The sequence below is a fragment of the Elephantulus edwardii genome, unplaced genomic scaffold, assembly GCF_000299155.1.
Source record: "Elephantulus edwardii isolate Elephantulus edwardi_28Jun2011 unplaced genomic scaffold, EleEdw1.0 scaffold00064, whole genome shotgun sequence".
Classification (NCBI taxonomy): Eukaryota; Metazoa; Chordata; class Mammalia; order Macroscelidea; family Macroscelididae; genus Elephantulus; species Elephantulus edwardii.
Genome location: NW_006399814.1, coordinates 10,598,972 through 10,714,214, shown reverse-complemented (window position 1 = coordinate 10,714,214; position 115,243 = coordinate 10,598,972). Strand labels below are relative to the sequence as shown.

The 115,243-nt window shown below is 43.0% G+C and overlaps 1 protein-coding gene across 3 annotated transcripts; it reads right to left on the bottom strand.

The window, feature by feature from the left end:
• Positions 1–20,493: 20,493 nt before the first annotated feature.
• Positions 20,494–92,608, bottom strand: LOC102845296 (core histone macro-H2A.1-like). Of its 3 annotated transcripts, none has more exons than XM_006888046.1 (8): positions 92,404–92,608; positions 58,605–58,711; positions 58,026–58,223; positions 46,768–46,878; positions 39,559–39,658; positions 33,279–33,368; positions 29,436–29,610; positions 20,494–20,718 (listed from the first exon to the last, which is right to left on the bottom strand). In XM_006888046.1, exons 1-8 carry the CDS (start codon positions 92,573–92,575, stop codon positions 20,553–20,555), a joined length of 1,119 nt encoding a protein of 372 aa, XP_006888108.1. In that variant the 5' UTR covers positions 92,576–92,608; the 3' UTR covers positions 20,494–20,552. The 3 variants fall into 3 exon arrangements, with proteins under 3 accessions (XP_006888108.1, XP_006888109.1, XP_006888110.1); XM_006888047.1 differs by lacking the exon at positions 39,559–39,658 and adding an exon at positions 37,815–37,905 and having other exon boundaries at positions 20,553–20,718; positions 92,404–92,577; XM_006888048.1 differs by having other exon boundaries at positions 20,553–20,718; positions 46,768–46,875; positions 92,404–92,575.
• Between the last annotated feature and the right edge of the window lie 22,635 nt (positions 92,609–115,243).

The window sequence follows — 115,243 nt, the reverse complement described above, 5'->3', positions numbered from 1 at the left end:
TCAAATTGTGAGACCCTATGATTAGCTCCACCCTGCCCATCCTCATCCCTCTGCTCCCATCCCCCACCTTTGATCCTCATACACATTATTCAATAATGGTCTTATACAGTACCTGTCCTTATGGGACTGAGTTAATAACAAAGGTTATTGATGAATCTTCCTCCAATCCTGATGTAACATTTTTCTTCATAGAGTCCAGCTTCTTGAATAGCACATAGATTAACTAGATATAGAGAAAGTATACAACACTGACATACACTTTTCCTAATTTTAAACTATGCATGGTTCCCTTGCTCTGTTCACAGCCTTTTGGTCTAGGTATAGGTTTTACACAAGCACAATCAAATGTTCTGGAATACCCACTCTTCTCAATGTTAGCTATAATTTGCTTTGATCCACACAGTCAGATAAATGACTTTGCATTGTCAATAAAGCACAAAAGACTTTATTGTTTTTCTTTCAGACAGGGTAACATCTGACATCAGTAATGATATCACTGGTGCCATGACCTCTTCTAAATCCTTCTTAAATGTCTGGCAGTTCTCTATGTACTATTCTAGCCATTTCTAAATTATAAAGTCCATATCCAGGAACTTCTCCAAATATCTGTGGAGTAATGATGTTAGTTTGAGTTCTGAAGTGTGCCTGATTGAGGTCATGGTCTTTTCAGTCACCTCCTATATGTCTGAGAGCTGGACTAAGGATGAAGAAGATAAACCGAAGTCTTTGAACTGTGATGTTGGAGAAGACTGCTGAAGATCCCAAGGACTGCTAAAAGAACAAACAGATATGTCTTAGAGAAGGTGCAGCCAGAGTGTTCCTTGGAGACAATGATGATGAAGCACCATCTCTCATACTTTGGGCACGTTGCCAGGAAAGGTTATTCCTTGGAGAGAGGGACCTCATGCTTGGGAAGGTGGAGGGGCAGTGAAGGAAAGGAAAACCCTGGGCCAGGTGGATCGACACTGTGACTGTGACAATGGACTTGAGTGTGTCAAAAAGGCACCTAACAACAACACCTACAACTTGGGACCCACCAGGCTTCCTAAATCTGAAAATGAACATCTTTCACAAATGTTAGAAAAATATCTGATATTACCTCTTAATGTTTTATCTCTCATTTATTATCTTCAGGAAATCCAGTGAGATTTAGAATAAACTTTTTCAGATTGTCTTCCCGTAATTTGTGGGCAGGGGGAGGGCGAAAAGAAGGCCTTCAATGACCGTAATGGCTATGCTCCAGGCTAAGGTTGATATACAGATCTGATCCATGTAGTTCGCATTCTAGGGCTCAGGTTGAAGGGGCAAAAATTGCCTTTGTAAATTGTTGGGCATTTGAAAGTTTTAGAAAAATAACAAAACCACATTTAATCTTTGCACACATCATTGCACTTCCATTCCATTGACCAAAGCAAGTCATATATAGTTGTTGTTGTTGTTGTTGTTAGGTGCTGCCCAGTCAACTGTGCCTTATAGTGACCCTAGGAACAACAAAGAAAAGTCTTGCCCTATCCTGTGGCATCCTCATAATCTCTTTCATGCTAAAGCCCATTGTTGCAGTGACTGCCTCAACCCATCTTGTTGAGGGTCTTTATTTCTTTCAATGACTCTGCTTCCCAGAATGATGTCTTTTCTGAGAACTGAACCCTCCTGACAATAAGCCCAAAGTGTGTGAGACAAAGTTTCTCCATCCTTGCCTCTAATATATTCTTTTCTTTTCACCTTTCAACTGATAACCTCTTTATTATTCAGCATTCAACATAAGAATCCAAAATCATCAGTGTAGAGGGGAGTGAAACTAGGCTAAAATAAAAAAAAAGGCAGCTTGATTTAGCAAAGGCCCACATAGTATGCAGAGAAGCCTCCTTAAAAGTAAGGTCAGCTCAGCCCCACGGAGGAAGCAGTGTTTCTACCCTAAGTGGATGCCATCTCGAAGTCCTCTCACTGAGAAATGAGGTGAACTGCACAGGGGGACCCACTCTACCATCTGATCTTGGTTGCATGTCTTATAAGGCAGATTTGTTTTTCTTTTGGCAGTGCATGGGACAGTCAACACTTTTTAATGCATCCTTATATATTAATTTTTTTAAAAAATGTAATTGCTTTAATAAATGTTGCAAATACAGAGGAAAATTCTATCAAAGAGCAAGTATCATACAAATGGCAACGAGAGTCCAGTTGTATTTAAGATGTTTGATATAATGTTATGTCTATATTAATAATATATTCTTTTTTTAAATAATAATATATTCTTTAGCACTATTTTTCCTCCTAGAAAACCCTGCTGTTCTTATTCATATACAAATAAAGTTGATCTCAGATCTGGCTGCTTTTGTGCCTCCCAGAAGGTTTGCCTAGAATTGAATTGATGAGAAAATATACATGTCATAGCCATTTTCTTTTTTTTCCTCAGAAATTATTTTTTTTATTTTAATGAAATTTTACAGAGACTTTGGGCTTCCATTCATTCATTGTTGCACACTTTCCTCCCTGCCCACCCTTCTGCCTAGTCCACTTTTCTCTTTGAAAAGTAAAAAAAAAAGAAAAACTAAAATGTTTCATTATTATACAATCCCCTCCTCCCCCAAATCCACTCCACTATGCAGCTTTCATTCTGGACTCTTGTCATGGCAATAATAAGTGATCATATATATTTCTCCTAAACAGTTTTCTCCCTCATCTGTTTCAATGCAGTATACATTGTTTCTTCCCTCTTAGTTTCCCCCAACTCCAGTGTCAGTCCCAATTTACAACAGTGGCACTATGCAGTATTTGTCCTTTTTGTGACTGAGATATTTCACTCAGCATAATGTTCTCCAGGGTTTAACACCACAATTCAAAAGCTTTAATTTTTCTTTGGTCTTCCTTAGTAAAAATATCATGGTACACCTTAGTCCTCAAACCAACTTTCTTACTCTTTAGCATTTTTTTAAAAGTCCTTAACAGCAGATTTTCAGAATAATAACACTAAAATTAGAAAAGATGCACTAGAGAGATGCATCCTATCTCCATACCTTTTCAATCTATATGTGGGACAGATCATCCAGGAGGCTGGGCTCTATGAGAAGGGAGTTGGGTCAAGATAGAGCAGGGTTCAGAGCTGTTGTACATAGAGTCACTACAAGTTAGAGTCAACTCGACAGCACAACATATTGTTGTAGTTACCACAATATGTCTATTCATCTCTTCACTGCTGGTGCCAAGGGGGTTGGTTGTATATCCAAGCAGATGGAATCGTTGACAACTTCAATCTTTGCTCCATCTATTACGATGTTGCCTATTGGTCCACTGATAAAGATTTTTTTTCCTTTGACCATGAGATGTAATTCATATTGAAGGCTATAATCTTTGATCTTCTGCAGTAAGTCTTCTTGACTTTTAGCAAGTAAGGTTGTGTCATCTGCATTCTGGGAGGCAGCCTGGGAGGCCTGGAGCACTATCTTCACTGGGTATCACCCAGATAAGGCATGGCTGGAGCCTGAGCCATTCTATTAGAAGTTAGTTAGAGGCCTCATTCCATGGCCTTTTATCAGGTGATACTGACACACCTACCACTGACCAAGGCCAGACAACCTTTAGGCCTTCTGGACATTATGCCACTGCCTTGATGTGGGAACCCCTGATACTCACACCATTATATGTGTATGTTTGCTTGTCCTTATACTTTGCTCTTAAGGGTATCATTTATCTGTCAGTTTTGTACTGGGGAAGTGTTTTTGCATGTTGCTACTCTTAATAGTTCAGATACGTATGTGTTTGCTTGCCTTTTGACTGCTTTTTGGGGTACATGCTCTTCTGTCTGATGCTGTCCTAAGTGGTTCTCTCAGATTAAGACAGTCTAGGAACACTTGGCCAGGGAGCAGTGCACACCCCCTGAGGTACACTTGAAGAGGCTAAAGTGGGTGTTGTGGGTCGTAAGGAGGTCTCCTTACAAGTGGCCCGGAATGTCTACATCCTCCATTATCCTAGACAGCTTTTGTGTCCCCCAGGGACTATTTGAGCTGCTGGTCAGGAATGGCCGTGCTTGACCATAAATAACAAAGTGGAGAATAGTGGGGAGGAGGCCCAGCTAAGACTGAGACCTCTCCATATACACCCCTGGCCCTGTTCAACACAGGCTACCAGGCTCCTGGACAGACGTGACCTCAGCAGCAGAAGGGGGCCTGCCATGTCTCAGGGGCGCCCTGCCCACCTCACCCACTTCTCAGGCCTTTTGTCCAAGCTTCTTGGGCTCCTGGTGCTACTGCTTTATGCCACAAGAGGCGCTGTGATATGAAAACAAACAAAAAACTTGCCTATGTAAAAGAGCTAATCGTAAATAAATAGGCACTTTGAGGCAGGTCCGTGCTTATAAAATAGATATCTAACAAATCAATCGAGAATCATGATTGATGCTGGCGATCTTGCGGCCTGCTGTCGGAGGGGAGTGCTGACATCCCCACAGCATGGCGTCCCTTCCCTACCTGGGACCCAGATGCGCATGGGGAGGGGGGGAGAGTAGGTCTGCAGCCTGGTCATGTGCCCGGGGCCCAGGTTCTTAAGCACGTGTTCCTTTCTGTTCTCTGGGTGCCCAGGGTACAGATGACTGGGACAGCCCCACTGCTGTGGAGAGAGAGTCCAGAGCCCTGCTACCTAATGTGGGCATAGCTCCACATTACTGTATTTCATCCCCTTGCCATGGATTGTATCTAAACCTGAAATGACCTTTTTCCTTTACAGTCGTTTTGTGTAGAATCCTGCCTCTTCTTTTGAGATTAGCTGACACGGTGTGCTGGTGTGTCTTTTACAGCACCCTCTGGCCTCTCAGCCCTTACTGCTTCTGGAGCTACATCTAACAGCAGATCAGAAGGGTAGGGGAATGTCAGAAGACTGAGGGACAATCTTCACCTTGACAGACAACCGATGGTGTCGCTTCTCCCCTCTGGAATCACTATTACCAGCTCTGTGACAACTCTTTTTCCATTTAGCTGTATTTCTTAAACCAACTCCGGTTTTATGGCTGAGCCCTGGAGAGTTGAAGTTTCCAGAAGCCAAATGGGGTGCAAGTGATGTCACAGAAGCAGGAGCATTCCCTGTCCTTCCCTGCCTGTATACAAAGTCAAAACAGTGGTGGAATCCAGAGCTTTTCTAATTTTTTTTTTAAATATGTCTTTTGGCTTTGGTGGTGCCAAGAGAGAGAACATGCTTACCCAGCAACTTCATTGCAGCTTAAAAAAGAGAGCTCTGTAGCTCCACAATTGGCAACTGACTCTGCTGAGAAGGTTCGTCAGATGTTGGTGATGGACAAGAGGTGGATGGGAGCTGTCAGCTTTGATGTTTTACTGTTTTTCCAGGCTGCAAGAATCTTCTCTGTATACTCCAACTGCTTTAGTTGTAGGCCTCCTCTCAGAACCTGACTGACCCTCACATCCCTAGACCTTTTAAAAACTTAGAAAAACAAATTGTTTCTTTCGCAAAGAGGAATTTCACACAAACAATGACCAAGAGATTTGAACATTTCAAAGATTCTGTCAAACAAGATGAGACAAAGGCATACAGCTAGACAGACTGAAACAGAGGGGCAGGAACAATGAGACTTCACTTCCCAGCATGGACAGCAGCCTCATCTGGGCCTTGGGCAAATCCCTTCTGCACACTGGGCCTCAGTTCCTCCATCTGCTACCCAGAGGTTCCCTACAGGACCGTTTACTTCTGACCTGAAACATTGTAGGACTCCGGGTGTGACCACCAGCTAGCTGCCTTTTGTAACAAGGAGTTCTTATTCCATTCAAGAACAAGAGAAAATAGGTCATGAATGATTTTTTAAAAAAGTTATCCTAGAAAGCAAGAATTCTACGAAGATAGATAGCAGACGACCCTTGGAGATGTCAGTTTTAGAGAACTGCAGACCAGATGTGAAGTGGAAAGGGCAGCTCTTGCAGGAAGACATCAGGGGGCCTTGGCTCCTGCATACCAAGCCTGGAGTGTTTCCTGATTAAGATTGTGAGCTTTGGAGTTTAGGTGAGATGTGATTAATCCACATTGAAGTAAAGGAGTAGTGCAATTCAAATCCATTTCTATCTCTTAACTCACTGGAACCTCGGGTAGGTCATTTAACATCCAAAACCTCATTCCTCATGCTCCTACAGGAGATAATGCTATCTTCCCCCCACAGAGTCTAAATTGTCTTCCCCCCCTCTCTTAAACTGTCATCAAGAAAATTTCAACTCCATTGGGTTCTGAGGCTTTAAATAGGAGTCTTCCCGTCTTCCTCCTGCAGAGTGGTTGGTGGATCTGAGCCCCCAACCTTTCTGTTAGCAGCCCCACATATAATGTACCATGGCACCAGGTCTCCTTGGAATTTACTGTGTGCATCTCTAGTGGCAGCCCGTTGGGAGTTGTGCTGATAACCTGAAGGTGGCACCCCCTACCCCCTGGCAGTTTGAATCCACCAGGGCTCTGTGGGAGAATAATGAGCAATCTCTTCTTACACAATTTACTCTCCAGCCTCTGAAAACCTGCTGAAGGGGGAGAGGGGATTTTGTTCCTATTTTGAAGATAAATTATAGATTCAGAGAAGCTAAGTGACTCATGCAGAATTACATCGCTAGTAAGAGGCAGAATGGGGGCTCAAACCCAGAAATTGAGACTCTGAATGCTGCTTTCCTTGCCGTGTTAATGCCTGCCAAGCTTGCAATAAGGCCTAATTAGTGGTGGTTGATGTTAGCATTATTAGTCTGCACCTTGTGCATTGTGAGTGCTCAGTAAAAAAATCAGCGCATATAAAGAGAGCTGGGCACCGTGTCTACAAAGCCAGCCCTGAGGGCTAGCCAGGTCTCGACATCAGCCTATGCCCACGGCCTTACACGATGGCTGGCAGATGGTTGTCCTTGGAGTGTGTCCCAGATGAGAGCAGGCAGTGGAATACCCTCTGGGGAACCCTTCTACCCCTCTTCCCTTCCTCCGGGGCAGGCAGGCAGGCAGCAGGCACCCTGGGCACTGGAGCCCAAGAGCTGGATCCTGGAGGCGGGCTTGGGGTTGCTTAGATTTAAGGGGAAAGTTCAAAGCAGAAAGGAAGCTCTCTTAAAAATGAAGGGCAGTATGAGTGTCGGGGCCAAAGGCGGGATGGTTGAGAATTCCTAATAAAACTTTACAGCTTCCGTGTTTCTCCTCCCCTAAATCTTCCCATGAAAACCACGCGTCTGGGGGGCCGTCTCGGCTGAGTGCGGGCAGGAGCCACCCATTAGCCCGGTCCATGGGAGGCTTTCCGGCTTCATTAGTGCCCACCCGTGGCCCTGGTGGGCAGATGCTTGCTAATTGGGGGCTGTGCTCCAGGTCCACGGGCCAGAGAGGAGCAGCCTTAGAGGGTCCACAGGAGCTGGGTCGGCCCCGCGCTGTCCTCCTGCCCACTGGGCCGTCTGGGCAGAGGAAGCTCAGCTCCTGTCCCTTTTATGCATATTGACTTAGTGGAGTGCAAACATGTTAAAAGTTCACTTTCTCCTTTATAGGAGTCTATAAAAAGTCTCTTAAACTGGAGCCCTAGGGCTTCAGTGAGACAAATGTAGGATGAGGCTTTGAGGAGGGCAAAGCCCTTCCCCTCCGTCTTGAGCACCAAGATGCAAGTGTGTTGAGATGCTCTTCAGTTCAGAGGCTTGGAGCCTTGATGTGGCGAGTAAGACCTTACCGAGTTACCCCAGCGGGCAGAGGGTTCCGGATGTGGGCAGCTTGTGGCCAGCAGGCTGTATCTGGTGAGTCTGTGGTGGAGGCTGGCCAGCCTGCATGGGCCTCTGGGCTGGGGATGGTAACTGAGAGAGCCTCCTTGGCTTGAGGGTTCCTCCTCTGTGAAATCCCAGAGTTTTGAAACAGGTATCGGTCAGAAAGACCACATCCTAAGTACCCAGGACTCAGACCAAGTCAGTGCAGCCATCATCCTCCCTGATGATGGGGTCTTGTGCTAGCCTGTGGGTGTGGGCAGAGAGTGGAAGCCCAGGGTGGAGAGCAGAGGATGCTGAGGAGGAAGTCTCTGGTGTCCTTGTTGGGCCATTGAGTCACAGAGCCCATAACAAGGCTGGAACTTCATTTAGAAGATGACTTAAAAAAAATTTAAAAAAATTAAAAAAAAAAAAAGATGACTTAGTCATCCTACTGTAAGGTTTGGGGCAACTGTAAGTACAGTTTGCAGGCTTTAAGAACCTACACATGCTCCTTAAGCCTTGGCTTCCCCATCTGTCTGTCAAGTTGGGGTTTAGGTCCTCACCTACCTGGCAGGCTCTCAGGCTTGTCAGTGCTCAGGGGTGCTGAGGTAGGCGTTGTGCTGCCCTGAGGGACCGGCCTCTAGAAGGCCATGGGGCTGGCAGGTGAAGGAGCTTGGAGTCAGTGCAGCCACACGTTGCTCACAGGATGCCTGGTACAGGAAAGATGAATGGACTTGAAGTCCCTCAGAGTCACCTACCCTACTCTTGGTCCCTCAGTGTGTGCTCAGCTATGAGCGCAAAGACTGGAGTACTCACATAAGGTCCCCTTTGGCTGCAAACTGACCTTTCTAGGGCCCCTGGTCCCTGAAGGAATTTGACACCACTGCTGCATCCTCAGTCCATCATCCTCACCATGGTGCTGCTACGGGTGGGCCTGGAGCAGAACCGTGAGTACCTTCCACCTGGGAACTAGGGTGGGCATTGGGGCCAGGAATAGGCCCCTCATGAGTCTGTTCTGAATGTGAAAGTCCATCCAGCAACCGAGGGTTTGAATGACCCTGAGCCTGAGTTCAAACAAGCCTGAGCTTTCTTGACAGCAGGAGATTTTCAAAGCTAAGTGACAGGTTGGATGCAAAACCTGGGCATCTTTTATAAAAACCAATCATCCCTCTGGGTGAATCAATCAGAATGCAAGGAAAGGTGAAATGGATCCTGCACCTGAGAGGCGGGATGTTTGTGAAGTCACAGAGAGCTGATTTTGCCACTCTTATCAGCCTCTCTGTTTTGTCATCTGTTAAATGGAGATCTGTTACTACCAAAAGGTATTTTGTGGAGAACTAAATGTAGTTACGAATGGGAGGTGCCCAGTGAGGTGCCTGGAACACGGAAATATTTAAAATATGGGTACCATGGCTTCCATACTATTAGTATCACTGTATTTATCATTGTTAACAGTGTAGAAATGTTTGCTCAGGGAGGGGCCTTGGCTCTGCTCTGAATCAGATAGCAGAAGAGCACAGGCTGTTGTTCTGAAGGGCTGCTCCCTGGACTCAGTGCTTGAGCACACAGCTGGCTGATACAGCCTTCTACAACGGGGGAGATGTTCTAAAAGCAGTTCTACACATACATATGGTTCCTGGCCACTTGAAATGCAGCTAGTGTGACTAAACATCTTTTGATTCATTTAAATAGCCACACGTAGCTGGTGGCTATTGTGTTGCAAAGTACAATTCTAGAAGGTTCCCTGTCTGACCTATGAAACATCTGAAGAAGAGGGACTTGTGAATGACCTCATCATCATGGTCAGCCACATGCCATCACAGCACAGATCACGTGATGCATGGCATTGATAACCAACACCTTATTTCTTGAACTTGGTCTCTGTGGAAATGATCTGGCTTCTCTCAAGCACTGACTATGGTCAGAGTCTGGCTTCTTGTCACGACAGGTACAATGGGAATTCGAGCCCTAATAGTGAATAGCTCACATTTAGTAAGAATTTGGAATCAGTGGGTGGTGCAAATGGGTTCAGCTTCTGACAGGCTGAAGGTTCCAGTCAACCCACAGGGGTCTGAGGAGAAAGGTCTGGTGGTCTTTTCCCCCTAAAAAATCAGCTATGAGTCACCGTGAGTCAGGATCAACTCCGTGCACCTGGTTTTTCTTAAGCATTTGAGACAGACACTGCACTGCCAACTCTGTTTTGCAAAAGAGGAAACCACACCCAAGAGAGGTGAGGTGACTCGCCCCAAGATCACACATAGGGTGCCTACTTCTTCAGGCTTCCGCCAGTGCCTCAAACCACACAAATTAAAGGTCTGCCAGGCTTTGTAGTGAAGAAAGCAGAGCACACAGGCGTGCACTGGGAGCCTGCCTGCCACCCTGGCAGTACTGCGCCGGACAAGCTGTCCCTCTGTCCTGCCATCAGTGCTGACAAGGCTCGGGGAGTGTGTGGCCATTGCAAGTGAGTGACAGCTGTAGCTCCCAGAGGTCAGTGACCTGCGGTCCACTTCTAACCATGCACCCCCAAATCTACCCTGCATCGCTTTCACTTCCAGCCACCACTCCCTGAGCGGACTGGCCTCCTAGTAGTGTCACATCCTTGTGTTCTGGCTTTGAGAAGCACGATTCCCCGGGAGTCTGGGCGGAGAGTGGGGTGGTCCTGCCTCGTGGCGCGGGGTGGGGCTGCGGGGGCTGACAGGCCTTAATAGGCACATTGTCCCCTGGCTGCGGAGAGCGCCGCCCGGCCACTTCCTCACGCTGGATGAGCTCATGTCTGAGGCCCGGCCCGGCTGCAGGGAGGCCGCCTGCCCGCGAAGCCGCTGGGCCGGCCGGCGGGTCGTGAAGCGGAACGTTGTAATGAGCGACGCCGGCTGGATTTATGGGGCTGTGCACGTGCGCCGGGCCTTCCTGCGAGGGCCTCCGCATGGGAACAAAAACAAGCCCCGGCCGAGGACGGCGCGACTGGGTCTTAACGAGAGCCCACTAATTACTGCAAGGCCCGGCCAGGACCCCAAGCCGTGCGGGACAGCCAGCGCGCGGGCAGGTTGTGCGTCTGCGCAGGCTGTGCTGGAGGAAGCCCCAACCCGGTGGGGCCGAAGCACGCGGGCCAGGGCGCCTGCGTTCACCAGCACTGTGGTCTTGGGCAAGGTGCTGATCCCATCCTCTCCTCATTTCTCCTCATCTGCATAATGGAAAAGTAATCCCTTTCAGGGTTTGTGGGAGTCAGCATTCCAGAATAAACGTACAAGGCTCCACAATGACCCAAAATCCTGCTTCTGCTGTGTGGCCCAGGCGAATCTCTTCACCCCTCTGATGCCTCGCCTGTACCTGGAAAATAGAGAAACTGCCCATTTTGTAGGATGGTCGAGGGTTTGCCGTGAGGATGCATTTGGGCACTCCTTAGTCTGTGGATGCAGCGATCACACCACTGCAGTTCCCAGTGCGGAGACACACCTGGCTCTGTTGTTCTGTTGCCTTCCACTGAGAAAGGAAGTGGCAGATGTTTCTAACTCAGTGTGGGATTTTGAAGGCCCTGCTGCCATGTTGATTCTGCCTCTGGGCAGCAGGGGGCGGCACATGGCCAGTCAGGGGTTTGCTGAAGGTCTTGTGATCAAAGGATGCAGACTTAGGGCTTGGGCTGAGCTGGCCGTGTCACCTGGTTCTTCCAGCCCTGGGGCTTTGAGAAGACACTTCCTAGACGTGTCAGCTGTGGCTTATCAAGGACAGCTGCCCTGTACTCAGCACTTGTGTCTGTAAATATACGAATGTGTGCCTAAGCTGTCTGGCATGCAGACAGGACTTCTGCTACAATAGCTCAGAGGTCTCTCCTGCAAATCAGTGACAATGTTGTTGACTGTTGTAGAGTCAAGCATGACTCATAACGACCCTATGAACAAAAGGCCTGATACCTTTCTATAACTATCGATATTTACCAAAGTTCATAGTTTCCAGAGGCGTGTTGTTTAGAAAGTGGATGTCACTTCTGCTTCTAAACCTGTCTTAAACTGGGAGCTCCACCAAACACTGTACACTATGGGTAACCATTATGGCATTTGACACCCCAGTGGCACAAGATTCAGTATCACAGCAACCCCACATTACCTCAGTACAGCAAATTGATAGAAGAGTGCTGTACCACTTAGAAGACCGTTGCTTCAAAATGTAAAAAATACAAGGGTCCTCTGAGGTCTTGTTGCTGCTCCCCCTATTTATGGATTTAGCATCTAACCAGGAAGAACCCTTGCCCACTTCCTTTTCAAGTCGGAAGCCAGGGACTGTGGAAGCACCAGATGCCGTGACTATGTTGTGGTTAATGGATGTGGCAAAAAGGTGCCGAGTTGAAGCCTAGTGCCAAAGCCAGGCTTCTGTCTAAAGCCGTCACGAGCCCTGTGGTAGTGGACAGCTTTCAATACCCCTGGACTACCTTATAAGGGCTGGAGGGTCAGGAATGTGTGCAGGTTGGGGATGAACAAGGCGCCCATGCTCCCCTCAACTTTCTTCTTGTCTTTCCTGAGTCAGGCACACTGTGCTTTATGCTCTGACGGACTCCACCTGATCAATGATGCAGGCAGCCACCATGACAGACCCGCTCGCTGGCCTGAGTTGAGGGTGCGGCCTCCCTTTGTTCCTGTCCTCATATCCTCTCTTGCTCATCTTCATGGCCCCAGGGCTCATACAGGACTTGGCCAGAGAGTTTAAGTGAGGTGAGCAATACTCTCCATGGTGGAGAAGACAGCCATGTACACATGGCAAGTGTTCAGAGCACTATGACTGGTGGGGTGTGGGGCTCACTAAGAGATGGACCAAGCCTAGCCTAGGGGGTCAGAGGACGTGTCCTAAAAGGGGACAAAAGGGACATCTGAGAGGAGAGACCTGCAGAGTTGAGCAGGCAAGCGTATGTTGCAGGCTTAGGTGCATGCAGAGGCCTGAAGGCAAACTCTGAGTGGCCTGGAACAACAGTGGCCTAAAGGGTAAGTGATGAGGGGAGGCTGGAAGGGAGCCGTTCTTTATCCATTCCTAGACCCAGTTAGACATTAGAAGGCAGCTTCTGAACTTCTGTGGCATTGCTTTTCTTATCTCTACAATGGAGACACTGGTACTGTTAGTCCAGAATGTGATGGGGATTGAATTTGACCATGTCTAGCATGTGCTTTGTATGCTATAAAGGCTGAGTTGGGTGGGGGATGGCTTCGGGGTGCTGCCCTTTGAGAAGCCCTGGGGGAACTAGGGAGATGCTTGAGCAGACCCAGGAGGGTTTGACACTCAGGCTCTCGGGAAGTATTGTCCCTTGGGTGTAATCTCTGTGGAAATCACCAATGTCTTTCCAGTTGTTTGGATTTAAATTCTAGAGAGACTGTTTCTGGCTGTTGATACATACAAGGACTGTGGGTTAAGTCCAAGTTCCTTAAACTTAACCTTGTCCTTGTCCAAGGTGTGTTTCCCTGTGGAGCAAGCCATGAGCAGATTCAAGTACGTTCTGTCCTGAGCTTTTGGGGGACCTCCTCAAGGTGGTCGTCTGTAGTCAGTACCTGCATGGGACCTAATGAGGAGCTGCCAGGTTTCAATTAGGCTTCCAGCCCTGGATCTGCACCGTCTGACTGACAGCTCATTACCCCGTTGCCATTTTTGGGCAGTGGAATTTAATCTCCCAGATGGGAAGCAAATCAATTTGCCCATCTGCCACAGCTGAGCCTACTTGAACTTGACTTTAATTTATTCTCTTAAGCTTAGGAAGCCTTGTAGTTTCAAGGTACAGAAATATCGAGTTTCGCGGATAGGCTGGTGAGAGAGGTGAGGAAATATGCAGGCAGCTGAGTTGAGAGGGTCGTGCCTGGGTCCTGATCTAAGTCCACGGAGGTGGTGGCCAGCAGGGGAAGTGTCATGACTTGTCCCAGAAGAAGCCAGGCTCATACATGGGAAGACTGGATGGTCCTGAGGAGATGGCGTAACACCAGTGCCACTTGGTTCAAAGTCACCTGTCCCTTTAGACAGTGTGGAAAGGACTGCTAGGGACTTGCTTCCACTGTGCCCTTCAGGCTCCAGTTTTCACACACCATGAACAACACTGGTTTCGGAGGTTTGGAGGCAGAAGATTTGCAGTTTCTCATATATTGGGCATATTGTCAGGAGGGACAAATTCTTGGACAAGGACATCGTGTTTGGAAGGGTGGAGGGTCAGCCCAGGAGAGGAAGACCCAGACGAGATGGACTGACACAGTGACTGTGGCAATGGGGCAGGTGTGTTAAAGGAAGTAGGATCGGCTCATGATAGGGTGGGGATCAGAGCTATAATTCATAGAGTCACAGTGAGTCATAATTGACTTAACAGCACATACCAACAATGTTCTTGGATTCTCTGAATGTTTTGCCCTCCCTAACGTAATTGCATTAGGAAAGCATGCTGTCAAGGACCTCTTCAAAGTACTGAAGAGCATATCAGTTTAAAGCCCAAGGTGCATCTGATCCAAGCCATGGTCTTTCTAATCCCTTGCCTATGTATCTGAAAGTTGGACAATTAATAAGGATGATTAAAGAAAAATCAGTGTTGAGTTGAGATGTTGGAGATGCAATATTCCATGGACCGACCAAAAAATGAGCACATCTATATTGGAGGAAGAACAACCCCTGGTACTCCTTAAAGGCAAGGATGGTGAAACTTCATCACACATACTTTGGGGTATGTTGTAAGTGCCAGAGCTTGGGAAAAGAGATCGTGCTGGGAAAGGGATGGGGTCAGCCAAAGAGATGAAGAGCCTCAAGGGCTGGATTGACACCGTGACTGTAACAGTGGGCTTGAGCATGGCCGAGATTGGAGGACGGTGCCAAGTTCTAATTTGTTCATAGGGTCACTGTGAGTCAACTCAACAGCACCAAATAGCAAATGGGATCATGAAGTCACGGGATTCGTCACAAAAGATTGAATTTGTGGCCTTTAGGGGTGTTTTCTGCCCACAAGAACAAGTAGAAAGCTCATTCATTGCATCATGAGCACCATATCTGATACTTGTGCTTTGAGGCTGTCTTCACGGTGCAGCTTCTGCTGAGGGTGCAACCTCTTAGCTGACTTTCGAGGCGCTGTGTGCTTTCGAGGTGGCTACGAGCAGTCGACCACACACGGTCTTTGCCTTTGCACAGGCCGAAAGGACCAAGCAAGATCTCTTTGCAGAGATATCCCAGATGGATGTGTCAAAAGGCAGAGTGCTGGCTGATTTCTGCTCTGGGTCCCAGGGTGGTTCTCTGCGTGGCTCTCAGCTCGGCATTCTCATTAAATCAATGTGGGTGATTGAGGGGACAAGTGTGAGTCGGTGTGGATGTGCATGTGTGTGCACAAGTTGCCAGAGTGTGTGTGGTGTTTAAGTACGTGTGTGGAGTGAATGTGCAATGTGTGTGTGTGTGTGTGTGTGTGTGTGTGTGTGTGTGTGTGTATAGGGTCTTGGTGTGGGATGGGGGAGTGAAGAGCAAAGAGCTTTTTGTGGGGAGAGTTTCTAAGACACTCATTCTCTGAGTTTGACAAAGAGACTGGGCTGGGCTTTTGGGGTCAGTTAAAGGCCAATCTATTTACACACCTTTGCCGAGAAGCTTGGAGGGGTGGTGTTGGGGGCCAGGGATTAATGAGCAGTTTTATTGCTTTGCCTGTCAGGAGGGTCATGTGATATTATTTTGATATCAGGGCCTCCAGAAGCAAACATAACAGGCTTGGTTATAAATAGAAGAAAACCCAAAGAAAAGGTGGCCTCACCCTTGCCATTCAGCATTTCCCTTTCTTCTCAACTGGGAGTGGCTCCGGGACCCTCTGCCCTCCCCAGCACCTCAGGTGGATTGCTCTAAGGCGGCACCAAGGCCAGCTCCTGAGATAACACTGTCTGCGTCTGCGGGAGGCACTCGGTAGTGGAAATTAAACATCACAGTTGCTCATGAAAAAAAAATCAGCCAAGCCCCTCCCCCCCCACTGCCACACACACACACACACACAGCCTCTGGTGAGGGGGAACCAGGACTACTCAGGTGCCTGATGACGCAGCCTGTATGACAGCCCCCACTGACTGGCTCCCTCAGGCCTCCTGCCCTCCCAAGACAGGCAGGCACCAACAGTGTGCATATCTTGAGTGTGTATGTGTGAGTGTGTGTGCGATAGGGTAACTGCACACACACACACACACACACACACACACACACACACACACACACACTTAGGGTAAGTCATTTTTACTGTCAGGGCTAACTGCAGCTGTGACCACATTCTGACCCGGAATGTGAGGAAGGAATTCTCTCAGATAAACAAACCCATGGGTGGATGGATAGCTCCAAATGATGGGGCTGGGGGCTGGGAGCAGAGGCTGAGGCCGAATGGCTCTGTCCTGGGGTAACAATCCTCACCCCCTGCCACTGGAGCTGAGGGAACAGACTCTGCCATCTTGCCATCTACCATCCCATTCTTCTGGCCTTAAATAGTCTAGTCCCTCCACCAGCTGCAGGTTGTTTGCTCCAAGAAGCCTTCACTGAGTCCCTGAGGCCATAAGCAGTCTGCTCCAGAGTCTGTTTAGCAGGCCTTTCACTGGCAAGAGGCAAATCTCACCTGTTGTCAGAAGCTCCCAGTCTGAGGACCCATTCATCATGAGCACTCAATGAATCCTCTTTGGCCACTGCATAGCCTTGAATACATGGGTTTTATTTGTCTATCACCGGCTGGCAGCTTCTGTTCATTTCCCCAGAGTTGGCCCCAGAGGACCAGTCTGTGATCAGGCAAGAAGCCCTTCCTATCTGAAGAACAGAGTGCTGGGCAGATATCAGAGGTGAGCTCAGCTTCAGGGGGAGCGAGACAGACATCTGGGTGTAGACTCAGACATCTGCTGTGCAATGGACTACACAAAAAATCCTTGCCTTGCCCTGCCCTGCACCAGATTCACAATAGCGGGGCTCAAATTCTAACCCCACCAGTTATAGCTGTGTGACCTTGGAAACTGTGTGTCACTTCAGTGTCCCTTATCTGCAACTTGGCATGGTGCCTTCTACCTCACACTTGCCAAGAGAAGTAAATGAAATAGATGTAGAAGACTGGTGTGTGCACGCACATACCGGTGAACATTCACATACACAGAGTATCTACTACTGTCGGTTTGCTTCCTCTTGGAGCCATGGGACTGTGTTAGATCTGTCATTTAAAAAGGCTCATGGAAGGGTGTGAAGGGAATCCTGTGGATAATTCAGAGCACAGCCTTGCCTCTGAGAAAGCAAGGGTGGTTTCTGAAGAAATAATTGGGAAAGGACTTTGTCTGTCTAGTGACCCATTGACGCTAGATGCATGGACTTGTGTGTGTGGTGACACTCGGGCAGTGACAGTGAGAGAGTGGGTGACATAGTGCTTGCTATGAGTCTGGCTCCCACACAGCTCACAGTGAACAGGAGGCCTGGCAGAACCACTCACCTCTCTAGTAATGACTGGAAGTTCCTCCTCACAGAACACTTTCATTCTGATATTTTGTTAATGGCAAATTTTTCCTTTAAACAAGCATGTGTCCATTTCAAGACGTTTATTGCAATTTCATCAATATTCATTCATTTCTTTCTTTCTCCATCCATTTTTAAAATGGGTCTTTCCCCCACCCTCTAAACATGAAGGTGACGTCAGAGAAGTTTCTGATTCCAGTTTTAAAAACTAGGTGGCTTAGAGATGATGGGTGATCACACAGGGGTTGCTGGCTCTTAGCTATTTTATTGCAAAGTATTTCTTCAATGAGCCCACATCTCAGAGGCACATACACCCTGCATTACTGAAAATTGAGAAACATTTAGGTGATCTTGGGAAATAATTCATGCAAACCCCCCAAAAATGCAATTTATTCTTTTGTGTAATCTGAAGAGCAGAAACTGGCTGTCCTTTTTACTATTTTCTAATTCTTTTAGCGACATCTAGTGGATATCCTTTGCAAAACCCATGGTGTTCTCTAAATATTAGCTAGACATTTAAACCTCACTTGTATCTTTATGTTCATCAGACTCTATATATGATGAGTATTTCAAGGAGCCCGTATCAGTGATCACTGTAAATGGTTTTAATTTAGGGCTTATTACAGTATGCAGTACTATCCATTATGTATCATATTATTATTATTCTGATACTAATTTTAGCACTATAATATGGTTATTTTCAATAGCTGAAAATTGGACAGTGGCCAAAGAATTGATGCTTGATGGTGGGTGGTGCTGGGGAATACTGTGTGTGTGTGTAATATATAAAAAGTGCAATCAAGGTGCTCCTTAGAGAGAAGGCTGGGGAAACGTCATCTCATACATCTCATATACTTTGTCCATGCTATCAGGAGAGGCTAGCCATTGGGAAAAGACATCATTCTGGGAATGGTCGGTCAGCAAGAGATGACTTTCAACGAGATGGACTGACTGATAAGTGACTTTAACAGTATGTTCAGGCATGGCACAGATCCTGAGGACGGTGCAGGATAGGGCAGAGTTGCCATCTGTATTCACTTGTTGTGGAGTACTTGATGATGCCTAACAAGGTCAGCTTTATAACTATAAGCTGGTCACTTCATCCTCAGTGTTCTCTGCTCTAAAATGAAACTAGTTACAGCTTGCCCTATAGCATTGCTGCAAAGATGAGACAAAACAAGATAGTGCCTATAAAGAACCTAGTGCAATGGCTGGCACACAGCGAAGAACCAGTATCACAGGAGTAGTGTGGGTAGTTCCTGTCGAGTCAGGGCCAACTACAATGATCTCATGTAGAACAGTACAGAACACTGTTGGGTGCATTGTCCCCACGATTTTTGGAATGTGTGAACCTGCTGTTGCTGCTACTGCATCAGGCCCTCTCACTGATGACTTCCCTTGCTTTCTCTGGCAGTCATTGTTCACTGCTCATCACCTTTGTTGGGGCACTGCAGATCCTACAAACCTCTCTTAGGAGTCTGCAGACACCATTATGTTGTAAGGTACATTTTAAAAATACAATACTAAACTTTCTTTTTGAGGGAGTAAGTCAAACTAATAAAGATACCTTGTTATGTATTGTAAGGTCAGAAGGGACCTATAGCCGAACCTCCAGGGGGGTTCAGAGGCTATACACTGCACAGGAGAAGACTGCCCATCCTTCTCTCACAAAGCAGCTGGTGGGTTGGAACTGTGTGTGTGCCTCTGAATTGGCAGCTCAACTCTTTACCACTAAGCCACAGGAGCTCCCTTATAATAAATGTTTTTATGTACCATTGAATTGGAAGAGACTCATAGCTGTCCTTCCAATGGATTTTCAGAAGCAGTAAACTGCATGGAAGGAGACTGCTTATCTTTCTCTTGCAGAGCAGCTGGTTGAATTCAAATCATGTACCTTTGCATTGGCAGCCCAATTCCTTACCACTAAGCCACCAGAGCTCCCTAATAAGAATATGATCCACTGCAGATTTTGGAGAAAGAAACTGAAAATCTTACTAACACATTTAGAAGGTATTTGGAAGTGTTCTATCAGATGTAGAAGTAATTTCCTTTTAGTTGAAAAGGAGTTTAGTTATATGAAGATTTAGTACCTTGTTTCACTTCAGTCGGCAAAGTTTGGAAAGGCTGAAGGATCATTCACATTTGTCAGGATTCTGCTATTTCTTCTTGATTTGTGAAGTAGTTGCTTTTCATTTTAAAAAGATGGAAATAACCTTAGGTACATTTGGGGGGAAATTTGAATGAAGGCACAAGTGCCCTTTGAGGTAAAAAGTGTCCATGTGTTGCTAACATATTTTAGTCACCCTGGGATCTTTCTAAATAATCAACAGCCCTAAACACCTGTCAGAGGGCCATAAAAGTGGCAAGCACATCCTGGGGACCTGGGTGGTGACAGCTTGCTTTTGGGAAGTTCCTAGAGCCCCTCTTTTCTGGCCTGTAGAGACACACAGGCCAATGAGCCCAGCAGAGGGCTCAAGGTCTCTCACTCTATTTACAAAGCAGTCCAGGGGCACCCAGGCCCAGACTGTCGGAGCAGGGAGTAGAGGGAGAGGGCTGGGCTGAATCTGAAAACCTGGGCTCAGGTACCTTTGTGGCCTCCTGCTTCCTGATTTAAGAAGTGGTGACAACATCCTTGCCACACTCTACAAGGAAAATAGAAGGAACTTTTCAAGAACTGCTTCTACACACCACTAAGGGACCGTAGAGTACCACACAGGCCTTGGAAGCCAACATAGTGCCAGAGTGGGCTCCCCAGCCCCAGACTCAGGACTCGCACACACAAGCACTTGAAATGCACCAGTTACAATAACAGTTTAACATTTTACTAAATCAATTCACACAAATTCCAAATATAATTAAGGACAAGAAGTTCTGTTCCTTTTACATCTTTCATTTTCAGATCCATCATTAAGACAGTAAGTAAACAAAAAAATTAGTCTGCCGCAAATCTGTAATTTTTCTTGGGTTTTTTTTTTCCTTCTTCTGGGGGTAGGGGCGGGGGAGAAAACATGATAGTAAAAAGAATGCCACTGGGTGTACAATAAAGCACCACAACACACGGTTACCAAACAGCTTCCTGGGTTCAGCCACATGTGAAAGACACTGCTTTTCCCACTGCTCTGTGCCAATCAGGGTTTCATTAAAATAAAACTATAAAATCTCCTAGGTTACACTAAAGTCAGACAAGGTCTGGAACACAGTGCTTAACAACAGTAATGCCAACTATCAGTGCTAACATAAAAACATTTTAGAAGGTCAAAAACAATTAAACTGAAAACCAAAACCTTATTTTCCCTAGATGAGCAAAACTGAAAACATAAAGGGCTCCCGCCTCCCAGGAGTGAAGGGGATATTTTTTTTTCCTTTTTCTTTGTTTTCTTTCAAATTGGGAGGCGGAGGACATGATGTGGGCTGTTTCTGTAGTTCCTCAGGCTAATTGGCGTCCAGCTTGGCCATTTCCTGCACGTAGATGCCTATACTCTCACTGTCGAAAAGCACGAAGTACACTGTTTTGATTGAAGAGGCCATTGTTGACACGAAGTAACTGGAGATGGCTTTCAGAATCAGCTGGGCTGCCGTCTGCTTTGGAAAACCGTTCCTGCAGGACAGAACACAAGGTCTCAGCAACCAGGGGGAGGAGGTAGCTGTCACTCCCACCCGCTCGTGGGTCACCATACCCAGCCCCTGTGGTCCCATATAGGTAACAGTCCACAGGACCTGTGGCTGTTTTTTAGCATGGTCGTGAGATGACCTGGTCCTTATAAGATGCGGGCACGGACAAATGAGCAGAGAACTGTGAGCCAAGAGAGGGATGTGCCTCCAGAGAAAGAAGGCGGGCTAGCGCGTGTGGTGAAAAGAGATGTGCTCTGTGGTGTGGTATGCTAGAAGCCGCATAAGGGCAGCCATCATTCCAACACTTTCCCCCTTAAGTCTCCTTCCTACCAACAAGGTGACACATAGCTCAGGCTGCAGATTTTCCTGAGGACTACTACAGAGGGTAGCTCTCTAGGGGGACAATGACCTACATCCATGGAAGGTTATATACTCTTCACACTTGGCCTTTAGACTTCTTGAGTACATGGCCAGGAACTTACCCCAAAGGCCAAGGTATCAAGGAACTGTGGGTCCAGGGGAAAACTCTGGGCTAAATGGTCTCTTCATCTCAAGGGGCTAGTATTGATTCTCTGGGCCTAATTTATTAGAGTTCATGCACATTTTTAATTTAATATCTTCATCACTTGGCACATTTGATAAGAGCTCAGAACTAAAGCAGGACTGGACATCAGGATGGGAAAATGGTGTCCCCTTGCCCTCTTGTCCACACTGTGGGGACTGTTGGATGACCCAGGGGCTGGGTAGCTGTCAGTGTGGCAGCCTCTGTCTGTCTGGTCAGAATAAATCGGCTCTGGGGTATGAGTTCAATCCCTTACTGACTGATTTCATTTCACACTGGGCTGCCATCTGCTTTGGAAAACCGTCCCCACGGGAGAGAATACAAGGTCTCAGCAACCAGGTGTTCTCTCAGCAGATCTACAGTCTGCAGCCATCAGGCCCAATGTGCTGGCCAACCCCACAGCTTCAGCTAGGACTCTCTTTTGGATCAGGCCCTGGCTGGGAGAAGCCTTCAGACACCAATGGTGTAGTACTGCTTGTTATATGCCTCCCCTCATTCATGATAACACTTGTGGGTTTTAAACCATTAATCTGGTCCTTGGACAGCCATGTTTTTCCTCTACTGTCAGAGCTTAGAGCACTTTGGTCACTCAAAGTCACTACCAGAGTTCTTTCCTATCGACAGCCACCCTCCACTGGGTTTCCCAGGCTGTAGCTCTTAAAGGGACTGCCCACAGGCACTGGTGCACTGAAGACACGCAGCCTTTGGTAGTGGCACAACACACCAAGGACTTAAGACCCCAGAGCTCCTTCAGAGTCAGGGCAAAAACAACAACTCTGACTTGTTTCTAACATCACACCACTCAGCTTGAAAATAGATCCCCCGGGGTGGTTTGGAAACAGCATTCATTCTTTGAGGGCTGATGGGTGCCACCCAGAGCTTGCTCTCCAGCCTGTGTGGAGGAGCCAGCACATGCAAGGTTGCTGGGAGACTTCTGAGCAGGGCAGTGCTGTGAACCTCGTCCAGGAAATCCTGGTGGCTCCGTGTTCTACCAGATTGGCTGATGTGAACAGCAGGTGGGCCAGGGGCCATGTAAAAGGAAGGTCTGAGTCCACATGGCAGGCAAACCCTTATACACATCCGTATTTTTAGATCTGAAAGTTCCATCTAGCAATATGTTTTTCTTACCACACCTGGAAGTTGCCTTGACTACTTTTCCAAAAGAGAGAAGCATAGAGGATAAGTATTTCAGAATAAGACACATTTTGAGGACTGCTTGAGAGTATAAACTTGGCCTTCCATTTAGTGTGGAATCCCTGCTGAGTGTGTTCCCTAGAGTGTATGTAGGTGAGCTTCATGGGGAGCCCAACTCACATTCACTGGTGTGTGCATGCTGCCCTCCCTGAACCTGGGGCTCCTCCTGAGAGGAGGGACCTGGGTCAGCTTTTGTGTGCAGGTACAAGTCACAGGGGCAATGGAATAAAGAGCTCCTTTTAAATGTTTCACAAAGAGTGGATGTTTATGTTCCTGCTGTAAATACAGCTGCTGACAAAATGACTGATCCAATTATGACGACCCCATTAATTTTATCCACAGAAAAGCCTTAGCAAGAGCCAGCGAGCAACCAGCCAGGCAGGCAGGAATGAGTGTGGCCGGCGATGGCAGCATTGCGGGGGTCTGGTGGACTGGACAGAGCTGCCTGGAGCCTGACCTGGAAGGTGTTGACAGGCTATGAAGAGGAGCATCCTTTACATGTGAAGCTCAAAACTATGCCCTGTTGGTTCCAAGCTCCCTCTGTGAGGGTCCCCTCCTGGCTTGTCTACTTCATACTGCCTGTTGGGGCTTCCCTGAGCTGTCATCGCTTGTATGGTCTGGTGGCCACAGTCCTATCCATGTGTTGTCCCTGGCCCTGCTGGAGGTGACCCTGGTGCAGGGAGGGCTTCTTTAGCTGCTGAGCTACCACAGCATGCAGAGGTTGGGCTGATGCTACGTGGGACGCGGAGTGGTGAGCACGGTATGCTCTCAGCCCCTTTGCCCTCACCCCTCATTTTCTGACAGATCTTCCCCTTCCAAAGCTCTTGTTTCCTCTATCTTGGACCCCTAAACATGCATGTTTCAGTGAGGAACGCTCTTCCCTGCCCCCTACACTGCCAGTTCTCACACTTCAGCCTGCATCAGAACCACAGGGGCCCATCACACAGATGGCTGGCGTGGTCTCTCTGGGGACCGCACATTGAAGACCATACATGGTCTATGAGAGAAAAATTGGCAGTATTTCTTGTATTTACAGCCTCCACCAGCCCACAATCCCCTCTCAAAAAAAAAAAAAATTTACAGCCTTGGAAACTAGAGAGAGGGCCTCGTGAGTGAGAACTGACTAGGCAATGGGTTTGATTGAGCTTCTACAGACTTTATAGTCTGAGCTTGAAGAGGACATACTTTCTAAGAACCTGTAAGGGAAAAAGACAACAATCAAATAATTCAGACCTCATTACGTGGCAACCTTGTGAACTGGCAACAGGATGATATATCGCCCATCCTGTCATCTCCGAGTTCCTTGGGAAGCCTGAGTCCACTGCTGTGGCTATCGTGTCATCCGCCGTGTGGAGGCTTTCCTTCATTTTTTGTTGCCTTTGTACCAAATACAGTCCTTTTCTAGACACTGGTCTTTCTTGTGAGTTAAAGATTTACCCTTCACACTTCTATCAAACACAAACACTCCTGCCAAAACGGATTTGCTGCTTCTTTTGGCAGCTGACAACATAGTTAATGTTCTTTGCCTACTGCAGTTTGAGTACCTCACTACTTCTCCTGCATTCCATTTTATTACTTAACTTTCACAAGCATACGCAGTGAAAATACCGTGACTTGGCTCAGGGCACCCAATGAAATCAGTACACAAAGCCTTACGGATCACACTTGCATCCCTGTTGGGAGGTCTCCGCCAGAATGTGCCTGGCTTTGCCCTGCAAGACTAAGGCTGGGTGAACGTGAATCTGGATTTGTTTTTAGGAAAACCTCTCACTCACTAACAAGACCAACTTCTTTCCAAGGTGGCCACAGTCTAAAGAAGAAACCTGGCCATGGGGCAGTAGGTGCTTTGCACTGTGCAGACTGCCAAGATAGGGCAGCATAGGAGGTGGCTTTCCTCAAGTTACAGATGAGGACCCAAATGTTTTCTAGTCTCCAAGTTAAATAAAATGTAACAAAATGGAATGTATACACAGATTCCTAAGTCAGCTGGGAACATGCAGGGGCTGAGGCAGCACCCACCTGCCCCTAGAGTGGCTGACAGCCTTAGCTTGTATCTGCGTCCTGGCCAGGTCTCCACCTTCTCATTTCACCTGGTGGAGTGGGGTAATCAGAGTACCTACTGCACAGGGATGTTGTAGGTACTGAGTAACATTAAGCACCAGGACATGCACAGGGAATCCTCAATAAATAGTAAAAAACTCAAACTCACTGCTATCAAGTCAGAACTGACACAGCTGACCCTCCAGTGGGTTTTTGGAGCCTGTAAATCACACAAGAGGACATTACCCACATTTCTTCTCTGGAGCCTCTAGTGAATCTGAACCTCTCAACAGGGGCACCACCTTTGGGTGAGCAGTGCAACCCCTACAGACTGTACCACTAGAGCTCCCCTGACCAATAGTAGTTATCTATGAAGTGGGTAAATTTTAAGGATCTTTCTCACATCCTTAATAATTCAATCAGCTTCAGGAAGAAGGCTTCACAGAGTAAAAGTGCCTCATGAGGCCACATCTGGGCCCCTGTGGCTGGGTGACTGGCCTCACTGCCCATGCCCACAGTCATATGGTGGTAATAAGAGTTTTGGCCTCGGGGCCCAAGGGCTGCTATCTGTGTCTGGCAGGACAGTAGCCTGTTGGGGCTATAGAGTAAGCAACGCAGCTCTGCCTTCTCAGAACCACCAGCCTTCTGCACCTCTCTCTTCTCTTTGGCTTCTCAGCTGAATGGGTTCCCATGGTCATTGTTTAACCAGAGCCTGTCGAATGGCCACTCCTAGCTGCCCAAATCTTTGTCTTCCTCTCTCATCTCAGACTCACTGCCTCTGTGACAGTCACTCTAACCTACAGTTGCACTGCCTGTCTTCCAATTCAGATGCCATCTCCTACGATATAATATAGCACCAAGGGCTATGCATTTATAGCCTAGAGTCACATTCAGATTTGAATTGCAGCTGTCCCTGGATAATGTTATCAATCTCCTTAAGGATCAGTGTCCTTGACTGGAAAAAATGGTTGTGCACAGATTCTGGGTTCACCAAGATAAGCAACGCACAGGATTAGTGTCCTTCCTACTGGGCCCCTTTCATGTGTGGCCTTCACGAGAGTCCCTACTGTCAGTTCCCCCTGTGGAATGGGCAAGGCAAGGCAGGCCCATGGCAGGGTTGGGAGCTGTGAGGAACAGGGAGATCGGGGGTGGGGGGCTGGGGAGTGTGCGGTGTTGGAGCCTCCACTGGGAGAGACTTATCCGAGGACAAAATCTAGGACAATTTCCTGAAGGAGGCAAGCCAGAAGCCTGGCCCTGTTTAAGAATGCAATCTAGCTTTCTTGCTGGGTCAATCAATCTATTTAGTTTTTTGGGCTGCTTTGGGGATGGTTATGGCTGGGTGTCCTGAAATCCTGGTTGATGTGGGAAAATGTCCACCACCCCACATGTGGACACTAATCTGCTAGCTTTAGGGCTTTCTCACACTAGTTTTTCATGTTCTGCCTGCTTTTAAGTAACTGAAGTTGTTCCAAACAGAGGTCTCTTCCGCCAGGGGTAAAGGCCATTAGAGACCTGATCTGACAGCAGTTGTCTGAAGAAGAGGAAGCTGACGTGCAGAAGAGGGAGGGCATGGTCCAAGGCCTCTCTAGGCTCTCTCCTACTGCTAGAGAAGGACTGGGTGGCACAGCCTCAGAGTGGCCTCTTCATCTCAGTCCAGGCATCATAATGCTTTGGGGTCAAAGTTAGTTCTTGTCAATCCAGAGACCTTTGGGTTTGATTCTGTCCTCTCCTGAGGAGCGGACAAGCTAAGCACTCTCAGGGACCTATAATGCCCATGCGGTCAGAGCATGTGGGCAGCAGGCCATCCTTCGGTTGAGTGATATCCTTTTGCTGAGTTGGAAACAAGGGTCTGTCTAACCCAAGGGGGGGACAGGAGGCAGAGTTTTATGTGCTAACTGCTATGGGCTCTAATGCCAAGGACCCCACTCAAACTCTGGCTCCAATACAAGTTGTGCGACCTCGGGTGAAGCACTGAAGCCCTCCCAAGATTTTTTTCTTTTCACCTCTGGAGTGAAATTACCAACCAGGCTCCCTCATTAGGGCTGTTCGGAGATAGCACAGGTTAGGGTTTAAGCACAGGGCCTAGGACGCAATAAAAACTCATAAATGGTAGCTGCAAAATAAACCAAAATGGCTTTACTTTTATGCTCATAAATCTAAGCAGAGTTTAATCAAATCACCAAACAGGGAGTCTGTGCGCTGCCCCTTCAGAAAAGACTTGCCCTCTAATGTCAAGGAGAGCCAAGGGAGCAAGGATGTCCATAAATACTGAGACCAGACTGGCTGGGGACGGGTGTCCAGCTGCCAAAGGTGGTTTCTTGCGGCCAGGGTTACACTGGAGTCCTGAGGCCTCGCATGAGTAAGATGTGCCGGCGGCCGGTGGGCTGAGCAAGCTGCCATCCAGGTGGGTCCCATCACCCCTGCACAGGTGCCACGGATGCTAGGCCTCGGTGAATAGAAAGTGATTCCGCAGCTTGTCTCCAATATGATTGCATTTATATAATTTTAATTCCACCACAACTTTTATGCTGGAGACACTAGATGCACAAACAAGCTGTTTTATGTCCCCTCCTAAAATTTGCCATGATTTACTGGCCAGCTCTGGTGTAATCCCATTCTTGACTCATGAAAGGGAGGGCAGCTGTATACACGGCTGGGGGACGACGTCTGCCTGACAGATGTCGGGGCCTGGGCGGCTGTGCACATGTGTGCCTTTGGCATTCCGCCCTCTTAAAAGCTTGCAATTTATTATTTTTAAAAACTTTTTACTCCATGAAAAATGTAAATAAGTTTGTAATAACAGATGCTCTTTTACGGGAATTACTTTTATGCTTCAATTAAAAATCTCCCAATGGCCATGTGAAAGAGCGTGAAATTATTACCTCCAATAAAGGCTCCGATTGCCTCTCTCTTCGGAAGCACCTTTCATCAGAGTAGATCAAAGGTGTATCCTAGGCACTCATTACATGAGTCGTGGAACCATCTGAGGAAGGGCCGTCCCGCAGCTTCGCTCACTGATAAGCAGGCCGAGGGACAGAGAAGCTGATCCATTTGCTGAAGGTTGTGTAGCTCAATGGCAGAGTGGAACTTTTGTGCGAAGTGGGGATAGTAGAGTGGGAGCAGCAGAAAGCATGACAGCTTAAGGGGTGATCTAAAAGTACTTTATTTCAAAAAGTCTTTAAGTCCATGTAAGGATTGGGCTCTGGGACCTATCACACATCTCCATAACTGTAGGGAAGTTCAATCATCAGGGTGTGTGCTGGTCACTCTAGAATGTGTTTGTCTAAGCACCTGCTGCTAAAAGTTGGAAGAGCTCTGCTTTGCTTTTTCTCTGTGAGCTTTCCCCCCCCATGCATTTAAAATGTAGATTTTTAAAATCATGTTTCACATACGTTTTGGTAAGACAGCCATACAAAACAACCTATTTGTAACTGGGGAGTCTGTTAGCTGTCAGATAAGTACATTCAGACTGTCATGCTCTTAGGCCAAGGAGGACCCTCAGGAAGCCTTAGCTGTGCCCGTAGGCAAGGCCTTCTGCTAGTACAGGGTCAAACTCTGCTTGGAATGGCCACTGCAGGGTGACAGGAAGCTTTGTGTTGGTCTGTCACCTTCACTTGAGGTGTGGGACCTCAGTGACAGCGACACTCAGGGAGGCAGAATTACAAAGCTTGCCTGAGAGGGAGAGCAAAAATTACCCTGCACCTTCCTCTAGAGTTCGAAAGGGGAGTGCTTGGGGAGGAGCAGCTTTCAAAGGAATACACCAAACAATGTTCATGAGAGCTGTGACACAGGCTTCCTCCAGGAGAATGGCACAGCCTGTGGTGCTCAGGCCTGCACGGGAAGCGGGGACCATGAGAGGTCCCTGCCAGAAATCCCTGCTGCTGCCACATAGCCTGCCCTTATGCTCTAGGAGGGACTGAGGTTAAGAGGCCAAAGTGGTTCACAATATGGGAAGAGAAATCCCAGGGACAGTGGTAAGTATGCCTTCCACCTGCCCTGGGCGAGCATTTCCCTTGGCTTTAGCTTCCAATCCAGACCTAGAGCCTTTCAAAAACATGCAACATTAAGATTTTTACCAGGGAGAACCCTGGTGATGTCATGGGTGATGGGCCACAACTCAGAAGCAAAGCTATCTAAGGGCTTTGGGATCATAGCTCAGAGTTCTAGAGTCCTCTCCTTTAATCTCCTGCAGTGTTGCACGAGGGGATTAGGATGCTCATGTTAAGAGTCATAATGGGTACACAGTAGGGATTCATTTAAGCTTGACTGCTCACCACCTAGTTAATGCCCCAGGCAGGACTCCCACTTCAGGCCTTGAGACCCTGAGCCACAGCTTGATACTATTCTGATGGTTAGAAATTAGAGGTGTGCAGACAGGTATATGTGGGGTAACTGAAGTTACTATTGAGTTACATTGGCTCCATCAGTTGTTAAAGGACTCATTCTTCTAATGGTGACTTCTGGCTATAAATCTGACTTAAAGACAACTGTGATGGGATCCTCCAAGGATCTCAGGGATGGGAGGTGGCATAGAGGCCTAGCTCTTTTATTGTCACATAATTGTTCATTTCCACTAAATCCATTTGCCTCGTTAGCAAGTAATGAGTGTCACTAAGGGTAGCAAAACAGGCAGAGTAAACAGGTTTTACTGAGGTGAAGGATGCTTGAGAATGGAAGGTCAGGCGTGTATTTTGTGGTCACTGGGACTCCTGTCTCACTCTATCTCTGGAAACGTCCCTCATCATTGTTTAATGTTTGCTTTTATCTTACTTTGTGTTCTGGTCCATATGCCTGAGGCAAGTGTATTAAAGGAACCTCAGTAAGCACTGTCCAGTCAGAGATCTACAGATTCAGAGCAAATCTATATATATAACAAGAGTTATATCTGCAAGTAAGCATGGCCTTACCTGCCACTGCCAATGGATGGAAATGCAATGGATTTCAGCTTCTTATCATCTGCCAGAGCCAAGCAGTTCTTCACTGTTTTTTCCAGAAGCTCTTCACACTTGTCCGCACCCCACACTGGACTGTTACAGTGGATCACAAACTTGGCGGGCAGGCCATGGCCTGCACTGACAGCGGCTGGAGAGGAGGAGAAAGACATAGTGACTTCTATCCCTCTGCAAGGCACACAGGCACAAGATGCTACACACAGACTCTGTCTCCAGCTACAGCATGTTTTCCTCGCCCTCCTATGGCCTCTGCCAGGAAAAACCCAGCTATCACTATGCTGTGATCCCAACAGGAGTCCAGCGGCTGGAACCACTCATGTTTTAGTCTTCTCACTACAGAGACAGGAAAGCCAAGATCTATCCTTGGAAGGCTGGAGTTTGGGATGCCTCAATATCAGAATTTTAGGCAAGATAGAGAGGTTGCTTAACTTGTAGAAAACGTTCCCTGAAGGCAGGTGTTAATCACTCAATTGAATGTGTGCAGAGGCTTACATCCTTGAAATAATGGCCTTTTTTGAGTCCCTAGTACTTTTTCCTCAAGAGGACTGATACACAAATAATTTCGAGGTGTCTATAAGTCTCCTAGGACCTCTGGTGGCCTAGTGGTAAGGAACTGTGCTGCCAACTCAAAGACACACAGTTCTAATCCACCAGATGTTATGTGAGAAGATGAGAACACAAAACGTGCATTTACTGCCTCTTAAAATCTGCTAGAGGATCAGCTATTAGTTGTTTCCAACTAATGATATGTAATGACTACAACATAAATCTCCCACGTACAATTCAGGTTAACAGAAACCCCTTATAAGCAGAAGTAAGCAACCTCATCAACATCTCTGCTGCCATCTTCTGTAACCTACTAAGGACTACCATGCCAGGCTGTTTAACAGATTCTATTCAATTTTGACTTAATGAGATTGTGAAAGCTTGCCTGCTTTCCTGGGAGAAGAATCACTTTGAGCTTCACAACAAATCAGCCTTTCCTCAAGGTCGCCTTATAAGATCTAAAGACACTGGCCTGGGTCTACCTAGATGTCAAACCAGTGTCTCCCAGAGCTGCTGTAAGGCTCGTTGCCCCACAGAAAGGCATACAGCCATGGTAACACAAGCCCCATCACACCTCTGCTATGGCAAACATCCAAACAATTCCTGTTGTTTGGTCTTGAGAAATTTCCTAAACCTACTTGAACTATGGAATCCATTTTTCGAGGAGTACTTATCATCCTTGTAACCCTAGGTTACAGGCTGTTAAGGTCATCACTAGTAGATACTAAAGAAAGCGAGTGACCAGTGGATGGTGTGCTGGGGTCAGTACCTGTGAGCTGGAGTCCTGGCCACTCTGTTGATGTGGGCAGTAATTCTCCAGTCTGCCCACAGAAAAATCATTGCTAAATTATGCATGAGAATGGAGTGAGAAGAAACATATTTTTATAGCTGCAAACATTGAAAAATGGAGAAGTATGTTTTACCTTCTTTATACATCTGAACATGAAAAATTTTCTAAAATAGTTTTTCCATCAAAGGGAAAAATATGGATCATGAAAGCAAGCTAAAAAAAAATAATCTTATGTCAGGTTAAAAAGTCCTGTTGTTGTTATGTGCTGTTGAGTCACGTGATTCACAGAGACATATAACAGCTCTGAACGCTGCTCTATCCTGAGCCAACTTCATTGTCTCTGACACATCTGCTCCCATTACTTCAGTCACTGAGTCAATTCATCTCATCAAGGGTCTTCTTCTTCTGAGCTGTCCCTCCACCCTCCCAAGCATAACATCCCTTTCCAAGGACTGGTCCCTCCTTACAACATGTCCAAAGTATGTCAGATGGAGTTTCAGAATCCTTGCCTCCAATGAGCAGCCTGGTTTCACCCTCTCTAGGATGAACCTGTTTTTTCTCCTAGCAGTCCATGGTATATATTTAATATTCTTCTCCAGCACCACAGTTCAAAGGCATCAATTCTCCCTCTATCATCTCTAGTCATTGTCCTGCTTTCTGATGGATAGCAAGTAATTGCAAAGACTATGGCCTGGATCAGGAACACGTTAGTATCCAAACTGACATAGTTGCTCTTCAGCACACTGAAGAGTTCCTTGACAGGAGACTTTCCCAATGCAATTTGCCTTTTGATTTCCTGTCTGCTGGTATCAAGAGTATTCATTGTCAAGCCAAACAAACTGAAGCTATTAATCACAATCTCTTCATCATCTATCATGATGCTGCCAATCAGCCCAGGGGTGAGAATCTTTGTTTTCTTGATGTTGAGCTTCACTCCATATTTAAGGCTGTAGTCTTTGACCTTCTGCAGCACATGCCTCAGGTCCTCCTCAGTTTCGGCAAGCAAGGTTGTCATAATCTACATACGAGGTTAAGAAATGTCTTATGCCAGCATTTTACCAGCAGGGCTACTGCTCTAAGAGAGTGCTGCATTTCATGGGGTGGGCCTACCTAGGCATGACCTGGGCAGCACTGATGGGAAAAAAACCACAGGCTGGCACTGGGCAGTGCTGAGACAGAACTTAGGAAAGGCCAGGAGTCTCTGGCTGCATATTTAACATCCTGTGTGGCCTCCCTTGAAACTTTGATGGATCCAGATAGAATACTTTATAATTAGTGGCTCCCCATCTCCAAACATGCTAGGCCCCTTGCAGGCAAAACAGAACTGGCACAGGAGAGGTCAAACCCACAATTGAGCAAAGGTAATCCACTGTCTTAGATGACGAGGCCCCTTGACTAGTCCAAGATGGGAAATGTGGTCACTGGAGAGAGACAGACAGGATCTGGGTCTGCCTCTCTTCAATCCATTCTGGGCCCTGGGGGAGGGACTGTGTACACAGGAATGATTACTGTTGTGTGCCATCGAGTCAGAACCTATTCACAGTCGACCCTACAGTGGGTTTTCAGAGGCAGTTAATTGCACAGAAAGATACTGCTCATCCTTCTCCTGAGAAGCAGCTGGGGGATTTGAACCCATGACAGTAATGATGACATCCATATTACATTAACATTCATTGCATTTTTGAAACAAAAAGAGGATTTAAAAGACAGAATAGGAATGATGATGCTCTAGTCAGAAAGAAACCTGGAGCCCAGAGAGGCATCTCTTCACTTGCTGGTGGGGTGGGTTTTAACTCACTACTCCAGACTCCTAGACCCTCAGGAGGTCCCCTGCCCAGTGAGCCACATAAAATCCACATAAAATCTCAAATCAGGCCTGCAATCATGAGTAAGGACCACTTTGTCCCAAGTCTCTACTAACAATGCTCCTTGAATCACAAAGTCAGGTTTTTTCCTTCTACTTCATATCAAGAAAGGTGAAATTGGCAAATGTATATGAGATATGTATATTTATGCTTTTCTAATTAAAACACAGATGGCTGAATAAAACTATTAATTGACATCTCTCATTAGCAGTTTTGCAGATGGCTCACATGCTCTAGAATGGATCATGCTGTAAAAGGCTTGGCTCTAGATTCTTTAAATGTGGCTCTTGTAATTCCTCAAAATTTGAGGACTAAATATAAACATTTTGTAAAAAATTGGAAAGGTCATTAAAAAAAAAGACATAGCAGTACAGCACACACAAAAAAGAAAGGTCATTTTTCCATAGCCTTCAGCTCCCTTGACAATTTTCATGCAATCGAAGTCTATGTTTGTAAGGTTAGTGGGCTATCCTTTGGCATCATCTTGGAAATATATTTGTCATTCTGCTCATTCCTACTTCTGAAGTATCTCATAAAATTATTTCCCGAATACTCCAAGAGCCACATCCCAAGGAGCTCAGTGGCTTTCCAGCTCACCTCCAGCGACTTCCAGGGGCCCATTCTTTTTCCGGAGTTCCAGAACAGCCTCCACAAACTCTTTGCCACCTTTCTTCTCCAGCGTGTTTCCTAGACAAGGGCAGGGCTAGATCAGACAGCCATCTTTGTGCCTCTGGGTACACATAAGACACTATAGCCTGTCAGGTGACTACATATTTCAAATGATCAGAACAGCTAAATTTTCCAAAGGCTGCAAAACAGGAACTAAACCTTGGCTGAGTTAGAAAAGTGTAATTTAGAGGTGATTTATTATCATCAACCAGTTATCACACGGTGGCACTTCTACTTTGCCTCACTGTCTCAGTTGCCCTTTATTTGGGTCCAACCTAAGTTGATCCTGAGTACACCATGGATGCAAGGGAAATAGGAGCTGCCTGTTGTTGGGTTTCCCTTCCCCCAAACATGCTTTCCAACAGCGTGAGAAACCAGATGGTGCTGGCTTCGACGGCTAATGCCTCCCCTGAGTTTTCCTCTCTGTCTCTAGAGAAAAACCTCAAATAAGGCAGCTTTAGATAAGCATATCATGCTCCCCCCAAGCGGCTCGCTCCCCTCTTGGCAGGAGGCCCAGAGGAGAATATTCAGATGTGACCACCTCTGGGCTAGCATCATAATGCTTAGTTCCTATTTTGCAGCGTCAATATTATATGTAAATTTTTTAAAAGGCCTCAGACAGTATACTTCCTTGCTTATACTAATGGTTTCAGAATCATTTTAGGTAAAGGAGAACAACACTGAAGCAGAGCTTAAAGATTAACTTGTACTAAAGAAAGGCTTGGAGAGGAGGATAACTAACAGCTCAGGATCAGATTTTTTAAAAGCCAAAACTGGTGGTCAAGAGCACTGTGCTTTCTTCAATTAGAATACTTGCTAAGTAATCAGTTTTTGCTATGCATTTCCCAAACAAGATAATTAACATCAATATAATCTTTGGGTTAAATATCTTATGAGACAGTGATCAGCAGTTAGTGACAATACTGTCCACTAAAATTTGGCCAGAATGGGTCTACTCTTCCTCCTTAAGCTCTGATTCCTCAGTTTTTCACATTTTAAAGTACTTTTCCTCAAGAGAGGATAAAAATACTCCCCTTAAGATTCACCATTTTGTCTTGGAAAAATCTATGTGCACCTGGCACAATTCAGGTATGTGCCAGCCCAAATTCTCTTTGCATTTATTTACCCTGTGATTACTGGGACTGGCTATGTTAGGGAAAATGGTCCATTGACATACTTGTTCTACATGGGTGAATGAATCTCAGGAAGCGTTCGGGAAAAAGCAGTAAATAGTCTGGGCACTGTCACAAATCAGACAGCCAGGGTTAGAGAACTGGGTCTGCAAGCCAGCTGACTGGACACGAGGCACCCAGAAGCCTCTGGGTGTCAAAGAGAAGGTAAGGCTTCCAGAGGTATTAACTTAGGGCCCTTGCGGTGGGATCTGACACACCTCACCACTGCCCAGACTGCCCTTATGCCCTAACTTGTCTTTAAAAAAATGGGCAAAATGGGCTGTAAGCAGCAGAGATGTCAAAAGGGAAAAACACACTTCACTTTCAGACTGCTATGAGTTTCTGGCTCAAGTTGAGCATCAGAATGGCAGCAGAATGGGCCATGTGCTGATGGAGTAGGCACTGACCTACAACTTCCAGGAAGTGGGAACTGTGAACATATGACCCAGGTGAGACCCCCAATATGAGTTCACCCGACACAGTCATGCAGCTAAAAGAGGGGAAACTGGAGTCAGAGTCAGCTAGCTGTGGGCTTCTACACATTGCTATCCAGATACTACTGGCCGAGCTGTTCCTCTCAGCACATTCTCAATCTTGAAGGAAAAGCAAACACACATCCTTGGGCTGGACAATTTTAAGTCCTCCTTTTCTGTCCTCTCTATTCTTTCTCTAGAACTGGGAAATTTGGAAGGTATATCAGTAGTAGCACCGTTGCACTATGCTTCTAAAATATTAAATATTTCTGAAGAACATGGGCTACTTTAGAATTAAAGGTGTTTTATCTTAGGAAGAGTGTTTAAATTTTTTTTAACTTATAATTAAATATTGTTTTAATTAGAAGTGAAACTTGCAAGTTAAGATACACTTAAATACATGTCCCAAACTGTAAAATTCCACCCTAGATTGCAGGCAATCAACCCAGTCAGGACTCAACTCCTACACACACATATGTATGCACATGTTCATGTAGACACACGTGTACTTTTTAACAAGAAACAGGCCCATTTCAACTGGATTGTCAACACTCTTAATATAAGACTTGCTTTTTAGGCTTAACTTCAGGGTTAATCATAAAGCAATTGGCTTATTTGCCCCCAAGCATAAACATGTGTTACTCCCATGAGAACAAGAACATTATTTCATGCTTAGAAAGCAGGCATAAGTATCAGTGTTCAAAACAGCCTGAGCGAAAATTTAGGCTTGGACAAATGTCAGGCTAAGCCTGTGGTCTATTTCACTGTTAGAAAGAACTTTTGATCGGTCAAAGTTAATCACTGGGGCTAAGCATTCCTGCACTCGCATTCCTTCTTCCAGCAGTCTCAGGACTCAGGAATTCTCACCAAATACGAGAAATGAAGCAATTACGTCCTCACTTCCTTTCCCCTCCCCTCTAACACATCAAAGTGGGAATTGGAACCAATTGAGACCATGGATGAATCTGGTTTGTCACTGATTGGGCCATGTGAAAATATCTGGGTTCAGTTCTGGTTTGGACTGATTCGCTGCACAGGGAAAACACCGAGGTGGGCTTTGGAAGATCTGGGTTCTGGTCCAGGCACAGTCTTGCCTCCTCTGCAAGCCCTGCGGGGCGTGTAGGCCTATGGAGGTCTGTTCTAACTGTGACCTTGTCATGAATAATGTGTGCAATGACTCAGGGCACTGTCTCCAACCTAGGTCACCTGGCTGTGTCTGCTACCACTAGCTCACTCACGCCCCGTGTCCAGGCCTGCAGCTCCACATCCCTATATGGCTAACACAGCTGGAACTTGCCTCCTCCATGGCCTACAGCAGGTCAGTGGACTTTCTCCTCTTCCTGGGCCTGGTGAAGTTTTGCCCAGGAAGTTTCATACTTTCCATTTTACCACATGTCTTGGATGGCAGGATGAGCCTAGGCCTTAGTCACTCCTGGCTGAAAGACAGACCCTTAGCTCTTTATTTATTTTTCTTCAAATAAGTACCTCCCTTCCATCATGTTTTCATTTGGTTAAGAAAGGAAGCATCTTTCTCTTAAGCTGCCTGATTTTGGAGCTTTAAAACTCCTCCAAAGTCTTGTGAAAGGGGAGTTTATTTTAATTGCTGACAGCCTGACTTTATTTTGGCCTGGCAGGCTTGCTGAATCCTGACTCTCCATCCATGTCAAAAATTAAAAATGCCCAGAAGAGTAATTAGCCCAAATCACAGTGGCAGAGGAAGACTGTGAACAGGAGTCTCTGCTAATGATACTCAACAGAGCCAGATAAGCTAAATAGATGAGTTACTGCCCACCTAGTGTCCTGGGCACTTTTGAAAATTGCAATACTCTTATAATCCTTCAAGATGAACTCATTTTTCAGTGTATGAAAAATGTACCCACTCTGTTGAGAAGCTAGCATATAGATTTATACTTAGAATGCTATTTACAGACTTAGACCATCATATTCACTGTAAAAGTCATATACATACATGATGGTAAGATCATATAGTGAGCACACACTTAAGCCAAGCACAAAACAAGGCAATTTGCTTATACTGTTGAATGTAATTCTCATTATTACCACTAGTTTACATGTAGGGTAACTAAGGCATCAAAGAACCTAAGTGGCTTGCCCAGGTGCCATACCAGCTCTTCTTACCCACTGCATCTGGGCTCTGTCTCATGGTAGGAGCCCCTCAGCATACCTGACACTGTTCTGGCAAATCTACAGCTGGAGCATCTGGCAGCCTTAGCATTCTCTGCCTCTGCTAATGATGCCAGAGACCAATCAACAAGTGCACCATCAGCTCCCACGGGTGAAGACACCACAGAGAAAGAACTGATTTTCATGCACCCCTGAGGGTGGAGAGCACTGTACATCTGTGGCTTTAAGCGCACTTTTGGAGTAGGGGTACTCTGAAACAAGAGCTAGGGTAGGGAGAACAGATGCCTATGTCCACAGATTCATGTTTATTGTTCTGTAGAGGATGCAGATGTCATCCTGGCTGTTCTTAAGCCGGTTTCACTGCATGCTCCTTCAAGCTGAAATCAGCTGGGAACCCAGGTTTTCACAAAGCTGTGCCTCAGGAAGAAAATGAAGAAATGATGCTACTAAAACAGTTTCCAAACCAGGTGCCCACTTAGAAGCTACATGATGCTTCCTGGCTGAAGTTAGCTGTATTTCTATATTCACGGCCCCAGGACAGGGACCTTGGGAAGGTCAGGACAGCTGGAAGTGTGAAATGAATGCAGCCTGCATAGCTGTCAAAGGATCAAGCTGTCTGCGGCGGCCGACTGACCATGCACACACACACTCGGCAGCACCCGGCTAGGCATTACCTACTTCACCACCGATGTAGAAGTCAGTGTTTGTCGGGTGAACGACAGCATCACTGTCGATCGAGGCAATGTCAGCCTGTACAACTTGCAACTATAACAGGTAAACAAATGTATATCAACTGTGTTGGACCGAGACCCACGCACAGGCACATTTACTAATGCCCCAATGGCAGGGCTGGCCTACCTGGTCGAATCCAACATATGAGCCAAAGGGGCAACCAGTCCACGCAGTGTGCGCACATGTGGATGGGGGTGAGCAGAGGAGGAGGAGGAATAGCAAATGTGACATGTTTAAATCAAACAGTTGAATGACAAGTCCAAAAAAAGAGAAACACACACATGAGATCATTTCCAAAGGTTAAAAGAAATAACAAAACAACGAATGCCCCGGTTCACTGCGCAAACGCCTATAAAACTGGCACCCCATGAAGAACTACTAAAACATGGCATCTGTTTTTAAAAAATGTGGACCATCAGGCCAACCAAAACAACAAGTTTCTCCATTTCAGCTGTAGCAATCAACTTGCAGGCTTCGATTTATATCCTTGTCACATTCATCATTTTGTCTACCTGCAAGGGATTTTGGGTTGTAAAAGGAGAAAAGAGTAGTTATGTGTGGGTTGCCTTCATTTCCCTCTCAAAGTGTGGATATCTTTTCTGAGCTTTGCTCTTATTTGAGTTGATCCAATTTTATTTGTATTTTATGTTTAAAATGCACTGTGGTAGAGTTGTTGCTCTCTTTAGCTTGCATGCATATGTTTTAACAGACTTGTAGAAGCCAGATGAGTGACAAGTCTGAGTGGGCATTTGGCCCATGGCTGCACATAGTTCATACAGGGTGGGTCAAGGACCTAGAATGAACGTCTTTTCTAGTAAGGAAGTCAACAATTTTACAAACGCAGCTGAAACTGGGTGCTAAAAACACACAAAATACAGCTAGGTCAGCACTCAGGACGAGACTGCCTTTGTAAGCACCTGTGTGGCCTGTTTGGTCTTGAAAGAGAAGATGAGCCATTTTATGCCCCTTTGCATGTAAAGATGGTGTCACAGAGGAAGAATTCTGATACAAGTTCTCAGCTTGCCCTGAACCCTCCCAGAGCAGAGGGACACCAAGGCACTGAGCAGTTTTCCTCTAGAGGGATGGCTCAGCAGGAGCTATCTCTTGAAAATTGTGCTTGATCAAAAGAATGCACTAAGGGGATGGACACTCAGGCATTTACTGTTTTCTGTGGGAGAAAAGTGACAACAGTAAATTTTGGGGAAACTGATTTGCTTGTGAATTTTAGATAGCTCAAAGATATACTGATGCAGGTTAATTGTCTCCTTTTTCAAGTGCTTTCAAGCTTTATTGGAATGTCATTTCTAATTAAGGTTTAAATGGAGAAACTATCATTTTTAGTTACCTGAGATTGTTTGGATCTTTAAAAAAACAAACACATTAAAAAAAATCCCCCCAAGTAACCAGCAGTCAGTGTGATCATTATGGAAGAGAATTTAGATGGTAATCTATTTGCAACTGAAGAGAAAATAGCCAATAACACTTAATGAAATAAAACATATCAGACCTTTTCTATTTGGAAAGGCATGGTGAAATCAAACATTCAATTTCCACATTCAAATGTCAATTTCTTATTTACTATTTTGGCTTGACTGCTTTAAATTTTGAGACAATGAAGAGCCTAAATTCTGGGTTCCATAATTTTTCATCTGACAGCTGGTGGTGCCAAACCCCATCCCCAATTACCTAGGTCATCTTTAAGGTCAATGTCAGCATTGGTAGGATTGATTATGGCCTCCACCTCAAAGCCGGCTAAATTACTGATTTCACTGTGAATAAGGTTCAGCTGAAAAGAAAAGCATGAGGTGGGAAATAACAGGACAGCCGGGAAGTCACAGAGAAGGGAGCCTTGGGATACAGATGAAGGGCAGTGGACACGCAAAGTGCAGTGGGCACAAAAGGGGATATGGCGTCGCTGGCTAAAATGAATCGACTGCAAATCTAAGACTCAAGTGCTGAAAAGAAGAACCGCTGAGTTGAGGGTTGAGAACCTGTTGGGTGATGCTTGGGATAAAAGGGAAGCATAAGTTATGCTAGACTTGATGACCTAGTTGACTTTATAGGAACTTATGATCTGGGACTCAAACTAAGGCAGCTATCAAGACCCAGAATCAAAGACAGGGTGTTATTTGTGACTGTACTCTCCCTTGAGCAGCAGGACCCTGCAGAAGTCCCCTGCAGCTTGGGGACCCCTAGTAGCTCTGCCACTGTCTTTAAAGCTGTCACTGTCACAGTCACTACTGGCTGGCTGGCACCCCTGCCCTGCTCAGTGGGGATAAGGAGCTAGAATGACCCCTTCCCTTAGTAGCATCTAATTTTATATGCTCATTAGTGAGGCCATGCTCAAGTTCTGTGAAAACTCCACAGAGAAAACACACTCTTCTCTAGCAGGACAATAAATCTCTTAAACTGTTTCCATCATGGCAGTTAGGCTCTTCTGAGGCCAAATGGACAGCTTAGCATTTTCTTATAGTGAGTTTTGTCTCCTCAACCAACTGGCTCTTTCTGCATAGTCACTAAATAGCGTCCCTCCCCCATTACTTCTCATTCTGTCACCATAGCAGAAATCCTGAGTTTTAGATTCTGCTGTCAGAGGGGCAAAGAAAATGAACCGATCTAGGACTGCTGCCCTGGGTCCTCATAAAGCTCATCATTCTCTCTCTCTTTTAATAAAGACGTTCATTTTTCAGTGGCACAAAGTGCTAACATCTGAAGTGAAATGACTAAGCAGCCTCCAAAGAAGCTGGTGTCCAGGATGGACTGGATAAAGGCTGGCGGGCTGACCGCTGCTGCCTGAGGGGCCCAGCCAGGCCAAGAAGAGGTCCATGTGCAGACATTTGGCAGGAGGCTCTTGGCAACTTAACTCCAAGTTGCTGAATTTCTGGGGCCCCAAGTTTTGTTCAAAGCAAAAACCCTGACACTCTTTAAGTATCAGGTATGTAAACCCACATTTCTGATTCCCAGTAGTAGTAGTAAATAAATTCTTAAAAAAGAAACCTGCTTAGACTAAAAGTGATTCTTTGTGAGAAAGCAGTTACAAAAATAAACTGGTCATCAGCCAGACAATGATGCCAGTCAGGTCCCTTCACAAGGCACTGAGCCTCATGAGCTCGGACTTTCTGAGTTATCATTTCAAGCAGTGTAATGGTCTCACAATGACCCTCAGTTTAACAAACACCAAGACTTGGTGACCACTATCCTCAGGAAAGTGTAAGGAGGGGACAGATTAGGGGCTCAGGGTAAGGCAAGTGAACATTCAGGATTCAGAATAAAGTTGAGGATTTTATTATTAAGTGTTGCATTTGACTCCATACAAATGCTGTTTTAGGAAATTCAAATTAAGTCAATATTCCCGGCCCCCCCACCTCTACCCCATCAAAAAGCAAAACAAAACTACACTGGCAGGTTGGTGAGGGAGGAAGGATGATGAAGGTGAAAGGAGGAAAGATACACTGCCCTCAGTCTGACTTGGATGAATATACATTTAAGACACTTATCAGAATATTTTGTTTTAAAATAATACATTCTCAAATCATTAGAATTTACACTATCCCCCTCTCCCCAATTATATAAATAGGCTTCAGGATATTTTATTATTTGCATGAGTTCTAATTCAACCAACCAGGAAACCCTTAGTAGTCTGTCTCTGACATCCCGGGGTGAACCACTACTTCTATTTAGGAGAATGCATTCTAGGGAATCTGGCATTCCAGACGGCAGAAGAAAGTTTTGATGAAGGCAAAGGACAGCAGAAAGCAGAATTCAAGTTCCTTGGAGAATTTGTCATTCACTCTGGACTCATCTGCCCTCCCTTCTGACCAGAGGCAGCAGCTCTTGGAAGCACAAAATAGTGCACCTTTGGGAGCAATGGTCATTCAGCATTGAACATTTCCAGCTAGCCAAGTGCTGGTAACTCTTACTCACATCTTGAGGAGGCTAGAGTCATGATCTTCCAAGCAACCTATACTGTGTGCTCAGCAGAACAACTCAGGAGGTGGGGACTCAGTCTACAAACTCTTTTGCAGGGATTGGGTTTATCTGTATGGAGAGTGATTTAGAGGGGAGGGGAGAATATAGGCAAATTGATTCACGCTTTTGGGAAGATAAAATGGACAATAAATCTGTCTTGGGTCAACAGTAAAATGATCATCAAAGACAGGAATGCCCCTAGACAAGAAGAAAACCCATTAATATAGGGTGCAAGTGGCCCATGTATCTGCATGTCTGTAAAGGGTCCAAGTTTCCAATAGGTCATAAATGAAGTCTATCCTAGGTGACTCTGTGCCCATTCTACCACACAGGACAAATTCTATTAGCCCTCTTGGTCAGAGGAAGGGTAAGCAAGCAGTGGTACTTGTGAGTTAGAAAAAAATCAGATTTCTGAGAACTGAAAATTGCCAAGATTGGCCTGATCTGGAGGAAAGAAAAAGGATCACGTATTATTTCAGAATCTGAATTAGGTGAGTACCTCTTTGCCTCATCACCAGGAAAGAAGCTGTAAGTTTTAAACCATGTCTTGGAGAATTAGTTGTGAGGATTGTTGGCCACTAGAGAGAATAACCAAAGGGTATTTGCGGTTATGAAGCAGGAAGGGAGTCCAAGTTGGAAGAAAAGAATAATGTTAAGTGGCCTATAAGATTCCTTCACAACCAGGACTGAGTTATTCTGCTCTCAGTTGACTGTGTTATTGCCAGCCTCTGACAGCAAGAGTCCCCAAGCCTTTCCTATCATGCTCATGTCCACATGTGTCCTCACTCTCTACCACAGTGTGTGCTGAGACTATAATCTGAAGGCAGGACTGGGGGTATCACTTTAAGTCTTATATCATGCCCACCACGGTGGTACCGTTTCTGTGGACACAGAGTTGAATATGAATGTGAAACGTTAGCTGAGAATATTCCCTTCTCCCTTGCCTTCTCTTAAACAGGGCTAAATGGAAATGCCCGAGCTCTTTTCTGTTGTGAGTTTTGCTAATGGTTTGTCGATTTTATGGACCTTTTCAAAGAACCAACTCCTAGTTTTGTTGATAGTTTCTATTGTTTTTTGGTTTTCTATTTCATTTATTTCTGCTCTAATTTTTGTAATTTCAGTTTTTTTTAGAGGGTGAACACTGAATGATTTAAAATCAGAAAAGGTGTATTCTTTAATCATACCTATTCAATCTGTATGCTGAGCAAATCATTCAAGAAGCTGGACTTTATGAGAAGAATGTGACCTCAGGATGGGAAGAAGACTCATCAATAGCCTGCAATGGGGCCCTTGGCCTGGCTCGGACCTAAGGGGGTTCTGAGCCAACTCAGCTTCATCTGGAAGGGAGGCTGGTAATTCACCATTCAGGGCAGGTCAGGAGGCAGTTTGCTGATGACGACAGGAATGGAGCCAGTAGCTTGGAGCTACTGGGTGGTATCTAGGCTGCCTTGATGTGACTTAGTTGGCTTCGGTAAGTAATACAATCTTTTTTTTTTTTAAAAAAAAAATACAATAGCATCATAAATTCAATTTTAGGAAGTGAAGTAATTGTTAAATCCAAGCAATATATGAAGTCTAGACTGTAATTATAAAATTTTGGTGTTGCTCATTTCCTATTAGGAAGAGGAAGGAAGACTGGCCAGTCTTGCTTCCCTGCTCAAACCACAACAAATATATAAAACTCTTTTCCTGTCTCCAAAGTCTATTTCAAATAAGGGGAATGGAAGGGATATGTCATCCATGGACTGTTGCTAGTTTCCTCACAGAGAACTAAATTTCACAGTGGGCCTACTCTCGCTCTCCTCTTAGGGACAAAGGGGCTCCCCCTCACTTGTCTTGTGCTACCTGCCTTGGACTTAAATATAGACTGTCTTGAGAATGTCTGACTCTCAACAAGTTACTACCACTTGACAGAGATTTATAGCAGTATATGCTGAGAGTGGGGCTTTTGTTTGTTTACACAAAGTCATCAGATTCTGTCACCTCTAAAAGGGCTGCCAATCTCAGTTGAACCACAGAGCAAAAAGATTTCATTAACTTGGATTTACAACAGTGTTTTGTTTTATAAAATAATTCAGCAATATGTGGGAAGATTAGGTAAAATCACAAAATGATGAGCATGATTACTCTAGAGAATTCAGGATGTGAAATACACCACCATTAACAACAATTAGGTGCAAGGCGCCTAAGTGCTGGGCCGGTTTTCTCCTGTGCATACGTAGCATGGCAACCATGTCTCACAAGGCTGTAGCAAACACAGCATCATCTCTCCACCTTCAGCTTGCTTGTAATATTCAAGCTCTGGTTTTATTGGCAGAGATGGAAAATAAGATTTTCAGAATATAAAATATTCATTTTGAAACACTTCCTAAAATCCTAGATGAAATGAATGCCTGTTTGTGTCAGTTAAATGAATCCTGACCCCCTTTATGAGTCTCACACTGTATGGCATTTTTCCTTGACAATCTAAAATATAAAGGCAAAAACCTCACTACTAGTGAGTTGGAACTGACTCACAGCTGACCCTCCAGCAGGTTTCTGAGGTTAGAAATCACACAGGAAGGGAGTCCTCATCCTTCTCCTGCACAGTGATTGGTGGATTCAGACCTCAGGGTTAGCAGGGCAACTCTCTACGGATCATGCCACCAGAACTCCTTTCACCGGGCAAAAATTGCTATTAAAGCCCCGAGGCACACAACTCACAAATTTTGCTGTGAACACAAGTACTCACTGCCCCATGATGAGAGCTGTAGTGTTCCGAGAAGGCAGCTGGCACTCTCTTTTCTAACACTGGTGCTCAGGCTAACATGAGATCTGACATTACTCCATGGAACTGTGTTTGGAGTCTACTCTGTTAAAAGACATTTTTAGTGCTGGAAAAGCATTTTTAACGAGAAGAACAGCCTCAGAATAGCTTGGTGCCTTGTATTTACCACATGTGACTTAAACGGGTACTATGGGAAAGAAGCTGGGTGATCTGTTTGCCCTGAATTCAGCCACTCTGCTTAACAGCTCAATCAATCTGCTTAAATTATCTCTCCAAAAATTAATCCATCAAATAGGAACATCAGTTTCACTAAGTCCACTTCTTTCATTTGCCTCTTATTTTTTAAATAGCATTATATGGCATATCTGTAAACTATTATATAATTAAATATTTCTCTATAGCTCTGTGAGATTCTCTCCCAAAACTCTGAGTGAGATACAGTTAGATTTATACTTTATGGGGCTTTTATTCCTATAGCCTGGTTCTGAGGACTGAAACCAAGCGTACCCAAAATACAGAAAATGTTGCTATCTTTGCTGAAGACAACGCATGTGTATTCTGATTTGCAGGAGTCAGTGAGGGGTCAGCAGCCTTTGCCCACTTCCCTCTAGGGCTCACACACATATAGTCCAGACAAGGAACACATCCCATTTCTTTCTGAAGAGAAGAGAAACAAGAAGGACCTCTCCATTTATATGGTGACTTCTGAATAGCACAGTACTGCTATTCTGGAGTTCATCCAGCAAAGCGGGGTGTGCAGAATTCTGCTTTGGAGCTGGCTCTGGGTGGTGGGCAAGAGGTAGTAAGATGAGCAAAGGGAAGGGAGAGTCTAAGGCTGTCTCAGTTCAAGTGAGGGAAAGAGAAAGGGAGGATAGCGCAAAAGGGGTCTCCCTGTTTAAAAACCCTCTAAGCTCTGAATATTGCCTGTATAAAGATCTAGAACACATGGAAGAGCAGGTGTTTTTCATGCTTCAGTTCAAACCAAAGCATTTTGGATAGTAAGTCACATTAAGTTAATAACATTTAAAAAAAAACCAAATTAACAACAATGGAGAAAAAAAACCCCACATAAAAACAACCAAAATCTTTCAAAGCCCCAGACCTTAAGATGACAACTAGTGCTGCTAATTTTTTTTTCTTTTGAAAAATGCATACAAAATACAGATAATGGTTATAAAATGTAAACTGTAATGGTTATTTTCTGGAACACAGAGTCCATCACAGGAATTGCATCACAACAGACTGAGTGCAATTGGTGATAGGCAGGAGGGAAAAGGGGAGGAGAAGAACTTGCAATGACGTGATCAGGAGGACTGTGTCACTGTGATGCAAAAGAAAACTGACAGTGAGCATTTAAAAATGATGCAGCTTCCGAACCAAGTTGTCATAACATTAAAACTAAACACAATTTACATGGATAGTCAAATGCATGCCTTTAATAATTTCATGTAGGATAAAAAATGTACGAAAATTTTCATTCCCCTTCTCTCCACCCCCCATTTTTGGTGTAAATAGAGAAATATCCATTAACTCTCATTTTCAGCTCTTAAAAGCCTTTGCATCATTTTTATTTTCAATAAAAGTGAACCATCTTTTACAAAACCATGGCGTCCTTGCAAAGTTGCATCACTGGGGTGGCTGAAAATATATTGCCCAAAGTTAAAACAAACAAACAATTGGTTTGAAGCATCATCTGGTGGTTTAGTGAAGAAACCCCGTGCACCCATTTAGTATGTCTACAAATGACCCCACCCCTGGGATGGGGGCGCTGCCTTCAGTACCCATCAGGAGAGTGTGCTCTCTGCTAGATATTTCTATTCCCAGGACAGGGGTTTGACTTCTGCATGTCATTCTGGCTGGTACTATCTGATGACCAGATTATCCCATGCAGTGGCTCCACCCCAAGCCTGACTCCCCATGAGATCCTGAAGTCCCTCTTCTCTATCACTCTTTCCTCTTCCCCACCTGCTAGTTTCCCCTCAGCCTCATGGTCTCCTCAGTGCTCCCTCACTGGCCTTCCCTGAGGCAGGCCCTTATTCACTCTCCCCTCCCACAAGATCTGGAGTGACCTCTGGAAAGCCCTAGGCTTCCTAGCAGGATGATGTATACTCATCTTCCCCAGGGGCCCTCGAGCTGCCCGGAGCCACATGTTTGCCTACCTTCTGGCCAAGGAAGAGGCTCTTGGTGGAGAGGACGGTGAAGCCATCAGCAGGAGTGCCCTCGGTTGTGCTGTCGGCACTCGCCGCCTTGCTGACTTCTCCCTGCTTCTTCTTGCACAAATGGAAGAGTCAGTGTGTGATCTGCAAAGCCAGAGGCTGCTTTTCTAACAGAGGGGCAGCCATTTGTCCAGAATAATACCAAGTAAAAGGAACTACAACCAATTCTGATCAGCATTTCTTAAAGTGGGGTCTGCAGACTTAGTGTGGAAGGTGTTTATAAGAGTGCTAAGTTGTATTTTCATCATTCTTTAATCTTTAAATAGGCCCTTCAGGGTAAAACGTCACATTTAGAATAGAAAGAGTTTTTCATAAATTCAGACTAAGTCAATGTCTTTTCATCAAGAGTCTTCAAGTCTCTTTCCTTTCTAGGAAAGTCTAATGGCGGAAAAAATTGTTCTGGGTCATTAGTTTTCAAAAAGCCACAAAGCAAGTCAAGGACCACAAAGCTCCCTACCAAGGAACTCAGACCCTTTTTCTGTCTCTGTTATTAAACACAGCCCTGGAGAAGGATCCATTTGGTAGCCGCTGAGGAGTCCATGTTACTCCCTAGAAAGCACCCCTATAGGGCACATATCCTGGCATGCCCTTCGGTGTCCTCCCCAGCACTACTCTGACTGAAGTACAAGTAACTTAAGAGTTCCCAAAGGCCTTCTAAGGAGTCTCTTGGCATAAGGAGTTTAAAAAATAAATATATTTCTAGATCTTCAACTTCCTAATATGTTAAAATTCATCTTCCCTAAAGGTCTCCAAGGTGGCATGAAGGTTAAGTGCTTAGCTACTAATCTAGAGACTGGCAATTCCAACCCTCCCAGCAGCACCAGGGAAGACAAGCAGTTGATTTGTTAAGATTCCAATCTAGAATACCTATGGAATATGTAAACAATTCATGGACTGAGTTACTGGGCTTGTAAGCTAAGAACCATAGTCTTGGGTATATCTAGGTCAATTGGAATAACAAAGTTCCTAATGATAACTTTCTACATTCTAGTTTGGTGAGTAGCATCTGAGATTTAAAAGCTTTTAAGTGGCCATCTAAAATACATGTATAGGTAGGTTTTCTCCTATCTGAAACAAAGGAAAATGAAGGAAACCAAAGACTCAAGATAGGAATTTGTCCATAGGAACCACATAAACTAACGATGAGAGCAGAACTGGATGGTGCTCACTTAGGACCACTCTGACAAGAGACACACAAGAAGGGGCAGGGTAGAAGGGAAAAACGTAGGATAAAATTCAAATCCATGAAAAAGACCAGACTTACTGGACTGATAAGAGACTTAAAGAACCTTTGAGGTTATCAATCTAATACATCCTTTTAACTTGGAATTGAAGCTACTCCTAAAAGTCAACTTTCATTCAAATAACATATTTGTCTATATTCAGTCTATAATGTACAAAACAAGACAAACCAAGCAACTTCTAACCAAAAGCAATAATGAAAACGCAAGGATGTGCAGGGATACCTCAAGGATGGAAAAGGGAGAGGCAAGGTAGAAATGGGAAGAGATCACCTTGTAGCTAAGTAGCGGACTGGTTCACAAAATAATGCCTACAACCCACATGTGCTATGTTGTTGTAGCTGTGTGCCACTGAGTTGAAAACAACACTGACCCTCCAGTGTGTTTTCAGAGGCTGTAAATAGCACAGGAGGACACTGCCCATTCTTCCCCCACAGAACAGCTAGTGGCTGGGAACTGTATGCCGTTGGGATTGCAGCTCAGCTTCTTACCACAAGTCTACCAAAGCTCCCTACAAGTGCTTTTCCTTTTAGTGAACATACTATAAAAATATGAATTAGGTTTAGAACAGATTGATAGAGTTTTAAACGTATTGTTCACCCCAGTCCAGTCCAACACAATGCAAACAGCAGGTGCTCAGAAACTATGAGAATTTGATGCAGTTGTTTACACTGAGAAATAAGAAAAAAACAGATTTCTTTTTTTCCCCTAGAATATTTGGATTTTAAGAGATTAAAAAGCCCTCATTTATAGACTTTTACACATCTTAGAGTGAGCTGCTGTGTGGGAAAAGGATAGGCAATCTCCTCCTGTGCAATTTTACTGCCTCCGAAAACCAACAGGTGGGTCAGCTAAGGTTCAGTTATGACTCAACAGCACACAACAAATCGGGAGGTAGTTTTATTGGGGAGAGGAGGACAGAGAATTTCCCTGTGCTCCTGACACAAGTGCGCAGCCAGTTAATAAGGATTAGCTTGTACTGACATGGTCATTTTCAATAAATCATCTGTTTGTGGCCTCCTCCACTAGAGCTAGAACTCCCACTCTAGCTGCAGTGGGCACTTTTACAATACTCTACCTCCAGAATAGAGGGCATCTGCCAAAGGGATGCAACTGATACTATGAGGTACAGGCGTCCTGTATTCACTGGATGGTCAACTATGGGTCAGTTCCAACTTGACAACACACACCAACAACTTTATCTTAAAGCCTATAATTTCAAATTATGTTCTTTCCTGATCTGGGGTTATTAAAACGCTCTGTTTTTTAGGAAACCATAAAATGTAGATTCTATTCATAGCTCAGTTTGGGGAGAAAAAAGTTAAAAAGTCATCTCCAAAATGCTCTTTGGAGGCAAGAATGACATAGTTTGTACACGCTGCTAGTAGGGGCTATTCCTTGGAGAGGGGCATGGTGCTTAGAAGAGTGGAGGGTAAGTGAAGGAGAAGAAAACTCTCATCCAAGTGGATTGACATGATGACTTCCACAATAGGCTCTAGAGTGTGTCAGGAAGTTTAAGGATGGCACAGGATAGGACAAGGTTCAGACCTGTTGTTCGTTGGGTCGCTATGGGTCATACTTGACTCGATGGCACCTAACAACAACAAAATTACTTACTTTTAGAAAGTATATATTAAAAAGTGTATATTGTCCTATAAAACCCGAAAGATCTCCTATGTTGTATGCTCATTCAGTTTTACTTTGTTGTTGTTGATCGCCTTCAAGTGGAGCATGATTCATAGCAACCTTATGAACAAAAGGCTTGAAGCCCCTCTACAACTATCGACATTTATCAAAGTTCATAGGGTTTCTGGAGGCATGTTATTTAGGAAGTGGATGCCACTCCTGCTTCCAAACTCTGCAATTAGGAAAAAATTCCAAGAACAGAGGAAAACATGTTTAAGAATCTCGAGAACTAGGTGTAGCACAGACTTATGGGAGATGACCAATCCAGGGTGCCGTGATGGTGCAGTGCCCACCCTTGGGAGAAAAATGTTTCAGCCTGCTTCCAGAAAGGTTTATAGTCTCGGCAGCCCTGCGAAGCAGTTCTACTCCGTCCTACAGAGTTATGGTCAGTCAGAACTGATTTCAAGGCAATGTGTTTGGTTTGGTTCATCTCTGTTCTGCAGTTTGAACTCCTTGAATTTTCATTTAAAAGCCAGCAAAATTTCATAAGGATGGCAGCCTTTCAAAAGAACCAATCCCTTTCTTTGGCATCCCTTAACAGAACATTAATCACTTAATTTTCAGTTGATGTATTTATTCCTCCAAAAAAGAAAGAGGTATTCAACCAAAATCATCTCACATTTTTGCCAGTGAGCAAAAAGTATTTTCAGAATCTAAGACTCTGATTTTTCACTTAGGGATGGAATGGGATTTATGTTTTAAAACATCTAAATTTTTGCTAAAAACGATCTTCTCAAAGATCCTCTAAAGATCAACCTATAACTTTTAGAGACATTCTGATAAAAGGGCTTAACCTGCAAGATTTCTTAATCTAAGAACATCAGCATAATTTTTTTTGAGTCTCAAGTATTTTCCTGAGAAGGGTCCACACCTTCCTTGATGCTCAAAGGAGTCCACGTTAAGGATCCCACATGTAAATTATCTTCTGAGAGAAACCAAGTATATTGTTCCCTCTGCCAGGAACTCTTCTCTCTAAATCACCTGAATGACTGACTGGATATCTTACTCCCTTCAGGTCTTTACTCAGTTATCACCAGAGAAATCTCTCCTACCTACCTTACATAAAAATAACACTCCCCACAACAGTATGTACACCCTTTACTCTAATTTACTTCTCTCATAGTACCTCTATAAGGAAATCAATCCCTCTCCTGTCTCTAAATCAAAGCTCACTGAGAGAGAGCAAGGACTTTGTGTTCACCGCTGTACCCCACATATTTAGATAGTACCCACTCAATAAATATTAAATTAAGTAATGACTTGTTCCTTAAACAAATGGTGTTTGATCAGTGGAAAAGCTTTTGAAATTCCTTAATGGAATAGAATGCTTTATATATGAGCAATTATCAAAATTTTTAAAAACCTCAAACGTATTCTCTGCCTCCTAAAGTTCACTGTAAGAAATGTATCCAGTTAACTATGCAAGTATAGCTTATATAGCAATTCATATACAGGGATACTATGTCACAGAGGCACCATTTGTGGCAGCAGATACTAGGAACAATAAAAAACACCTATGCCCAGAGGACAGGTTGTATTGTATTACATTACAAATAAGTACAGTCATACTATGAAATACTAAGCCCTACATGAAGGGATATAGAAGAAGTGCCAAGACAGTAAAATGAGTGGTAAACTCCTTTTTCATCCTGTGGTCCTGGTTATCTTTTACTCCCCCACACCAGACTCTTAAAACATTTTGGTTTTGGTAAAAATATACACATAAAAACACGCTTTTAGGTTCATACGACCTACTTTTGGGTTAGCAGCCCACTGCAAACTGCTTGCACCACACAAGTTCCCTCAAATGGTACAAAAGTTCTTTATTGTTTGTTATGTTTTGAGTTTAAAAATTTATTTTATTTAAAAATAACTAGGAGATGTCATCTCACTCTGGTAACAACAGCAAACAAAGTTCAACAGAGTAGCAAACAACAAATGCTGGTGAGGTTATGAGAGACTGGAACTCTTTATTTACTGTTGATGGGAGTGTAAAATGGTGGTAACCACTCTGAAAGGCAGTATGGCGCTTTCTCAAAAAGTTGGAAATAGAAATATCATTTGACCCAGCAATTCCACTACTGGGAATATACCCTGAAGACACCAGAGCTGCCACACAAACAGATACATGCACATGCATGTTTACTGCTGCATTATTCACAATAGCAGAGAAATGGAAGCAACCCAAATGACCATCAACAAATGAATGGATAGAAAAACTATGGTATATTCACACAATGGACTACTATGCAGCACTGAAGAACAAGGAACTCACAAAATATTACACAACATGGGTCACCTTGGAGGACATTATGCTGAATGACTATCTCAGTCAAAAAGAGCAAATACTGCATAATATTACTATTATAAAACAGGACTGACATGAGGGTTGGGGAAAAACTAAGAAAAGAGGGGATAAATAATAAACACTGCACTGGAAAAGAAGAAGGAAAAAACTGTTTAAAAGGAATATATGATTAGGCATTATTTGTATGACAACAGTCCAGAATAAGAGAAACACAGAAAAGTGGACTGGGGGAGGAGTGGGAGGAGAGGAAGGAAATTATGTAACAGTGAATGAATATTTTTTTGTAAAAAAGTGAACAGAAGTGGGGTAGGAAGGAAAATGTGCAACAATGAATGAATGAAAATCCAACTTTTCTGTAAACTTACATTAAAATCACAATAAAAATTTTCCTTTACATGAAAGTTTTAAAACTATATTGGGTTTTTATCCAATCATTAGTTCACAGACATCTGGGTTTGTAATATTAACTACAACTTATTAATATAGTTAATGACAATGGCTAATAAAAACTTAAGTGTATATTACATTTTCCTTCATTCAACTTACCTATTTTTTTCTCTCCTCTTTCCTTCCCTTCTTATCCCTGTTAATGCTCCAAGATTTATTCTGTGTGAAACCATTTCTTAGCTTTTTATATTAGTGATATTATAATTAGTGGTGTTACACTGTAACAGGATCAGAAGAGGGCATACATATCCAATATACATTTATATGCAAAGGCTTTCCAAAAGGAGATATACTGCATTAGGAAAGTTGTCAGTCAAGGACCTCTCTAAATTACTGAGGAGCAAAGATGTCAGTTTAAAGACTAAGGTATGCCTTATTTAGGCTATGGTCTTTTCCAGTCACTTGCTATGCATCTGGGAGGAGGACAATGAATAAGGATGATAGAAGAATTGATGCCTTTGAGTTGTGATATTGGAGAAGAGTATTGAACAGCCCATGGATTGACAACAGATATGTTTTAGAAAGAGTGCAACAGCCAGAGTGCTCCCTGAGGCTTAGTCTCACATACATACTCTGGGAATGTTATTAGGATGGGCTATTCATGTGTGAAGTGGTTAGATTCTGAAAAGTGGGTTCTTGTTTTGGTTGAGGGTTGGGTGTGGACTGTTCATTTGTTTTTATTTTGTTTACAACCATGAGTGAGCTGACTGGATTTGCTGGATTTGACTAACAATGACTGTGGACTAGAATCAGGACCTGGTGTGTGGGCCTGTGTATTTAACAGTCAGTTGGGCCCTCAGGCCTGTGGCCTCAGGCCTGGTGTTAACTGTGTTTGGAATGAACATTCTGCTAAGTGGTACAGCACTAGTCTGTCAATTTAGGACTGGTCTGTCATTCTGCTGTACTGAGGTAACCTGGGGTTGCTGTGATGCTGAATGCTGTACCACTGGTGTGTCAAATGCCATAACGGTTACCCATAGTGTACAGTGTTTGGTGGAGCTCCCAGATTAAGATAAGCTTGGAAGCAGGAGTGGCAACCACTTCCTAAACAACATGCATCTGGAAACTCTATGAACTTGGAGAATAAAGTTCATGCTATGAGTTGTGCTCGACTTGAGGGCACTTAGTAACAACAACAATACCTTGGAGAGGGAAATCATACTTGGAAAAGTACAGAACTGGTGAAAGGGAAGAAGACCCTTAACCAGATGGATTGACACAGTAACTGCTACAATGGGCTCAGGAGTATTAGAGATAATGAGGATGGCACATAGGGTAGGGTTCAGACCTGTTGTTCACAGAACTGTTATGAGTCTTACTCGACTCAATGGCACCTTACAACAACACACTAGGACTGTCCATTTGTGACTATGCCAATCTGTATAATTTGTTTTAGATTTACTCAGATGCAATATTTCATAAACTCTTGATTTTTTTCAGTAATGTATAATATTCAATTGTATGAATATACCGGTTTCTTTAGGTATTCATCTGCTGACAAATTAATTACAATAGCAACTCTTTGCTAATGTAAGTAGTGCTGCAATAAATATGGGTATGAATATGTCAATTTGTGTTGCAGTTCTTATCTCTTTGGGATATATCTAGTTATAGGATTGCTAGAGAGCTCTGGTGGCCTAGTAATAAGGAGCTATACTACCATCCCAAAGGCACACAGTTCCAATCTACCAGCTACTCTGCGCAGAAAGATGGGCAATCTCCTCTCATGTGATTTGCTGACTCTGAACATCGTCTGGAGGGTTAGCTGTGAGTTGGTTTACACTCGATGGTACATAACAACAGCATCATACCCACCTAGGAAATGGCAGGAATAAAATAAAAACCCTTTGAGTTGACCCCAAAGGCTAAACTCTTGACTGCTATGGTACACTACCAAATCAGCCAGTAATTCAACTTCTATTTTAAAAATTTAAAAGCACGTAGGATGAGAAAAGGATTTATAGCTAATATATATAATAATATATACAATAATATATGCAAAGGCTTTCTAAAAGTATAGACAAAACTATAGATCAGGGAGAAGAGGGGACAGAAAGTGTGCTGGGGGGAATTTTATTTTTTCTAGATTATGCTCTTTTGCACTGTCCAAAATCCTAAATATGTTACCAATGTAAAAACATAATACGCAAATATTTCTAAGGAGAGTTATTGAATTGGAAGGCATTCATAGACGCCACAGGGAGCTCTGGTGGTATAGTCTGTAGGGAGTTGTGCTGGATTCCAAAGATGGTTCAAGTGCTGGATTCCAAAGATGGTTCAAATCTACCAGGAACTCCTTGGAGAAAAGACAATCTCCTCATGGTGTAATTTATAGGCTCAGAAACTTAGAAGACATCAGTTATGAGTATGTTTCCCCACAAAGGTAGTGCGAGTTTGTGGTTTTGAGTTACAAGCTCCTTCATTTTTTTCTAGGGAAACTAAGGCAAAGATTTGTTCGAGGCCACCCAAATTGGAAGAAAGAGCCTGAGGTGCACAGTCAGGGCTCCCAACCATCAAGACTCAGTGGACTTTACGGCCTTTTCTGCTTCTCCTGTAGCTGACTCTGCTGTCACAACTGGAGATTTTCAAAACATTCAAATTACACAGAATTGGGGTAAAAATTATGATTTGGAATTCAAGTGTTGACACTTGAAAAATACCAACTCCCTTTCACTCCAAGTGCTTTACCATGTTACTCAGGCTTGCTCAGCGTGTCCCTGGAAAGAACATTCCACTTAAACCTGGAGATGCAGGGTTCTCTGCTCTTTCTGGGAGCTGACACCACAATTTACATTAAACAAATGTTTTGAAAATTAGCTGTTCACGGTTCCAATTTCAGCTTCCCCCAGGGCTTAATGTTAGCCAAATACTGGTACAGTAAGCAGACAATGTGTTTTATTGTGTGGAAGAAAAACAGACCACCATAACAGACTTCCTGCTTTTGTAATCAAGGGAAAAGTTGGGTATTCGAGTGATTATTGGCATATGGTTATTAGAAACACTGTGTTCCAAATATAGCTACTAGGAGCTATACATACACCCCCACCTATATTTCAAGTCCGAAAAGAATTCCTAGTCCAATTCCAATTTCTAGTAAATTGGAAAGTTCATAAAAGACTGAGGCAAAAACTACTAGAACACTAAAAAGTAACAAGGAAACTAGATTTCGCCTGGATTTGCTGGCAGACACTAGAGTCTGAGCAATGTGCTCAAAATCAACAAGTAGCCTACCTACATGAAAGAGCGTGAACGCTCAGCCACAGCCAGAGTGAAAGCTTAGCCAAGGAATCCGTCTGCCCCTGCTGGTTCCTGGAGCTGAGTGCAGAGGCAAGCTCGGTGGACAATCAGATCTCTGGGGTCCATTTCTAAGAGATAATAGATTTTCCAATTTCTTTTTAACAATGAAAAAGGGTTGCAAAGGCACTTTGTCCTCTGCCTTTTCTGCTGAGCCTCCTCCCTACAACTGCAAATGTTGAAAGGGGAAAATAAACAGTTCTATTCTGCTAATTTTATAGCTGGCAGGAGTGAATAAGGGAGTATTCTATCAGGCCTCTTCAAGATCGCATGAGTGAGGGGGAGCACAAGCATTTAGACATAACTCACAGGATGTGCTTCAATATAGGGTTTCTCCTCAAAGATATAGGAGTGATTCTGTACTGAGGAGGGTGGGTAACTGTTGCTATTTGCCATCGAGTCAGAACCAAGGTATAGCTCTCTATGGTGGTTTTTAAGAGGCAGTAAAGAAGGAGACTACCCATCTTTCTTCTGCAGAGCAAATGGATTACCTTTGGATTAGAAGTTCATCTCCTACTCACTAGGCCACTAGAAGTAGGTAGAGTAGGAAGGAAGAACTTAAACTTTATTGTTTTAAGAGAAATATTTGTTTGTACCCAGAAGGTTTTGCAAAGAAATAAAAACTCTTTAAATTCAACTAAGAAAAAGGCTTATACATAGCATAGGTGGGAGAAAGGGTCAGGGAGAAAAGAAGGTGATTCCCTAACAAGTAGGTGAAAGCCTGTCTGCCACAACTGAGCCTGACCTTTGGAAGGCACTAACAGGATGGAGTAAAATTGGTTAACCTGGTTGCTGTTCCTTATGTTTGTCCTGGAGAGAGGATGTGGGCTCCATGTTAGGAAGACTCCCTTGACCCTGGATGATTAGATCTGGAACTTCCAAGGACTTACTGTGGCACCTTCTCATAAATTATGGAGGTCAACTTCTGCAGAAGTAACTTCTGAGGCTAGTTGGCTAGAAGCCAGAAGAAAGACACCTTGAGGGGCTTCTTAGGGCAGCACTGAAAAGTCTGACTTGACTGCTGTGACAACAGCTGATGGGCCAGGACTCAGCATGAGGGGAACAAAGAAAGCATATTCCAGTAGCCGTGTAATCTCCCATCAATGCTCAGACAGATGAACACAACTAGCCACCTATAAGGTGGAGGTGATGTCTCTGAATTATGGTTTTGGCAGAAAGTATTCAGTGTTCCAAAGGAACAAGCTGTCTTGAAGGAAGTATAACTAGAGAGTTCCTTAGAGGTAAGGATGGGAACATTTCTCACATATTTTGGGCATGTGGTCAGGAGAGACCAAGTCTTGAAAAAAGACAAAAGACATCATGCTTGGAAAAGTAGGGGGTTAGGGAAAGGGAAGATGACACTCAACTAGACAGACAGACACAGTGACTACAACAATGGGCTTGAGTACGGTGCAGAGTGTCAAGTACAGCAGGGCAAAGCTCAGATCTATTATTTAAGGAGCCACTAAGAATTGTAGTCAGCCTGACAGCACTTAATGACAATAACCCACAAGCCTCGACTTCCTGAAGATAGGTTAGTGCTCCTACAAGATATAAGAGTCATGGTACAAAAAGTACCATGCTTTCTCCAGCCAAGAAGACATAAGGGTCACTTCTGACAGGGTTTCATCAACCACAGAAATTACTAACACCTAGAACCTAGTCTTTGGTCTAAAGAGGGTCCAGAAGGAAGTGCTTCAAGAATATATCTGTTTTCTTCCACAATAGAGGCAAATCATTCTAAACAGCAGACTGTTTGGAACAATCCTGCTCAAACATGCCCAGAGAAGCCATGCCGTCATGGCAACACGATGACAGTTCTGCAGCTGAGCATCAGCACCAGTGGGTAGCAAATCCCTCTGGGCAGGGCTCAGAGGCTGTTCCCTAGCACAAGGAAGCCCCTTCACAACAAACATGCATCTCCCTGGAAGGCCAAGCATTGGATCTTTCCAGCCTGGGGCTACCTTCCCAGCACCGCTTCTACAAACTAATGACCCATCTAGCCTCCTTGCCTTCACGAATTCAGTCCTCCAGCTGTATCCAAACTCTCGGAGTCTCTGCTGACCCTGGCCACCAGAGCTGGAATGACCCTGGAATAGAGCTGGAATAAAGTTGTCCACTTTCAGTGTTGAAGATGAGCCTTCAGTGAGAAGGTGGGCCCTTCTTTAACTCATCTATCTTTATCTCCCTACTTTACTCCATGTAACATATGCCAAATCACGTACCTTGGATTTTCGGGCCCCTTTCTTGCCTCCTGCTTTCTTCGACACAGGTTTCTTCTGGGATGGAGATTTGGCCTTTTTGGCTGGAGGTGGTGTGATGATGGCTTCCAATTTTCCTTTGGATCCTCGCTTCTTGGCTAGCAATTCAGGGTGGATGTTTGGTAACACTCCCCCACTGGCTATGGTGACTCCTTTTAGTAGCTTGCAGAAAAACAAAGGAACAAATGGTGAGCCAGCCCACCTTGCCCCTCCGTGACCTTCAAGAAGTCAGCCCTGGACATTCACACTCTCACTTTTGATGAGGACAGTTCCTTCCAGACAGGACACAGGGATCAAACCTTTAGAATTATCCCTCTGATGCAGTTTAAATAATAACATTTTTTTCAAGAAGAGCCACATAACTTATTACACCCCATCTCCTCACACATACATATATACCCAGTGAAACCTTCAAGAAAAACTGCTAAAGTTTTAGAAACAAGGAAGCTGCTAACAGTCCAAAATGAAGCTTACATCTTTGGTAGCTGCCAGCAAAATGCCAACCTCTCCATGGACAAAGAGAAAGCTGTAATAGTCTCATACCTGATTCAGCTCTTCGTCATTGGCCACTGCCAGCAGGATATGTCTAGGTGTGACCCGTCCCTTCTTATTGTCTCTTGCTGCATTGCCAGCTAACTCCAGGATCTCCGCTGTGAAAAGAAAAGAACATGGTGTTATTAAAGCATCACAGGATACATACATCGCCCTGGTCTCCTCTGGTCATGGGACAGTTCACAAGGCTATTGCTCCTAAGAGAGAAGCTGCAGCTGGGTTTTCCTAGCAGTACCTTGGGCTGAATCAGAGAGGTAATAATAGCAAAACTGAGGAGGACCTAGTAAGCTGGCTGGCTCAACTCCTTTATTTTAGAGATGAAGAAACTGATGCTTAGAAAGAAAAAGGGTCTAGCAGCAAGTGGTAGAACTGAGACTTCAATAGAAATTTGTATTTTAGAGAAAAGTGCAGTTTGCAGTCTGCATTCCAGATGCCAAAGGGCCAATCCTGTAAAGTTCTAGGCAAGACAGGGACAGCTTTGTGGCTCTGAAAATGTACTGTCCATCCTAAGCCATGAGACACAGGCTTACAGGGCTTCAAGAGGTAGGCAGCATAAAGTTGGTGTTTGAGAAATCTTTGTTTCCTGAATCAGTGTTGGACATTTACACATTTGGATTCAAAATGAGGGATGGACTTGAGAGTCTGATCCATTCCCACTGCTGTATGGCCAATTCTGATGCACTGTGACTGTAAAATACACAGAACTTCATCTTAAAGATTGTAAGGCTGTAAGCTTTGTAAGATTATTTCCCACAGAGTGACTGGTGGGTTCAAACCGTGGACCTTTAAGTCAACAAACAAATGCTTTAACTAATATGCCAGCAGGGCTCCTTATGTCTAATGTATAGATAGTGATCAATTGGAGTTATGCATTTGTCATTTGGGTCAGAGACTCAGCACAAAAAGACAGATCCTGCACTGCGAAATTTAGAAATGCCTTTTGGCAGGAGATAATTTTTCTTCTTGGCAATAGTTTTCATATTATGGCAATCTCATCCCTGTCTCAATTTCTTGATAAATTGGCAGAATGTTCTAGAATTTGATTTACCCTTCTCTACTTCTGCAATTAGGAAACTCTGGTGGCCTTGTAGTAAAAAGCTACACTGCAACCCCAAAGGTACATGGTTCAAATCTACCAGCTGTTCCATGGGAGAAGGATGAGTAACCTCCTCCCATGAGATTAACTACCTCTGAAAACCCAGAAGGTCAGCTATGGGTTAGTTCTGACTCAAAGGCACACACAACAACAATAACAAAACTTCTGCAACTAGCCCATGCCAGGCCCTTTCCTTCCTGTGATGTCCCTCCCAGCCCATCGTTCAGGGCCCAACTCAATTCTCACCTCTTTCTGGTAATATCGCTGTTTGATGCCGTCAAGTCAAGTGACTCACAGTGACCCTATGACCAACAGACCAGAACCCTGTCCTATCCTGTGCCATCCTCATCATCTCTGACACACTTGAGCCATTGCTGCAGTCACCATGTCAATTAAACTCATTGAGGATCTGTCTTCCTCTCTTTCACTGACCCTCCACTTTCCCCAAGCAGACATCTCTTTCCAAGGAACAGCCGCTCTCAACAATATGCTCAAAGTATGTGAGATGGAACTTTGCCATCCTTGCCTCCAAGAAGCACTCTGGCTGTACTTTTTCCAAGATATATCTGTTTGTTTGTTTGTTTCGGTAGTCTACAGGATATTCAGTACTCTTCTCCAACACTACAACTCAAAGGCATCAATTCTTCTTCTGTCATCCTTATTCACTGTCCAGCATAGCAAGCGATTGAAAAGGCTATAGCCTAAATCAGGTGTACCTAATCTTCAACCTGATATCACTGCTCATTGATCATTTAAATGATCATTGAAAACTATATGAATAATAGAGGAATACAGTATTCCTGGTACTACAGAATTATTAATATTATAAATAATGCTGTAAATACTAGATTTTCCCAACAATAAAATCATTATAAAAAACTGATAAAGAAATCTGCTGATATTGTCATGAGTTACCCAGTCAAAGATGACTCCTAGCAACCCTATGAATAGATCTAAACCTTGTCTTATCATGTGGCAACCTCACGATCTCCGACATGCTTGAGCTCATCATTACAGTCACTGTGTCAACCCAGCCTGTTGAGGAATTCCTCTCTTTCTCTAACCCTCCACCTTTCCCAGGATATCTTTTTCCAAAGGCTGGAATAAAAAAAGTTTGGCTATGTAAAAATCATAGATTTGAAAATTACAATATTTTATGGTATAATCTGAAATTAGTAGCTCAATTCAATGCAAAAATTGCTCTATATATACAACTGGAAAAGTCACCATGTGTGGCTACTCATACAAATTCTCATAGTGGCTTGTGCGGAAACTTGTCACACCTAAAATAGCAGGTTTCTCTTCCAAAAGCCAAATGATGCTGCTGTCAAGTTGATTTCCACTCACAGCAAACTCATGTAATGAAGTGCAACTGCCTCACAAGGTTTTCTAAACTAATCTTTAGCTTTGTGGCCTAGTGGATAAGAAGTTGTGCTGCCAAACTAAAGGCAGGCAATTCCAATTCACAAGCTGCTGAGAGAGAAAGGCAGACAATCTCTTCCTGCATGATTTATAGTCACTGAAAACCTGCTGGAGGGTCAGCTACTTCTGATGTGACAGCACATAACAACAATCTTTATTCCTCAGAGCTGCTGGGCAGGTTCCACTACCAGCCATACAGTAAACAGTTGAACACTTAATAATATTGCCCCCAGAGCTCCAAAGCAGTAATTAATTTACTCGATAATCACTACCTGATGACATGTAGTCTTGTGTTTGGCACAGAGGCACACCTAAGGCACCATAAGACCCTGTCTTCCCTATTCATGTTTCTAGACCAGCAAGGAAACCACTGCAGGGCTACTACATCTGCCAGTGCATAAAGATGGCACAAGACTGTCCCTTGAATTTACACACAAAGAGATTATTTAAGTGAGGACCAAGCAGGAAAGTAGTTAAAAAAATCATCTCACCCCAGTAAGAAGAGCAAAATTTAACAGAACAGCAAACAAATGCTGGTGAGGTTGTGGAGAAACTGGAACCCTAATTCGCTGTTGATGGAAGTGTAAAATGGTGCAACCATTATGGAACGCACTATGGAACTTTCTCAAAAAGTTGCAAATTTGACCTAGCAATTCCACTACTGGGAATATACCCTAAAGAGACCATAACAGCCACCCAAGCAGATATATGAACACCCATGTTTATCGCAGCTTTGTTCACAATAGCAAGGAGTTGGAAACAACCCAAGTCCCATCAACAAATGAATGGATAGAGAAGGTCTGGTATATTCACAAAATGAAATATTATGCTGCATTTAAAAATAAGGAACTCGTGCAATATTATTCAAAATGGGTGACCCTGAAGGACATTATGCTGAGTGAAATATCTCAGTCACAAAAGGACAAATACTGTATAGTGCCACTGTGGTAAAAAGAGATTGACATTGGGGCTGGGGAGAGACTGAGAAAGATGGGATATATTATGTATACTGCATTGAAACAGATGAGGAAGAGAACTATTTAAAAGGAATATATGATTAGGTATTATTGCCATGACAGGAGTCCAGAAAGAAGGCTGCATAGTGGAGTGGACTTGGGGGAAGGGATTGTATAACAAAGAAAGAATTTTTCTTTTACTTTACAAAGAGAAGAGTGAACTGGGGGGAGGGGCGGGAAGAGAGAAAAGTGGAACAATGAATGAATGGAAATCCAAAGTCTCTGTAAATTTTCATTAAAATTAATAATAACTAAAGAAAAGAAAAAATATTTAAAAGGAATAAGGATGGGTGCTCATGATAGCACCCACAGAGTTGTTCCTCTAACAGGTCCAGTATAGTTCCTTTTACCAGTTGTGGGAAGACAGCCCACCGACCAGTCAGTAGTCAGTGAAGCTTCCCTGAGAATGATCATAGCAGTGTGGCCCACGGCCCTGCTGGTGTGGATCCTGCTTGATGAAGGAGGACAAGAGTGCTGGGATGGTAGCAGACTCTGGGATACTTGCTTTACCAGCTTATAGTCATGAACAGGCAGGGCATCCACAGAGCTGTTGTCCTATCCTTGGCATGAGAAAGAGGAAGAACAGGACCTGAGCCTGGGCCATGGATTAAAAAAGTAGTAGGAGCGCCTCCTCTGTTACCCTAGAAGCCTGAACTCATGCAGCAGGAGGGCTCCAGAGAGGCATCTGGCACCATGGAGCTGCACATACTTTTCTGGCTTTCTCATCTCCACCAAGCCTTCTCTTCAACCAGCCTCGTTGTACTTCCTTTCTGAGACCAGGAGTGCTAAGATATCAGTATTTGCAAAGGCAGAATATACAGTAGGATTTCCATTATTTTGCTCATAGTAAGCTGGACAATTCTTTACCTGATCATTATAGACAGAGAGAAAACATGTCAGGGGTAACTTCTTCTTTTAAGTGCTAAGCCCACCTCTTCGATTAGAAAACGGTTGACAGTAACAGTTTTCTAATGACCACTGAGGAAATCGAGGTGGCCTACTGGCTTGAATTTCTGCCCCAAGTATTAGTGGAAGTTTCTCTCTGACAGAAGGTACAGTGGCTTCTCTCTTGGTGGTGAGAGAAGCATGGGAGAGGATGTCTGTTCATATTCTGCCACAATATCCTAACTTCTGTTACACAGGGAAATGGTGACCTTGATGGGGGAGGTCCCCAGGTTGCTGAGTCTGTTTATGCCCTTGAATTGAATGAAGAGGAGTAGGTAAAACAGGGAAATAAAGCAGAAAGTAAGAAGCGAGTAAGCAACCATAACTGAGACACCTGAAGATTAATTCTCCCACAAATTTAAGGAATCCCCCAACTTCCAAAAGCTTTTCTTACTTTGTAAGAAACTTCAAGCATAAACTTCAACAGCATCAGTTTATCCACTTGGGAAATTGATTGCTATTCTGCTTGTTGTTATACACCGTGAAGTTAGAACCAAGTCACAGCTGACCCACCAGCAGGTTTTCAGAGGCAGTAAATGGCATAGAAAGAGACTGCCCATCTTTCTCCCACGGAGCAGCTAGCAGGTTTGAATGGTATACATTCGGGTTGGCAGCACAACTCCTTCCCCCTCAGCCACCAGGGACACACAACTAGATGCACCTGCAAGTGGTCCTGAGTAGCACTTATAGGTATGCAAGTTCTAAGGTGGTAAGAAGGGAGGGGTGGTGAACATCAGACTGCTGCCGCCTTCCTTAAGGAGCCAGAAAATCTAGGGCACTTTCCTTTTGCAAAACCTCATTTCATCTTTTAGCTGCCGGGGTGAAGATAACTCCTACTACTCTATCCCTGCTACCAACAAAGAGTGGGTCCTTAACCTGGCAGAGGGTGAAAAGGGAGTCAAGTAGGGTAACAAAGAGAAGCATAGCGTCACACTTCAGTTAGTTGAGCAAAAGCTTTATCTTTTGTTTACTCTTGCATATTTTCCAGAAGGATAGTTACCATAGTAACTCCATTGTCAAGGGACACAAGACAGAGCACCTCTGAGACACACCTTTTATGAGAAGCATGCTTATGGTTCCCGCCCATCCTCCCCTGCATTGCAGCAGGCAGAGACTAGGGCATTTTACAACAGCCAGGGAAGATGGAGGGAGGCCTCACTTTGGCTGCTAACAAAAGGAAGAATTCAGGCATGAACTCTCTGCTTGCCAAGTATTTGATATTACCTGCATTTTCATTCTCAGTCCTGCTTTAGAAACATCAACCATAACAGAATTTCCTAGATAAGAGAGAGCTACCTGCTGTGGAGGGAGAGCACAAAAAAAAAAATAAATAAATAAAAGAGTACAAAATGCCAGCCAGTAGACAAGATGCAACACCTCCTATCTGCTCCCCAGGGCATAGTGAAGGGAGGGTGAGAGGGTGACTGACTGCGGAGGAACTGGGGCAGGCCAAGCACGATCACCAAAGGAGATTTTCTGATTACATTTTCTTCCGAGTAAATGATCTTTTGCTGTGAAAATGGGATCCTCTACGTCTGAAGGCAAAGAGTAACAGAAGCTGCAATCTCAGAGCTGAATGTTGATTTCCTTGCTATTCTGGTAACCCAGTGGTAAGAAGCTATGGTGCACTCCCCAAAGGCACATAGTTCAAATCCACTGGCTGCTCTGCAAGGGTAGAATGAGCAATCTCCACTTGTGTCATTTACAGCCTCTGAAAACCCACCGGAGGGTCAGCAATGAGTCAGTTACAACTCAAGAGCACACAACTACCATACAGACACCATTTTGTAACCTACAGACCACAACCTTGGTGGTTACCAACAAAAGCCAATACTTTCACAACCAACTTTGGCCCTGGTTCAACTTCAGTAACACTCAGACCTTTCTATGAGAGTTTTCCTTTTTTATATTATACTTTGGATATAATATTTATACCCCCATGAATTATATACACATTTCTACAAATTACAAACATATCTTGTATGTAATTCACAGAAGTATAAATCCATCTATGATTTTTTTTTTTACCTATAGCTACTTTAAGAGAAAAATTAATTTGAGGAGAACCAGAAAAGCATACACCTACAAACACAAATCATCTTCTCCAGTTTCCAGAGCTCAACTCTTCCATTCTCCTTTAGAGGGAATGTTCAGGAGCCACAGGCCTGGAAGTTGTAATCAAAACAAATGGAATCCATAGGAAACCACAGGAGGAAACTGGGGAAAAAGCAATTAGAAGGAGCAGAAACAGGACCCCTTACTGTGCTCTCCACCCCCTCTACCTGAGTCTTCTTGGCCAGTGACAATCTAATTTCTGTTACTGATAACCAATACTGAACTGGTGTGGAGCTGACTTGGAGTCAGCTATGGAGAGGACTGTAGTGTGGTAAGGTTCCTGAATCATAACCCTTACAAAGGGGGCATGCACAATGATGAGCAACACCAGGCAGCTCATAAGTAATTCTTTTAGACCTAATTTGCAAAGGGCCCAAGGGTGTCTGTCTAGCCCTCACTCCTGGCTGAAGCCAGTCTCTGGCAACTGGTGAGCTGTAGGCTCCACTGTTTGGAGTAACCTGACCAGCAGGGCAACCCTGGTCTCTCTCCAGAGAGTAACAAGTGCTGCAGATGCACCCCTGGGCCAGATGCTCTCCAGCTTCATTGAATATGATTGTTTTAAGGCTATTTGACAAAATTCCCACAGCTCTGAATAACGACATTATTTGGCAGTCTTTATAGTTACAGACCAGCTGTCTGAATGTGAATACCTTCAACAGGTCTACTTTTCAAGTTCACCCAGAGACCAAAGGCTTAGGGTTCCCCCATCCTCCCAGCCCCCAGCATTTTGAACTAAAACATTTCTGTTGCATTGAAGCATTCTGTCTATCTTCCTTTAGGGAGATGAAGTCATGGTTTGCAGAATTAGACTCCTAACAGTTAACAGGTGACGTGTTGAGGCTAAGCCAAATTCTAAACACAAACCTTGCACTAGGAGAGTCAGGGGCTTTTACAGAGCTGTTTGAAGCATCTCAGCTAACAAAAGAAATACTGAAAATAACAACCAGAAATCAAAGAAAAGCAAATGTTCATGTAATCCCAAGGAGAAAACAGATATTTGCTACAAAGCCAACTACATGACAAGGAATCTGTTTATTGTATTTCTTTCAATTCATCATCCTTCATCAGCAGTTCATTGAGTTCAGAACTGTTTTATGCCATTCCGGAAGGCCTTAACCCAATCAACCCCAATCGGAGGATGATTGCTAAGTTTCCTGTGTCCCAAACATACCACCACCTCCTCCAATTCCCTCAGAATCCTGAGTGTTTGCAGCCACAGGCCAGAATCCACCTCTCTACACCCCACCTTTCAGGGGATGAATGGCAGGCCTAAAGCCTGGTAAGCTACCACATGGGAGCTCCGGGGCCTCCTTCTTGGACCACAGCAACGCTGTCTGCCCTTAGAGCCCTCAAAAGAATCAGGGATTCCACAGAGAAAACAAAACTTACAATCACAATTTTATGAGTAGAATGCAAAGTATTTTATAAGAATAAGCCATCCTGTTGCTTCTTGGTAGATGGTTCTGATGCAAACATGATTCATTTCTAATAAGCATATATAACAGAATCTTCCATGGGGCCAATGAACCAGGAAGGTTCAGAAGGCACTATCTGGTCCAGTCTCCTGCCTCAGCCACTAAATTACTCAGTGAGAGAAAAACATAGCTTACAGGAGTCTCTAAAGTAAGCTGCACTGGTTGCTAGTTATTTCTCATATTTCAAATTTTTTTTTTTTTAAAGTGTATATTACACACAACAAAAAAGGTGATATGCTTCTTGGCAAGCATTCCCCTCATTTAACCCACCTTAGTGACTGAATATTTTCCCTGTCAGAAAAGTCTTCTCCTTTACTCCAATCACTTGTGTGTCTGGTTAAGTACATGTGTTTTTAACTTCAGCGGAGGGCAGGAACGGTGAACTATGAACAGTACTGTGGTGTCTGGACTTTGAATCCCAGCTCCCTGCATTTAGCTCTAAGACTTGGTCAAGAGACATCTAAGCCAGTTTCACATTTTATGAATGAGAGATGATTACTGAGGGGGGCTTAGTGGTAAGTGGCTGTACTGCTAATGGCATATGGTTCAAATCCACTACAGGATAAAAACAGGCAATCTTCTCCCATGCAGTCTACCGCCTCTGAAAATCCACTTGAAGGATCAGCTATGAGTCATTCCAACTCAATGATACAACAACAATATTGGCTTATGAAGATTTAAAGAGTTACCAAAATGAGATAGTTGGCACAGCCAATATCCAGTAAGCAATTATTACTAGCGCTGGAAATCCCTAGGCGATATAAACAATTAAGCATTGAACAACTAACCCACCCAGAGGGATCTCAGAACACAGGCAATCTGCTTCTGAGGAAAAAAAATCTGTTTCTTGAAAAACTTATGAAACACAGTTCTACTCTGACTCGTAGAGTTGCTCCAAGTGAAAACTAACTGGATGGCAACTGGTTATTTGGTCTTATTACTGATGCTTCAACTACACTCCACCTTTTTTCTTCTTTTTTTCTTTTTTATTTCTAGGGAGAGAAAACTATAGTTTCTTTCACTTAATTTACTCTATGCAAATTATTGGATGGATAAATGGATGCCTGCATGGACAGATGGATCTGAAGGAGAGCCAAGAGGAGGAGGAGAAAAGCCATAGAAAACCTGGTGTTTCCTCCCCCAATAGTTTATCCTTTGCTGTTACACTTAACAGTTTACATATGTTTGAAAAATGCACTTGAACCCGATTAACCTTGGGGCTGCCAGACTTGTCTTGATGGAACACAGCACCTAGGGCAGCCCCACAGGCAGCCTCCACCTTGAGAAAGGGTCTGGGCCTTTGTCTAAACTCAGCAGGGTGTGCATGGCGGGGGTAGACCAGAGCAGCCAGCTGCTGAGGCAGCAGAGGTCAAGGACCTGGGAAGAAAGAAGGAAGGAGGGGGGCTGGGAAATCCCAGAGGAACCTGTTCTGACTGGTCACCTGCCTTGGCAGCTGGGTGAGCACCCCTTGCTCTAGGAATCACTTGCTTTTAAGAACTCAGTATGTATGTTTGTTTTGATATAGAAAATCACAGCCATTTGTTCTTAAGGCATCTTAGAAAGACGTGTACAATCAAGAGATGTCTGCTGAAATAAAATTATTTCAAGAGTGTAATGTAAAGAGGAAACTCATCTAAAAGAATTAACATGGTACCATCAACCAGATGGACTTTTTTTAAGGGGGAAAAATAAGAAGCAGAACAGTGTATGTGCCGTGGGTGGCCACTGTATGTGGGAGGCAACAAGACTGGTAATCCATGCTTCCACTGGCTTACGAGATGTGGGGCCATGTTTGCCTCCTGGAAGTAGAACTGGGAACTTGATGAATACATTGATACATTAAGCTCTACTCTCTTTTGTGCTATTTGGATTTACCCTGTGCACATATCTTTTTAAAACTTAACAAGTAAAGTAAAGATGCAGTGTGTATGAGTAGATATGACCATGCTATATGCTATGACACTACCTTCAGACACATCAGGTCCCAACCTGCTCAATGCTGCTTCTTGGGAAAAAATAAAAAATCTTAGAACATGAGAATTTTTTCAAGATTTTTTTTGTAGAGTAATACATGTACATCATAGTCAGGAAAGCTCCCAACAGAGATCACCACTCCTTGGGTTATCTCCATCAGCATAGCATGTCTGCATGTTTGCCCAAGAGGATATTTGATGCTTCTCAAAGGATTTTTCTAAGCTTTGCCACTCCCCTTTATTAAGGGGGTACTGAGGGGACATCACAAAACACTTCTCACTCTCCAGCTTCTTGTCTCATCACCAGTGAACAATATGGCCTGTCCAAACCCAACTAAGCAATGCTTTCACAGCTCTGAGGCCTGCTGTGTCTCCTCAGGGCAACCCTCTGGCCACCTCTGACTATTTAGGAACTTGCCTCTAGGTTCTTATCGTTTTTATGGATCTAGATGCTGCAATGGTCAGTACTTTTACAAATGACCTCATGACCCTTTTCTGTAGCCCAGTACATGCCTTTGCAACCACCATCTTCTGCTCACACCCATCCCCATCTTCCGGTGTGCTCTCAACTTCCTCATTCCTGTCCATATTGCCCTGTACTTCAAACCCACCCCTGGCCACAGCAATAGTCTTCCTTTTATAGGTTTATATTATGCCCCCTACAGCAACCACTTGTAACTACTGCAGAGACTGTCCCTTAACAGGGTGCAAGTCGGAATTCTCATCTAGGCTGCAGCTTCATCAGAGACAGTGTCAGCCATGGCAGACTGGATATGTACCAGATACTCCTGAGAAGTCTGTCTGCTGGTTTATTTGAAACTAAAAGGAAATGTAAAGTGGATTATGTATTCCTGGATTCTGAGACACCCCCCACCCCCTTGCCCCTGCTTCCCTTTTTAATTGCTGAGGCTTCAAACCAGTGAAGAACCTGAAGGAAATGTTATTTGGAGATGAAAAAAGGTTACTGTGCTGAGTGGCTTTAGACAAGATAAGCATACAGCGTCCCAATATCCTCCAAGGAGAAACAGGTGGTTTGATTCAGTGAGTAGTTGCTTACAGCACTTTGCTAGTGCCTGGTACTAATAAGTGCTCAATATATACGACAGACATTTTCTAACTTAAATTTCCTCACTTTTACCTAGAATTCCCATTACAGCAAGCCACAAGTCTGAATCTGAAATTGAGAACATCAGGCCTAGAATGGAGGGTGAGAGAGCAAGAAAAAGGATACTACTCAAGTTAAGTACCTTCATTTTTTTGAATGAATGGCAGATATTGACTTCTAGCAGTTGGAATTAAAGATTTAGAGAGGCAACAAATAAACTGAAGAATAACTAAAGATGACCTCAGCTTACAATTACCACAGGATACATCAATCAGATTATCAGTGGCAAGCGAAGCCGATAGATTGACACTTCAGAGCCCTGGGTATCACATAGTTCTCTCAGATCAGTATAAAACAAAACAAAACAAAACAAAACAATGGTGGAGGGTGATGGGCCTTCTATAATGCAATAAGATCCCCTTCTAGATATGTAGGGGTGACACCTCATCTCCCCAGACTTTTCTCCTGATTGAGCTTCAGGGTACCAGGGAACACGTTGTCTATCTGTCCTCTATACATACAACATACTTGACATAAAAGGAAGGAGATGGGTAGAAAAAGAGGAAAGGAAGAGATGGTGGGAGAAGAAAGGTAAGGGACAGGGTCAGAGTTGAAGACTGAACTGAGTAGCCAGGTAAATAATAAAAAAAAAGTTTTGTGTCATCTTCTCTTGACACTTAGTATTAGAAGGGAGTCACGAAAAAAAAAAATAGAAGGAACACAATTGTGAGGACTAAAGTGTGTCTGACTCAGGTCATGGTCTTTCCAATCACTTGCTATGCATCTGAATTCTCGACAGTGAATAAGGATGACAGAAGAAGAACTGATCCTTTTAGGCTGTGGTGCTACAGAATAGCACTGAACATGCCATGGACTGCCAAAAGAACAAATATGTCTTGGAGTAAGAGCAGCCAGCATGCTTACTGGAGGCAAAGATGATTAATCTTTGTTTCACATACTTAGAGCATGTTGCTAAGAGAGGCTATTTCTTGGAGAGGGACATGCTTGGAATGGCAGTGGTTCAGAGAAGGAGAGGAAGATCCTCAATAAGGTGGATTGCCACAGTGGGCTGTAAGTATGTCAGGAAGTGTGAGAATGGCACAAGACAGGACAGATCTGTTGTTCATAGGGTTGCTATGGGTTGTACTCAACTCAATGGCACTGAACAACATACAATTATTGATTAATACTCTTTGTATTTGTCTTCTTGTTGGAACTTACTTATAGCTCTGGGGACTAGCTTTTTGCTATCATGGTATTTTACTCTAGAATCAGGAGGGAAAGAAACCCAAAGACACAGAAGGAAAAGTAAAGGGATTGCAAATATGATGATATTTTAAAGGGAAAATATGAGACTAGGAGATATTTGTAGAAATCCCTTTTTCCACTCAGTAAACAGTTCTCTTAGATGCTGTTCTTGATGACGATCTACAGAGGAAGCTTAGGGTATGTCTCAATGTTCCTGGGATGCTGCTATCTTCAATCATATGAGTAGCTCCTAGCTTCCTCTGTTTTTCAAGGTAAGATACTATCAGCAGCTTTTACGCAGAACAGATTAGCCCTTGACATTATTTTTCACTCCCTGCTGTTTGCCATCAGCTTTTAGTGAACCTGCCATGCACCTCTTTCAAGGCCACAGTATCCCGGTATTAATCCTAAACAGGCCTCATTACTACTAACTCCAGAGATCAGTGAGGCTCATGTTGTTAGGTGCCACTGAGTCAGTTCTGACTCACAGGGTCTTTTCATACAACACAACAAAACACTGCCAATGCCAAGTCATCTTCAAAATAATTTCTATGTTTGTGTTCATTGCTACAGTCATTTTATCAATCCATTTCATTGAAGACCTCTTTTTTCACTGAATCTTTACCAAGAATGATATCATTCTTCAGGGACTGATACCCCAATAACATGTCCAAAAGTTCAGGAGACAAAACCTTGCCATCTTTGATTTTAAGAACATTCTGGCTATAATTCTTCCATGACATATGCGTTTATTCTATTAGCAGTTTATGGTATATTTAATCTCTTTGCCAACAATATACTTCAAAAGCATCCATACTTCTCCAGTTTCCTCATTTATTGTCTTTCATGCATATAAGGTGATTGGCAATATTGTGACAGGTGGCTCATACCTTAGTCCAAAGCAGCATCTTTGGTTTTTAATACTTTGAAGGTCTTTTGCCGAATGCAATATATCATTTGATTTCTTGACTGCTGATTGGCATGAATGTTGATTATGAATCCAAGTGCTATCAAATCCTGACAAATTTTAACTTTCCTATATTTAACATAATATTGCTTATTTGTCCAGTTGTGGAATTCCCCCCCCCCTTTACGTTAAAGTATAATTCATACTGAAGGCTACAATCTTTGATCTTCATCAGTAAGTACTTTAATCTCTCTTTACTTTCAGGAAGCAAGGTTGTATCATCTACATATCATTCTTAACTCTCCTTCAATCCTGATGCTGACTTCTTTATAGACTCAGTCTCACTCACTGCTGTTTGAGTTAGACTTCCTGACCAATGACATTCCCTTGGGTTTGAGAAGTACACATAAAAAGACTACCACTTTTCTACCAAGGAGTCTCTAGTAGATGTGAACTACCAGAAGAAGTGTGGCCTTTGGGTTAGCAGTACAACTCCTTATGGACTTCCTCATCACAGTTCCTTATATAGTCTAGCTTCTTAGATTATCTGCTTAGCATACAAGTTTTAATAGAGTGAAAGGGTATAATCCTGACACACCCCTTTCCTCATTTGAAACCATGTAGCACACCTTAGTTTTGTCTGAATTACTTCCTCTTCATTAGGTACTGGTTCTATGAGAACACAATTAAATGCTCTCAAATTTCCATTTTTTTTTTCAATGCTATCCATAATTTGTCATCACATACAATTTAATGCTTTTACAAAATTACTGCTGTTACTACTGTTATGTCCCATTTATAGCAACCCTGTGAACAGTGGATCCGAATCCTGTCCTATCCAGTGCCATCTTGATACTTCCTGACAAATCAGAGCCCACTATGGCAGTCATCATGTTCACAGGGTTTTCAGAGGCCTGTTATTTAAGAAGTGGATGACAAATCCTGCTTCCTAATCTGTCTTAATTTGGGATCTGTATTAAAACCTGTCCACCATTAGTAATCATTATGGCATTTGACACATCAGTGGCACAGCTTTCAGTATCACAGCAACCCACAGTAATCTCAGTACAGCAAACGGACAGACAAGTGCTGTACCAATTAGAACAATGTTCTCACCACATAGTCAAAATCCATCTAACATCAGCAATATGTCCTTTCCTACATCCTCTTTTGACTCTAGTTTGAATTTCTGGCATTTCACTGTTGATGTGCTGCTGCAATTATTTTTCAACTGTCTTCAATAAAATTGTAGTTGCATGTTATATAAAGGGCATTCTTTGATCATTTCCATATTCTCTTAGTTCACTTTTCTTTGGAACGGGCACACATATGGATCTTTCTCAGTAAGCTGACCATGGTCTTCTAAATTTCTTGGCATACATAAACAAGCACTTCCAGTGCTATATGCATTTGCTGAAAGATCTCAGCTTGTATACTATCAGGTCCAAGAGTCTTGGTTTTTTGCCACTGCCTTCAATACAGCTTTGATTTGATCCTTCAATATGCTCAGTTCTTGATCACATGCTATCTTCTAAAATGAATATCAAATAGTTATTTATGGTACAGTAACTCTGTGTATTCTTTCCATCTTCTTTTGATGCTTTTTGAGCTGTTCAATCTTTTGCCCACAATATTCCACCCTGAAACTTCAATTCCTTCATTTCTTTCAACTTGAGAAAATGCTGACTGTGTTCTTTTCCTCTTCATTTTCTAACTCTAGGTCTTTGTACATTTCATATTTTACTTTGTCCTCTCAAACTGCCATTTGATATCTTCTCTTGTGCTGTCATCATTTCTCCCATTTTCTTTAGCGATTCTATTTTTAAGAGCAAGTTTTAGAATCTTTTCTGATACCCATTTTTATCTTTATTCCCCCTTTACTATCTTTTAATCACCCTTTTATTTTCTTCATGTTTAATGTCTCTGATGTCATTCCCAACTCATTCGGTCTTTAAAGTCATTAGCATTCAAGGCATCAAATCTATCCATGAGACGGTCTCTAAATTCAGGTGGGATATGCTCAAGGTTGTATGTTAGCTCTCGTGTATCTTTCATTTCTTTCAGCTTCAATTTGAACTTGCTTATGAGAAATTCACGTTCTGTTCTGGAGTTAGTGCTTGTCCTTGATATGATTATATTAAGCTTTTCTATTACCTCTTTCCTCCGATATAATCTATTTTATTTCTGGTAAATTCTATGCACACAGTAACCATTTATCTGGCTGGAAAAAAAGTTATTTCTAAATAAAATATCTTTAGTCTTTTAAATTTTTAATATGCAACCTAAGGTGTTATTTCTATCATTGTAATCATGGTTTCTAACTATTGATCCTTATTTGTTTTTGACATTTGCATTCTACTTAACAGGAATTAACAAAATATCTTTGGTTACATGCTTAGTTAATTACAGACTGATTTTAAAAATTTTCAATTTCTTTATTGTTAGCATTGTGTTTGGCATAAATTTGAGTAAGAGTCTTATTAACTGTTCTGTATTGTTGATATGTGGACATTAGCTTACCATAGTGTTGTGCTTCAGAATAGAACTTGACATGTACTTTTGACAATGAATGTGATACTGTTCTTCAATTTGTCCTTCCCAGCACAGTACACTATATTTCCTGATTTTAAATGGCCAGTGTCAATCCATTTCAGCTAATGCCTAGAAAGTCTATTCTCAAGTATTCCATTTCATTTTTTGCAAGATTCTATTTTCTTAAGTTAGTACTTTGAAATTTCCACAGTGTGATTATTGATGTTTGCAGCTATTTCCTCTCATTTTGAGTTGTTTGTACTACATCAACAAGTGAAGGTCTTGAAAATTTTACTCTTTCCAAGACTTTAAGATAGACTCTACTCTGAGGAGATAGTTCCTTCCTTGTCACATTCTGAGTGACTTGCAATCTGAGGGGCTTACCTTCAGGCACTATATTGCACAATGCTCTGCTGCTATTGATAAAGCTTTCTTTGCCAATTTTTTAAAGCAGTAAATTGCCATATTCTTCTTCCTCATTTATCTTAGTCTAGAAACTCAGCTAAAACTGGTCTGCGATGAGTGACTCTGATGGTATTTAAAATATGGTGGCATGGCTTCCTGCATTACAGCAACCATGCAAACCACAATAGTATAACAAACTGGTGGAGGTATGCTGTCATATTCAGTTCTTAGGGAATATCTGATATTACCACTATTTCTTCTCCTCAAACTCATTATAAACAACTCATTGATAAATAACCATTTACCAAGCATCTATAGGGTAGCAGGCCTTGTGCTAAGAACTGGGTATATAAGGATGAGCAGCACAGTGGTGACTTAGGCTTAGCCCTAGGATCTGGCTCTTAAAAGTGGCTGCTACCAGTATCTAAAGGGCTTGACCATTTCCTCAACTCTGGTCTTTCTGCAGGACCTTGTTCTGGGTGGGCTCATTTACATACTCTGTGAGACCAAGGATACTCACATTTTTCTCTGCTGATTTGTTGATTCACTTTCAGAGTAGCCCTCTCTCTTTGTTCTTAAGAGTGCCATCCTCCATCCCCAAGTTGACTTTGGACCCTGGAGAGCTTATCTCACTCTCCTTCCATCTCCACCACTGCTGAGATGTAATCTAAGACCTAAGTGTCCTTTAATAATCAATCAGGTAAAAACTTTCCTTTAAGATCTTCTCTAGGTCTTTATGCACATCTGTGAATTTCAAGCCAACATTTTATTTATTAAAAGAAAGACATGTAGTTAGCAGGCCTGAAAGCAGCATTTTGGGATTTCTGAGACCTAGACTGCTGAGAGTTCTGCTGCTAAGCCAAAGGCAGCACTTTTCTGGTGCTTTGAACCCACTAGTTGCTTCTTGGAAGAAATACAGTTTCCTCCCATATGACTTACAGTCTCAGAAAACCTCCCAGAAGGTTATCTATGAGTAGGTTCCAACATAATGCCAATGAATCAGTTGTTTATTGTTAGTTTTTCTCTCACCACTGTCATCTGTCTGCTCAGGGTTTATTGGGGATGGATGTACGTTCTTGAGACCCTACCACTCTTTGGGAAAGAGGGATGTGACCTGCCAAACCAGGTGTTAAATCTTAATGGTCTCAACTTCCCATAAAATTCACAATGCATACATATGTGCTTTAATCTACACAGCACATTCTGGAAGGCTGTAAGAAAGAGCCAATTTTAGAAGATAACTAGGGATCATGGATTAGTATGAGGCTTATGTAAATTTTTTTAAATTACAAAAAAGTAAATAAACTGTCCAATAAAAAAACCTACTCTAGGTAAACACTGCACCCTTGGTAATTTTCAATTTGAAAGAAATTTTCCCTTTGGAGTCTGTTTTACCTCGAGGATAGAATAGTTATTTAAATGGGTGGACTTTTATGCCAAACATAGTATCCTGTGACTTCTACGAACACATATGTCCTTTACCTTGCCCTGTGGGATCCAAAAGGACAAAGACTACAAAAGCTGTTCCTCTCTCAGTTCAGTAAATGGCAAATCTGTCCTTCTGTTCAGACTAAAAGTCTTAAGAGTTCTTCCGACTCATGTCTTTATTTTATAGACTGTATCCAATCTATCAACAAATCTCAAGAGTCTAAAACCAGAATTAGAGCCATTCTCACATCCTATACTGTTATCTCCTTCATCCAAGTCATCACTGTCTTTCACCTAGACTGTTGGAAAAGCCCATCAGTTCTCCTTTTTCTCTAGATATACAGTATTCTCATTACTCCCCAGTGGCCCACTATTTCACCTGACATTGAATCCAAAAGCCTCCATTACCTCTTTGGATTCACTTGTGATTCCTTGTCCTTTTACCCACTGTGATGGTCACATTTCAACATTTGTCCATGTGCAAATGCTACCCTCTACCTTGGCTCAACTAAGTTCCTTCTTTGCTTTACTTCTCAGTCTTATCACCAGCTGATATGATGTAACTTCAATATTTCCTTGTTTATTATCTTAAACTACAGGTGGATAAAAATTTTGTCTCCGCTGCTCAAGGATAAATATAGACTAACAGGTATCCAATAAAAACTGTTGACATCAATTAAGAAGGATTCTTTTGCTGCCCAGCACCAGTTCAGCACCTCGTACCTGATCAGGTTTGGTAATTTTCACAAATAGACATTACACAAGTGAACGAAGCAGTGCAGTGGTCACACAGTGACTTAAGAATGGTTGTATTGATCCAAGATGGTGGTGGAGGCAGAGACAACGTGGCGAGTTGCAGGGGCAGCGGACCACTTGGAGGAGGGTCACCATGGCCTTCTACAGACCTCTGTTTATTGATAATTGAACAGTTAAACAGTTGATGACTGGTCTTCAGTGTGGATAGAGGCTCAACATCAGGAGATCAAGGATTCCCAGGGAGGAATGGGTGAGTCCTTCGGCTCCTGGCCCCCTGCTGTTGAGCCTGCGCCACTGCCACGGCTCCATGAGGCTCCCACCACCGGACCCCAGGGATCCCCTCACCGAAGATGGACAGTGGGCACCGGGTCCCCATGAGGCTGGTCCAGCAAAGCCGCCACACCACTGCAGAGTGGACTTGTTCTGGGGAGAATTCTTGGAGCCAAGACGGTGGCAGTGGTAGATGCAGCCACCAGAGGTTTGGGTTTCATTGGGCAGGCCAGAGAAGATCACCAATACAATGGATTGATGAAAAGTCACTGTGAGCTATCTACTTGAGGACACTTAACAGTGGCAGCATGTCCAAGATGGCAGACATCCTAAATGGACCACACATTTTAATCTGTTGAATGCCTCTGCCAAGAACTGTTTAGACCTGGGGGGAGTCTATTCACCACTTTCAGGTTGCTTTCCCCATTTATAAAGGGGGAGGGCAGTGACACCTACTTCAAATTACAGTATGACAACTTTTTTTTTGGGGGGGGCAGGGGGTAAAAGTAAAGGTGCCAGAATTGGGGACACTGTCCCTGGCCACATGGTCTTTGGTCAGGTGAGGGGTCCGGACTTGGGGAGGGGGGGACGACTTTGGTGGGGGAGGTGTGCCAGCCAGCCCCAAGGATGTGTCACCTGGCTCAGGGCAAGCCATCTACGGCCCCTGGCTCAGGACGAGCCGTCTAGGCCCCCAGCTTGGGGTGAGCCATCTTTGGGCCCAGCAGGGGCGTGCCATCTTTGGCCCTTGGGGTTAGCTCCTCAGCCCTCAGGTTGTGCCATCCGACCGCTGGGTAGAAAAAACTGCCTAGGGTATGCAGAGAATTTTATCTAGGCTAATTTCCTCCACCCTCTCCCCCCCAGTACACCCAAAAGTAACACCCCCAAAGCCCTTCTATTTGTAAATCACAAATTTGTTCTCTCTAGGTTTGCTCCCTTTCCTATAGGTAACCTTAACACTAAGTTTTACTCCAGACCTGACCCTGAACCCAGTTCCAGAGACAAAAAAGATCTACAACTGCCAGTTAAGGAAGCAAAGGAGGATGGAGCCTCAGGGTTCAGTCAGCCATCCTCACTGGACCCACCTAGGAAAATACTTTACAGTCCAGAGGGGAGTAAATGTCAGGAAAATATCTTCTAACAGAACAAGGCGGCAAGCAGCTTTCAGCCAAGATCACGAGTAAGATGATAAAGTCTGCTCCCTTTCCCCCTTCACATCAACTCCCCTGTTCAGCATGAAGAATCCAGAGAGTCTGTGCCCAGTTCGAAAGTGAGAAACCCAAAAGTGACTAAGACAGTTTGTTTAATCACCATTAGACTATGCTTACCATTCCCCTGTATAATCTGGTCCCCAGTGGATCCTTTTCATTTCCTTCACCTGCTCCCCCACCAACCAAATTGTGCAGCTCTGCAACTGCACCCCTGCATTTTCATCCCTGCCCATCCTCACCCTTAGGCTCCCAATCCTCACCTCCTTGTATCCCCAACATGTTTTTCCCAATAAAATTTAAAAAAAAGAAAGAAAGAAAAAAGAATTCATAAAACTAAAAAAAAAAAAAGGAATGGTTGTATTGAGTATGGATACAAGTAAGATAAAATCACTGGCAGTTTCAATCCTTTTGCCATCTATCATGATGTTTTTTAGTGGTCCACTGGTAAAGATGATTGTTTTCTGGATGGTGAGAAGTAAACCATCTTGAAGGCTATTGTCCTTGACATTTTGGAGCAAGCATTTCAGGCCCTCCTCCCTTTTAGAAAGCAAGGTTGTGCTAGCTGCATAACACAGGATTAAGGATGGAAGTGCAGGTACGTTCTCTGAGGCACTGGCCTAGTTTCACATTTTAGAACAAATATTCAGGATCCATGGTAGGCAGCAGTGAACTATAAAGCTATGATCCCAGGAGAAAGCAGCCCATAATGAACTTAGGGGATCCAGGCAGGTCTCATCTCAAGTTCCAGAAGCAAAACTGCAGACTGACTAGAGAAAAGTGAGAAAAGAGTGGAAAGGAATCACACCTCAGATTCTCTCAATGGAAATTCCAGTCTAAAAGCTTCCCATTAGCCTCCTATTTACTATATTTTGTGTGTGTGTGTTTTCTAGACTTACTGTAAATAAAAAGAAAAACAGAATATTTTGAGGTTGATGTATGTTGTTGTTGTTGTTGTGTGCCCTCGAGTCACTTATGACTCATAGCGACCCTATGTACAACAACCCTAAACTCTGCTCTGTCCTGTGCCAATCGCACCGTCTCGGATACACCCATCCCGATTACCCCAGTCACTGAATCAATCCACCTCATAGAGGGCTTTCCCCTCCTGCACTGTCCCTCCACCCTCCCAAGCATGATGTCCTTCTCCAAGAACCGGTCCCTCCTTACAACATGTCCAAAGTATGTTAGACGGAGCCTCAGAATCCTTGCCTCCAGAGAGCCGCCTGGTTTAACCCTCTCCAGGATGAATCTGTTTGTTTTCCTAGCAGTCCATGGTACTCTCAATACTCTTCTCCAGCACCACAGCTCAAAGGCATCAATTCTCCTTCTATCCTCTCTAATCACTGTCCAACTCTCTGATGCATAACAAGTGATAGCAAAGACCATCGCCTGTATCAGACGCACCTTAGTCTCCAGAGAGACACCATTGCTCTTCAGTACTTTGGAGAGGTCCCTAACAGCAGACTTTCCCATGGTAATGCGCCTTTTAATTTCCTGGCTACTAGTGCCGAGAGTGTTGACTGTGGAGCCAAGCAAACTAAAGCTGTGAACAATCTCAATCTTTTCACCATCCATCCTGATGCTGCCAATTGGTCCAGTGATAAGAATCTTTGTCTTCTTGACATTGAGCCTCAATCCATATTGAAGGCTGCAGTCCTTCACCCTCTGCAACAAGCATTTCAGGTCCTAATCAGTTTCAGCAAGCAGGGTTGTATCATCTGCGTAACACAGATTGTTGATAGATCTTCCACCAATCTTGACCCCACATTTCTCCTCATAGAGCCCAGCCTCCCGGATAACCTGTTCTGCATACAGATTGAAAAGGTATTGAGACAGGACACATCCCTGGCGTATGTCCTTCCCAATTTTGAACCATGCAGTGTTTCCTTGCTCTGTTCTGACGACTGCCTGGGTTGATGTATAAGAAACTATTATCTATTGTCTCTTATACAGCCGTGCAAGAATTAGGAGGGAGACACACATTTCACTGTATATCTATTTATAACCTATGGCTCTTACCATGGGTATATGTTACTTATTAAAGAAAAATTAAATTCTAGAAAGTAAGAAGACAAAACTGTAAGATTAAGGCACATAAAATGTATAACCCGACTGAAAGCAGACTTGTCCAAAGCAAAACACCTCCTGAACTTCTGATTGCTAGTACCAAGGGTGTAGACTGTTGATCCAAGCTGGATAGAATCACTGACAATTTCAATTCTTTCTCCATTTATCATGATGTTGCCTACTGGCCCAGTGGTAAGGATGTTTGTTTTCATGATGTTGAGATATAATCCATATTGAAGAGGGTAGTCCTTCATCTTCTGCACCAAGCATTTCAAATCCTCCTCACTTTCAGAAAGGAAGGCTGTGTCATCTACATAATACAGGTTTTTATGAGTCTTCCTCCAAACCTGATGCCACACTCCTTCCAGAAAAAAGTCAGCTATAATTTGTTACAATCCACATAGTTGAATGCCTTTTCATAGTCCATAAAGCACAGAGATATTCTTCTGGTATTCTCTGGTTTCACATGGGCTCCATCTGACAGCAGTAAAGATATCCCTGGTACCACAGCCTCTTTTAAAAACAGCTTGAACTTTTGATAGTTATCTGTGTATGTACTGTTCTAACCATTTTTGGATGATCTTCAGCAATATTTTACATGCATGTGATAGCAATTATATTGTTTGATAATTATCACATTGTATTGGATCACTTTTCTTGAGAATGGGAACAAATATGGAGTCAGCTGGCTTGTCAACTGCCCTCCAAATTTCCTGGCATAGACTGATAAGCATGCTTAGGACTGAAATATGTCAACTGATATTCCATTAATTCCTGGGGCAGTATTTTTTGTCAATTCCTGAAGTGCAGCTTGATATTCTTTCTTCATTACCTTTGGCTCTTAGTCATATGGTACTTCCTGAAATATTTCAGTGCTGGCCAATTCTTTTTGCTACAGTGACTGTGTGTATTCCCCTCCATCTTCTTTTAATTCTTCCTGGATCATTTAAGATTTTGCAACCCTCACTGCATACTCCTACGATAAAAATAATGCCCTAAAATATAATACTTTTAGACTATTCTCTCCCCCATAGACTTCAATGCCATAAACATATTTCATCCAGTTTTTCTCAGTCTTACCCCCACCCCAATGCCAGCCTCATTCTACAACAGTGGCACCATATAGCATTTGTCCCTTTGTGACTGAATGGAATTCCAAAATCTCTGTAGATGTTCATTGAAATGAAAAATAAACAAACTAAAAAAAAAAAGATTTTGCCTATTGCATCTTTCAGTATTACAACTTGAGGCTTGAATTTGTTTTTCAGTGCTTTCAGCTTGAGAAATGCCGAGAGGGTTCTTTATTCTCTGACTCCAGCTCTCTGCACATTTTGTTACAATACTTTACTTTGTCTTCTCACAAACTTCCAACAAAAATTCTCACCACTGAACCAACAGACAACACCATGATATATGCAGTTAAAAGACTGAAACAGTCAATGACTTCATCTTACTTGGATCCACAATCAGCACTTCTAGTACCAGCAGTTAGGAGATTAAGAGATGTATGGCATTATGCTTCAAATGAATGCGGAGCCAATAATGGCAGTTTAAAGATTAAGGTGCACCAGATTCAGGGTATGGTATTTCCAGGCACTTGCTAGGCATCTGAGAGCTGGACAAAAAATAAAGATGACAGAAGAAGAACTGATGTTACTGAGTTGTGGTATTACAGAAGATTATTAAATATCTCATGGATCGCCAGAAAAAAAACCAGCTATGTCTCTGAAAAAAATATAGCCAGAGTGCTCCTTGGAGGCAAAGATGGCAAAGTTTTATCTCACATACTTTGGGCATGTTGCTAGAAGAGGCTGTTCCTTGGCAAGTGACATCATTCTTGGAAAGATAAAGGGTCAGCAAAGGAAAAGACCCTCAAGCAGGGCTGATACAGGTCTGCAGCAATGAATTCAAAGTATGGAAATGGTACGAAGGACATAGGATAGGGCAGTATTCAGATCTGTTGTTCACAGGGTAGCTATAAGTCGTACTCAACTTGACTGCACTAAACAACAATATATTTTAAGAAAAGACTTGAAAACAAACCGAAAAAAGAATAAAGGATGATCAAGATTTAAAAAAAAAACCAACCACACAGTTCTATATATGAAAACTATTCTAAATTCAAAACTGAATAGCTAACCTTAACAGATTAGACACAGATAAACACTTAGTAAACTAGAAGAAAGTCTAGAAGATAGATCAGAAGTAATTACCCAGAAAGTAGCCCAGAGATACAAAGATAGAAAATATGAAAGAGATTAATACACATGGAAGATAAACTAAAACACTTAGCATATGTCTAACTGGCATTTGAGGAAAGACTAGAATGAGGTATTGTTTAAAGAAATAAATGGCTGAGGACTTTATGAATGCAATAAAGACATATTCAAAACACATAACCTGAGAATGTTGCTACTAAATTACCCTTACTAAATGGAATTCTAAAAGATGTACTTTAGTCAGAAGTAAAGCGATCCCAGATGGAAGCTGTAACATGAAGAAGACACACTTTGGCTTTGGTCACATTTTTTTTCCTTGCCTGAATCCAGAAACAGATTTTGTCATGCTATATGTTTTTCCATTGGCCTGAGCAAAAGCAGAACCCTTAATATGGAGCTCGTCTATCCAACTGCAGGTCCTGAAGGCAAAAATCAAATGTTACAGATTTCCCTCTAAAGGAAAGAGAGAAGCAACAGTAAGACTCAGTGGCCAGTTAGGATTTGTAGGCAACATAGTTTATCTTCAAGAAAGTGAAACCTTTCCCTGTTTGATCTAAGTGATACAGTCTAAACTTAGCACTGGGAGATGAGGGCTAAGTGGGACCACTGTTTAAAATGGCCTCAGATCACAATTATACTCTCGTGAATAACTTTATGGCTCATTTTTAAATATATATTTAATTTAGTATCAAATTTTTAAAATGTGAAGGATTCTTTAGATTCTTTAGAAGGACCAGAAGAAGAAACAAATTAAAACCCTGAGGTTTCTGTAGCAGTTTCATATGTTCGTGGGAGAAGCTCCTCTCACTATACTTCCACCTTCATACAGCTTGGTGGCTGCAGGATCTAGTTCTTGAGTTTTGAGGCTGGACTCATCATGACTTTTACGGTCATTTGACCCAGATCATCAGAGAACTGCTAACATCACATGATCATACATTTCTTCTTTAAATGCTACTTGAATGCTGGTCTAGCAAGGAATCACATTTTCCCCTTGGGAAGCTGATGGATTGACAACATGGCATATGAACAGAATATCTCTAATTATTTCATAATTTTCTAATAATATTACGTGTAGTGATGATTTCAATGAATATCTTCAACAGTAGATGTTAATAAAGACAAACTAAAACCTGGCTTTTTTGTGTACGCAAACACATATTTGTACACAAATCAAAAGCTCTACGGTACCAGTTTCTGCCTCTGAAAATGGGATTATGAGAGACATTTTCAAACACAAATTACTGAGATAACCAGAAAAAGGAACATACAATTAACTACAATCTGCATACACTGGGTACCCAGTACACTAATGTGATTCTAACTTTTTTCCAGTTATAAATCCTTGTTGTTATGTGCTTTCGATTTGCTTGTGACTCATAGCAACCCTATGTACAACAGCCCTAAACTCTGCTCTGTCCTGTGCCAATCGCACTGCCTCCGACACATCCATCCCGATTACCCCAGTCACTGAATCAATCCACCTCATAGAGGGTCTTCCCCTCCTGCGCTGTCCCTCCACCCTCCCAAGCATGATGTCCTTCTCCAAGGACTGGTCTCTCCTTACAACATGTCTAAAGTATGTCAGACGAAGACCCAGAATTCTTGCCTCCAAGGAGCAGCCCAGCTTAACCCTCTCCAGGATGAATCTGTTTGTTTTCCTAGCAGTCCATGGTACATTCAATACTCTTCTCCAGCACTACAGCTCAAAGGCATAAATTCTCCTTCTACGTTCCTAGTCATTGTCAAACTCTCTGACGCATAACAAGTGATAGCAAAGGGCATGGCCTATGTTAGATGCACCTTAGTTTCCAGAGAGACACCACTGCTCTTTAGTACTTTGGAGAGGTCTCTAACAGCAGACTTTACCATCGCAATCCGTCTTTTAATTTCCTGGCTACTGGTGCCGAGAGTGCTGACTGTGGAGCCAAGCAAACTAAAGCTGTGAATAATCTCAATCTCTTCACCATCCATCCTGATGCTGCCAATTGGTCCAGTGGTAAGAATCTTTGTCTTCTTGACATTGAGCCTCAATCCATATTGAAGGCTGCAGTCCTTCACCCTCTGCAACAAGCATTTCGGGTCCTCCTCAGTTTCAGCAAGCAGGGTGGTGCCATCTGCATAACGCAGATTGTTGATATATATATCTTCCACCAATCCTGACCCCACATTTCTCCTCACAGAGCCCAGCCTCCGGGATAATCTGTTCAGCATACAGGTTGAAAAGGTATGGAGACAGGACACATCCCTGGCATATGTCCTTCCCAATTTAGAACCATGCAGTGTTTCCTTGCTCTGTTCTGACGACTTCCTCCTGGTCCAAGTATAGGTTTTGCATCAAAGAACGGGGACCCAACAGAGTGTGGAAACTATACAAAAATATCATTGATTTCACATGCAGGCAAGATTCTACTGAAGATTATGCCAAAATGAATGGAAGAGCACATCAGCAGAGAACTGCTGGAAATCCAGGCTGGGTTTAGAAGGGGTCGTGGTACTAGGAATATTATAGCTACTCTAATTGTAGCTATAAATTCTTGTTGTTGTTGTTGTTGTTGTTATGTGCCGTTGAGTCGTTTCCGACTCATAGCGACCCTATGCACAACAGCCCTAAACCCTGCTCTATCCTGCGCCAACCGCACCGCCTCTGACACACCCATCCCTATTACCCCAGTCACCGAATCAATCCATCTCATAGAGGGTCTTCCCCTCCTGCGTTGTCCCTCAACCCTCCCAAGCATGATGTCCCTCTCCAAGGAGCTCCTCAAAATTCCTAGTCCTCCCTTTCTGTATTTTTTTCCCCCAAAGGAAAGGGTAGCTGGTAAGGGGCCTATGCAGGATGGGTGGTGTGGGATGCTGCGGACCCTGAGGCAGTACATGGATGTCTTACAAAGGTTAGCGGGGCCCCGGCCTGCAGCAGTTAATTAAGGTAGGGGTCATGATGCCAACAGTCAAGAGAAACAATAATTCAGTGTGACTTGGAGCATTACAGGGTTGAGAGAGACCATCCTCTCCTTCCTGCCTTATTTTCAGCTGTGTGAGTTCAGGACACATTTAATGTCCTGTGTAGGGAAATTGCAGAAGCCTAATAAAAGGACTTCTTTTCAAGGTGAGGGGCAGCCAGCTTACAGGTGCTGCCTATCTCAATCTTTCAGGTTCACAGGATCCTTTCTATCCCAGGCCAGAAACTGTGATGAATGTGATGGATATTTGCTGAAATGAGTGTCTGTGTAACAGCATATGCTGCTGACAGGAGAGGGCTGCTCTCCTTACTTCACTTACAAGACATGAGGGGGATGGAGCACAGTCCAATGACTAACACCAGTGGGATAGGCAACATCTCACCGAAGACACAGATCAGAAGTCAAATAAACTGAAACTTGGGATTTGGATAATCTTTTCATTGGTCAAAACTGCACAAGGTGTATTTTTAAAAACTGTCCTTTGTCCTTGGGGTTGTATTACAAGACTGCAGTCAGGAGCAAGGGCTGGGCTTCATCCAATATGTAAAGTAGCTAAAAGATCACCCAGAGGACCCTGCCTCTTCTCTACACCAGAAGATGGCCCTGTAAACTTCACAGTAATCAGCAACTTCAGGCTGGAACATCTCCTTGCAGATGATGCAGGGTGCCTATGAGGTGAGTTTTGAGGTTCAAGTCATTGACCAGAGACCGAGGGGAAGGAAGACCGAACCCGAAATATGGGGAATAGGGATACAGGTTCTATAAAAATAGAAAAAGAGAGTAGAACTGAGAGGATGCAAATCCAATTATTTTCTATATAAGATCCAAGTAAGGCAGAAAGAAATATATTCCAGTCTTAGCCTGACCCTGCTCTAAGAGGGCCACATTGGAGTTTTAAACAAACCAGAGTTTAGATATCTCAATCAAGATACAACTGAAAGTAGTCACCAGGGGATGATCTATGCTTACAAAGCTGTTACCACTCAGGCTTGAGAGACAATGCTTTTCATTCTCTTTAATGTCAAGAAATCTTTTGAGGGTGTATTTGATCTTTTTCAAACAGGTTTAAGTCATTAAAATGTATGTTAATACAATAAGACATATAATCAAGCTATTTAACAGGGTTTCAGGGAAAAAAATAAAAAGAAGGAATGATGCTTTTTCTCTCAGATTTTAGGCAAAGAGCTCCTAAGGCACTTCTTTCGAGGGTGAAGTTCTTTGAAAGTAGTGAAATGTGTCTCATATCTAAATATCCAGCACAATGCCTAGAATATGGAACGGAACCCACTATCATTGATTCTGACCCAAGGTGACCTTCTACTAAGTCTCTGAAACTCTAAATCTTTAGGAGACAAGAAAAGTGCAGTACACCTCAAATGAAAAGTGTACAGTCTCCCAATAAGACTCCACTTATCAAATATGTAAGCACTTTTTTGTGCCAAGCCCTATTTAGAGGAGGAAGACCTGGACATTCTTATCTGCTAGTCAACTTTTGTGCCTCAATCCCACACAAATATGACCAAAGTTCACCTTTTATGACAGCCTTTGATTTTACCTCTTTTCTTAACCTTCTTCATAGTTCCATTTCTTAAGTTTTTAATCTGTAACAGTGTACCCTATAAGGTACTATGCAAGATGTTTATAGATGTTTGTGATAGTTTGTAGACTGTTACATATTTAATTTCCTTCACAGTAATAGCAGTATATTAGTTCTACAGTGAAGAATCTGAGAAATCCTACAGTAAAGAATGTCATTTTTATTTAGTGGTTCCCAAACTTTAAAAAATGGTTTCTTTACTAAGGAATTCATCAAAGTTATTAATATTCCATCTCAAAAAAGGACATGTGGCCACAGAATATGGAGGACATTATACTGAGTAAAATAAGTCAGTCATAAAAAGACAAACACTAGTAAGTTAGATTACAAAAGGCTAAGGAATAGTTTATACACACAAAGAAATATTCTTTGTCAGTTACAAATTAATTATTAGTGAAAGGGAATGGAGGGAAAATCAGTAAACAGATAACAGAAACAAATGAAGATGAGTGAAAGGGACAGCAATTAGAGGAAGGAATTGAGCAGCACAATAATATTAAAAAATGGGAAGGCATGGAGAGGCACACAGGAGGGATGAGTGTGTTACAATGTGGGTGAGTATTATAATGAATGCCATAAAACAAAACATACATGAATGGTGGAACAAAAAAAATCTATTCTATAAACTTTGAAACCACCCACATACATACAAACATAAAAACAGAGCACATAAATCTAATCATTCCTCAATTTCAAAGCCCTGTTTTGGGGTGGAATACCTCTTAAAGTTCACAAAAACCCAGGTCTGCTGACACGTCCTTGACAATGCACAGCCAGAGCTCTTGAAGCCATTAATTTAAGAATATCAGATGATAAGCATGTTTGCAAAATCTCTTTGCCTTCTAATTATCCACACATTTCTCATTCCCACTCCCCCACCCCCCCACACACACACTGCCAATAGGATTCAACGTATCTCTTGGTACTGCCCTATTCTCTAACAGGTTTGTGTTCTTGTGTGTCCCCAACATCAATGGAAATTCCACTGGACAAAAGCCATGCCACATGCTTATTTCATATTTCCTACCCTTGTACTCATTGTTCTAAGTGGTATAGCACTGATGTGTCAAATGCCATAATGGTTACCCATAGCGGAAAGGGTTTGGTAGAGCTCCCAGATTAAAACAGGCTTGGACTCAGGATTAGCATCCACTTCTTAAACAACAGGTCTTTGTAAACTCTATGAGCATCAGAGAAATAACAATTGTTATAGAACAGGGTTCAGATCTTTTGTTCATAGGGTCACTATGATTCACGCTCAACTCGAAGGCACTTAACAACAACAACTCCTGTCCTCAGCACTGTGTAGCTCTTAGTTAGGCACAGAAGAGGGGCTCCAAAGAGACTTCTTAGCAGATCTAAATTAATGCTTCCTTTAAAATGGACTACATTTTTAGTTACAATATTATGAGTAATTAAATGGAAGCAATTTTATTTTCATTTTCCTCTTCTTCCTTTAATTACTACTTTATTCTCAAAAATTTTATAGATAAAAGTTCAAACTCTAAAATATTTTACAAAATCAACTATTAATACTGACAGCAATGAAAACAAAAACCACCTGCAGCATATGCCGATAAAACCATGTCATTCAAAGCATCACTATAATTGAATAATGCCTGGAGCAAGTTACCCCAAACCCACTGCAATTAATCTGATCCTAACGCATGGTAACCCTGCAGGACAGAGTAAAACGACCCAGGGAATTTCCAAAGTGGTAATTCTTTATGGAAGCACACTGCTCATCTTTTTCCTGTAGTGTGGCTGGCATGTTTGAACCAATGACCTCTTAGTTAGAAGCTTAATGTCATACTCACAGTGCAGGACTACTGACTCAGAAGCTACACGTGGTCTAGGACACTTCTAGAAACCTAGAGTTTGCTCTGCCCCCACGCCATATCAGGGATCAACAGACTACAACGAGTTGTGGCAGTCAGCCTTGTTCCTTTCCTCAAGCCACAAGGCCCAAGTATCACAGGACACTGAGGAATTTGCTAGGGAACAATGACCCAATAGAGCCAGAAGTAATGACCAACCAGGGGAAAATACAATTTGTCACCAGTGCCCTTGTATAGTAGAGGCTTTGACTTAACTGCTTGAGATTCAATGAAACAAAGGTGAACCCACCGCCCTGCAACCAAAAAAACCAAATGAGCAATCTGGATGGTAGGAAAAAAAGACACTTTAATGAACACATCTGTGGCACAATGAGTATGGCCCTTCCAGCCATAATCTCTCATTCTGTGATACTAGCCTCTTTGTCATTTTTTTTTAAATAAAATTTATTTTAATTGTGATTTTTAACAAAAGTTTACAGAAAATTTGGATTTTCATTCATTCATTGTTGCACATTTCCTCCTCTCTTTTCCTTCCCCCTCCTCCAGTTCACTTTTTTCCCCCCATTCAAGAACAAGTTATTTGTTGTAGCAAGGAGGTGGGAGAAGAATGGGACACGTGGGAAGCACCACCCTATCAGAATGTATGACTCAAATCACTGCATGGGGTTTTACACCCCTGAGAGTATATATGGAGAACTCATATACAAAAGACCTATATAGATGACTGTTTGTTCTGGAGAGTTTGTTCCTTGGATTTTGAAACTCTGTCTCACATACTTTGAGCATGTGATCAGGAGGGGCCAGTCCTTGGAGCAGGACATCACGTTTGGAAGGATGGAGGGTCAGCACAAGAGAGGAAGACCCTGGATAAGATAGATTGACACAGTGACTGTAGCAATGGGAACTGATGAGGGTGGCTCAGCAAAGAGCAAGGTTCATAGTCACTGTTCATAGGGTTGCAATGAGTTGTAGTTAAACGTGACAGCACATAACAACAACAACATACAGACTGCTTCTGGGAAGCTTGTTCTGTTTCCACTCACTTGGGACACGTATCTAACCTGATTCAGCTGCCTCAAGCTTACAAGTACCCGGGCCACTGTTCACTAGCATTTTTATTATGCTAAATAGCCTACATCATCTATAATCGCATAAGCAACTTCCTTGATGGTTTTTGAGTTTCTGTAAGACTTTTCAGCTAACTACAGAATCCAAAGACACAGAGTAGAGTGGGAAGACTGAGGTGAAGAGGATATTAGTATCAGAGATGATGGATTGGAATGGCAGTTTGGTCATCTGGGATAATTTTAACCTCTGTCTTAAAGGAACTAGTCTGGTAATAATTTTTGTAAAACAAGTTCTTTTTACAAGGCTTGAGAGTTATATCATTGTAGTTATGCACATGTGCCTTTGAGTTGAAACCAACTCACAGCTGACCGCCCAGATGATTTTCAGGGGCAATAAATTTCACGAGGAAAAACTGCCCATATTTCTCCCATGGAGCAGCAGTGGATTCGAACTGTGTTCCTTTGGGCTGGTAGCAAAGATCCATGAGGCCACCACAGCTTCTTAGGTGAAGAGATGGCCCGGTCTCTATCTCCCTGGGGCTCCTCTGTTGTGAGTGGTGAGATAGTGGGGAATCTAGAGAGAGTGAGGCTGTTGCCCGTACATACACTTCCACACCATCTCTGTCCTGTCAAGGATGAACCCACCGCTGGAGGACTGTTCAGGTTACTGTGCCCAGGACTAGAGATTTACTTGCCAGTCACAGAAGTAGAACAAGGGCAATTGAAAAGTTTGTCTTGAGAGGGGGTTGGTCTTCTCCCCTTCAGATGCATCCACTGCAGTGGCAGACTCTCTGACTTCCCAATTTATGAAGGGAGTAGGGGAGTAGCCCTGACCTCAGTCCTCAAACCAGGCTCCCCAAAAGCCTGTTCACCATCAGCCTTTTCTTGACACCCTGAGGCTGTCCTCGTCTTTCCTGCTCAGCTAGCCCAGGCCACTGACTTACTGATAGTGTCAGTAATTACCTCAGAGACACAGATATCATGGTGCTTAGCAATAAGGAAACATGGACTGTCTGGGATTACATATCAGCTTCCTTATTACAGGCAATTTGAGTAAGAATATTGGGGCCATGAAAGGTGGGTAACTCATTCTGGGTCGAAAATAGCAAGTAAGCTGTTTTCCATGAGCTAACACTGATGCTAAAAGTAGGAAAAGTAAAAAGGAAGGCAGAAGGAAAGCTTTTCTTTATAAAAGAATTCCAACTAATAAGGATAGAAGGGATCACTGAAACGGAAAAAAATCACTTTTATCACCACTATAGGAGCACTCGGTTGGCACAGGACAGAGCGGAGTTTAGGGCTGTTGTACATAGGGTCGCTATGAGTCGCAGGCAACTCGACGGCACATAACAAAAACAACAATAGAAGCACTGGTGGCTTAGTAGTAAAAAGTTGCACTGCAATCCTGAAAACACGCAGTTCTAATCCACCAGCTGCTCTATGGGAAAAGGATGGACAATCTCCTCCAGTAAGATTTATTGTCTCTGAAAACCCACTGGAGGGTCAGCTATGTGTCAATTCCAACTTGTATTGTGACAGCACACACCACAACAGTGTAATGATGGAATGAGGTTAGAATCTTTAATTGATGCTAACACCAACAGGTGAAAGATGATCACAGTACAGAATGTGCATAATCTGCCAGATACAAACTTAACCAGATAACCATGTTAAAAATCACCAATCCCAGGGCAAACACGAGAAAGATTCTATGCCGCTGCTGCAAGTCTCCTGTGAAAAATGTTTAACCTGAATCTACTTGTGAGGAAAACTTACAGATTAGATTAAAACTAAAGAAACCAGACAACCAACTATGATATATGATTCTGAATCAGGAAAAAATAAAGCGTGAAAGATATTACTAGGACAATTCAAAAAAGGATCATTTAATATATAAACCAAAAATGCATATACCCACACAGATGCACAAGCACACACACAAGTACTAATCAATAGGAGAAGGAGAGGAAAAGGAAAAAGGGCAAAATGTTAATAACTGGTGAACATAGGTGAAAGTGCTGACTCTATTATTCTTTTACCGTCTCTACAGGATTCAAATGGTTCAACTTGAAAGAAACAAATAGGTCCTATCTGCCCTTGAAAAGCAGTGATGTTACGGCTGCCAGAGGCATACTCACCTGTCAAGTACTCCAGGACGGCAGCCATGTACACAGGTGCCCCCACTCCAATCCTATACTTGGGGTGGCCCTTCTTAATGTACCGCAGCATCCGCCCTACAGGGAAGATGACTCCTGCCTTGGCAGACCTTGAAGTTTTGGTGGACTTCTTCTTCCCACCCCGACTGGACATGGTGGTGGCCCTGAAGGTAGATCAGCAAGAGCACTGTGAAAGCAAAAGGAACACCTGTCAGAATCACTACAGACACAGCACCTCTTCCCTGGACATTGTAGCCTACTGGATGGCATCAGTGTCCCAGCAGATGCCACTGTCCTGCAGCCACTGAGCCTGTGGAGGCCAGTACGCTACTGGAGTGTGGGGCCTCTGAAAGTCAATGGCTCAGCTGTTCACATTCTATACCTTGACATCAATTACATTATCCACTTCCACTTAAGTGTTACTCTGACAATGACTTTTAAGCACCTTGCCTTTATGCCACACACTGTAAAAGAAAGTGGAATTTCTTGGCTCTGTTCTATACACTTGCTTAATAATTGCATTTTTATACACTTGCAATTGGACCTGATAAACTTGCCAAAGCCATCATAAAAAGAAAACTATGTAACCACTCACAGCCATATTGGACTAAGAGGCTCCCTGAATACTTCCAGTCTATTAGGCCACCTAGAAAAGGAAGAAGTATTGGGTCTATCCCTTCTCCCAACCTACTTTCAAAGAGTCCTGAGGATGCCTCCAACATTTCTTATACTGCCTCCTCTCTGCCCTCAATAAGACTCAGTCCAGGCCATGACTATCATAACCAAATGACCACAGAAGTCTCTTGGAAAAGATCTCCCCCATTGCTAGCCCCTAAATCCTTTAGTCTACTTTCCACTCTGCTGTGTCTTTGTGCACACAGATTTGAATATACCATGGTCCTAGTCCAAAAACTTTCTGTGGCTTCCCAGGATTCACAAGATAAAGTCAAGTCCCTTGGCCTACCTAGTGGTGCTCTATAAACTCCTTGTGCTACTTGTGTTCTAACTTGGACACAAGGAACCACACGAAGGTTCTCCAAAATGCTTACTTCTTTCCTCCCTGTCTTTGCAGCAGTGGTTCCCTTTTGCCAGGATCTCCTTTCCCCTGTTCTGTGCATCCAGTCCTGTTCCAAACCTTCATGTCTATCTACTCTAGACTCTGAACTCTCACATGCTCCTAACTGGATTCCTCATGTTGTCCTTTGCAGTAAAGTTGCAAGTGTTTGCTGAAAGCATTCAATTCATCCATTCACTTCAGGAACTATAATGGGGAATGATAACAATGCGTAAGAAACATGTGGGCCTTGCTCTACTAGAGTTTAAAAAAAGTCAAGCTCACTACTCCCATGTGTATCCAACTCACTGCAAGACTTAACTGGGGTTTGTAGGCTGTCAAGCACAAGGGAGGGGACTGCCTATCATTCTGCTAGGCAGCCAGTGAGTCTGTGGATTCAAAGGCCAGAAAAACATGCCCTTTGAGTTAACAGCACATACACAGTATGCAGTCCATACTATTGACTATACTGTCAGAGTTCCTAAAAATAAATAACCTTGCAGTCATTTAAACTATAATCATACTGAGTACCTCAAAAGGGAAGTTCAAGTGCTGAGGAAGGGTGTAGGATGTAGTTCCAGGCTCCTGCGGGAGACCTGGAAAGTGTTCACTAATGGACATTTATGCTCAAACTACTGAACTAAATGGGTAGGCCTCTTATTTATCTATTTGGAAACTGAAATCAGACTCCATGGCTCATGGGTTCCTTGAACTCCAGCAGCCCAATGTCTCTATTACTGGAGTGGCAGCAGAGCTAAGAGTTCTTGTTACTCTGTTCAAGCTACCCTGACTGTACCAGGTTGATCCCCTTCTTTAGAATTCTGTGGAGGTATGGACAACTGTGACCAAGCACCAAAGTGAGAAGAAAGTATCTCTTTGGGAAGTGTTATGGAGCATCATGATTACGAAGTAAAGTTCCAGAAACAAACTCAAAATCAAGTCACTGACATGGAGTTGGAACTGACTCAAGGGTAACACTCTAATGGGTTTTCAGAGGCTGTAAATTACATGGAAGAAAACTGCCTATTTTTCTCCCATGGAGCAGCTGGTGGATTTGAACCACCTGCCATTGGTTTGGCAGTGCAACTTCTTAGCTACTAGGCCACCACAGCCTGTTCAAATCATGGCTCCATCACTTACTTCCTATGTTCCCGTGGCCAAGTTATTTAACTTCTCAGTGTATTTTCTCATCTGTGAAGCAGAAATGATACTAGAATGGACCTCAAGAGCAGACAGGAGGACTGAATAAGAGTTTAACCGTTTTAAGCATGTTTAACAGTTTTAAGACCTGATTCCATTACACAACAACAAATAAATGGATCTGATACTCTCTGAGTGAATGCTCCATAAAGTTAGCCCTAAAACAGTAACAATGTGCATAAGATTCAACAATAAGTCCATCTTGATAGAGAACTCATTTTGGGTAGTTGTACTGATGACAGCAGTCCTAGGTGCCACAACAGGTAAGCCCCTAAAGTTTACTGCTCACTCATGAAATATCCAAAAAGAATGTCCATGCTTGGTTGGTACTTTTCCATACGATGATTCATATATCCTAGACTTTTTCCTTCTTGTGACCAACACCTTCATCTCGTGATTTCCAAGGTTTCCATGGAAGGGAAAAGACTATGAGAGATAACATGTGAAAATTTTCACAGGTCCAACCTAGAAGTGGGGCACATCACTTCTGCCCATGGTTCACTGACTAATTGTAAGGCAAGTTGAGAAATAAGTTCTATCTTCCTTGTTCAGAAGAAAAGAGGAAACAACTATTTTGTTACATGATTCAAATTAACTTGACAGCTGTTAATGAAGTTAGCAGCCCAAGCCTCCTAGGCCCTTTTGACCCATGTCCTGCATACAGTCTGATCTGACAGATGAACAGTTCTACATGATCAAGAAGTGGATTTCTATCTAAGTACTCAGTGTCTCTTCAGGGCATTGAAACTGCCCACAGGAGAAACACCTACATGAGGTAGTAAAAACTGAAGGGGGTGGGGTAAGTGTAACCTTCCTTATTGGAATAACTATCAATAAATAACACTAGGTAACCTTACCCTGCTGAGAGCCCTACATGCTTTAAGACAGTGTTGGTCTTCAGGTCACCCTGGCATCCACGTAATTATACACAAGCTTGTATGCTTTTCTGTTTTCAGGCCACCAAGTGAAAATTTTGTGGTTGATACTGAAGAGATCTCTGTGGTCTTCATCTCTGAAACTCCTTCAGCTATAAATCAATCACAATAAATAGAACCTTGCTTGTGGAACCTCAACGATTACCCCACATACAGATAGAGATGAACCAGCTAGAGATACTATAGGCAACTGAGCTGTGACCAGAGCAACATGGTTTGTCTTCCTATCACTGGAAGGCTTGCAGCTGTGAGGATCTGGTAAATAAAATGGATGCACAATTGATAAGAATTTGTCAACAAGAAACCTAAGACTTTTCCTGTTACTATAAACCACTTCCTCTGCCACCTCTACCCCAAAGCATATGCCATCTGCTCTGGCTACAGTAGTCTTTCCATCTCCATCTGGTCAATCCTATGCAGTGGTTCCAACACCTTCTGTGGTGGTGCAGTCTCATCAAGGAGCTCCTTCCTTTACACTCTTATGGTACTTGTATCTGGAATCCCAAGTTACAGCAAAGTTTCATGCAATCTGACACCTAGACATCATACGGTCCTAATGACTTCAGCCCATCTCTCCTGCTTCCAACAACCAAACCTCCACCAGGATGAATCACTTACATGTCTCTGAGAGAGGGCATGCCTGCTGTCAACCCTGGGCACAGCTAAAAACCATTTCTCCTCTTCCTTCACTCACTCTTATTCTTAACTATGTTCAATTACTTTTCTAAATCTTATATAAAGTACTTTGCAACTGCAGTGTCCCGGTCTTCCTACCAACCTGTTTGCCACTCTAAATCCAATATATGAATTCTTCTGTTATTGTTAGGTGCTGTTGCATCAATCTCGACCCATAGTAATCCCATCCGGCAGAAGAGAACTGCCCCATATTTGTTTTTCAACTGTAATCTTTATAGGACAAATCACCACATCGCTCTCACACAGAACTGATGCATGGACTTTAGCATTTAGGTTAGCAGTTAAGTATTTAACTATTCCTTATACAAATTCTTAAGCCCAGCAATCTAGCCTTTGCATTTATTACATGTATCACCACTGCCTATCTTGATGGCACAGACCAGACTATTCTGTTCACTACTGTTTCTTTAAGATCCATTGCCCTGCCTGGTACCTGGTAGGCCCAGAAATGCTGACTGGCTGGTAGCTGACATACAGTTGGCATGTACAGGTGATGGAGTTCCTTCAGAAAGTTAAGACAGCATTATCAAAGGTCACAGCACTCAGAGCTGTGACAAGTGAGATAGCCAGTTAGGAGCCTTTTCTGGGGCACACACACAGCTGGACAAGTCCCTGTGGGGATCTAGACCCTTAGGTTTCAGTGCGCTTATGGAGCCATCCTGGGGGTTCCTGGAAAAACAATGTCCACTTGTCTTTACAGCTGGAGAATGAGACATACAGAGGTCTCACAACTCCATAAAGAGTCTGCCTCTAGTGACTTCTCCTCTTGCCACAGACCAGAAAAGAGCATCTTTCTTCCTCTCACCTGTAAGAAGACCAATCCCTGTTAAACCTGCAGCCAAAGAAAATCCTTAAACAATCAAGGCATTCACAAAACTATGGGATGTTCAAGTGTAGGATCTTTTATCATTTAAGCAATGAATTTAGGTAAATCAGTCCTCAACACAATATTGACTGGAACTGCCAGGGATGGAGTAATCTGAACTATCAGTGCTCAAATCGCTGTTGACCAGAGTACTGTCCCATCTATTCCCTGCAGTTGGTTAAATACCCATGTACTCACACGCATTTGTCACTGTACCATCAACTCCAGTCACAAAGGCAAACTTGAGACACTTAATTTTGAAGCACAGGGCCCTAATCCTGTTTACAGCATTTTCTTCCCTTTATTCCTATCACACGAAATGATTAACAGTGTCACTGCTGTCATGTCCCCAGAGGCATGTGGATATACTACACCACCATCACTCACAGAGCAGGGGTTCACAAGCTGCACTGATTGGTTTACGACAGAGACCGGCTCCTTGGCTCTAGCCAATCAGTAAAAAACATTTCTTTCCATTCACAAAAATACATCATAAAGTGAGCTGGTTGATGAAAGAACTACAATTCATTCTCAGTGAACCAAGGGTTTATAAACCAGGAGAGGAGGCAGATTAACTGACATGGTAAATACATTCCAAATTAAGTATTCTGTTCACGCTGACTTAACTTCCTCATGTACTGGGCTTGCTGTGGCGGGAAAAAACAAAACTCAGGCATAACTGTCATACACCACAGGCAGGAAATCGTTTGTGGGAAGCTAGGGATTAAAATTTTGCCTGGGGAAAAAAAAAAAAAAATTTTGCCTGGGCAAACACACTCCAATGTTCCACCTGTGTGGTGGTAAAAGAAGCTGGCACTATATTTCAATAGCAAGGCACTGCCTGCCTGCTTTATGAGGAAACTTCCCTCCACACTTTTTTCTCTTAAAGATTCACAGAAATCTGATGAAGAGATCGGAACCCTGTTCTACCCTGTGTCATCCTCACATTTCTGACATACTTGAGCCCACGGCTGTAGTCATAGTGTGTCCCCAGCCACATGGACAGAATAATTTCAAATGAGGAAACTTAGGTTATTTGCGGGCACAGTCATTCATTATTTGATTAAATATTCTCTGTAAAAAAGAAAAAAAAAAGTCTGATCATCTTTTTCTCCTGCCCAGAATCCTCCCACGGCTCCTTGTTGCTTCACTCTTAAATTCTCAGTGTGTTCTAATCAGGACCCTTTGTAATATCGGCCATTTGCCCTTCCAGCCTTGACTCCCCACCTCCCACAAGGAGCCAGCCATTTTAATCCTCTGTCAGTTCCCCTTTTATGGCCTCTATTCTCTTCTAAGACTCTGTACACATGGTTTCCCAGGTTGCAAACACTTTTCCCACCCGTCCACGCTAGCCCAGACAACTTTTACTCAGACATTCCACATGAGGTTGGAACTCATCACTGACTAGGTTACCGTTTTACTGCTGATGGGAGTGTCTCCAAAGCCTGACCAAGGAAAGTATGTATTGACAGAATGAAAAATACCAGTCTGGCATGCTTAATTCAAGCAAACAACCTGAAATAAAGAGCAAACTTGCTGAGATTCACTCCTAAGATCATAGGTGGCAACGAATGTACATATAAGTCCACAGAATGCAATGTGGGGAAGAAATCACAGGACAAATATGAGCCTGCTCATCCCTGTTCTTCCCAATTAACGTTCCAGTAAGAGTTCCCAATTAAAGTTCCAATAAGAGTTCTTAAAACCCTGAAACCAAAGTTTAGAATAGTGGACACCTAACACAATTCTAATGAATATCACATACAGCTGGGTTTTGTCAGTTTATGCTTTTGTTTGTTTAAATAAATATCTTTTTAAGGATCTAGGAAGTTTTAGCACCGAAGGTATTACAGGCAGGTCTCGGAATAGATATATGCAAAGCCTCTATGAAGAAATGAGGGGTTCTCCCAGAAGAAAAGTACTGCTATCTCTAGGGCTAGAAGAAACAGTAGACTGAGATATGCCACTCCCTGGCCCTGGCCCATTTAGCATCATGTACCAAGCTAGTGATGTCTTGTTGTATATTAGAATGTTGTGTGATGTTCCAGACACATCTCAAAGTTTAATGACACCTGAGTGACCTACCACACACTCTAAAAAGGCTTTGCCACTAATTTTAACTTATATTACCAGACCCCTCCTCAATTCCTCACCTTCCTCCTTAATGCCTATACCTAGAGATCAGCTTTAACAAGAGTTAACAGATCAAAAACAAAAGAACAAAATAGAGATATTTACCTTTCTCCCTGAAAAACTACAAGAAGAATTTAAAGACTTGAATGTTGTTGTTTTTAGATAAGAAAGTCTTAAAAGCATACCAATTCTCATTAGAGAACTTCTTGAGACAAGATTAAGATTCTGATTAAGAATTTTAGTGGTGCATAACGGCCACATGAAGTAGTGACTCCAGTTGATGGCATGACATATCCATTTCAGAGTTCACAGCACCTCTGACAGAAAACTAGTACCTTAAAGGTGATACGCCAGTAGTGGGTGGACCCCACCTAATTTACAACTTCAGTCTCTCAACACTTCCCAGTTCCCTGGAGCGGGAAGTCTTTGAACAAAGCATTTTCCTTCCCTCTTTAACGGTAAAACCTCAAACCACAAAGGTAGAAGAAGGCAGTGAGCAGGAGTGCCCCTCTAATTGTCTAGTCTTACGTTTATTGGGTTGTTAAAATCTTAGAAGGACTTCGTGGTAACTGTGATGGCTGAATGCAAGCTTTGCGTCAGGGGTCTGCACAAGTCTCACTTTTAAACTCGTAAATATTTTTCCTAACATGGTGTTCAAAAGAAACCTTACCATCTACCGACCAGCTAAAGCCGTGTGGGAGTTGCAGTCCCTGCAGGAGTGGGGGTGGCGCGCACCAGCCTGCACACCTGTTGTCAGGTGACCCGACCAGCAGTACCGAGCTCGTTCACTTCCCCACCGCACCCCACACCCAGCGAGTCTCTTCCCTCCAGGCCTTCCTCCACATGGAGAGCCTAGGCCTTCTGGAGTAATAACCGAAATCAACTCCCAACCACAAAAGCAAACAAAAGGCTGGTCAGAAGCCGAGCCAGAGCAGCAGGGGTTCGTGCGGCTCCTCGGAAGGCTATCCCTGAATCCCCTCCCCTCGAGTATAGATTCAGAGTGCAACAAAATCCCAATGCCCACTCCCTGCCTTTTCAGATACTGAGCCCTGAACCACGGCCCCTGGATCTCGGGCCGACTCATTGTGCAGAGACGACAATTCGCGGGCCGGCGGGAGCTTCCCAAGTGCAACTCCGCACACAACAGCTCCGGGCGCCCAGGCCCAGGCTACCCAGCCAGCGCTGCGGGGCTTCCGCCCGCCCGGCCCGCCGCGTAAGGGACTGCGGGGGAGCAGCCCGAACTGCCTCCTTCCCACAAAAGCGCGGCGGCGCAGGTAGGAGGATGCGTTTCTAAGAGAAGTTGATTTCCGGGTTCGCTTTTTGAACAAAACCAAAGGGAATCCCGCGCGACCAAGCGGGGCCCTGGAGGGTGCCGCTCGTGCGCGAGGCCGCAGCGCGGGCCTCACCGAGTCCGGCCGGTCAACAGCAGCCCGCGCGCCGCCCTGGAGCGCGCCAGGCCGGGCCGCTCTCGGAACCCCGCGGCTGGACCCACGCGGAGGGACGGGGCAAGCTACCAGGGGCCCGCACGGCACTTACAGGGTGGTCGGCGGCAGCGGCGGCAGTACGGTGTCTTGGCCTGTGCCCTCTCGGCCGCTCGCGCCTTTTCTCCCCGCGCTCCTTGCTGGCCCGCCCGCCTCCTCGCTTCCCGCCTGCACGCACCGCGCTCGCCCCCTCCGCCTGGTCCGCTGCCGAGTGAACTGGAACCAGTTGCCGCGGCCCGGGATTCCCACAATGCACAGCGCGCCGCTCGTCACATCCCATCCCGTCCCTGCGTGTCCGGCCACCCCTCCCGCGCCATCCGATCGCCCCGGCCTTGACCCCAGCTCATCGCTGCGCCAGAGGGGCTTCCACGCTCCACTCTCTGCATGTTGGTCAGTCGGTCCTCCAACCGGACCGAGGTCGCAGGTAGTGCCCCTCGGCTGCTGACCGCACTGGGCACGCCCAGAGCTCTATCCTTGAAGATCGTTGGGCCCGCCACCAGAGAGGGTTTTCTCCCAGGCACTCCAAAGCTTCTGGATCTCAGTGGCATTTATGAAGCTTTATAGAGTGCTGTTCCTGACCCTGAGCATGAGACCTTAGTGGTGACTATTCCCTCAGGAGAGGCTGTGATCTGTGAACCTTTTCCCTGACTCAACAAGTGCCAACCTCCTGCGCCCCTCAACGCCTCCGCAGACCTTGAATATTAATGCCCCCTCGTTTTTGTTTGTCCCACAAACAACTGCTGCATACCTGACTCCCCCCAAATTCTTCAGAATCACCTGCAGATCTCTGGAACTGCTTCACGCCTGGGCTTGGTTAGCTACTTTGATTCAACAAACGATTACTATTGGAGTCAAGTTGAAATTTTACAAGTATTAAATCGTGACTTTTAAAAAAAATAATTAATTTTCATGAAAGTTTACAGAGACTTTGGATTTCCATTCATTCATTGTTGTAATTTTTACCCTGCCCAACAACAACAACAAAAAAAATCATCCTACACATTTAAAACAAAAATTACAAAGGAGTGACAACTACGAAGTTCTTGTGTACATTTCTAAATTTAGTTACACACCCTCCCAAAGCATTAGTGTCTCACAGGAAGTACTTTAATAGGGCCCTCTTCTCTAATCTTCTATACTCCCACCCCAAACCTATTGTGAACTAAATTTGAATAAACAAAAGCTTGCAGGGTTTTTCCAGAGGTCTAAAGACATCTCTGAGCAAGGAAATCTTACTGAGTCAACAGAGGTAATTAAAGCTCCTTACAGCTCTCAGACTGTCCCAGATGTCACCATCTTCAGCTTTACAGTGATACTGACCTGTACAATTTTGCATATTTTTAGTCAATATAAGCCTTTTGTTAATTCAGTAAGTTACTTAAGACGTAACATGTTCTAAGAACATGAAAATCCAAAGACTAAGCATGAAGCAGTGAACAGAACAGGCACAAATCTCTTCTCTGGTATCAGAAGTCCTGAAAGTTGATTTTTCTAGCCATTGGGTTAGCCCTCATTGGGGTAAGGGTAGAGGCATGGTCTCCAGCTACCTTAACTGTGGACACATGGTCTTGAAAGTCATCAACAGCTGTGGAAACAATGTAAGAGAGTACTTTCCAAACTGTGAGGTACCCTGGTGGTGGTGGTAGAGAGAGTGTTGAGACTAGGGGACTGGTGTGAAGGGACCATGGCAAGGTGTAACCAGAGAAATCCTGCTTTTATGCAACAAGTAAAGGTTTTGCTTGCTGAATGATTGAAGGAAAAACTGACTTATACCTGCTCTGCATGATTGAGGAACCAGAAGCTTCTTGTATTTATGCTATTGAATGGAACCCAGAGACTGTCACTAATTAAGGAATTGTGCCTTGTTAATCTGGTTTGGGGTTGCTAGACTAAACCAGGGTTTACATTATGTGATATTTTTGCCTCCACCACTGTCCAACCTATTTCCCTAATAAACTCAACAGTGAGTAAAGTCTGTGAATCAACAGTGAACTCAGACCCAATGATTTGTAGAAATAGCTGCAGAATTGTAGGGGGAGGGAGAAGAATGTCTGACCAAGCAGCTGTTTACTAATATGGATATTGTTGATGGGGACACTTCCTCTTTATGAAGGAATAGAAGTCAGACTCGGCCACTCTCACATTGCATTCTCTTTTCTCAGTTGGTGTCAGAAGAGGTGGGATTTGTAGCTCTAGACCCATAGAAACATAGTTTGGTTTTATGAATATGGGGCTTGGGAAATATACAGTTAAGATAGTTATTTTTTGTTTCTACAAAGTAGGAGAGATGTTTCAAAAGGTTACTGTTGCTCCTATTTAGTTGAAAATAAAAGATGAGCAACTGCTTTATGGCCTGAGACAAAAGGTTATGAAGATGAAACTGAGAATTTCTTTAAAGGCTTATGTATAATGCATTGGGTTTGTTTTTTCTTTTTTTGGTCTTTATATGTCATAATGGTGAGCCATAATAATGAATATGAGTAATGTTAAGTTATATTGAAAAATTATTAAGATTTTTGTTGATTTAACTATACTAAGTATTATAATGATGAGAAATATTATAATTTAGAGGGTAAATGTAAGCCAGTTGGCTATTAATTGGATATTCAAAAAGGGAAAATTTTCCCTAGAAGAATGTATATAGTAGTAGAATTTGGTGCCAAATGTTAGCTTAGCCAAAGAAAGAGTAAGCCACTCCCAGGACCCTGAAGAGAGTTACATGTGAAAGAAGACAAATAGAAAAAAATGAGACTTTGTCAATAAGTTGAGGCAAGGTAAAACTAATGCTTACCTCATGGTGACCACCTGGGTCTATGTAATGAGTGAAAGTAATGGAGAGATAGGCTGGGTTTGGACTTGTTGCTTCAGCACTATCCACCTACCATGATGGAAAGATAAAATTAAAGGGTTGCTGGTTTGTGGAGCAGGGAGTCCTAAAGATCCCTGATGTGCTGACCTAGTCCCTGTGGAGCTAAGGTTGAGTGAAGGGAGGAGCCGGTCAAAAACACAGGAAGAAGTGTGAACTCTTGAGTTTGCGGCTGATGCCAGTTTAGACTTTGCCATGGATGACTGGGGATGTGTTGACCAGAATCCAACCAGATAAAGAGAAAATGTCTCCTTCTATGAGCTGTGTTGACTACTTTTGTTTGATGGTTTGCTCTGGACTGGACCTTTATAGATGTGGATGCTTCCAGTTTCAACTGTAATATAAGATTCTTCAGAAGAAGAGAAAAGAAAAAGACATGCTTGTGTCCTCAGTGTAGTAGTTTGATAGTCAGTTTCTAATTTTCCCAGTCTTGAGAAGGATGGGAATCCCAGAACACTTAATTATGCTTATGCAAAATCTGTACTTAGCACAGGAGAAGAAGACTCAGGATGAGATGGATTGACTTAGTGACTGGTGAAATGGGATTAGATCTGTCAAAAACTATGGCTCAGGGTAGGGCAGGTTTCACAGCTATTGTACAGAGCAAGTTGTAGGCACCTTGGTGACACATAACAAGAACAACAATATACCTGGACCAGGAAGCAGTTGTCAGAACAGAGCAAGGAAACACAGCGTGGTTTGAAATCAGAAAAGCTTTATGTCAGGGATGAATCTTATCTCCATATCTATCCAACCTATATGCAGAATAAATCATTTGAGAAGCTGGACTTTATGAAGAGGAATGTGGCATCAGGATTAGAGGAACACTCATCAACAACCTGCATTGAGTAACTAGGTGGTTGTTTTTGTTGATTGCTTTTAAGTCAAGTATGACTCATAGCAACCCTATGGAAAAAAGGCCTGAAGCCCCTCTACAACTATCAACATTTATCAAAGTTCATAGAGTTTTGGAGGCAAGTTGTTTAGGAAGTGGTTGCCATTTCTGCTTCCAACTAGGAACCTGTCTTAAAAATATCTTAGTGTGGTTTGAACTGCTTTCATACCTAGAGCACAAGACCAAAGCTCCTCTTCCTGGAGGCCCCCAGACCCTCTGCCTGAAGGCCTCGGACCCTCTGCCTGGTGGCCACGGCCCTGCCACCTGGACCCCCAAACCTGCTCTCTGGAGGACCTGGCTCTGGTGTCTGGATACTGCTGCTGACCACTGGATGCCCTGGTCCCACTGCCTGAAAGACCTGGACCTGCAGCCCGGCCACTGAGACACTTCCACCTGCCACCTGGAAGCCCAGCACCAAGGCATGGAGGATCTGGACCTTCCACTTGGATGCTCCGCTGCCTGGAAGATGACATGCTGCCACCACTCTGAACTGCACCAAGAACAACAACATCACAGGTGAACCTATTTCCTCCCCACTCTCAGAGCTTGAGCTGTCTTTAACCCTGAGCACCTTGGACTTACCTAGCCTAGCTGTAGCAGTTGCCTGACAGAGAAGGCTGTTAGTTCACAGGCCATATCTCTAAACAAATGAAGCAAGTCTTCCCTTGAGTCAAAAGTTCAGAGAGAAACTCAGGGAGGGTAGCTCCCCTTGTGTCCTCTGGAGCAGTGACTTCCTTAGCCAACGTTTTCAGACCAAGAGCCTGCTAAAGACTCAGGCATGAAAAGCTTTACCACAGCAATGTCACAGAAGAAGCAGAATACCTCACACTCTACAAAAACTGAAACAAGATATCACCCCCCTAAAAGTAACACAATATCAATGGATTTCCTGAAGCCAGAAAGTCTACTGGAACTTTCTGACACAAAATTCAAAAGAATAATGATTGAACATTTTCAATGAGTGAAAGAAAAACTTGAAGAATTACAGGACCCTGCAAGCAAGAATCGAAATGAACTTAAAAAAAACAATCCAAGGCAATGCAGATAAAACAAATGAGGCTCTGGAAAAACAAGAAACCACAATCCAGAATTTGAAGACCAATGTTTCAGATGCTGGCAACATGTTGGAGGGACACATGATCAGAGTTGAAGAGATGGAACATAGAACCAGTGAAATAGAAGATAGAATTGTCACCACTGATCTACTAGAACAAAAAGCATGTCACCGCTGATCTACTAGAACAAAAAGCAGAATCAAAAAAGAAGAAAGCCTAAGAATAAAGTGGGACACTATCAGAAGGAATGACATGGGCATAATCAGAATTACAGAACAGAAAGAAGCAGGTAAAGACTCCAAGAAAGTTGTGGAATAATTACTAAAAGAAAACTTTCCAGGCATAATGAAGAACAAAATAATACATATTCAAGAAGCTGAACAAACACCATATAGATAGACTCCAAAAGAAAAACACCAAAGCATATCATAGTCAAATTTGCAAGAACCAAAGGAGAATTCTGAAAGCAGCTAGAGAGAAACAAAAAGTAATCTATAAGGGAGAGCAAATTAGATTAAGTGCCAATTTCTCAGCAGAAGTTACACTTCATGCATGCAAGAAGACAGTGGAATGTCATATATCAAACACTCAAGGAATACAAAGTCAACCAAGAATACTGTGCCCAGCAAAACTGTCTATCAAATATGAAGGAGCAATCAAGATATTCTCAGAGAAGTCGAACCTAAGGGAGTTTGTAAAATCAAGACCAGCACTGCAGGAAACAATGACAGACATCCTACTTAATAGAGGTGCCACAGAAAGCAAGATGGGCCAAAGTAACCAGCAACAACACCAACAAGGACGCAACAAAATGGTTGCAATAAAACCTTGCCTCTCAAGAATTACACTGAATGTGAACTGTTTAAATGCGCCACTGAAGAGAAAAAGAGTAACAGATTTGATTAAAAAAAACCAAAACAAAAAAAAAAACCAATCAATATATTATCTACAAGAGACACACCTGAAAAGTGAAGATAAAGAAAGACTAAAAATAAAATGATGGAAGAAAATATACCAAGCAAATAGCAACCGTGGGGGAAAAAAGCATGATATTAATCACTAATAAAATCTATTTCAATGCAAAAACCATCACAAAGGACAAGGAAGGTCATTATATAATGCTTAAAGGGTCATTAGAACAAGAGGACCTAACAATAATAAATCTCTGTGCACCAAATGATAGAGCTGCAGAATATACAAAGAAAACATAAACAGAATTGAAAAAAAAAAAAGAAACACCACCACTATAGTAGTAGGAGACTTCAATACACCACTCTTAAGAAAAGATAGAACTACCAGAAAGAAACTCAACAAAGATGCTCAAGAATTAAACTATACAATAAACCAACTCAATCTCATAGATATATAAGATTAATGCACCCCCCAAAAAAGTGCAGTATACCTTCTCCAATGTGCATGGAACATTCTCCAGAATAGATCACATTTAAGTCAGTAAGCAAGTACCAATAAATTAAATAACATAGAGATTGAGATTGTTCATAGCTTTAGTTTGGTTGGCTCCACAGTCAACACTCTTGGCACTAGAAGCCAGGAAATTAAAAGACATATTGCGATGGAAAAGTCTGCTGTTAGGGAACTCTCCAAAGTACTGAAGAGCAATGGTGTCACTCTGGAGAGTAAGGTGCACCTGATACAGGCCATGGTCTTTGCAAACCCCTGCTATGCATCAGAAATGACTATGAAAGCTAGAAGAATTGATGCCTTTGAGCTGTAGTGCAGGATAAGAGTATTCAATGTACCATGGGCTGCTAAGAAAACAAACAGGTTCATCCTGGAGAGGATTAAACAAGGCTGCTCCTTGGAGGCAAGGATTCTGAGGCTTCATCTGACATACTTTGGACATGTTGCAAGGAAGGGCTGGTCCTTGGAGAGGAACATCATGCTTGGGAAGGTGGAAGGACAGTGCAGGAGGGGAAGACAATCTATGAGGTGGGTTGATTCTGTGCCAGGAATAATCAGGGTGAGTGTGTTGGAGACAGTGAGATTGGCACAGGACAGAGCAGGGTTTAGGGCTGTTGTACTTAGGGTCACTATGAGTTGCAAGTGACTCAATGGCACATAACAACAACAGAAACAATACAAACCATCTTCTCAGACCACAATGCTACAAAATTAGAAAATAGTAAAAAGAGGATAAAAGAGAAAAAAAAAATTTGGAAGCTGAACAACACCTTGCTTGAACATGAATGAGTAATAGAATAAATTTTAAAAAATGACATTAAAAAGTTTTTTGAGACAAATGAGAAAGAAAACACAACAAAACAGCTGGGAAAGAGCCAAAGCAGTAATTACAAGTCAGTTTATAGTAATAAGAAAATACAAAAGACAAGAAAAAAATGATAACTGATTCTTTAACCCAACATCTCCAACAAATTGAAAAAGAACAGCAAGAAAACACAACATTCTTTTAAACAATACAAAATTATAAAAATTAGGACAGAAATAAATGAAATAGAAAACAGAAAAAAACAATTGAAATCATTAACAAAACCAGGAGTTGTTGGTTCTTCAAAAAAGTCAATAAAATCAACAAAGCACTAGCAAAACTAACAAAAGGAAAGAAAAGACATAAATAACCCAAATAAGACATGAAAGGAGCAATGTCACAACAAAACCAACTAAAATAAAAATTTTAACAATGGAATATTATTAAAAACTATACTCAAACAAATATGAAAACCTAGAAGAAATAGACAAATACTTGGAAAACTCACAACCTACCTAAACCAACACAGACTGAAATCGAATACCTGAACAGACCCATTATAAAAGAAGAAATGATAAGGTAATAAAACAACTTACAACAACAAAGCTCTTGACCAGATGGTTTTACAAGTGACATTTATCAAACATTCAGAGAAGAATTGTCACCCATTCTACATAAAGTATTTAAGAAAACATAAAAAAATGGAATTCTCTCAGATGCATTCTAAGAAGCAAACATATCCTTGATACCAAAGTCAGATAAAAACGCCATCAAAATAGAAAAGTATAAGTGAGTATCTTTCATGAACATAGATGCAAAAATTCTGTATAAAGTACTGGCCAATAAAATCCAACAGTACATAAAAAATAATTCACCATAATCAAGTGGAATTAATAACACGTATGCATGGATGGTTCAACATAAGGGAAAAAAATCAGTTTAGTTCATCACATTAACAAAGCAAAGAACAAGAACCACATGATCCTGTCAATTGATGCAGAAAAGGCTTTTGACAAAATCCAACACCATTTCCTGATTAAAACACTTAGCAAAATAGGAATAGAGGAGAATATCCTCAACATAGTAAAAAGTATATGTGCAAAACCAAGAGCCAGTATCATTCTCAATGAAGAGAGACTAAAGGCATTTCCTTGAGACCAGGAACTAGGCAAGAATGCCCATTATTACTTCTCATTCAGTATTGTATTGGAAGTCTTGTTGTTGTTACTATGTGCAGTCAAGCTGCCTGCAACTCATAGCCACCCTATGTACAACAGCCCCAAATCTTGCTCTATCCTGTGCCACTCTCATTGACTCTGCCACACCTACCCCTATGACCCCAGTCACTGAATCAATCCATCTCATAGAAAGTCTTTCTCTCTTGTGCTGTCCCTCCAACCTCCCAAGAATGATGTCCCTCTCCAAGGACTGAGCCTGCCTTGCAAAATGTTCAAAGCATGTCAGTCGATGCCTCAGAATCCTTGCATCCAAGGAGCAGCCTGGTTTTACCCTCTCTAGGATGAAACTGTTTGTTGTAGCAGTTCATTGTATATTCAATACTCTTCTTCAGCACCACGGCTCAAAGGCATCAATTCTCCTTTTATCATACCTAGTCATTGTCAAACTTTCTGATGCATAACAAGTAATTGCAAAAACTATGGCCTGGATCAGGTGCACCTTAGTCTCCAGACTAATATAATTATTCTTCAGTATTTTGGAGAGGTCTCCGACAGCAGACTTTCCCAGTGTAATTTGTCTTTTAATTTCCTGGATGCTGGTACCAAGAGTGATTGTGGAGCCAAGCAAACTAAAGCTGTTAACAATCACAATCTCGTCACCATCTATCACAATGCTGACAATTGGCCTAGTGGTGAGAATCTTTGTTTTCTTGATATTATGCTTCAATAGCAATAAGACAAAAGAAGGAAATAAGAGGTGTCCAAATTGGCAAAGAGGAGGTAAAATTATCTCTATATGCAGATGATATGATAGTATACTTAGAGAATTCTAAAGACCCAGCGAGAAAACTACTGGACATAGTCAACCAATTCAGCAAAGAGGCAGGATACAAGATCAATAAACAAAAATCACTTGGCTTTCTCTACAGTGACAAAGAGAATACAGAACTGGAGCTAAGAAAAAACAATACCCATCACAATAGCTAATTACAAGATTAAATACTTGAGAGTAAACCTTACTAGAAACACAAGAGACATATTCAAAGAAAATTACAAAACATTACTACAACAAAACAAAAAGAGACCTGAAGAAATGGAAGTCTATACCATGCTCTTGGTTAGGAAGACTCAATATTGTGAAAATGACAGTTCCACCAAAGGTAATCTACAAGTTCAGTGCAATCCCAATACAAATAGTAATTCATCATTCTTCAATGTGATGGAAAAGACAATTTCCAATTTCATCTGGAATGGAAAGAGACCCCAAATAAGCAAAGCAATCCTGAAAAAGAGAAATAAGGTAGGAAGCATCTCACTCCCTGATCGCAAATCCTTCTACATAACCATGGTGGTCAAGATAGCATGATACTGTTACAGTGGCAGACACATAGATCAATGGAATAGAATTGAGAACCCAGAAATCAGCTCATCTTCCTATGGTCAACTGATTTTTTAACAAGGAGATGAAGTAATTTAAGTGGGGAAATGAAAGCCTCTTTAACAAATGGTGCTAAAACTATCTGTAGAAAACTCAAACAAGACCCCAACTCACACCATACACAAAAACAAACTCAAAGTGGATCAAGGACCTAGAAGTAAAACCAAGGAGTATAAACTTCATCAGACAAAATCTTAGAAGAACTCTAGAAGCTCTAATCCACAACATAAATAGTCTCCCAAGCATCCTGAAAAAAACCTACAACCAGAAGAGAATCAAATAAATGAATGAGACCTTCTAAAAGTCAAATCTCGATGCACATCAAATTTCTGCAACAGGGTAAAAAGGAAAGCCATAGACTGGGGAAAAAACATTTGGTAATGACATGTCTGATAAGGAACTTATATCTAGAATTTATAGAATACTGCAGCACCTCAACAAGATAAAGGTAAACCCAATCACAAAATGAGCACAGGATATGAAAAGACACTTCACCAAAGAAGACATTCAGATGGTGAACAAACACATGAAATGTTCAAAATCCCCAGCTCGAAGAGAGATGCAAATCAAAACAATTATGAGATACCTTCTTACCCCAGTAACAATAGCAAAGTTCAACAAAACAGCAAACAACAAAAATGGTAGTGAGGTTGTGGAGAAATTGGAACCCTTATTCACTGTTGGTAGGAGTGTAAAATGGTGCGACCACTCTAAAAGGAAATATAGCACTTTCTCAAAAATTTAGAAATACCATTTGGCCAAGCACTTGCACTATAGGGAATATACCCTAAAGAAATCAGAACTGTTACCCAAACAGATATATACACACCCATGTTTATTGCTGCATTGTTCACAATAGCAAAGAGATGGAAGCAAAACAAGTGCCCGTCAACAAATGATGGATAGAGAAGCTGTGTTATATTCACACAATGGAATATTATGTAGCACTGAAAAGCAAGGAACTAATAAAATATTACACAATATAGGTGACCCTGGAGGACATTATGCTTAGTGAAATGTCTTATTCACAAAAGGACAAATACTGCATAATGTCACTGTTGTAAAGCAGGACTGATATGGGGGTTGGTGAGGAACTAAGAAAAGAGGGGATAAATAGTGAACAGTGAATTGAAACAGATGAGGCAAAGAACAGTCTAAAAAAATGATTAGGTATTATTTGCATGACAACAGTCCAGAATAAGAGGTGAATAACAAAGTGGACTGGGCAGTGGGCGCAGGGAGGGAAATGTGCAAAAATGACTGAATGCAAATCCATGTTTTCTCTAAATTTTCATTAAAATATCAATAGTTTTTTAAATTAGACTTAATTTAGACTCAAGGAGTGAAGTAGCTGGCTTACAGCTTACATACTTCCATGAATATAAATGATTGTATAGGGAAGGTTGATCCTTCATATAATGAGAGACAAGGCTAGAAAAACCAGAAGCTGGTCTGTGATGGTCAAAATCCTAAAAATCGTTTTTTTCTAGCCATTGGATCATCCCCCATTGGGAAGGCATGGTCTCCAACTACCTGAATTGTGCACATGGTCTTGCAAATCATCAACAGCTATAGGAACAATGTAACAGATAGAGCCTTCCACATTGTGAAGATACTCTGATGACAATGGTGGAGAAGGGGGTGGAGACGGTGGCACTGCTGTGAAGAGAACGTGGTACTACTATAAAGACATTGTGACAAGGTGTAATCAGAGAAACCCTGCATTTGTGCTGCAGTTAAAGATTTTGCTTACTGAATGATGATTGAAGGAAAAGCTGACTTATAACTGCTCTGAGATAAAGTTTGCTGGATGATTGAGGGAGTCAGAGGCTTCTTGCATTTGTGCTGCTATTTGCTTGCTGCTATGGATATTATTGATGGGGACAGCTCCCCTTTATGAAGTGGGCAGAAGTCAGACTCGTCTACCCTCATTTTGTGTCTGTTCTTTTTGCACCTGCCCTCCTGGAGTTTACAGTCTAGTGAAAAAAACTAATTTCCCTCCCCCCCCAAAAAAAAAGTGATGTTCCATGTGATGTAAATGATGTGGAGAAATTAAGGCAGGGAACAGGGGGAAGGAAGTATTAAGGAGGGATAGAGTTTCGAATTTTAAAGAAGTTGTCCCTGAGAAGTTTTTTACTTAAAGCAAAAGCTTGGAAAAAACTGAAGGGGCTGGCCATATGCCCACTCTATCTGGGTAAAGATTGTTCCAAGAAAGAGGAACACCAAGTGCAAAGAGGAATACCAGATGGACAAGAGTATTTCCCTGAGTGACAAGGATAGTGAATGTGAGGCTGCCATTGTTGTGTGCCTTCAAGTCAGAACTAACTGAGAGCTGAACTTCTAGCAGGTTTTCGGAAGAGTTAATCGCAAAGAAGATTGCCCATCTTTCTGAAACCATGTGCCTTTGAGTTTGCAGTACAGTTTCTTATCTCAAGGCCACCAGAGCTGCCTGAGTGTGAGGCTAGAGTGAATGAATAAAGAGGACAGCTACAAGTGATAACTCTAGAGACATGATGATGCTTCGGATCCCAAAATAAAATGTTACAAAGATGTATGAGGAATTCCAGAGGAAGTTCTGTCTTTTCATGTTTTGATCTTTGAGTCAGCTCTTGATGTTGGGGCCACAAAATGACATTACATTGGGCCACAGCAAATAAGGAGAATTCATTTAATCACTTCAGACTTCATTTAATCATTCACCAAATTTGTCAGGCACCTGTTGTGTGCTATGCTCATGCCAGGCTCCTTCCCACCTTATAGGTATTCTACCAGCATTGCTTGTAAGCAGATCTCTGGGAAAACTTCTTGTAAGCCATCACATTTATCTTGACTCATATGGATGTATAGGACAGAGAAAACAGAACTACTCCATAGTGTTTCAAGGACATTTTTATGGACAGGGAGATCTGGTGGTCTAGTGGCAAAGAGTTATGCTGCCAACTCAGGCATGTGATCCTAATCCACAATCTTCTCTGAGGGAGAAAGATGTGCAATCTCATTCTATGCAATTTACAGCCTCTGAAAACTCACTAAGGGTCAGCAATGAGTCAGTTCCAACTCAACTGCACATATTAAAATTCCTTTCTGGACTGCTGGCACTCTGGTGTCACAGTCTGTTAGAAGTTGTGCTGCTAATCCAAAGGCAGCACCTCTCTAGTGGTTCAAATCCACTAGAGACTCCGCAAGAGAAAGGAGGACAATCTCCTCCTGTGTCATTTAGAGCCTCCCTAAAACCTACTGGAGGATCAGCTATGAGTCAGTTCCGACTCCACATTCGTGAGTTGTTTGGTGGCATGGTAGATTAAATGTTGGGCTGCTGACTGAAAGGTCAGCAAAACCAGGAAGGATGTGCATTGGGGTTGTATCTTTTCTCCATACCTATTCAGTCTGTATAGTGAGTGAATAATTAATGAAGCCAAACTATATGAAGAAAAATATGACATCAAGTTTGGAGGAAGTCTCATCAAAAACCTGTATTATGCAGATAACACAACCTTGTTTGCTGAAAGTGAGGAGGGTATTGAACGCTTATTGCAGAAGATCAAGGACTACAGTCTTTTGTATGATTACATCTCAACATCAATAAAACAAAAGTCCTCACCTCAGGACCAACAGTCAACATTATGATACGTAAAGTTTTGAAGCTGTCAATGATTTCATCTTGTTTGGATCAATAATCGATGAACACCTTTGGTACTAGCAGTCAGGAAATCAGGAGACATACTGCATTTGGCAAATCTGTTATCAGAGACCTCTGTAAAATACTGAAGAGTAATGATGTCAGTTTGAAGACTAAGGTGCATTTGATTCAGGCCATGGTCTTCTCAATCATCTGCTATGCATCAGAGAGCTGGACATAAGGGTGACAGAAGAATAATTGATGCCTTTGACTTGTGGTTCTGGATAACAGTACTAAATCCACAGTCTGTAGGAAGTTGTGCTGCTAAGCCAAATTCTCTGAAGCTTTTCTAGGGTTGTGTTTTATGACTATTGTTGAGTTGGAATCGACCTATAGTTGACCCTCTGGTGGGTTTACAGAAGCAATAAATCACATGGGAATATATTGCCCATCCTTCTCCCACAAAGCAGCTGGTGGATTTGAACCTTGTGACTTTGGGATTGCAGTATAGCTTCTTACCAACAAGCTACCAGAGCTCCCTTGTGTTTTCATGAGTAAAGAGAGGACTGATGTATGTACAACAGGAGTTAGATGACTGCAACTCCCCTTCAGCCTTTGCACATAAAAAACTTCAAGATGAACTCTTGTACAAAGGAGTCTGGGAGGTGGTAACAAGATTCATTATGGGATCTGGAAATATATGTACGTCACTGTGGCCCCTGGTTTGAGTCCCACTCATATGAATTGCCATTTTAGCTCACTATCCAGTCAAGTCATGTGTGGCTGAGCATGCATGAGATCAAGTTTCACTTAGATTCTTGTCTGTCTTCAGGTAAAACAACTTAGTTCTGTGTTTCTAAAACAGTAACCCTTAGATGTTAACACAGAATCCTTTTCAGACCCTTGGGATTTCTCATAAATGTGATTATGTTTTAACAAATGCTTAGCTGGTTATGTGTCAGTAAGCATGTAAGCCAGAATCCTAGCATATGTAAGAGTATGTGATCAGGCTTCTTTGATTTTGTTTCCCTCTTTATGATCTTAATTCCTGAGATCATAATATAAACAGTTTCTTTTAACTTTTCCTCCTATACTCCTAGTTCTCTAGATTAACTCTATAGGGTAAGTTTTTAGAAGTGGAATTGTTGTTGTTGTTGTTGTTATGTGCCGTCGAGTCGTT

What these genes read in the sequence shown, in the direction of transcription:
- LOC102845296 (XM_006888046.1), bottom strand. Translation starts at nt 92,575, where the DNA reads ATGTCCAGTCGGGGTGGGAAGAAGAAGTCCACCAAAACTTCAAGGTCT. An exon ending in AAGGGGCCCGAAAATCCAAG is followed by an intron (nt 46,879 to 58,025) that starts GTACGTGATTTG and finishes CATTTGTGCAAG; the next exon opens with AAGAAGCAGGGAGAAGTCAG. An exon ending in GCCTCTTCCTTGGCCAGAAG is followed by an intron (nt 39,659 to 46,767) that starts GTAGGCAAACAT and finishes TTTTCTTTTCAG; the next exon opens with CTGAACCTTATTCACAGTGA.